This window comes from Alexandromys fortis, unplaced genomic scaffold, assembly GCF_014885135.2.
Source record: "Alexandromys fortis isolate MF-2015 unplaced genomic scaffold, M_Fortis_MF-2015_v1.1 scaffold_88, whole genome shotgun sequence".
Taxonomy (NCBI): Eukaryota; Metazoa; Chordata; class Mammalia; order Rodentia; family Cricetidae; genus Alexandromys; species Alexandromys fortis.
In genome coordinates, this window is record NW_026067961.1 from 7,115,492 (window position 1) to 7,252,006 (window position 136,515).

Genomic DNA, 136,515 nt, shown 5'->3' on the forward strand with positions numbered 1-136,515 from the left:
CCCCATGTGGATCCAAACTCCATACTGATTGGATGAACCTGCTTAAAGGCCTAACCGGTCCACAACCCTGAAAGTTTCCCACTCCTGCCCGTTTGGCTTGCTTTTACCTACTAAGTGGTTTTGTTGTTGTTGTTTTGTGGGTTTTTTTTTAAACCCCCACCACAGTGAAGTTAACTGCGTTGGCAACTTGGAAATTGCCCAAGCTTGTGCATACCCTCCCCCCCCACTGCTGCATTCTCTACCGCATAGTTTTGTACTCCAGGCTCCTGAGTTCTGGGCTTCTTGCTCCAAGTATGGAGTTGATGTAATTGCTTTTAATTTGTCAAGCAAAGCGTATTTCTCAGTATTTAACCAGCACCAAGGTGGGGAAACCAAAGCAGCTCGGACCGTTCATATTGCCACCACTTGCACCTCTAATAGTCGCGACTCTGCAACCATGACACCTGCTGGACAATAAAGATTATTATGGCCAGGCGGTCGTGGCGCACGGCTTTAATCCTAGCACTCAGGAGGCAGAGGCAGGCAGATCTCTGTGAGTTTGAGGCTAGCCTGGTCTACAAGAGCTAGTTCCAGGACAGGCTCCAAAGCTATAGAGAAACCCTGTCTCAAAAAAAACAAACAAAAGAGATTATTATACCTAAAACAATTTACCGGACCTCATACCAGGTAAATATTTTATTAAAGTGATATAATGGTAGACAATATTACCAGAGAGAATTTTAGTAACTTTTTTGCTAATACTATGGATTGTATTCTGCAAGGCTTATATCGTTATTGTGATACATCCATTTATTGGATATTAGAACTGAGGTTTTTTTCATATTATATCCTTAAGAAAATGATTTGATAACAGAGCCAAGAATGAGGCACTTTTAGAAATGATACAGTCTTTGCAGACTAATAATGAACAGCTAGCTGACAGGATGAATACCATCAAAAATTACTTGAAAAAATTAATACTATTGAAAAGGGTCACATTACTTGGACAGAAAAAATTGAATTGATGTCAAAGGGTACTGAGAAATTATCTGAAAGAATTCATACTGTTGAATTTGACAATCAAAATTTGTTAAAAAGTTATGATAGGTTAGCAGATAGAGTATCTCTCCAGGAAGGCAGTCTGCAGACCATCCAAATAATGTCCAAGGATGAGGTGTTACCTTTAAAGGAAAAACTTCAGACCTTGGAATCACATGTGCAGAATGAGGACCAGAGGCTAAGTGCCTCAATGAAATCACTAGAAATATATACAGGCCAGGAGATTCAGGCTTTACAAAAGACAATAGTAAAAAGATTTGAAACAATTGAAATTATTGGAGTTGATGATCAGGGAAAGAGTCACAAGGACAGGATTTAACATCACCAGTAGCTGTCAGAGATGGCTTACCCAGGGTTTTAGCTTCCTACCCTGTAATCTACTCTGACAAAGCATCAAGTTCTAAAGGCCCAAAAGGATCCAAAGAAGGTAGATGGATACCTATAGGAATGAATGATCTAAAAGAAATTAAGCAAGCAGTAGTAGCTTATGGATTGCATTCTGCATTTATTAGGGAGATGATAAAGACATGGGCTTCAGCATTAAGGTGACAACCACAGGACTGACTTCAGTTAGTTTCAGCAGTCGTGGATGATGGGCCTCAACTGATGCCATACCAATCTCAGTAGATTCTGCGTGACAAGTTCCACAGGCCAAGGCGTTAGACTCCAAAGGGAGGAGGTCTCCTGGAACCGGTTGTGGAACTCTCTAGCCAGAGAAAAATATTGAGCCGTAGTTCTCACGGCAGGTTGTCTGCTTTATCTTCTTCTATTCCTCTTCTATATTTACGAGATGTTCCTGATAGCCTGGGCCAAGATTTTAAGCGAGAAAATTGGATAAGAAGGCACCCCTTGAAATGGGGTCACCAGCCATGACCTCTTCTCTGAGAGATTCAATGCTTTGCTTCATAATAATTTACATAATTACAAAATAATACTTTGATAGAATATCCTCCCAACAATATATGAACTTGTATGGCTGTGCGTGTGTTGTGTAGATGAGGTTGGCTCTGACATTGTGGTATAGAAAGCATTGTTTAAGTATAGTTTTAAATTGAACTTTGAGGATTTTTAATAAGACAGGAGCTAGATGTTAGATAAGGATTACTCATGGAAATTTATTAACTTGATCAGGACCTAGGGGTCATAACCAAGTGCCCTTGAAGACTTTTTGAACTATCTCCTGAAAGTTTGCCATTAACTATAAGTGATTTTTTGTATTTTATTCTGTTTAGTGATTATGATGTTATCTGTTCTATTCATATTGATTCTTTGAACCCACTGTTTAGGAAATGTAATACCTGATTGATTTTGTGTTTTCTTGTGCCAGATGATTATGATAATTATTCTTTGTGACTGCTTCACTGGACACATCTTTTAAAATTGTAATACCGCGTGGGGATGGGTGGGGGTAAGGAGAAATGGGGAGAAAAAAGTGAGAAGGGGAGGATGGGGAGAGCTTGGGGGAATGGGATGGTTGGGAGGGAGGCAGGGTGGATATGGGAGTAGGGAAGTATATATCTTAATTAAGGGAGCCATTTTAGGGTCAGCGAGAGACTTGACTCTAGAGGTGTTCCCAGGTGTCCACGGAGATGTCCCCAGCTAGATCCTTGGGCAGCTGAGAAGAGGGAGCCTGGAATGGCTTTCTATCCTATAGCCATACTGATGAATATCTTGCATATCACCATAGAAACTTCATCTGGCGATGGATGAAGCTAGAGACAGAGACCCACACTGGAACACTGGACCGAGCTCCTAAGGTCCAAATGAGGAGCAGAAGGAGGGAGAACATGAGCAAGGAAGTCAGGACTGCGAGGGGTACACCCACCCACTGAGACTGTGGGGCTGATCTAATGGGAGCTCACCAAGGCCAGCTGAACTGGGATTGATGAAGCATGTGATCAAACCGGACTCCCTTCACATGGCTGATGAGGACTGAGAAGCCAAGGACAATGGCGCTGGGTTTTGATCCTACTGCATGTAATGACTTTGTGGGAGCCTAGTCTGTTTGGATGCTCATCTTCCTAGACCTGGATGGAGGGGGGAGGACCTTGGACTTCCCACAAGGCAGGGAACCCCGACTGCTCTTTGGACTGGAGAGGGAGGGGAAGGGGGATAGGGGGAGCAGGAGGGAAATGGGAGGAGGGGAGGAGGTGGAAATTTTTAATAAAAAAAAACACTAAAATCTTACTCGATATAGTCTGACACACTGAAAAATAACTCAAATAAAAATTAATTCTACTCAAAAAATAAAATAAAATAAAATGGTAATACCTGTTTTTCTTGTATAAAAACCCCTGCTTGAGAGCTGCAAAATACACTCAGATTCAAACTGCCTCTGGGTTTGTTTCTGTTTGTCACTGCTGAATCCTTACCCACCTAGTCTTCAAGAAACCACATCCCAGGAAACCCCATACCTGGCTGGGGTGGTCAGTGGCAAACTGATGTTTAAATGTTATTTCAGAAAAGAGGCTAAAATTTTAGATCAACAGGGAAAAGCAAAAGAAATTGAGACTTCCCAAGATTAAATTCTTGGAGAGGGCATTTATGCTGACCCACAGGCTCAAGCTTTTTTATGATGAACAAATCTTGTCCCTATGCCACAAAGCAGCCTTAAATGCTTGGTACAGGATTCAAGAATAGGAAAATTAATTGAATCATATACCAGGGTTAAACAGAGGCCAGAGAGAACACTTTAATGATTTTTTACAAAGATTAACTAAGGCTGTACAAATAGGAGTAACAGACCCAGATGCTAGATGAGTACTTATTGAATCTCTGGCTTTTGAAAATACCAACTTAGAATGCAAAAAGATACTGGGGACTTTAAAGGTTAATTGGCACCAATGGATGAATGGATCCTGCATACAATGAACATTGAGACATTTGACTATAATACTGTATCTTGGGGAGGAGAAGCAATTTCCAAAGGTATGAGGGGAGACATCAAAATGACAAATTTAGTAGAATAGGACATCTAAGAAGGAATTGTAGACAAGGAATTCCTAGGAATAATATTTCTTCTGGGAATGGCAAGAATAGGAAGACCAGCCTTCAGGTATATGAAGAAGGTGTGGCAAAAGTCTACATTGGACCAAAGAATGCAGATCAACAAAAGATAGACAAAGCAACCCAATACAATCAGGAAACTCCTGTGGGGGACTCTCACAGGCCCCCAAGTCAAAAATGGCCCAGTCATTCCCAGTCACTGTGGAGGACATATCACACCAGGAAAAAAATCCAGAGCCTTCTGTAAAAAACCATACTGTTATGGATGATGGCATAAACATAGAGGATAAATCAAAAACTCCAACAGGAAAAAGAAAACATATAGTCTGGCAGACTTCTATAAATTATCAAAGACCAAAACTAAGAAGGGCATATAAATGGCATTGTAATTGTGGGTTTGATAGACACAGGTGCAGATATAAGTATCATTACTCCAGAATCCTGGCATCCAAATTGGCTTCTTCAAGACTCAGATGTTCAAATACTAGGAATTGGAACCTATCTCAAGTGAAACAAAGCACAAGATGGATTGAATGCATAGGGCCAGAAGGACAAAGAGGAAGGCTGAGGCCGTATGTGGCTAATATTGCAGTGAATTTACAGGCTTGTGACCTGTTGCAGCAACGAAATACCCAGATTAACATCCCTGCTGTCCCAGAAACTCATAATTCTGGAAAGGATATTATAAGGTACTATATACAAAGGTCATCAGCCATTCAGGCTGTACAAGAACATACAGCAAATACCAAGCCTTTAGAGGTACCAACAGCCCTACCTCTAAAATGGTTAACTGAGAAATCAATATGGGCTAAATAGTTTAACAGAAGACGAACTGCAGGCTTTAGAACAGCTGATACAGAAGCAACTAGATGCTCACCATATTGAAGAATCAACCAGCCCTTGGAATTCTCCTGTATTTGTTGTAAAAAAGAGCTGTCAATAGGTAATTCAACCTATGGGTCCTCTACAATCTGGAATTCCTCAGCCTTCTCTATTACCAAAAGAATGACCTCTTCTAGTTATCAATTTAAAGGATTGTTTCTTCACTACACCTTTACAAGAAAAAGACAGAGAAAACTTTGTCTTCATAGTACCTGCTTATAATAATTCTCAACCTACTAGGAGATACCAGCGAACCATCCTTCCACAGGAAATGCTCAATATCCCTATCCTATGCCAATACTTTCTAAGTCAGCCATTGGAAATAATACATAAAAAAATTTCCTAAATCTATAATTTACCATTACATAGATAACATTTTCCTATCTGATTCAAACATAGATACTTTAGGAAGAATGTTTGAAGAAGTAAAGTTTTGCCAAAATGGGGATTACAAATTGCTCCTGAAAAAATAGAGAGGAGATTATGTCAATTACATAAGTTATAAAATAGGTTTACAGAAAATTAGAACACAAAAGGCACAAATTAGGAGAGACCGATTGCAGACTCTGAATGACTTTCAAAGACTGTTAGGAGATATTTCCAGTCTACAACCAGCTTTTGGAATAACACTTGATCTAATAGTTCAATTAAACAAAACCTTAGATGGTGACAAAGACTTAAATAGTCCCAGAGAATTAACAGCTGAAGTGGAAAAGGAATTGATTGTTGTTGAAGAAAGATTACAGGCAGCACATGTGGATAGGGTGACTCTAAATCTTTTTTTTAAAGATTTATTTATTTATTGTGTATACAGTATTCTTAGTATTTTGCATGTATGCCTGCAGGCCAGAAGAGGGCACCAAATCTTATTACAGATGGTTGTGAGCCACCATGTGGTTGCTGGGAACTGAACTCAAGACCTTTGGAAGAGCAAGCAGTGCTCTTAACCACTGAGCCATCTCTCCAGCCCCGTGACTCTAAATCTTAATTGCATTTTAGCCATATTGCCTTCCAGAAACTCCCCTACAGGAATTTTAACGCAAAGGGAAGATGTTATCTTAGAATGAATATTTTTACCACAGAAACCAAGTAAAAAATTAAAAACTTATGTGGAAAAATTCTCTGAATTAATTATAAAAGGAAAATTGAGACTTTGTCAACTAGCAGGTACAGACCCAGCAGAGATTATAGTGCCTTTTACTACTGATGAAATTAAAAAATGATGGGACAGGGGCTGGAGAGATGGCTCAGTGGTTAAGAGCATTGCCTGCTCTTCCAAAGGTCATGAGTTCAATTCCCGGCAACCACATGGTGGCTCACAACCATCTGTAATGAGATCTGCTGCCCTCTTCTGGTCTGCAGACACACAGAGACAGAATATTGTATACATAATAAATAAATAAATATTTAAAAAAAAATGATGGGACAATGAACCTTGGCAAAGAGTTTGTGCTAATTTTTAAGGAAAGATTAATAGCAATTATCCCCAAAGTGATAAAATTAACCTTATAAAGAAAGCTACTTGAATTCTTCCCCTCATTGTATGGGACACACCAATAGCTGGAGCCCGTATATTCTATAGTGATGCAAATAAATCAGGAAAGGCAGGTTACAAATCAGAAGATTTAAGTAAGGTGGAACAAAGTCCTTATAATTCTGTTCAGAAGGCAGAATAATATGCTATTCTCATGGTGATAAAGGATTTTTTAAAAATCTCTTAATATAGTTACTGATTCACAATATACAGAAAGAGTTGTCTTGCATATTGAAACTGCTGAATTTATACTAGATGATACAGAATTCACTTCGTTATTTATACAGGTTCAAGATATAATCAGGACTAGGCTTTGTCCCATATAACTAACACACTTCTAATCCTATACGGGTCTGCCAGGTCCTCTAGCACAAGGTAATGCAGAAATAATTGAGTTCTGATTAGAAGTGTGTTGAAGGCCTCAGAATTCCATTAAAAAAACCATCATGTCAATAGCAAAGGTTTAAAGAAAGAGTTTTCTATTACATGGCAACAAGCTAAGGAGATTATAAAGAGATGTCCTACTTGCTCTTTCTATAACCAAACACTGTTACCTGCAGGGACTAACCCAAAGGGTACTCAAAGGAATGAAATCTGGCAAATAAATGTGATCTGTCTCATGTCAGGAGCCATCTGGTATGGACAGAAAGAAGAAAGAATTTAGAAAAAATTTACTTTTCTTCATACCTGTTTTTGTCTCTTTCATACCTCTCATTGAATATATGTCTGTATAAATAATGTTTAAGTTTTCCACAATGAACAATTAATTTTCCTGCAGTAATCTTTGAAGTTTTCAGGAAAAAGATGGGGCCCCACAACAACAACTCCACCTGGTTGATATGACATCATGATGCTGATAGCACTATTATAAGACCTGCTTTGGGTCCAGCTGCTCAAGATGGTTCCAACATGGTTAGCTGAAATGGTGTGCTTCTTTACAATGCTCTGGCCAGAACTCCAAATAGGAAGCTCAGAAAAACCATACTGAATACTTAGAGACTATTTGCAATTATACCAGACAGTAATCTTGGAACTTAAAAATCATTTTACTTCCATAGGATCCCATAGGAAGAACATTGCCCACACCATTCCCAGTTAGTTCTCTTTCTGCCTCGTGGTGGTTGTCTCAACACGTAAGCTCTCAGCTACTCTCCCTCACCTGCCGGCCATATCACATCACATTGCCTGCCACCTCTCCGAAACTGTGAGCAAGCTTTCAGTAAACACTTTTTTTTTTTTAATAAGTTTCCTTGGTCATGGTGCTACTTCACAGCAATAGGAAAGGAACCAGGAAGTTAGTACCAGGAGTGGGATACTGCTGTTTTTTGAAGAAATGTAGACAACTCTGGGACTCTGGAAAAGCACTGAATGCCGTAAGTGGGGACCAATGGGCCATCTTAGTAGCAGCTTGAAAGACCATGGTGCTGACAGCAATATGTTATGGAGTCCCAGCTTAGGACGTTTCTGAGCAGAACAACACTTGACGCTGGGTTAGAGACCATTCTCGTGACGTTTTGGGAAAGAATGTGGCTGTGTTTTGTCTTTGTCCTAAGAATCTGCCTGGAGCTAACTTCGAGTTTGGGACTAAACTCATTGACAGAGGAGATTTCAAAACCAGCTCAGGATGACTCTGTCTTGGGGTCATTACTCACCACTCTCATGCTGGGCTATGATGAGCAAGTGGAGGAAAATGAACCTTAAAATGGACAGTTTGAGGAGGAAAAAAAGCACCAGGAGATTCGGTGTTGGAGACAAGTCTTGCGCTCAAAGAGATGAGAAATTTAAAGCAAGGCCTAATGTGAAAGGAATAAGGGAGTGGGGCCCTCAGCACGGGATCTCAAGTTTCCCACTTGCAGAAAGGACATGCTTAAGGAGTCTTTTGCTCCTAAAACAAAAGAAAACTTATCCAACAAAGGGAAAGTGTCAAGAAAGCAAAGCTTAAGCAAATGTGAGTCGAGGAAAGGGGTCAGGTTCCATCCCAACAGGCAGAGACCTTGGCAGCATCATCCATAGTCTGTTTTCAGAGCCATGAAAGACACAAGAGGAGGGGGGTTTTGGTTAAAGATGCCGAGGCCATCCTTGCATCGAAGACTTCAAAAGACTTGAATGGAGCTGTGAAGGTGAAGCCTGGACTGTGTTGGCCACCCCAGGATGTTGGAGGTGCCAGAGACATGGTTTACCTGCCAAGGAGAGCTGCAGACAGAGAGTGGAACCAGCAAGTGAGCGAGCGAGAGAGAGAGAGAATTCCTTCTGCCAATAGTTTTGGGGTGCCAACCTTAGGGCGTGGCTTCTGTGTGCTGACGTGATCTCTTATAAGGAAGAGAAGGGGCTCTCTCGCTTTCTTGTCTGATGGCCGGAGATCAGATCACTGCATCCATTAACCTCAGGGCAGAACAGAAGACCACAGCGGCTTGCTACCTTGTTATTCATGAGTGTTCCCTAATAGGTCTTTGATATCTTTTTACTCAGGCTCTCATGGATTCGTATAACATCACCTATATGGAAGACGAAAGTCCGGGAAAAAAAGATCCTGAGCCCTCACAAGGGCTCAGAAGTGTCTCATTCACCTTCCTAAGCCCTGTTGGGTTAGACGCATTAAAGAGAGCCACAGAGGCACCAAACTGCATTGGTGTCACAAAAGAAAAGAAATCACCAGCTCTCTCTTGGAGCTGTTTGACCGAGAGCAAGCCCGGGTTTGAATTCTCCACGTCTCTCCCTGTGTTTTCTGTTTGTTTGGATCATATGTTTACATCATCTATTGTGTGTTGTAGGAGTCTTTTACTGTGCCTTCCTGATTGCTGTCTCGACTGTATTCTGTCTGTCCTTAACGAAGGGCTTTACTCTCTATTTTCATTGAACAGCACAGAAAGCGTCACACGGGGAAGAAATGGGGATGCTTTATAGAAATCTTTAACAGTATTAGGAGGGAGCACTGACTGCTCTTGCAAAGGACCCGGGTTCTATTCCCAGAACCCACATGGCAGCTCACAACTGTAACTTGGGCTGGAGAGATGGCTCAGAGGTTAAGAGCATTGCCTGCTCTTCCAAAGGTCCTGAGTTCAATTCCCAGCAACCACATGGTGGCTCACAACCATCTGTAATGAGGTCTGGTGCCCTCTTCTGGCCTGCAGACATACACACAGACAGAATATTGTTTAATAAATAAATAAATAAATAAATAAATAAATAAATAAATAAATATTTAAAAACAGTATTAGGAGGGATGAAACTTAGCGACTCCAGCTGACCCGGATGACAAACAGTCCTGCAGACACACCAGCTCCACACTGCTTTCAACAGTCGTCGTGGATATTTACTGTACAAGGTTGCTTTCCACTTGTGTGATGTCTTCAGGAAATTATTGGCATACACACGTCTACACACAAGCATTACTCTGGGTCAGAGAATGGAGGAGGGTTGAACTGAAGATTAAAGCTATGCATTAGCTCAGGCCGTAAGAGCTGACGGCATGGGGAAACCAAGGCCAGTAAGGTTGGCTGTTACATTGTTTTAAAGGCAGGTTGAATTAACAGGCTAAATACACAACAGGATATCAAGTCTTGAGTCCTAAGGGACCTCCAGGTGTGCTATTAACTTGGCTGTGAGATCCTTCTAGCATATAAGAGCTATCTTCATAATAATAAACGGCCATGTTGAGACAGGATAGAGAGAGGGAGGACTGAAGAGCCATGGAAGGAAAAGAAGCCCTTCTCTTTGGTTAACTGGGGGCAAAAAACATAGCCCTGCGATCCCAGCACTCAGGTTGCTGAGGCAAGAAGATCTCTGCAAGTTCGAGGCCAGCCTGGACTACATAACAGGTTCAAGGCCAACCAGGCTAAGAAATGAGATAATAGAGTGAGATACTGTCTCTAAATAGATATACTCACAAAATAAATGAATATTTGTGATGCTTCAAACCACCACATTTTGGGCAATTAGTCATAGCAGCTACAAGACATTAATCCAGAAGGTAGACGGGACAGTGATGGAGGGCAGTGAGGAGTGTGTGGTGTGTGTGTGTGTGTGTGTGTGTGTGTGTGTGTGTGTGTGTGTGTGTAAGAGAGAGAGAGAGAGAGAGAGAGAGAGAGAGAGAGANGACAGGCAATGAACTTCTGACTCTTCCAATGATGTCTGACACCTCTGTATCCCCAGCCTATGTAGGCAGCAGGCAGATTCCAGGTGCTCATAAGGATCCACTGTGAATTGAGGCATCATGGTACTATTGATAATCACCAAAGGGGGCACTGGGCTCCCAGCTACTTGCTCTCATTGCTGGTGTTCTACATGTTCTCCCAAACCCTCAGTGCCTCTGGACCTGTTTCACCCTGTCTTCTTCTGTAGTTCCTCTCTGAAAGGGGGATGATTCTAGAATAAGTGTGTGTGTGTGTGTGTGTGTGTGTGTGTGTGTGTGTGTGTGAGAGAGAGAGAGAGAGAGAGAGAGAGAGAGAGAGAGACAGACAGACAGACAGACAGAGACAGAGAGTTAGTTTTATTCCTTCACCTGTCTAGCCACACCTCTTTCCCCTGCTCCCCAGCTGCCAGCAAGCATTCCTCGCTCCTTTTTGGTTTGTTTGTTTGTTTGCTTGTGACAAAGGGTCTCATCTAGCCCAGGCTGGCTTTGAACTCCCTATATAGTCCAGGATAGCCTCCTACTTCTACCTCCTGAGGGCTGGGATCCCCGAAGTGTGCTACCATTTCTGGGCTTAAATTCTGCAGTTTTGTGGACTGTGAACATATTATAAAATCTCTGAAAGGAAAAAAAGAAAGAAAAATCAATCCCTCAGCTCATGATCACAGCCTCTGTTCCCCCACTCCCACTCCGTGGACACTAGCTGTCTCCCCAGTGTCCCTGGGGTATGCCCCTCCTGCTTGGGCTTGGCTCAGCTTGCCTCCCTGGTGGCTGGGAGCTGGCGATGTGGAGAAGTTGTTTTCCCGGAGCTCCTGACTGTCAGCACCTGTGGAAGCCACAGCATGGCTGTGAACTCTGTCACGCTGGCAGCTGATAAAGCCCCACAGCCTGTAAGTCTGGAGCCTGGGCCTCCCACCCTGATAAGTCCGAGTTGTCAGCAAGCGTCCAAGCTGCTGGGGTTTTGCAGCCTCCCTTGCCGTCCATGCTGGGCTCCAGGCTGCCTGTTTATGGCCACCACTAGACACCTCGAGGTGACCCTAGGTAACACATGAGCAAGAAGGAGAGGAGGAGGGTTCCGTCAGCACAGTGGTGGCTATGCAGGTATCCAGAGCCCCTGTCTCCACTCATCTTCTCTGTTTTCAACGGGTCCCTTGCTGACCGTGGAGGGCAGCACGCCCAGACATTATTCCTATCACTAACGAGAAGGGGGCACTATCTACATCTCGTGGGTGAAGGCCAGGGAAATTACTGAACACCTGCTGAGGACAGGGCGGCCTTTCACTATAACTATCCAGCCCCAACGCTCCACTGTGCTCAAACAGAAAACCCCAGGGCTGGAACACAGGGGCTAGAGATGCCAATCCACAAGTGGGATGGGGCTGGCATGGGGGACTGGTATGGGGTGGGGTGGGACGGGGCTGGCAGGGACTAACATGGGCAGTTTGAGGCCAGCTCACACTACATGAGACACTGCCCCACAAACACAGAACAGGAGAAAGTGTTTAAGAGCCCTGGCTGTTCTTCTAGCAGACCCAGACTCAATACCTAGCACCCACATGGCAGCACACAACTGTCTGTAACTCCAGTCCCAGGGGATCTGATGATGTCCTTCCTCTTCTGGCCTTCAAGGGTATCAAGCACATGCACAGACATACATGTAGGATGAATATACAGACATACATGTAAGAAGAACATGTAGACACATAAAAATAAATAAAGCTTAAAAAACAAAACCAAAACCAAGACCAGGCATAGCAGCACAGATTCTTAATCCAATATTCAGGAGTCAGAGGCAGGTGGATCTTTGTGAGTTTGAGACCAGTCTGATCTACATGGTGAGTTCCAGGCCAGCTAGGGCTACGTAGTGAGACCCTGTCTCAGAATAAAACAACAAACTGGGCAGTGGTGGTGCATGCCTTTAATCCCAGCACTCAGGAGGCAAAGACAGGTGGATCCCTGTGAGTTCAAGGCCAGTCTGGTCTGTAGAGCGAGTTCTAGGACAGCCAAGGCTACCCAGAGAAGCCCTGTCTCAAAAAAACCAACCAACCAACAAACAAACCAAAAACCCCACAAACCAAACCAAACCCCAAAGAGTAAGGCTGTAGCAGCTGCTCTGCGCTGACAAGCACGTACTGTTCTGTTGGTTTGGTTTTTCAAGACGGGGTTTCTCTGTGTAGCTTTAGAGCCTGTCCTGACATTGCTTTGTAGACCAGGCTGGCCTCCAACTCAAGAGATCCACCTGCCTCTGCCTCCTAAGTGTTGGGATTAAAGGCGTGCGCCACCACGGCCTGGCTCATATACTGTTTTTGAAGAGGACCCCAGTTTGGCTCCCAGTACCCAGGTCAGGTGACTCACAACGACCTGTAACTCCAGGTCCAGGGGATTCACCCCCTTCTGAACCCCAAGAGTACCTGCATTCACCCATGAGCAGAAATGCCTGGAGTCATGGGGCAAACAGACCAGGGTGGCCCAGGGCACAGCAGATGTGTCGGGTTCTCAGGCTCCCCAGGCATCTCACACCTACATATTTGAGGCAGGAGCCCCCAGATTTAGCAGGTCCCTTCAAGTAAGGCTGTGGCTTCCTGCTAAGGTTGCTGTACATTTGGGGGGGCTCCCTCTTGCACCCACACACATCTGTTCAACTGCAAGCCAGGCCAGTGAAGCAGGCACCTGTCAAGGCTGGGGGAAGAGGCAACTTGTGTGGCCCTGCATCCGAAGCCGGCAAGAACACGATTAGGGATTGGATCCAGACTCTAAGCAAGCCCTGATTTAGGTCCTTCCTCTAACAACCACCAGCTGTGTGAGTTTGGATCGATCCCTCGGGCTCTTCTTTTCTCCAGCATCCCCGTTAGTAAAATGGAAATAAAAGTTATGACTTCCTAGGTTCTATTTTGAGACAAGATTTCATGTAGCCCAGGTTGGGCTCAAACTTGCTCTGTAACTGAGGATGACCTTGAACTTCTGACCCTACTGTCCCAATGCCTTCTAAGTATTGGGGTTACATGTGTGTACCCTCACATCCAGTTTTACACTGAGGCGCTGAGGATTGAACCCAGAGCTTGGGCATTTTAGGGGAGCGCTCTTCCCACTGAGGTACGCTCCCAGCTCCAAGTCAGGGTTAAAAGAGTTGAAACCTGTGAACTTCCCAGAACAGTCCCACAGTGCATTGCAATGCTGGTGTCTTTCCCGGTCACTGGGAGACTGAGGGGGTTGGTTACTAATAGCCGTCTGTGATCACTGGCTTCCACCTGTGAGCCCCCCCCACACCGGGCTGCTTCTCAGGACCACCGCTGGAGCCCAGGGTCTTCAGACTGCCCACCCATAAGGCTCCTCTTCACAGAGCTCTGGAGGCAGTCACAGGAGAGGTCACAGGCAGAGATTGAAGAGCTCTCAGCAGCTGTGACACATTCCTGGAATTCTTCAGCCCACTGCCCACGTGGGACCCAGAGGAGCCTGCAAGTACTTGGACCAAAGCCAGAGTTGTGGCCACAGTCGGGGCAGGCAGAAAAAAAATGGGCAAAGTGCCCAGCACAGGTGACGGGTACGTGTACGTATGGGTATCACCACTCTCCTGTGCCTTGCCCAGGCAGACACCACCCATCAAGCCTGGGGCCTTCTTCTGTCTACCAAGACCCCAGTGGGGAGTGGGGATGAGAAGTGGGAAGTGGGGTAATGGGAAGGATGATTGCCAACCCTGCTAGGGAAAAAGTGTCACGGGGATGAGGGTCCCTGGGGATGTTAGAGAAGGGCTCACTCCTGTTCCCAGGGCGGAGCTCAGCAAACACCCACCGACACCCACGTGACCTGAAAAAGTCCCCGCCCTTCAGGAGTCTATGTCTCTGAAGGCCACCAGGTATGGTTGGCTCAAGTCTGTAATGCCCACATTCCTGAGAGGGAAGAGTGGTGGTTGGCCAGCTTAAGTGAGTTCAGGTGTGGATCACAGACCCTGTCTCCCCGCCCCACCCAACACACGTACACACAGAAAAGGCTAGTAAATTTTGTTGGTGGTGCTTTGTTATTACATTGATGGTGAAGGTTGATGCTCACAGTTAACCACCCAAACCCAGAAACCAGTGCTGGGGAACAAACAAAAACAGTAAAGTAAAAAGCCCCAAGGCGGGTGGTGAAGAAAACCTGAAGTTGGGCCTAGAAGAGTGATAGCCAGCCGCAGAGAACTGGTTTCTACTTATTGTAATAAAAGAAAGAAAGAAATTTGTCGGGCGGTGGTGGCGCACGCCTTTAATCCCAGCACTCAGGAGGCAGAGGCAGGTGGATCTCTGTAAGTTCGAGGCCAGCCTGGTCTACAAGAGCTATTTCCAGGACAGGCTCCAAAGCTACAGAGAAACCCTGTCTCAAAAAAATAAATAAATAAACAAACAAACAAACAAACAAACAAACAAATAATAAAAAGAAAAAAAAGAAACTTGAACTTTAAAATGATATATTTACTTTATGTGTAGTGTGTTTTATCTGCATGCCTGGAAGACTACACCACATGCATTCAGTGGTCATAGAGGCCAGCAGAGGGTACCAGATGCCGGGAACTGGATGAAACTAGAGCGACAGACAGTTAGGAACTGCCATGTGGGCACTGGGAACCAAACCCACTTCCTCTGTAAGAGCAGACAGTGTTCTTAACCACTGAGCCACCCCTCCAGGCCTTGAGGAGGAGCTGACATTGGATGATCCAATTTAGGAGGGCAGCGGGAGAGCTAGGCGAGTGCCCTGGTCACGGGTGGTCCCTGTGGTTCTGGGCCCCGGGAAGGCTGAGAAGAGCTCAGCCGGACCGAGAGCTGTTGGTGTCTCACCCTGGAAGGTGGCTTCATAAGGACTTCTCCTCTGCAGCCAGATCCCTGAGGTGGTAATGTCACAGACCTGAATGGCGAGAAGAACCAAGGCCCCTCATGTGACAGAGGTGAAAACCAAGGCCAGTCAGGCTGGGGACCCCTTTTGGTTCATCCCTCAGGTCAAAACACCAGGTTCCAAGATGGCTGCCTCTTCCAAGCATGCGCCCCTCCTACTCCTACGCCCAGGATGGAACAAAAAGCACAAAGGACAGTCAAAAAAGGAAAGGCGCAGCCAGGAAGGTCAGTCCTACACCCGCAGCTCTGCCCCCTCGCCTCTCCGGGCTTGGTACACAGGGAAAGTGGTTGGAAGCAGCCCCTGGGCTGGCCAGAGGCGAGGTCCCCGTGACTACCACGTGACCAAGGGTGGTGGCTGGTCCCATTGGTCCTGCAGGCTGACCTCATTGCCCAGGATCGCCAGAGCGCTTCCTGGGGTCACATTCCGCACTGAAGAGCCCCCCTCTTAGACCTTGGTTGGCGCCAATGTCTTTTTAGGAACCAAGGCTCTAATTTTAGTGTTCCGGCCTTTGACACCTTCTCGAAATAGCTCCCTGGTTTCGCTCCTAAACCTGCCCCTTCCTTGGAGGAGGTGAACCCCCTGCATCCCCGTGATCCGAGTTGGTGCGCAGTCCCCAGGCCTTGTATGGGTTTCGGTGTAGCAGGCTCCGTCCTGCTGTGTTTATGTAGCGAGATGAAGAGGGCCTGTCTTTGGCCAAGGGCAGCATCTGGCACCATCGAAAGACCTGCTTCGGCCATCTTGGCCTAGCCTAAGTGAGTGTTCTCCCCCACCCCTCCTCCTCCCTGCCAAACTGCCATGGACAGGCAAGACACAAATTCCCAAACTTTAGACATCAGGGCTGCCTAAACGAACCCATATCTACCTATAGGATTTGGGGTGAGTGGCCACTTGAGCTAAGGAAACGGGACCTTCCCCCTTTTTTCTTATGTTTTTTTCTATCACCCATACAACAGTAGCTTCCCTGCCTGAGCCCTTGCTTGAGTGTCAATGGCTTCCTGTACTGATTTAATTCAGTTCTCTCTACCACCTAGAATTGTCCTCAAGGGCACCCAGCAGCCAAGGGACGAGCAGGAATCTGAAGTCAGGAAATATGGCTCCCCAGCATTTCGGGTCACATGGAACTGATTTTTTTTTTTCTTCCAGCAGTCTTGATCTCCGCCCCACCACCAAGCAGCCCAGAAAGGGTGGCCTGAGGCCACAGCCCAGACCCTCGGCTGCACAGTTAGTTCTAAGCTCTGGTGGCATTCCCAGAAGAAGGCTGTGGCATAGCCAGGAAGTGGTGGCGCTGAGAGACAGTCCTGTGCAAGACCAGCCGCGTCCAGGCAAAGGAGGTGCTTCCAGGAGATGGCTGGTTGGGCGTTTCCCTGGCCAGCAGCCCCATTCCCTAGGTGGTCAGCCTCAAGAAGCCCCACTCCCCACCCCTCTTTTGCAGTCCTGGGGATAGAAACAGACACCTTGAGCAAGTCAGGCAAGTGCTCTACCACTGAGCTACATAGGTAGCCCAGGAAAAGCTCCCTAAAGGGGGTCCAGTTAGTGGAGTGACTGGCACCAGGGGACACATGGCTCAGCAGCTCCTAGAAGCACAGCCCATCAGGACCCAGGTTCTTCTGAGCAATAGATACATCACAAAGAAGAACAGCTCTTAGAGGTCAGAGCCCAAAGCCCAATTGGAGGGGCTCCCCGGACGACAGAGAGCATTGAAGCACCCTCCTGGGCCCCCTCCAGTAGGGCGGCTGCCTTGCGACCCAGGAGATCTGTACTGGTCATGGGAGGGTAGGGGAAAACAGGGAAGAAAGGGTGAGAGGGGAAGGCTAGGGAAGGTCAGTATCCTGTTCCTGCTATTCCACTTCACTTAGTTGGAGAAGGGAATGACTCGGGGCTTTGGGGAACTTCTTCACACCATGGGCCCATCCTAGTGGTTTTTGCTTCCTGGGGCAGACCATGCATTGCCATGTATCATCAGAGTGGGTATGGCTCCTCTGCAAGAAGTCAGGGCCCAGCAGCTCCACAAGTGCTCAGGTCTCCTGAGAGCCAGGAGGGTGGGAGCGAGCAAGCAGAGGAACAGAGGGAACAGAACAGGATGGCCTGGGACCCATGGCAGAGCAAATCCTAACTCTGTGGGATTGCGGCTCAAACACACCTGCGGGGATCCTGCAGTGAGTGATGCCAACCAGTGACAAACAGCATCTGATGGCCAGCTGGGAATATAGCAGGCACAACAGGACACTGGGGACCTGGCGTGAGTAGCTCCAGGTGCTGGCGTTGTCTCTTAGGAGAATGGTCCCGTTTTACCAGAGACAGAAGTAGAACAAAGATATTCCGGAACACTTAAAACAGTTTTACGGAAAAATCTGATTTTGAGATGTTACTAAGAAGGCTGAGGTCTGGGTGTGGTTCCAAGGGAGAGCTCTTACCCAGCACAGATGCGGCCCCAGATTCCATCTCCTTCACTGGGAAGACGAAAACAAGAACAAAAATGTCAAGTTTCCCAAGCAAAACATGTTTGCCGCTGTGGCAAGGGACAGGAGACGCCTAAGTGAAAGTTATGCTTTTCTTGTTTAAAAAGTGCATTGTCAGGCTGGGGAGAGGGCTCAGCAGCTAAGAGCACTGACTGATCTTCCAGAGGCCCACGGTTCAATTCCTAGCACCCACATGGCAGCTCACAACTGTCTTTATCTCCCAAGATCTGACACCCTCACACAGACATCCATGCAGGCAAAACCACCAATGCACATAAAAATAAATTATTTTTTAAAAAAGGTACATTGTCAACTGGGCGGTGGAGGAGCACACCTTTCATTCCAGCACTTAGGAGGCAGAGGCAGGTGGATCTCTGAGTTCCAGGACAGCCAGGGCTACACAGAGAAACCCTGTCTCGAAAAACAAACAAACAAACAAGAAGTACATTGTCACTGAGTATGGTGGTGTGGGCCTTTAATCCCAGCAGAGGCAGAGGCAGGTGGATCTCTGAGTTCCAGGCCAGCCTGACCCTGTCTTGAAAACAAAACAGAACAAATACAAGTGCAGTATCTTGGGTTTGGGATCTAGTTAGTAGAGCGCTTGCTTAGCTTGCATGAAGCCCTGGGTTTAGTCCCAACACTATATAAACCAGGCATGGTGGTGTACACCTGTAATCCATGATTTGGTGAGCAGAAACAGGAGGACCAGAAGTTCAAGGTCATTCTCAACTATACAGTGACTCTGAGACCAGCCTAGTATGCAGAAGAACTTACCCTCCCCAAAAAGAATGTCCAATCTGTCACCCTGACCTTGTGAGCCTGCCTGGGCAGGTTAGCTGCACCCGTCTAACTAGCTGGGGAAACTGAGTCCCAGCTAAAGTGAAGCACTTTGAAAGCATCCTGCAGCATCAGCAGAGTTCAGATCTAAGTTAAGGATGTCTTTTATTCCACAGGGGGCACTCTCTCCAGTCTACCATGCCAAAGCCAGGGGTGAAGAGAGGAGCAGGTTGGCCTCCAGCACCAAACCTGCTTTTCCCAGGAGTGCTGAGCCACCCCTTCATCCTGCACCCTGCTCTCAGCATCCTCAGAATGCTCAGCGTGGAGATAAAGTGCCTGAGGCGCGGATGGAGCACGTGACAGACATCTCTGTAGCTCTGCTGATGCCCCTACTCTGCGGGGCCACTGTGGAATGCAGAAAGGAATGGCCAGCAGGCATCAATGATGAGCAGATTCCAGTGTCCAGGTGGAGACTGCCCCTCCCCTGAGGTTACACCCCATTCACAAACTTCCTGTGGCCCCTTGCCCCATCCATGAGCTTCCTTACCCCCCAGACCATAATCTCACCCCTGGAACTTGCCTGCCCTTGGGGTCCTGATGTACGGGACCTCCCACAAAGGAAGGGCAGCTCAGCCACCTCCCATTGGCTCCCTCCCTTCCTCGACAGTAAGCTGGCTTGCTGCAGACCCTGTCTGTGAGTCAAATGGACCTCTTAATGTCGGCCCCAGAAGAAGCTAGTGGAACCAAAGAAAGCCTTTGTCCACTTAGCCACGGGCTGGGGCGGGATCTGTTCAGTGTCATCCTGCCAGGTAAGGAAAAGGCCTTCAGCGCCACCTGCTGGAGATACAGCAGCAGCGTTCTATAAGGGACATTTTCCGAGGATGTCTTGCGAGATTGAGTGGGGACAGGAAGGGGACCAGTGGCCTCTCTGGAGGCCTATACTTGACTCTGTAAATAGGCATGAGCATTCTTCTTGTAGTAACCCCAGGAAACTGAAGCTGGAGAGTTCAAAGCATGAGGTCTTACAAGGGTGGGTGGGTGGATAAATGCATGGAGGCACGGATGGATGAATAAATGGAGGGATGGAAGGATGGATGGAGGCATGGTGGCATGGATGGGTGAATAAATGGAGGGATGGAGGCATGGATGGAGGAATGGATGGATTAGTTTCCCTCATCTGTGGTATGGGCTGGGGTAACAGCACAGACCCAGGGGTCATATCGCTCGGTCATCACGAATCAAATAGCAGCCAATGTTAGCTTGATCTGGAGACTGGACTGTGTGCTTGTTGCGGCAACTTTTTACATTTATTTTTATTTTTTATGTATATGAGTGTTTTGCCCATGCATATGTCTGTGCATCATCTGCATGCCAAGTGCCTGTGGAGATCAGAGAGGACGTAGGCTTCCCTCAACCTGGAGCTGTGGACAGTTGTGAAGCACCATATGGCGGTTAAGAGCACTGGCTGCTCTTCCAGAGGACCTGAGCTCAAGTCCCAGTATCTACATGGTGGCTCATCACTGTCTGCAATTCCAGTCTCTAGGGATCAGATGCCCTCTTCTGGCCTTTAAGGGCATCAGGTGCAGACATACATGAAGGCAAAACACTCATACATATAAAATAAATTAATAACAAAATTTAAGATTTTGGTGGAAGCATACACAAACTTAGATCACATGACTTGTTCTGAGTATGCTGGTAAATGTACAAGTCTTAGACTCTACAGGGGTGTGGCAGGCAGCTGCCACAGTCACCTGCAGCGAGAGAATTTTTTTATTATAAAAACTATTAGGGGCTAAAGATATAGCTCAGATGGTAGTGTCTGCCCAGCGTGCAGGAGGCCCTGTGTCTGTCGCTGTGATAAGTGGAGGCAAAAGAGTACATCTTCGCTGACAATTCCAGCTTGCAGTCCACTGTTACGGGGAAGTCAAGGAAGGGAAACCAGCCGGTTCTATCACGTGCACAGTGAAGGGCAGAGAGACAAGGAAGCACGCACGCTTAGTGCTCGGCTCCCTTTCTCTACACGTGTGCAATCCAGGGCCTCACACCAGGGAATGGTGCTGCCTACTTTCAAGCTCCATCCTCCCACATCAGTAAAGGCAGACAAGACCATTCCCTTCAACCCGGCGGTGGTGGCGCACCTTCAGTCCCAGCACTTGGGAGGCAGAGGCAGGTGGATCTCTGTGAGTTCGAGGCCAGCCTGGTCTACAAAGTGAGTTCCAGGACAGCTAAGGCTATACAGAGAAACCCTGTCTAAAAAACAAACAAACAAAAACAAAAAACTGGCCCCTACAGACCAACCTGATCACAATTCCTCACCGAGACTCGTTTCCCAAGTGATTCTAGGCTGTGTCAAGTTAGTTTGGTTAACAAAACTGACTAAACTAACAAACATACCCTACCTTGTACCTGAACTGTCAAGTACAGCTCCTCATTTCATACGACAGGGGCCTTCTGTCATACAGAAGACTTGGGTTCAATTCTCTGCACCCACGTTATGACTCAACCATCCATAACTCCAGTCCCAGGTTCTGACACCCTCTTCTGGACCCCACAGCTACCAGGCATGCATGCGATGCACAGATACATGCAGGCAAAACACTCATACACATAAAATAAATTAATTAAAAAAGAAAACTGCCCTTTGCTTTTCCTCCATCTCCCATCCCAGTTCCTGTCTCTGTGGTTTAAGTGTGTGGTCCCCTCCACACCACAACATTAGATGCTCTCTGACTTCCTCTGGGATGTGTGGGACCCCAGACTCTCCGGAAGCCATTTCTTCTGTGGTGGAGGGACTTTTAGATGATGGAGAGGGACATGCTCTCCCAGTGACCGCATTTGAGACCCTGGATCCAGCCACACGTGGAGTTGCATAGCATTTTTCAGGAGCAGGGGCTAAATTGTCCTCTTTTCTGCTTGAGCCACATTGACCTGGGGTCTTCTTACTAGAACCGTGGTGCCTCTAAGTGGTACCACCCCTTCCTGCCCACAGCCCAGGGTTGGGATGTGTCTTACATTGATGTGGCCATGCTTGCCTCTTTTTCTCAGTGTCAAAGGCAGCTCCTACACTTCACCTTCAGCCCATTTCACGGTGGCAGCTTCTAGCCCTTCCTCTAGGGCGTCCCCGGCCACCTATCTTGACTTGACGACAAAACACTGGGTGCTGTGGAAAGGACAGAGTCTGGGCTTGGACTGGTCACCTACAACATCCCAGGATGTCCTCTGGACACTGGAGTGCCTACTCTCAAGGAGGCAGAATGCTTCCCTAGTTCCTTCACCTTTGAAGAAGAGAAAGCACATGCTACCCACTCCTGAGAGGGGAGATCCTTCAGGGGTCAGAATGAAGTCAACATGAGGGATGTATTTCTTGAATCAATGAATGAATGAGCCTTATTGGGCACTTAGTGACCCCCATCCTACATAGAAACAGAAGTCAGGATAATCCAGGGTCACAGAGAACCCATGAGCCTTTGAGATGCTTCTCTCTGGGAGCGACACTGGCTGGTGTGTAGCCAGTGACCCCATCTCAACAGTTCCCTTTGGGGCTTATGAGCCTGACACAGTTCATTCATATAGATGTCTGAGGCTAAGCATGTGGCCTACCGGCAGAGCATGTCCAGCATGTTCCAGACCAGGACTGTTCGGACGACGCCCCGGGTGGGAGATCAGGTTCTGTCCGCGGTGCTGAAAACAATTGTTCACGACTTGCTCAGCTCCCAGATCTGAGACACCCTTGCCTTACAGGAAGCTTCCTCTTGGCAGGATTTGTTTCAGTGGCTCAGAATCTCCACCCTCAAGTCTTGGTACTTGCATGTTCAAATACTGCTTTCTGCCCATAAATTGTCTCTAGGGAATTCTGGGTGCTTCTTTAAATACACATCAGAGGCTGTTTTTGCTGTGTTTTGCTAGGCTGACCTCAAATCACAGATCTTTTTTTTTTAAAAAATTCCATTTTAAAGTTGTCTAAGAAAAAGCAGAAGCCACTGGCTGTTAGGGATCCGTTCCTGAGGCTGGGGACTAGCTTAGCAGTTGAGAGCACCTGCAGAGGGCTGGAGTTTGGGTTCCAGCACCCACGTCAGGTGGCTTTCAGATGTCTGCAACTTCAGATTCAGGGGACCCAACACCCTCTTCTGATCTCTGCAGGCACCTGCATGCCTGTGGTGCTCAAACATATACTCAGCTCCACAGGCATGTACATAAGATAAAAATAAGAAAGTAATTGTTTACTTCAAGCTCCCCTTTTGCTACGCAGTGGGTTTGTAGCCAACCTAGGATACATGGGATCCTGTCTCAAAAATAAAAGTAATAATAAAATAAAGAAAAGGAGGAAATGTTAAATTTCATTTTGAATTTTCTTTTTTTTCATTTTGAAGTTAATAAATAAAACAAAAGACGTTTTTCAGATAGTTCACAGTTGGCTTTCGGGTAAAGAAGGGCTGACCTGCCCCATGGTATGTAATAAAGGTCATATGTACAGAGCATACACAGCCCTCCATAGTCTATTTATCAGCACTCCCCAGTCATTCTGTGAAGTGGGAAGATACTATTAGGCCCATTTTTACAGGTGAGGATGATGTGTGATGTTCTTTTGTATATGTGTTGCTTTTATTGGTTGATGAATAAAGCTGTTTCGGCCAAGGGCTTAGCAGTGTAAAACCAGGCAGGAAATCTGAACAGAATATAGAGTAGGCAGGGTCAGGGAGACACCATGTAGCTACCAAAGGAGACAGACACTGGAAACTTACTGGTTGGCTACAGCCTCGTGGTGATACACAGACTACTAGAAATGGGTTAATTTAATATATAAGAGCTAGCTAGGAATACACCTAAGCTATTGGCCAAACAGTGTTGTAATTAATATAGTTTCTGTGTGATTATTCAGGTCTGAGTGGCCGGGAAACAAACAAGCAGTCTCCGTTTACATGGGGATATGAAAGCTTAACTCACCGTGTGAGGTCATAGGTATGAGGTCACCTAATTACATAGTCCCCAAGAGTGGGACTCAAGTCCCACTCTTCACACAGCTCCCTGGGGATGCAGCCTAGTGCCCTCAGAGGGTTTCATTGTGAGAAGCCACAGCCTCTTCTCCCACCCGCTTGCCAGTCCTGTTTGCTGTCACCCCAGTGGTCAAGTTGATTCCTGTGGCTCCTGGGGGCATCTAGGAGTCAGGGTTTATAGTGCTTCTCGGGAAAGGCAAGGCAATCATTAACAAGGGCCTGCTAGGAAGCGCTTGCCTCCCAGCCAGCCCAGGCTCTCTCAGCCACCTCTCTGTGAACTTTGGCAAGCCATCCTCTTTTCCTTTGGTCTCAGTCTTTCGTGGGTGGGGCTGCTCTCCTTTGGTTTTAGAGGGAACTGTGAAGACTGACTAAAACTATGACAGTGATCAAGACAGAGGTGATTAACATCTCTCCTGTCACGGCCCTGGATTGGGACCCCAGAGCCAACCCTCTCCCTCTGAGGTCGATGGTGGAGGAGGCAAACCCCAGCTTCTGGCTCATCAACTCCAAATTGGTGGCTATTTCTGTTCCCTTGTACCTGAACCTTCCCTGGATCTGACAGTATACGCACACCACTCCTACCCTGGATGGGCACACTTGGGTGCCAACCCGAGGTCTTATCCTCCTCCGGTGGGCCACCCTGGTCCTTCAAGGAGGCTAGGGATCGGCATAGTGAGAGAAAGGAACTACAAGCTGTTCTGACTTTCACACGTGTGCTGTGGGATACATACTACACACATACACACAAATACATGTATAAAAGGATAAAGAAGTTCTTTAAGAAAGGAGAGAGGGAAGGAGGGAGGGAGGGAGGGAGGGAGGGAGGGAGAGAGAGAGAGAGAGAGAGAGAGAGAGAGAGAGAGAGAGACTAACTGTGCATCCCAGAAACAGGACAACACATCGTAATATTTCTCAGAGGTGAAATGTTGCCCCCAAGTAGTGTTACCCTCGCAGAGCTTCAAAGTTACAGCTGAAAATGAGAGTTCCCAAAACAGATGCTGTGGGTGATTACACCTGTGCCACAGCAATGACAAGGATCAAAGGTAGCCTGTGGGGTGAGGGATGGGGTACAAGAAGCCATACTGTGGGTGAATCCTTTCCATTTTCCAGCTGTTGGGAAGGACCGGATTGTGTGTGAGGAGCCAGCAACACTGCAGCAGAGATGGAAGGCAAATGGACAGAGAATACATCATGGGAACGGCAGGAGTCAGAGCCTGCCTTAGGCACCTGGATAAGTTGTGCATTTTATAATTAATGCTGAGAGTCTTGGGAAACTCAGGCATAGTGGCTCATGTCTATAATCAGTACTCGGAAGGCTGAGGCAGGAGGATTATCAAGAGTAGAAGGTTAGCCTGAGCTACAGAGAAAGACCACCTCAAAATTAAAACTCGGGGCTGGAGAGATAGTTCAGTGGTTAAGAGCACTGGTTGCTCTTCTAGAGGACTCGGGTTCAATTCCCAGCACCCACATGGCAGCTCACAACTGTCTGTAATTCTAGTTCCAGGGGACCTGACACCCATGGCAGAACACCAGTGCACATAAAATAAAAACAAAAGTTAAAAAATTTAAAAAGAGAAGAAAGAAAAGATAAAACTCACAGACTAGAGAAGACAACTCAGCAGTTGAAAGCATATACTGCTTTTGCAGAGGACCCAGGTTTGATTCCTAGCACCTACAAAGCTAAGTAACAATTGCAGTAACTCCAGCTTCAGGGCACATGTACTTACAGGTATATATCTACACACAGAAACATACATATAATTAAAAATAATGAAAAAATAGTAAAAGTCACAAGCCACACTAGGCATAGTGGCACATGCCTACGGTCTCAGCACTTGGGAGGTGGAAGCAGAGAAGTCCCAAGTGATCCAAGGCCAGGCTGGCCTACATGAAACCTGTCTCAAAAAAAAACAACAACCAAACAAAAAGGCCCAAGGAAAGGCTCATTGGGCAAAGCACTTGCATGCAAGCGTGAGGGCTTGAGTTTGGATCCCCAGCACTGATGTAACAAATTGGGTGTTTGCTATGAAGCCACAGGTAACCCTAGCTCTGAGGACAGCAGAGACAGGGGCTTGCTGGCTTCTAGCCTCCCTGAGATGTAAGCTCCAGGTTTAGGAAGAGACACTGCCTGAGAGAAACAGTGATGGAGAGGGTATCCAGTGCCCTCTTCTGGCCTCTGCATGCACCTGCACATATTAAGGACACTGTGTCCTCCCCATCTCTGCCTCTCCGTTTCTCTGTCTCTCTTACACACACACACACACACACACACACACACACACACACACACACACACACTAAAAAAGCCCAAACCCAGAGACCCTTCAGTGAATGGCTCCTTTAGTAGCATGTCAGAGGTGCACTGCAGACACCATGCCAGCCGTCCCACAGAAGTCACTGAGGGTGCTGTGGGGAGAAGGGGCCGAGAGAAAGCCTCAATCAGTTTGCTTCCAATCTGACACTAGAAAGTTGCATGGACTTACATGTTTGTTCTCTGGGGGCCTAATTCCTCATCTCTGAAATTGAGGAGCTTTTGCTGTTTGAAACAGTGTCTTTTTTTTTTTTTTTATTATGTATACAATATTCTGTCTGTGTGTATGTCTGCAGGCCAGAAGAGGGCACCAGACCTCATTACAGATGGTTGTGAGCCACCATGTGGTTGCTGGGAATTGAACTCAGGACCTTTGGAAGAGCAGGCAATGCTCTTAACCTCTGAGCCATCTCTCCAGCCCCCGAAACAGTGTCTTTCTATATTGTCCTGGCTGTCCTGTAACTCGCTATGTACAGCAGGCTGCTGCAACCGAGTATAAAGACCATCTTGCTATGTAGCCCACACTGGTCTTGAACTACTGTCCACAGTGCAAGGACTACGGGTGTACACTGCTATACCTGGTTTGCATTTGAGATCTTAAGCCCCCCCCTCCCAGCAAGCTCCTCCCACATGAAGCTATACTGATATAAAATACCTAACACAGATAGTGAAGGGCTTTGGGTGTGGGGACATTGAGAGTATCTTGCTCCGTAGCCCTGGCTGGCCTGGTACTTCCTGGTACTTCCTGGTAGCAGAGGTTGGCTTCAAACTTGCCTCTGCATCCTCACAGTGCTGCGATTACAGGTATATACCTCCATACCTGGCGTAAGAGTTTGTAAGCGAGAGCTGTAATTTACAGGTACTAGTTTAATTTGAAGCCAGTTTAACATTTGTATTATGTATTGTGTGTATGTAATAGTTCACATGGTCCACGGTACATAAGTGGGGATTAGAGGATAACTTTAGAGTGTTGGTTCTCTCCATCCATTGTAGGACTGAACTCCAGTCATGAGGTTTGCAGGGCTGGCTTCAAACTCACTATGTAGTCAGGAATGACCTTCAACTCCTGAGATTCGAGGCCTGCAGAGGCCTGCAAACTGCACCTAGCTCCGAGCAGCTTCCACTTTACTGGAACTGCAGGGCTTGTCACGCTGTAAATGACAGTCCTCTCTGGAAGAGGCGAGCTGGCCCATATCCGTGTCTCTGCACCTCCCAGTGCTGTGGACTGAAGCAGTAAAAACCAGGGCTGCCCACATCACAGGCCTATCTTCTTGTTTACTCTCGAGCAGCTGTGGTGGCACAGACACATGGGTCCTTGGCAAGCAGGCCAGGCTTTCTGGTGAGTCAAAGTCAGGGAAGCCAGGGAAACCACTAAACTACAAGGATGACAGCCCCCAGCAGAGGGCAGCTGTCCCCATTCTGTCCCTCTCTCCCCACAGTGAGCAGAAAGCTCAACACTGTCTGCCACCTCTTCCCTCCAGCTAAAAAACCCAGGGAGGGAGGGTCTAGACTCTGAGGATGGGTAAGGGAGGAGGAGCCTGCACCACAGCAGGGAAGATGCTTTGGTCCTGCAGCAGCACAGCCAAAAGTCACATGAGAAAACAGCTATTTGAGGAGGGGTATAGCACTGAAGACCACCCCAAAAATCTAGTGATGGGGGAGGGTATGATAAATGTGTCCAAAGGTTCAACCACACACAAACCAGTCATGGAAGTTTAAAAGATATTTATTTTAAAAAGAACAAAAAAGCTTTGGTATTTCAAAAGCCAACAACCATCCATCACTAGAAAGTTAAACACCTTTCCCAGGGACCCGAAGTACAAAAGGACAGATACCACTGGCTCACGGTAAGAAAGAGGCAATGTGCAAACCAGCGGAGGGCAGGGGAAGCACATCTTCCCCAGGCAGGGTGGCCGCCTGGAGCTCAGGCCCTGCCTCCAGACTGTGTGGGGCCTCTGGGTGCCGATGAAGTGGCAGGGATCCGTTGTTGCCACCAACAGTCCTGATCTAAGGTGGAGGAAAAGCCACCCAAGCAAAATTTCAACAAAAATAAATTAGAAATCCATTCAAGAAAGAACACATTAAATTAGGAAAAGAACAGGATTTTCCTCAGCAGACTTTACAGAGGAGCTATTTCCTGGGATAAAAGACAGGGGGAAGTGGAAGGAGTGCGCTCAACTTCAAGTATTCTCCCTACGGGTTTGTCTTATTGACTGGAAAACTTACACAAGTCCTCGGCCCTCTTTCCCCTCCAGTGCAAACTCTTGTACCCACAAGCGCTTCTGAGTCACTGTCCCCCACAAGGCACAAAGGGTTGGTGCTTCCAAAGGCTCCCTGTTCATGCAGCAGCAGGATGCTCAGTGCTGGGTGTCTTGTGCAAACGGTGGCCGAGAGCAGGGCTCGAGGTTCACTCAGACACTGGGATCTTCCTGCTCAATGAAACAAGAAGGTCACGATTCAGCACCAACCCACAGCCCAGCTACAGAAGCAGCTGGGGAAAGTCAAGCATGGTGGGGCACACTACTGATTCCAGCACTTGGGAAGTAGAGACAGGAGAGTTCAAGCTTCTACTGCATAGCAAGTTCAAGGCCTAGGCTACACGAAGCCATCTCAAAGTAGACAAATATACACACTGGCAGAGGAACAGACCACAGGGACAATGTCTCAGATTCAGACAAACAGACAGTTCCCGGCCCAGGCTACAATTACTATGTAGCGGCCCATGAACCTCCTTGGGCTGATGTGGCATGTTGGCTGGGGCTTTCTCTGGCATGGGCAGTTCCTCAGGGAGGCAGTTTGTCTTCCCAATTGGATGTTGAACATATAAGAACATACATGCCAAGCAAGAACAAGGGCAGGAGGCCAGTGGCCAGTAGGGGAAAGAGTCTGCTGACCCCAGAGGCTACAGAACCTGCCTTTTCTATCACAGCTGGCCAAGCTGGCTACTGGGAAGGCCTTCTCCACATTGCTCCCTATCGTGAGGAACTCAGACCTGCCTCCATCTGTTGCCTTGCCCTGAGGGTCAAGCACTACTTTTCCTGCAAGCCTGGCCTTAAACCAAATGCCACAGTTTCTTGGTGGCCGAGACTGGCCCATCTCCTGCATGGGATGCTGGGCCCAGATCCACTACCTGATCTCCTATGGCTTGGGAGAAGAGAGGCAGAAGACCTGGCTCTCCTGCTGCTGTGGACTGACAAGATGACTGCAGCACCCAGACCCACAGAGAGCCTGACCTCTGGGAGCAATGGGTTTTTTGGTTTTTGTTTGTTTTGTTTTGCCATGCAGATCATGTTGGTGTCAAACTGACAACCTTCCTGCTTCAGCATCTTCAATGCTGGGATAACAGGAGTACACTATCATAACTAGCTTGCAATCAAAACGGACTCCTCTCTGATATTGAGAACTGTGGGCACTGGCCTGAAGGATATTCCATTACTGCCTAGGCTGTCACCCCCTTTCTGGACACAACAGAGAATGGCTCTAGTAGAGGGAACTTACCTTGCTCCTGAAGAGGGGCTTGGCTCCAGGCCCACAATACTCATTGTAGATGAGTTTGAAGAGGAAGAGGTGGAAGAGGGTGATGAGGGAGGCCACACTGAACCAGAAGAGGAAGGGCAGGCCAGGATCTTGCTGGGCCATGTGCTCATCGTGGGCCAGGATGGCCTTAAGGTGCAGCGTGTGTCGCAGGTCCTGCAGGTGTGTGAGGTCGGTGGAGATGTACAGTAGGGGTGTGATGGGCTGTGTCACCATGACGGAGAAGGTGTGGCCTCCAGGCTCCGAGGTCAGTTCCACAGGGTCATGGAGGCAGCCTGCCTCACAGGCGTAGATCTTGACAGGTTGGCCTCGGGACTCCACAGAAACGTGAAGGTAGGGCTTGCCCTCAGCGTCCACCAGCACGGCCAGGTTGATGTGGTCGTTCTTGTAGCGTATTCCATGCAGCGCATAGCTGTTGTGGAGCACCTCAGGATCGGCCTGGAACTGCAGGTGGTTTTCTGTGAACTGTAGCCCGCCGAAGCTGAGCACCATGCCTTGTAGGATGCCCGGAGCGCCAACCTTCACCAACCCTTTGCAGCCTCGCTTCTGGAGGGTCAGCTTCCACAGGTCAGCCAGCTGCAGGATCTGCTGCACTGAGGAGAGCTGGCCTGGCCACAGGTTCTCAGCATGCATGGTGGCATGGCCACTGAAACAGTGGTCTTCATAGTTGAGTGTTGCCTCCATTTGGTCTCGTTCCCTGTGGCTCAGAGAAGGGCTGAGCAGTGGGGCTGGCGAGCAGGAGAGCATGTAGTACAGTGTCAGGTTCACAGTCAGGCCAGACGGCGTATGGGCATCTGTGATCTTCTTCATCTCCACACCTGAAACACCAAAAAGGCTGCACTTTAGGGAAGAAGGCCTGGTTGGAGGCAAAGAAACGGAAGATCAGGGCTACAGACGGTGGAGCTTTGGGTCCAGTAATAAAGGATAACAGTTGGGTGCCCTGGGTATGGTAGAGCCATCCTGACTTCCTGAGATGGCAAATCTTCACTCAACTTGGTGGGGTTTAGAATTACCACAGAAACAAACTTCTGGGCACATCTATGGAAGAGTTTTTACATTAGATTGAAGTGGGAAGATCCACCTTAAATGTCGGGGGTCCTGTACCATGGGCTGGGGTTCAGAAAACAGCAAGCTGAGTACCAGCATTCATCTCTCCGTTTCCTGAGCTGCAGATGCTGTGTGACTGTGACTGGCCACCTCCTGATCCTGCTACCATGCCTTTCCCACTATGATGGGCTGCGCCTCTTTGAACTACAAGTCCAAATAAACTTTCTTCAGTAAGCTGCTTTTGTGACAGTGATTAACAGAGGTAAGTAACAGGCATCTAACATGACCAACTAGGGACTGTGGGACCTCCTGTCAGAGCTAAGAAAATACATGGGTCAGGTCTTCTCAACCCTATGGTCTAGAACTCCCAACTAGATGTCATTTGTGTCCTAGCCAATACTAGCTGGTTCTTCTACCACTCTCTGGTAAATATAGCTTAAAAAAATTATTGCCGGGCAGTGGTGGTACACACCTTTAATCCTAGCACTTGGGAGGCAGAGGCAGGCAGACCTCAGTGGGTTTGAGGCCAGCCTTGTCTACAAAGTGAGAACAGCCAGGATGGTTACATAGAGTGGGGGTCTTGAAAACTAACCCCCACAACAAATTATTGTATATATGCATATATGTATGTATGTCTGCTTAATTTATGTGCGGAGCCCTTGGAGGGCAGAAGATGACCTTGAACCCTTGAAACTGGAGTTAATAGTCCATTGTGAGCTGCCAAGTGGATGCTGGGAATTAAACCCAGGTCCTCTGAAAGAGCAGCTGAGCTATTTCTTTAATTCCTCCTATGGCTATTTTAATATTTGATTTTATTTTTTTTTCTTGGAAGCAGGGTCTCTCTATGTAGCACAGGCTAGCCTTGAACTCGTCCTTCTCCCTCACAGTCTGTGAGTGCTGAGACTGTAGATTGAAAGTACCTTAATCTAGTTTAGTAGTGGCTCCGATTTAAATGATTCTAGACTCACAGGGCTGATCAAACCCTCAGCGTCTCCACCTGGATATCTGACAGGTACAAGTGATCTGGTATGAATTTTCACCCCCAACCAAAGCTTCCCCTTTGCAACTGCTCACACCCACACATCAGGAAGTTACTCTCCAGATCTCTCTTCCCATAGCCAAACCATGGCCCAACAGCCCTACCTCCCAAAATATCAAGGTCCACCACTTCCATCTCCATGTGACAACCTGGGGGCCTCCCCCCCTCCGCCCCGGGCTCCCCAGGAACTGTTTACCTGTGTCCATGCCCTGTCAGTCTATACTCTGACGACTCCCACCTTTCTGTCTCAGAACCAGACTTCTTGCCCTTCCTCACGGCTGCAAGCTCACACCACCCTGCTCCTGCTCATCACCAGGCTTAACCTGCTCCTGTTTCGGGCAGCTTCCAGGCTGAATGCCCACTTCCCTGTCACATGACCGGGCTTAACTCTGGCTCCTTGTCAGGGGAGCTGAGCAGCCCTCCCAGCCTGCACTCGACTCCCACCAGCTTCTCACTCTCTTCCACACCCACAGCACTTTCCAGTCTAGGAGTTCTTACTTAAAACGTTCTGTTCCGTCCCGTCTTCCTCCTGACCCAGGCAAACACTGTGCAAACAAGAATTCGTTTGCTAACTTGTCCAACAGCCTACGGCAAAAGCACCTGTTGAATGAACTACACTCTTTCTGCACAACCTTATACATGGGTGCTGATACCGGTAACCCTGGAAACCAAAACTCAGTACTATGGATAGCAATATTTGGGGGGGGGGTCCTCTATGTAGCTCTGACTGTCCTGGGATTTGCTCTGTAGACCAGGCTGGCCTAGAACTCACAGAGATCCACCTGCCTCTGCCTCCTGAGTGCTGAGGATTGCATTTTCTTTAACAGATGACAAGAAAGGGTTTCATTCGCAAAGAAATTTGCAAATAAAAGACTTTAAAAAAAATAAAAGAAAGGAAGAAAGAAAGTTCTCATTTAGTACACACACTCCAGCCGGCTGGAAGAAGCCTCCAGCATTCTGGTAATAGCTGCAGCCACAATGTCAAGATGAAGATCAAAGGACAGAAGCTGAGGCCAGGTCCAGGCAGGTTGTGGGGGCTCAAGCAGAGTGTCTCGGGGAGTGGGGTCTCCCTGGTGGTTTATTCTTTACAAACTGACCCCGTTCCCATACAAAACAAAACCCTCCACCTGCTCACGTCAGACCTCAAGGCCTAGAACACACAATAAAAGTGAACCTTAACACTCAGATTTTCATTAAAACCCCATAACATATACTGTTTTACTCAGAAAGCTAAGACCACAGAAACGAGGTCATACAGCTTCAAAGTGGTCAAGAGCGATTCAACCCTTTCACATCAAGCCCAAGTTCCAACCCTCGGTGTGAGCGCTGCCGGGCACGGAGAATGTCTCTAACGTGGACCACAGGGATACTGGTGCAAGTGGAGACGGCACCGCGCCCCCACCAAGGCCTCACCTGGGCTGAACAGCTGGGCCCAGAGGTGCTGGTGATCCTGAAGCAGCTCCGAGGCTGGCATCTCCAACAGCTCCAGCATTTCCTTCCTTGCCAAGTCCTGTAGCGCCTTGAGCTCCTTGGTTCCTTTGCTTTTGAGCACCTGAGGGTGGATGGGACCAGAGACATGCACCACCCACAGCACCGTCTCATCCAGCTGGGTCTTGGGGGCCACCTGGAGCCGGTTCACTAACTTCTTAGAGGCCACGACGACCAGGTGCACTGGCCCCGATGGACTGACTGAGGAGTGGCCCGAGTAGAGAAGAAACTGATGATCCCCGACCTTCTCCAGAGTGCTGGTGAAGGACTTGGCAGGGGGGCCCGCGGTGGGCCCCACAGTCTGCAACGCGGCCACACGCTCCGTGGGATTGCTGAGCTGGATGCGCTGCAGATAGACATGGGGTCGGCCTCGGTGTGCCAGGAAGTCCTCCTGCAGTAGCACGCAGTCACGGCCTGACCCCGCGGAGAGCCCGGAGGCCGAGGCGGGTCCGCCGACCCCAGCGGCAGGGCCTGAGCCTGGGGTCCCCAGCTGCAGGCAGCGCACTCGGCGCAGCAGACCCTCCCGTAGCAGCAGCACCGCCTCTCCAGCCTCAGCCAGCACATTCAGAGGGCGCAGCTGCACGAAGGGCACGAAGTCCGGGGCCACCGCAGGCTCCCGCTCCCCGGGCGTCACCCACAGCCGATTGGAGGCGGCGTCCAGAGCCAGAAAACCGTTGGCAACCAGGGCTGGCACCCCGGGGCCCAGCGGCACCGCCTCGCCGCGATCACGCAGGCCGCGCCACGCGCGGGTGGCCGCCTCCAGGCAGGCGGACGGTTCCGCGGCTCCCGGCTCGCTGCGGGACCAGGACGGCAAGCGCAGGCCGCCCGCCGCCCTCCGCGCTCCGGAGCTCCCGAACCACAGGAGCAGCAGCAGGAGGCCGAGCAGGCAGAGGAGGCGGCGGGCCCAGCTGCTCGACAGCAGCCCTGGCAGCCCCTTCAGGCGCTGCTGCAGCCACATCGGGCCCGCCGCCCAGCCCTCCCGCCCGGCCGCCGCCGCTCACTCACTGGCCCGCGTCGCCGCGCCCACCCCGACGCCCGCCACAGGCGCCCCGGCAGCTACCGCCACCGCTTCCTCCTTCTTCTAGGTTGCGTCCCAGCCGTCAAACGCCGCCAGCCCGTAAAGCGTCGCCGTGTTTTTTTGCGACAGAGGGAAAATCGGCCGGGGGCGGGATTTGGAGGAGAGGTGGAGTCTCTTTGGGGGCGTGGTCAGGGCTTGGTGTGGGGGTGTTGTGGAGGGAAGACATTTGGAGAGCTTAGGGGGTGGGCTGGCGTCCAAATATCCCGTTTAAAAAAAAAAAAAAGATAGAGGAAAAAGAAAAGAAAATCACAGAGCAAGCCAAACCCAACATGTGTTGCGCCTCGTTTGCTACTGATGGTTTCAACAGCCCTAAAGTTAAAAAAAATAAAAACGTACTGTTTCTGTAAAACTATTTCTGGACGAAGAAAAGGCATAGGAGTAAATGGAAGTAAGGAAGGGAGGAAAGGAGCTAGGGAGAAATAAAGGAAATGGAGGGAGGCGGGAAGGAAGGGGAGGAGGGGAAGAGTAGACAGGGAAAATTAATTTCCTAGGAAATATTTTGTCAACATTTTCAAATTTTCAAATCTGCCTGGCTGAGAATACACCAGAGTGAGACATAAGTCCAGCCCAGGACTGCCTGTCTCTTGAGCACACCGACTCGTTCTCTTGATGTCAATCCTGAGTAACTCATTAAATAACACAAAACATTAAGATCTCATTCTTTATCAAGGCCTGCAGCATCCATCTGGGGGAAAAAAGTCAGCTGGACACTCTGACAGAAGACAGACGACAATGGGCAATTGTTTCCGCTTTGGATTCTGGTCAATCCAGACCCAGACAGGCAGTTGCGGATTCGCAGCTGACAGTCATTTGAGGTGGCTTCTAGAGGGCTAAGCAGACAGAAAACTGCTGAAATTGTGAGCCAGTGTCCCATTGGAAGAGTGCTCGTCCTGTTTTGATTGCATTTAACTATTTTTGTTTATTTATCTTTGAGACAGGATCTCTCTAGTGTTCAAACAACTCCTGGGCCCAAGGGATCCTCCTCTTTTCTTAGACGCTAGGATTAAAGGCGTGCAAATTGCCACCAAGTGTGACGAGCTGAGTTCTGTACCGAGGGCCTGCGTGGCCGAAGGAGAGAACTGACTCCTTCAAGTTGGCTTCTGACCTGCACATGCGCAGTGTGGTGTGTCCAAGTCAGAGGGTGGTGTGGGATCCCTGGAGTTGAAGTTACAGGCGCCTGTGAGCTGCCTGATGTGGGGTGCAAGCCTCTTATACCCACCGAACCATCCCTCCAACCCCTTTTTAATTTTCAGAAAAGATATCATTATTGTGTGTGTGTGTGTGTGTGTGTGTGCACGTGCATGCAGGTGAACATGATATATGTATGTTTGGATATGCGTACTACATGAGGTCTGAGAACAATTCTAGGAGGCCAGTTCTTTACATGAGTTCCAGGGGGCGCATTTGGGTTGCCAGGCTTTTGAAGCAAGCACCTTTACCTATTTGGCCATCTTGCCTACCCTCCATCCTGATTTTGAAACAGTTACTAAGTCAGAGCTCATTGATTCCGCTAGACTGCCTGGCCTGCAAGCCCCAGACAGCCTGCCGTCTCTACCTGCCAGTGCTGGAATTTCAGTGCCCAGCACTGAGCTTAGCTCTCAATGAGTAACTGGAGATCAAATTCAGGTCCTCTGCTGAGCCACTATCCCAGCCCGTGAGTATTTTTGCTGCAAACACTGGTGTAATCAAAGTATGTCTTGGCCTACTTCTGTGCATGTTTCTTGGGAAGCAGTTCATCAAGACAGATTTCTAGGTCGAAGGCTTATTTATTACATGTGCTCCTAACTCTGTGCCATCTTTAAATACCCCAAGACATGGCCATGGGAGTGCCCAGAGGCAGGAGTCAGCCGCATAGCCACAGCAAGGCCACGGGAACATGATGGGTTCTACTCTTGACCTGACTTCTGTTAGCAAGTCAACTAATATTCACGGGCCTCGGTGTCTCTACCTATGAAATAGGTATTATACTACAAAATAGGCTTGTTCTGAAGACTTACACTGGGCAAGTGCTTGAAGCTTTAACACACTTGCCTGGCTCATATGAAGTATTCAGTATTCAGCTTAGAGTCATTTTCCCTTCTGAGGCCCCAGTCCTGGTGCAACTGGTTTCCAGGACATTCTCCATCCAGTCTTTCTGCCAACAGATAAATATATGTATTTTTTTTCTTAGCCAGAAATTGTATCATAAATAAAATCTTTATTTGCCTGTTATTTGTTCTACTTAAAGGAGAAGCTGAGAAAATTCTAGTGTTCTACTGGGCCTAATTCCAGTGGGAAATGACAGCCCATCAAACACCTCAAAGTATGGTCATCCCACTGAAGCTGTGGCTCCTCCCCAGACCAACAAAAGAAATTGGGGAGAGACACACACACACACACACCTACCTTCCCCCATCCTGCAGTTGTCCAGCACCTTCCTAATAAAGTGGCATCCTGCGCCTTTAACAGTCCAAAGCACGCATAGCACGTACTAGAAATATTAGGAGCAACATCTGGACAGCAGCCACCACCTCTGCTTAAAGAGACAGGCCATCCTGGACGATGCTTGGACCAGGTTCAAGTTCTAGCCATTTGGTAAAATAAACAGGAAGCAGACACCAAGAGAGTGAAGCAAAGCTCTGTGAGAGGGAATTCTTCCTCCTGAAGAGGCAGGCAGTCTCTAAAACCGATCCCTCGTCTAAGTCAGACGCTGGAGACAGCCCGGGAATGTTTCCTGTCTGGGGTATATCACTGTTGAGCGTCTCCTTGGACTCTGGGAACTGTCCGGTGCTTCCTTACTGTGGACCAACATCAGGTGTGTGATGCCAAGCAGATGCTTCTCTGAGCCTCAGTTTCTTATTTTGCCAACAGAAGCAAAAACTAGAAAGGCAGTTATGAGCATGAAGTGAGAGCCTTAAAAATGAACCAGCTGGACTGGGCAGTGCTAGCAAGCTCCTTAATCCCAGCACTCCAGAGGCACAGGCAGGCGGGTCTCTGAGTTCCAGGCCAGCCAGGTCTACAGAGTGAGTTCCAGAACAGCCAGGACTACACAGAGTACACAGAGAAACCCTGTCTAAAAACAAACTAAGCCCTCCCCCTATATCCGTGCCTGCAAAAAAAAAAAAAAAAAAAAAAAAAAAAAAAAGAGCCAGTCAACAAAGGTTGACTGTTTCTTCCTTCCTTCGTCCTTGCTTTTCCTCTTCTAAGGGTTTGGAATCTCAGTCTGCAGTCTTCTGAGTCCAAAAACAGCCGGTGGATGCTTGGCACCAAGTCCTCTGTCCCCAGCTGCAGCAGCTCCCAACCCTGGGTCCCAGCGAGGAAGTAAATGTTCTAGATTCTGCCGAGGCCTCTTCCTCTAGCTCATATTGTGGCCTTGAGCTTGCTGCTGGGCAGCCCTGGGTCTCACTTCTCCTGTGTGAGGGAGTCAACCCCTGTATAGCAAACCTCTGCCATTTTCTGCCTGTTCTCATCTTCTCAACCTCGACTGTACAAATAGGGTACATCTTTCTCCAGAAGGAAAGAAAAGGAAGAAGAAAACAAGAACTATCCAGAAATAATAAGACATAGCGATGCTGTGTAAATATTATACATTTTACATCACAACCTAGAAATAATCATTGCAAACATTTGTCTGTAATTTTCTTTTTTTTGGGGGGGGGGGGACGGGTTGTTTTGAGATAGGGTCTCATACAGTTCACGCTGGCCTCAACTAGCTATATGGCTGAGCACGCCTTGAACTCCTGATCCTGCTTCCACCTCCTGAGTGCTGGGATTCCAGCTTGGTCATGACGCCTCTCCCTTCCTATCCCTTTTCCTCTGACAGAGTCTGGCTGTGCGTCTGAGGCTGGCTTTGGTTCTCCTCCCTCCACGTCCTGGGTACTAGGATTTAGGCATATCTCACCCCACCCCAGCCAGCATTGTTTTTACCTGTCCACGAGGAGAATCTGATTTTAACGAGTGAGCCTTACTGAAGAGACAGCCTTTCCCACTTAGAATCCTGAAGATTCGTGTTTCCTTGTTGACACAGCAGCACCGGTGAAAGATCTCTGCTCCCCAAATCCCTGACTCCCTCAAACCCCTTCCCCACAATTCTGCCCTAGAGTTAATCAGAGGAAAGGAGGCTCCAGGGTCCCTGTTGGAGCTCTCTTCCACAGCTGGGCAGGATGTGGTCCAGATGTGGATGTGTGTGGCTGACATCTGGACCAGGAGCCCTTGCTCTGGACATGTCTGATGAATTTTTACTTTGGTTGTCTGTGAAAATGCCTTGAAAAATTTCACTCCACCCATCCACTCACTCACTCACCCACCCACCCACCCATCCCATTCAACCACTCACACTTCCATACCACAGTTAACCTCTGCAGCAAGAATTTTCTTGACTCTTTTCAGACTTCCCCCTCGGGGCAGAAAGGCGAATTAAGTGATTCTCTTTTGGGAGCTGGGACTAGCCTTTCTACAGTTTCAGCAAAGGTGTGTCAACACCTGTGTCCACCCCAGGCTCAAACCCTCACTTCTGGAGTCTGGTGAAGGCATAAAGAAAATGGAATCTCTGAGAGCTAACTCTGAGGTGCCCTACAGATCCCGCCATCTCCGTGCAGAGCCCAGTGAATAAGAAGTCCCACGCTTCCAGACATCAAACCCTCGTCCTCCTAGCCCATTTCTTCCTCTGGGTAGCGTTGCATCCCTTGGAGAGAGGAGGAGAGAGAGTTGAGAGAGCATGGACCGGCAGGCGACAGGACCCAGGGACCACAATGACCTGCCCCACGTCTGGAGGACCTGAGTTAGTGCCTGAGCGAGAAAACCCTTCCCCGGGGCGGGCGGTGGAGTGCGCGACACCGCCTCCGGGGCGGGCCCAGTGCGTGGCAGCGCCCGCCGGCCCAGTCGCGAAGTTTCCAGTTCAGCTTGAGTCTAGGAGCAGGCGGATCGTACCCAGACCCGGCTATGCGGCCCCTGCTGCTCCTGGCCCCGCTGGCCTGGCTCCTTCTGGCCCAGGCGAAGGACGACGCCAAGCTGGAGGGTGAGGGCGCGGTGTGGGGAGCGGTGCCGGGCAGCCTCGCCGAGGACCCGAGTGTCCAGGCGACCTGGGGAAGGAGGGCGGGGGAGCTGGGTTGCGGTCTTCTGTCCACTTGCCCGCGGGTGACTCCGACAGATCACTTCCTCTCATGGGGCCACGATTCCCACGTTTGTGCAGCGGTCAGAAGAGGAGGCAGATACACCTCCCCATTCTCCACCCCCATTCAGAGCACAGCGGAGCCGGTGATAATTCCCATAATAAGTAACAAGGCTCCTGTTGCTCGGACAGGACCTACTGCAGCCCGGCCTCACCAGTTAAGAGAGTTTGCTACTCTGGGAGTGTTTCCTTATATCATCCCGTTTTTTGAGCTTCACAAACTGAGGCTCCAGAGTTGATTGGTTTCCCCCAAGGCCACACTGCTTGTGGGCATTGAAAATGGCTTCTTTCCCCCTCTCTGGACGTGCCTGCTTCCAGAGTCCAGCTCTGAGCTCTTGTTATCTTTAGGGTGAGGCAGGGGCTTTGGAGTGAAGGAGGTAAGAGTGGCTTGAAGCTGAGAGAGGTTGATCCCAGATCGGCCAGACTCCTGGACAAGTGCTCATTCTGCTTCTCCAAGAGCTACTGGGTTCTTAACTGTACCCCACTATCCTGAGTGGGTGTTCCTGTCCTGCCACCCCTTGTTGGACCCTAGCCCCCTAGCGCTGTTCTCTGAGTCCTTGAGATCCCCCCCCTCCCGACAAACAAAGACAAACTGACCACGTTCTCCAGGGCATCCTGTTCCCCTCCGCCCATCCTGCTGGAAGACCCGGGAGGTGGCCTTGACATGGTGGGTGGTAGGATAGTTAAAGGAATCTGGGTGGGTTGGAGAAGCTGCCCAGTTGGTAAGAACATACATACACCTAGCATTCATGCAGCCCAGGATTTGGTCCCCAGCACGTCGGAGACTGAGCATGGTTATGCTTGCCTATAACCCCAGTAACCCCAGTACTCAGGGAGGTTGAGGCAGAATCGTCAGAAGGTCATCCTCAGCAACATAAAGAGTTTAAATCAGTCTAGGCTGTTTGAGACACACACACACACACACACACACACACAGAGAGAGAGAGAGAGAGAGAGAGAGAGAGAGAGAGAGAGAGAGAGAGAGCGAGCGAGCCCTAGCTTTGGGAACCAGGGATTTTTGCATGCCTACTGATTCTGTGTTAAATTATACACAGGATCACACGCCTCCCAGTGGTAACGTTGATGACATACGGTCTCTGAGAATCTTAGTGTTCACGGTGTCAGAGCAGGACGACAATACCTCGTTCCTAGAGATCATGAGAGATGGAGACCAGTTCTGAGTCCCCTTAAAGTCAAGGCACTGGGCATTTTCTCTCTACGCTCAGAGGAGCTAGTTTTCCTGGAGGGTCTAATCCATCAGGGTAGAGAGAGGGAGACCAATAAGAGAATATCTGATGGGGAAGTCCGACCCCGGGGTTCAGCTGGTGATCCACTCCCTGGCAGGAGCCTGGAGCCCTGCAGTCGGCCACCCCCATCCACCTCCACTATTTCGCTCTCTCCTGCTGCTGCTGCCTGCTCTTCGACTCCAGCCCATCCCGGTTAGAACCTCGGCTGCCCTCTAGGATGTCAGAGACGACCCTGCTGGTGACCGGGCTCCAGGTGCCCTGATCCTATGGTGCAGATGAGGAAACTGAGGCATTTGCTGAGCCGTCTGTCCTCGTCATCCTGCTCTGACGTCTCTCTCTCTCTCTCTCATCTCTGAAGACCTGGGTCACAGTTTGTCCATCTGGGGAAAGCAGGTGGAAAGGCTAAGCTTACAGGGTGCCAGGCCCATGTGGCCCTGGTGGCTGTTGAGCATACACAACAAGCAAGAAAGTAGGAGTGATATCCTGGTGCAACCCAAGCCCCATGTTGACACTGATTGGGTGGCCCAGAGCTCTCAGGCGGCTCATAGTGGACTAGAGAGGATACCGGCCTGGAGAAGCCCCAGTAATTCTGAATTCTACCTTTAGTGTGTTCTACCATGCTGGGTGCTGTGGCAGGTTAAGAGTGTGGACGTGGCTGGGCGTGGTGGCGCACATCTTCCATCCCAGCACTCCGGGAGCATAGTCAAGTGGATCTCTGTGAATTCCAAACCATCCTGGTCTACGGAGTGAGTTCCTGGTCAGCCAAGGATGTACAGAGAGATCCTGCCTCAAAACCACAACAAAAAGCATGTGGCTGTGATCTCTGTGTGACAAAGCAGTCCTATAATCACAGCCCTTGGGAGGCTGAGGCTGGGGGATTGTAAGTTTGAAGCCAGGCTAGGTGGTGCAGTCCTGTAATCACAGCCCTTGGGAGGCTGAGGCTGGGGGATTGTAAGTTTGAGGCCAGGCTAGGTGGTGCAGTCCTGTAATCACAGCCCTTGGGAGGCTGAGGCTGGGGGATTGTAAATTTGAAGCCAGGCTAGGTGGTGCAGTCCTGTAATCACAGCCCTTGGGAGGCTGAGGCTGGGGGATTGTAAATTTGAGGCCAGGCTAGGTGGTGCAGTCCTGTAATCACAGCCCTTGGGAGGCAGAGGCTGGAGGACTGTGAGTTTGAGGCCGGGCTAGGCCACTTAGTAAGACCCAGTGTTCAAAGCAAAAAACATCCAGGCATGATGGAAAATGCTTTTAATCCTGTCACTTTGGAGACAGAGGCAGGCAGATCTCTCTGAGTTCAGGGTCAGCCTGGTCTATACAGTAAGTTTCAGATCAACCGGGGATATATAGTGAGACCCTGTCTCAAACAAAGATGCTAGCCAGTTTGTTCCACTCCCAGGTCTGTGATCTTAGGCATATCTGTAGCTTCTCTGTGCCTCAGTTACTCCACCTATAGAAGGATGATAAAAATGTCACTGCCCTTATAGGGTGCATCTTTGTTTTTGAGATAGAATCTCGTTTAGTCCATGCTGGCCTTGAACTGGGATATAGTGATGGGTGACCCCGAACTTTGGCTCCTCCTCCCATCTCCTTCAAGCCGGAATTACAGATGTGTGCTGCAGGCCCAAGGCCTCATGGGGTACTGGATACAGTGAGGAACATATGCTTGCCTCTGGCAGCATGTGGCCTCTTAGAAGGACTCAGTTGACGGCCACTCTTACTAAAATCGGCTTATCCTGTTGCTCCTTAAACAGTGTACTCTGCCTTGGTGTGAGAGAGGGAGGCCAAGGAAGAAGCTGCAGCCCTAGGGAAGAGGGTCGGGTTTGTACCAGTACTGGACCAACCAGGTTCAGGAGTGACATGAAGGAGGGCTTCCTGGAGGAGGTGGGCGGGGGGAGGGGTGAGTGTTGAGGACAGGTCAATGGAGCGGAGAGGAGGCTTCCTGGGAGGCACGGGGAAGGTCTGGGAAGCCAGGGGCCTCCCCTTCAGCCCCATCAGCCAGTTTCCTCAGGTGGATGAAGAGATGGTGTTTTCTTCTCTCCCTGCCTGCCTGTCCCTCTCTCTTTCTCTTCTGCGGTTACTCATTTGTGTGGACACACGTGTTGAGGTCAGATGACAGCATGCAGGGGTCTGAGTCAGTTCTGTCCGTCCACTGTGTGGCTTTTAGGGATCACGCTCAGGTCTTCAGACTGGGTGCCAAGCCATCTTGCCGGCTTAAGGTCAGCCATTATTGCTTAGTGTTGTTTGGAAGCAGGGCCTTGAGAAAGGAAGACTTGGTGCCCAGTCCCCTCTTCTTCCCCTGCCTCTGCCTCCTCCCTTGGAGAATCCAGAATCAATCTCTCTCTCTCTCTCTCTCTCTCTCTCTCTCTCTCTCTCTCTCACACACACACACACACACACACACACACACACACACACGCCCTTGGAGAATCCAGAATCACACACCCTTGGAGGATCTGGAATCACACAGACACACACACACACTTCCTTGGAGAATCCAAAATCACACACACACCATATACGCATGCACGCACGCACGCACGTGCTGGCCTGACACTCTTCCTGCCCCCCTTTTGACAAGGGGGCCTCAGAGCTGGTGACCAGTTCTTCTCACCCTCATGGAGACTTGACCATTCAGGCCAGAGTTAGAGGCAGCCCTTCCCCTCATGGGAACAACAGCTTTCTTCTCTGAACTTCAAGTGGGGAGGTTACTCCTCCACCGTTGTTCATGGCATTGTCCGCTCCTGACCAGGCCCACACTACTGGGTCCTGCCAATCCCTTCTTGGTCCCCGTGGCACTGATCCCTTGCTACGGGACAGCCTCCTGCCTGTGTAGCCTCAGCCAGCTTGGGAGAGCTGGTTCCTCTGTTCTCTGGGCTCTAGCTCCTGATGTCTAGTGGTAGGGGAACGGGAAGGACTTACCTGCCTGCTGCTGGCCTGGCTGGGTTTTTGATTTTGTTTTATTTGTTTTGTTTTTCTTCTTGGGGGGGGTATAGCACAAATAATAAAAACCCAGAGACAGATATTGGGGTTCTACCTGGGGATCAGAAAAAGCAAAGCAGCCAACTACTATCTCTTACCTCTGCTTCTTTCGAAATGGTGATCCTGCCTCCAGGAACCCTCCGAATGAGACTGTGTCTGAGAGCTGTCTCCTCCCATCTTATATTCCTCTCTAGGGCTGGGATTAAAGGCATGCACCAACCACTACCACCTAACTATGGCGAACTAGTGTGGCTTTTGGGATTAAAGGTGTGTGTCACCACTGCCTGGTCTGTAAGGCTGACCAGTGTGGCTGTTTTACTCTCTGATATTCAGACAAGCTTTATTTATTTATTATTAATTATCACTATGGTACCGTGACAACAGCAACAGTATTTTGGTCACCTAGGTAAATGGGAATCCTGAATGCAGAGGAACCGTAACAACCAATGGATAGTGGGCCTGTCCCCCAAGGGCAGAAGTCTGAGTGGGATTCACAGGGGTTGATAGTGGGAAGGGAGAGGGTGCTATGATGACTGGCCCTGGGATTCCTGACAAGGACAGAAGCCGGCAGGAAGACTCAGGCTGAAGAGCCTACACAAACCAAAGAATGAGGCCACCTCTGTCTTCACAGAGCCGTGACTACTGGGCAAGGCATTCCCCTCGCTGGTCAGCCCCACTGACTTCCCTCAGTGTGCCAAATGTCTGTAGCTCTGAAAGACAGAGACTTCATTGACCTTACTGCACAAAGCCAGGGACTCACCCTTCTTAGGTATCACAGCCTCCCAGTGGGGTCCAGAGGGGATTCTGGGGGGCTCCCACCCACAGACGATATCTTGGGAGCTGCTTCTAGCATGTTCTGCTGCAGAGATGAAGTCACACTGCAGAGCAGGGAGAGGCCCCTTGTTAGGAAGTGTTAACAAAGCCAGGCTTGTTGAGTGTGGCAGTGCAGGCCTGCACCCTAGCGTTTGGGAGTGGGGGCAGGAAGATCAGTAGAGACATTCAAGGGCAGCTTTGTTTCCTGTGGAGTCGGATATGGGGCTGGGTTACACGAGACCCCTTTTCAAAATGAGAGGGAGGGAGGCGGAGGAAAAATCATACCACAGACATGGACGGCTGATGGGATTTCAAGTCCGTTTCCGCCCCAGGCAGTCTGAACGGGAGGTGTGGCATCGGGAGAGTCACCCCCACAGGCTGGGGGAAGACCAGAGTGGATGAGTATGTCCACGCTCACTGTCCGCATAGAGAGCAGGTGGCCATCTCCTCTCTGATGCCCAGCAATGGCCAGAGATCCCCCCACAGACAGCACTCAGGGCATCTTCCCCTCCTCCCCAAGTGGTGCCTGTACCCTCTAAAGCCAGAGACTTGGTTTCATAAACCAGGGTGCAGACATCCTCTCCCCTGGGTGCTGCCCGATATGTTTGTCAGTTTCCATAGCCAAGGAGCCCAGGGAGTAGGCAAAGAAGGGTTATGCTCCAACTCTGTTCTTAACCCCTGGCACAGCCTGAGCCCTTGTCTGTGGTGGTGTGATGAGGAAGGCCACTGGTCAAGACTCTCCTCTGCCCTCATTCAGCTCACCATGTCCTTCTCTGTCTACAGACAACCTTTTGGTCCTCACTGTGGCCACAAAAGAGACCGAGGGCTTCCGCCGCTTCAAGCGTTCAGCCCAGTTCTTCAACTACAAGATTCAGGTGAGGGCTTCCTAGGTTGGGCGGAGACAGTGTGTGTGTGTGTGTGTGTGTGTGTGTGTGTGAGAGAGAGAGAGAGAGAGAGAGAGAGAGAGAGAGAGAGAGAGAGCGCGAGCGAGCGCTGGTGGGGGATCCAGGGGCTATGGCTTCTCCTTCCCCTTGGAGTAGACTCAGGAGCCAGAAGGAGCATAGGTTAGGATGAGTGTGAGCAGATTCTAGGAGGTGAGAGAGAGATGCGGAGTAGATCTGGATGGTAGCATAGGGAGGCCTCTCTTGGAAGACTAGTGTGGATGGCAGGACCTAGGAACCTTCATTCCCACAATCCCCTGGGACATTTAGGAATGGACGTGATCTGAAGACCTCTGGAGTACGTACACTATTACAAAGAGACATGCTTGTCTGCCGTGCCTGTCTTCTGTGGGCAGTTCATGGGGCCCAGCCCTGCAGGGAGTCGGCCCACCCCTCGGCGGCCCATTCTGAGTACTTCTCTGTCAGTCATGGTGCTGGGCGCTGGGGACAGAGATATACTCAACGCTGGCTTCATTGTGGCCTACACAGAAAGAAGTGTGTCAGCTGCCATGGATCATGGTGACGCAGAGTGCTGCTTCAGGCATGGCTGGAGCTTCATTTTTCTATCTCCAGAGACAAGCTCTCTCCACTGTGCTAAGGAACTCTAGCCCCAGACTTCTGCACCCCAACTTTTCAACATTAGCCGGTCGTAGCTTTAATACAACAGACCCAGGGAAGACTCTGATAGGCCATGTTTGGGTTACATACTCCAAGCTCTAGCTGTGAGAGGGGCAGAGGAGTGGGAAGTAGTGATTGGTTATCCCTGGTCACATGACCACCGCTGGCATCACCTGGTCTGGTTTTCCTACATTGGATTGAAAGGAAGCAAAGAAGTCTACTGCCCAAACTGGTGGAGGAATATTCCTCTACCGAGAGCTGGGCACCTCTCTCTGCAGGCACTGGGCTTAGGGGAGGACTGGAGCGTGGGCACTGGGCCATCGGCAGGGGGAGGACAGAAGGTCCGGCTGCTGAAGAAGGCGCTGGAAAAGCACGCAGACAAGGAGGACCTGGTTATTCTCTTCACTGACAGGTGGGTGTGCCAGGAATTCCTGTTTGGGTCCCTGGAGTGCAGCGACCCAAAATAAGACCTGGACATCACACGTAAGGGAGTCGCCCCCTAGCTAAGCTTATCTAAGGTCAGGAGACCCCAGGAAAAGTCTCTCTGATGTAGGCCAATGATGGGAGGTGTGAGCTGCCAGAGGTGACATTCGAATATGACAAGGGCATGGATTATGGGGACTGTCTCTGCCCAGAATGGGCATGGAAATGTGTCAGACTGAGGGAGGTAGGGGCATGCAGCTCTGTCTCCCAGGTGGTGGCTGGTGCAGGATGTGAGGGGCTCCTGATCCCTGGTCCTTCTGTGGGATCCCTCTCTGGACCTGCATCAGTTTCTTCCCGCTTTGACCACAGTTACGATGTGGTGTTTGCTTCGGGGCCTCGAGAACTCTTAAAGAAGTTCCAGCAGGCCAAGAGCCGGGTGGTCTTCTCAGCTGAGGAACTCATCTACCCCGACCGGAGACTGGAGGCCAAGTATCCGATGGTCTCTGACGGCAAGCGGTTCCTGGGCTCTGGAGGTAAGAGGCTGGGTGGAGGGCGTGGGCCGTGGGTTCCAAAGGCACGCAGTCTCAAAGAGAGCCTGCGAGGGATGTCTTCCTCGATTAGTTGAAGCCATCCAGCTGTGCTGGAGAAGCTGGAGTCACTACTGAGTCCAATAGCCCAGCATGGACTACACAAGACCTGAGTCAAAAAAAAAAAAAAAAAAAAAGGCAGTACCAATGAAATTTGCCATCAAGCCTGACAATCTGGTTTGATCCTTAGAGTCCACATTATGGGGGCTGGAGAGATGACTCAGCAGTTAAGAGCACTGGCTGCCTTTCCAGTGGTCCTGAGTTCAATTCCCAGCAACCACATGGTGGCTCACAAGGATCTGTACTGGGATCTGGCGCCCTCTTCTGGTGTGTGTGAAGACAGAGCACTCATGTACATAAAACACGCATAAATAAATCTTTAAAAAAATCCACGTGATGGAGGGAGAGCAGCAGCTTCTGCAAGTGGTCCTCTGACTTACACACACACATACTTAACACCACACACACTTAACACACAACTCATGCGCACATACTTTCTCTCTCTCTCTCTCTCTCTCTCTCTCTCACATACACACACACACACACACACAAATTGTGTAGAAAAGTGAAAAACAAGAAGCAGGGATGGGGTTGTAGCTCAGTTGGTAGAACGCTTGCCCAGCATGCTCAGAACCCTGGGATCCCTGGCCAGCACTGCACAGGAGATATGGTGCCACACTCCCGCACTCCTGCAATCCGAGAGATGGTAGCAGGAGGATCATCATAAGGGTCTCCTTGGTTAGTCAATGAGGGCAAAGCCGGCCAGAGCTATGTGAGATCTTTTCTTAAAAACAACTAAAAACCTCTGTATCTATTGAGACGTATACCCACTGCCCTCTGGGCCTCCTCCTCCTCTCCTGGTGCTGAGCCTGGCCTCTGTCTTTGTCTTGTAACCCCTCTGGCACTTCAGCCCTCAACCCTTTCTCGTCCTTTTAGAGAGTAGAACCACAGGCCCCACCAGCCAGTCTCACTGGTCCAGAGAGCTAACACTGTTCTTATGGGTGTGTGTGTGGGGGGGGGGGGTGCTGGGATAAGGAAGTTGCCTAGCCCAGGGGTCATGTCCTGTTTCTTCCCTTTCTTGCTTGTGCAGTCCTCAGTTTATCCAGGAGCTCCTCTGGGCTTCCCCTGCTTGTCAAGGCTCAGACCCTGGAGTGCTCTGTGCCATTTTTCCAGCCTCCCCTCTTCTCCCATCTAAGTTGCTCAGATGACTATATAAAGGGGATCCAAGCTTGGATCCTTGCAGATCTGCTGTCTAGGGGCCTAGCACTAAGTGGGTGAAATTCAATGGGTTCCGTTGATCTTGGGAAAGCTTCGCTGGTGGCTTTAACTAGCGTGTATCCCACCTCCCCTCAGGCAGAAGTGAAGAGGTGAGGTTTACAGTGGGAGGTGAGTGGGGGGTGGGCAGGAAGCTAGCCCAGGGACTGGAAGCTAAATGTCAGTCTCTGTCCCCTCTACCACTGCAGGCTTTATTGGTTATGCCCCCAACCTCAGCAAACTGGTGGCCGAGTGGGAGGGCCAGGACAGTGACAGTGACCAGCTCTTTTACACCAAGATCTTCTTGGACCCAGAGAAGAGGGTAAGAGGTGGTAGGTGGAATGGGGAGAGGGGTCTGGGGACTCCTGACCCTGGATCACGCTAGCCAGGCTGAACTGGGGACGGTCCTTTGGGGTCTGAGCCACTGGGTTAGTGCCTCTGTCCATTTGGGCTATTGTGACAAACTGCCATAGACTTGGGGGCTTTTACATAATATGGTCATTGCTTAGAGTTCTGGAGTGATTGGGTGCAGTGTGGTTGGGTTAAAGCAAAGCCAAGGGCCTGTGTTGTGGTCAGTGGGTATTGCCAAGCATGGTGACTTAGTTCAGGCTCCCAGACCCACATGGTAGAAGAAAACAAACTTCTGCAGATTGTCCTCTGGCCTCCATACATGCAGTACGGCACACAGATGCACACAAACATAAACACATGCAAAATAAGGAAATGCATGTGGCTGGAGAGATGGCTTAGTGGTTAAAAGCACTTGCTGCTGTTGGCAGAGGACCAGGCTTCTGTTCCCGGCACCCACGTGATGGCTCAAAATTGTCTGTAGTTCTAGTTCCAGGGATCTGTTGCCCTCTTGGTTTCCGTGGGTACATGCACGTGGCACACTTACATACATGCAAGCAAAACACGCATATACATAAAAATAAATAAACATTAAAAAAAAAAGCTACACCTGGTGATGTCTCTGTAATCCCAGAGAGACTGGAGGATCGTGAATTGGAGGCCAGCCAAGGCTACGTAGCTCGAAACCAGCCTGCACATTCTGTGAAACTGTCTCAGAAACCAAAAATTAATGTATTATTGATTTTTATTATAATATATATACCGTTAGTATCTCTCTCAGGAATGTTGTGGTGATCAGATTCATACATGTACACAGGAGCTCGGCACTGGAGACTGGCACATAGGAACATCACGCTTTAGCGTGTACTGTCATATAGCTGTCGTCCTTATGGCCGAACCAGCTGCTTCCTTAGCTTCTTTCCGGCCTTGAGATTTCCTGGTTCTCTGAATAGAGCCAGGATGTAGCAGGCTGAGCCAGTGTGGGGACAGGATCCCAATGCTGGGTGTGCTGGGGACCTGGTCTTGGCTGGGGCCTATCCCTGCTGCAGCCCAGGCCCTCCTTCCTGCAGGCGCAAATCAATATCAGCCTGGACCACCGCTGCCGAATCTTCCAGAACCTGGATGGAGCCTTGGGTGAGCAGTGGCACTGGCAGGGGGTGGTGCCTGAAGGGGGGTGTGAAACCTGAGGAGGAAGTGGGGTTTATGTGCGGAAGGACTTGAGGATTCCCGTCAGGGCTGGAACCAAAGAAGAAAAACCAAGTAACCCCTCCTCGGTCATTGCACTGAGCTGATGTCAGCCTCCAGCCCGGATCCCAGCGACTCTCCAGATGTCATGGGGGCAGAGTTGTGTCTCTCAGAAGGTGGGAGGAGGGCAGCTAGCTATTCCGTTTGGGAGACTGAGGGATAGCCACCGCAGGCAGCTGGCCCTCGGCCCCACCCTGCATGCCGTGTCAGTACAAGGGACCCCTTCTCCTTGGGCCCCAGACTGGAGATAACTTCGCTCTGCTACAAGTCTTCCTGATTGATCATACATGTCCTACACACCGCTCTCAGTACTGCCCCTGTGTCTGAAGCTGGGATGTTCTAGTCTTTGCTGCCTCTCCCCATCCCACTTCGGGCTCTAATGGGTCACCACACGAAAGACAGGGGTCGCTGTTGCCCCTGTGCCCCTTCCATGCTGCTATGTCGAGTGCCTGCCAACCACACATTTACCCCATGAAGAAGGGATTTTAAGGCTGCTGAGATGGCTCAGCGGGTAAAGGCGCTTGCTGCCAAGCCTGAAGACCCAAGTTTGAGCCCCGGAACCCACATGGTTGAAAGAGAGCACCGACCTTGGCAAGTTGTTCTCTTAACCTCCACATATACACCCCCAACACCAAATTAATCAAGGCGACTTTTCTTTTTATTTTGAGACAGCTTTTTTTTTGTGTGTAGCCCTTGCTGTCTTAGAACTCACTCTATAGGCCAAATAGGCCCTGAACTCAGAGATCTGCCTGCTAGGATTAAAGGCATGGGCCACCATGCCTGGCTAAATGTAATTTTTAAAGAGGCCAGGAAATCTTCCAGGAGATGGGAGTTCAGTTCCCAGTACCCATGTCAGGCTCACAACCGCCTGTAGCGCTGGCCGCAGGGATCTGATGCCTCTGGCCTCCTTAGGCATCTGCACTCATGTGCACGCGCACACACACGCACACACACTCACAAGCACGCATGCACAAATGAAAAGAAATCTTCAGGGGGCTGGAGAGATGACTCAGTGGTTAAGAGCATTGCCTGCCCTTCCAGAGGTCTTGAGTTCAATTCCCGGCAACCACATGGTGGCTCACAACCATCTGTAATGGGGTCTGGCGCCCTCTTCTGGCCTGCAGGCATATACAAAGACAGAATATTATATACATAATAAATAAATAAATATTTTTTTAAAAAGAAATCTTCAAAAAGAAGGAATTAAAATGGGGAGACCGATGGTGCACACCTTTAATCTCAGCACTCGTGAGGCAGAGGCAGGTGGATTTCTGTGAGTTCGAGGCCAGCCAGGTCTACAGAGCTAGTTCTAGGACAGCCAGAGCTGTTATACAGAGAAACCCTGGCTCCTGTCTCAAAAAATGGGTGAAGTGCCTTTCGCAGAGCCCCAGCCTGTGAGTCCCCAGCCCTGGCCCCTCTGCCACTGTGTGGGTCTGTGCTTTCTCACCTCCAGATGAAGTCGTACTCAAGTTTGAAATGGGCCACGTGCGAGCACGGAATCTGGCCTATGACACACTTCCAGTGGTTATCCATGGCAATGGGCCCACCAAGGTAGGGAGGGGTCCAACCCTGGGGGAGTGTGGGAGGAAGCCAGAGTCCCAACTCTGCTTCTCTTGTGACTGCGGCCTGTGGCTAGGGCCACTGTTTGGGGTCCTCCGATACAAACTTGGCCTGGTGTCCTGTTTTTCCCCTATGGTGTGTATGGTGCCCTGTCCATTACTGCTGGATCATAGGATCCGTAAGAGGCCACTGTCCCCATCTAGGTTGTGAGGAAGGCTCCAGAATCACCTTACGCTGGTGCGACATGGCAGTCATTTATTCACAAAATGAACATGTATTGGATACCTGCGCTGGGGACCAATCTGTCACAAGTGGAGTTGCTGCACTCGTGGCATTGTGGAAGGGGTTGGGGCAGATGGTGGCTGGGGACAGCAGACACTAGTTAAGTGGTCCCGGAGGACTGGTTGTCAGTCACCAGCCTTAGAATCCCTGTGGGTGGGAGGGGAGAGAAAGCCTGAGGGAAAATGTAGATCTTGGGCTGGAGGTGTTACTCAGCTGGTAGAGGGCTTGCCTGGCATGCCTGAGGATCTGGGATTGGTCACCAGGGACCACATAAGGCAGGCATGGTAGTGCACACCTGTAATCTCTGAACTCAGGAGGTAGAGGCAGGAGGATCAGGAATTTAAAGTTACTCTTGGCTACATGGGGAGTTCAAGGCCGGCCTGGACTACGTGAGACTCTGCCCCGCCGTCCTCTTCCCCCCCCCCCCCCCCCCCCCCCCCCCCCCCCCCCCCCCCCCCCCCCCCCCCCCCCCCCCGCAATTAAGAAAACTGCGAGTCTTGGTTCTACCCAACCTGAAATCCTGTGAGGCCCAGTCCCTAGAAATCTGGGTTTTTATAAGCTCTGGCAGCCAGGTGCTCTCCTGGGTGATGGAGCACCCCCTCCCCCCAGGACCCTGAAAGATGGCAGGCAGAGGGGAAATGGAATTGGCTAGTTTGGGGATGTGGCTGGCTGAGCCCTTACTACTGCATTTGACTTCCACCAGCTGCAGCTGAATTACCTGGGAAACTACATTCCTCGATTCTGGACCTTCGAGACGGGCTGCACCGTGTGTGACGAGGGTCTGCGCAGCCTCAAGGGCATTAGGGTGAGGCAGGCCTGAGCTGAGTTGAGGACAGTCCCACGAGATGGGGGGAAGGGGAGGTGACCCCAAGCGGAGTGGCGCATTGGCAAGAGGTAAAGAGGGACCACCCAAGTGCCTCCTCCAGGAAGCTCCTCCAGGCCGCCTAGGTTCCAGCTTCCTTCCTGACGTCCGAGTCTGTTTTCTTCTCGCTGGCCCTTTATCCTCCCCTAGCCTCTTCTTATGCCGTGAGCATTTGTTGCCCTTTATGGCCTAGCTTGAACACCGCATCAGCCAGGATCTGGTATTGTGCTTTCCACTGGTCCTTGTTAGAGCCTGGGAACTGGTTGTACCTTTCTTAGGCAGGCCTCACCGTGTGTCCTGCCAGCCCCACACCTGCATGGCCTGCACTGATGCTGTGCAACTCGAGCATCTAGTTTCCTGAGGCCATGGGCCTCCACCTCAGGTTTCCATGGGCTGCAGTCAGGACTTGTGGCAGACAGTGACGAGACCCTTCTTGACTTCTCTTCCCTCCTTCCCTCTGCAGGATGAAGCTCTGCCCACTGTCCTGGTTGGTGTGTTCATTGAGCAGCCCACACCGTTCCTGTCCCTGTTTTTCTTGCGGCTGCTGCGCTTGCGATACCCCCAGAAACAGATTCGACTCTTCATTCACAACCACGTGAGTAGAAGGTGCCGTGTGGGGCTTGACTTTCAAGGGCCCAGCCTCGTGAGCGGGCCTAAGACCTCAGAGGATTCCACTGAGTCTGGACTGAATGGAAGTGGGCAGTGGGCTATGTCCCCAAATCGCTAGACCGACAGGGTCAGACCTGTGCTTAAATCCCAGCAGTGGTACTTGGCTGTGTGACTGGGGCACCAGCCTTAAACTCTCTGCTCCTCTTTCCTTACTTATGAGATCGAGGTTGGAATTGAGGTAATCACACTGAACCTGTTGCAAGGGTTAAACAGGTTGACCTGTGAAGTGCATAGAAGAGTAAGGGGTGGGAGGAGATTTATTTACCCCAGAGGGACAGAAGGTGGGGATAGGGGACAAAGACAGAGATAGAGGACGAGAGAGAAGGGGAAAGTGAACAAGGGAAAAAGGTCGGGGTGTTTGTCTTGGAGGAGGACAAAGACTGCCCCTGGATAGAGAGGAGACAGATGTGGCTCACAGGCAAATGGCAGCTTATAAAGGTAAAAGGGGAAGCCCTTGGCTACGATGAGGTGTTTCATTTTAATGGGCTTGTTAATTAGGTGAGCCAAAGGGGGCCTTTGATTGCTGCATTGCAATACCTTGGTAGCTGGATATTGGTAGTCAGACTCAGGAGGAGGAAGTGGCCAGATAAGGGAATAGGTTTAGGAATGTAATCCAATGGTTTTTTTTTTAGTAAGGCAGAGAGAACGGGGGAGAGGGTCAAAGCCTGCCAGAGCCATGTTTGCCTTGCTCGGGCTGGCTAGAGTCCCTTCTGAGATACAGGTGACAGGAGTATGCCAGAGACAGCATCCTCTCTGTTTCCTGGGACCTGACCCTCATCTGCTCCTTGCCTTCCCACCTCCAGGAACAGCACCACAAGCTTGAGGTAGAGAAGTTCCTGGCGGAGCACGGCAGTGAGTACCAGTCCGTGAAGCTAGTGGGTCCCGAGATGCGCATGGCCAACGCCGACGCCAGGAACATGGGCGCGTGAGTCAGGCATAGAAGTCTCTTCATGGATGGTGGTGGCAGAAGGGCCATGGCATTGGGAGCAGCGGGATGGATATTCAGAAGGCTCTGTGGTCTCCAACATAGTTCTGTCCCTCTCAGGGTTCCAGGGCTTTCCTGTGAAATGAAATAGACTCTGTCAGGACAACTTGGGGGCTCCCGGACAGTGTCATGTGGGTTTAGGAAGGAAATTAGGGAAAGGAGAAAGACTGGAGGGCTAGACGTAGATCAGGGCTGACCGAGACATTAGAAATACAATGACTCCAGCACTTGGGAGGCAGAGGCAGGTGGATCTCTTGAGTTTGAGGCCAGTCTGGCCTACAGAGCAAGCTTCAGGGACACATAGAGGGAAACCCGGTCTCGAAAACAAACAAATAAAAAAAAAAAACACGACTCTTCAGAGGCCAACCACCAGGCTGTGGGAGGATAGCTCTGACTCAGAGTCATCCTTTGACCTTCACATGCATGCTGTGGTGTGCTCACACGCTGATAATAAACCAGCCCCCAAACAAAGGCACAAGAAGCCATGTCTAGGGATGGGGATGTCTCAGTTGTTAGAGTGATTGCCTAGCACGTGTTTGGTCCTCAGCTCCACGTAAACTGACCCTTGTAGTACACACCTGAAATCTCAGGCCAGAGGGTCAAGAGTTCAAGGTCATCCCTCAGTTACGTAGCTGGCTTAAGGTCAGCTTGGGCCACGTGGCTACGCGGCTGTTTCAAAAAATTAATAAAACTTCCTCTGTCTCTCCAGGTGTTGGTGGTGCACATCTTTAATATCAGCACTGGCAAGGCAGAGGCAGATGGATCTCTAAATCTGAGGCCAGCCTGGTTTACAGAGTGAGTTCCAGGACAGCCAGGGCTACACACAGAAACTCTGTCTCGAAAATCAAAAAAACGAACAAACAAAAAAGAATTCCTGTGTCTTAATCTGTGGCTGGCAAACCTCCCTAAAATAACTGGATAGCTCTCGCTCTGTCAGTCAGCGAGGTGGGCTCCATCGCCCTTGCTCAGCCGTCTGCCCTTGTAACATAAAGATAGCCACTCATGAATAATGAATGGATGAGACTGTGTTCCAGAAAGATTTTATTTCGGGACACTGAAGTTTGACTTCCTCACAGGAAAGCATAGTTTTCTTTTGATGTTTTTTCCCCCCCTTTCTTAGTCATTTAAGAACAGAGGGCAATTCTTAGCTTCTGTGTAGCTTCTGTGTGGAACAAAACTGGCAGGCAGTGGGGAGCTTCAGGTCAGGGACTGTCGTTTTCTGACTAGTTGAACAAAAGGGACTTTTTTTTGTTTTTGTTTTTCGAGACAGGGTTTCTCTGTATATCTTTGGCTGTCCTGGAACTCACTTTGTAGACCGGGCTGGTTTTGAACTCACAGAGATGTGCCTCTGCCACCTGAGTGCTGAGATTAAAGGCATGCACCACCACGCCCGGCACAAAAGGGACATTTTTAGGAGGTTTTTGGCATTCTGAGGCAGGGTCCCATGTAGCCCATTCTGGCCTTGAGCTCACTGTGTATACAAAGCTGGCCTTAACTTCAGATTCTCTTGTCCCAAATGCTGTGATTACAGGCGTGTACTTCATACCCAGATGCATGCTTTTAAAAAGTATTATTATTATTATATTATTTGGGGTGAGCATACAAGAAAGGGTTTCTCAGTTCCCTAGCTGCCCTGGAACTCACTCTGTAGACCAGGTTGGCTTCAAACTCAGAGATCCACCGGCTTCTGCCTCCCGAGTGCTGGAATTTAAAGTGTGTGCTACCACCACCACCTAGCTCATTATTTGTGGGGTGCTATCAATAAATCCAGGACCTCATCCATGCCAGCAAGCGCTCTGCCACTGATGGATCCCCGCCCCAGCTTCCATCAGTACTGGTTACCCAGCTGCCCTCAAAACAGGCAGGGTTGGTTGAGCCTCATCTGGTGGGCTGTGCTTCCCCCAGATCAAACCTTTGCCATGGCCAAGCCTGAGAGCTAAAAAGCCTGGAGTTTGGGTATTGAAGTTGTGGGGGACCTTTGAGGTCTCAGGCTGCATCTGCGTTTGCATGAGTTCTGAGGTCCTTTGCCAAACTAAAATGACAGATGTGGTATCTTCTGGGGAAGCTCTGGGACCAGCCTGAGATGTCGTGATGACCTCTCCCTTCCTCTCCCCTTCACCCCTTTTCCTCTCACAGAGACCTGTGCCGCCAGGACCAGACTTGCACCTACTACTTCAGCGTGGATGCTGATGTGGCCCTGACTGAGCCGGACACCCTACGGCTCCTGATTGAGCAAAACAAGTAAGACTGTGGGTGGACCCCGGAGCAAAATGGAAGACCCTTGGCTTTCTTCCCCTCTTCCTGGGCCTCCCAACCCGACACCTCCAAGGTCGGATAGAAATAGCCCCTTCCTGAGTCTGTCCCTAGCATAGGAGGGATGAGGTTTCTGATGAGCCATGCCCCAGTGACAAGTCTAGAGATCCCAGCATGCAAATCCCAGGTTGCTGGGCCCCTCCCCTTCACATCCTTAGTATGGTCTGTCCCCCTCTCAGGAATGTCCTTGCGCCACTCATGACCCGCCATGGAAGGCTCTGGTCTAATTTCTGGGGGGCACTGAGTGCAGATGGTTACTACGCCCGCTCTGAGGACTACGTGGACATTGTGCAGGGGCGGCGTGTGTGAGTACCCGTTACCTTCGTCTCTTCTCCTGGGTTTGTGGTGCCTCCCCCTGCATTCCTGTTCTGGTTGCCTTCAAGTCGCTACTGAACCTCAAGCAAAGAGGACCGGAGTCAGACACGCAGAAGAAGTCCTAAATGTTGTTGTGGGCTCCCATGCCCACCCAGGGTGGGAATAAGAGATGAGCACCACTGAGTTTAGGATTTGACTCAGGAGTAGAAAGTTTGCAAGGCCCTGGGTTTAGTTCCCAGCACTGAAACAAAACAGAACGAAAAAGACGGATTAAATCTGGCAAGATGGCTCAGTGAGTGAGAGCACCTGTTGCCAAGTTTGACAACCTGAGTTTGGTCCCGGAGACGCACATGGTGGAAGAAGAGAACCAGCTCCCAAACGTTGTCCTCTGATCTCCTCTCGTGTCCTGTGACTCAAACATGCATACGCACATACACACACACTCGCACATGCATGTATGCAAAATAAAATAAAACCAGAAAAGTCCAGATTAGCACCCTCAGATGAACGCCCCTCCCCCTGCCACCCCCCCTGTACGCACCTACTGCACCACGACACCATTTGTGACTTCAAGTTCAATAGACTTGAACTTCCCACCCTTCTGCCTCAGCCTCCCAAGTTCTGGGATTATAGATGTGCGTGTCCACACCAGGTTATTTATATTTTTGATAGAACCTTTTCTTCCGGGCTCCAGGCTCCCAGGCTGTGAGCCTTCCTGCTAGACTGTGAGCCTGTCATTTCCTCTCCTGCAGCGGTGTCTGGAACGTGCCTTACATCTCAAACGTCTACCTGATCAAGGGCAGTGTCCTGCGGGCCGAGCTGAAGCACGCAGACCTGTTCCACTACAGTAAGCTGGATGCCGACATGAGCTTCTGTGCCAACGTCCGGCAGCAGGTCAGTGGGGCTCTTGGGAGGTCCTGGTGCCAGGGGTGTGTCCTCCAGCCTTGACTAGCACACTGGGCTAGCTTGTCACCGTAGGCCCAGGAGCTTCTGAGGGGCTAGCAGGGCCCTCTGGGCACTGGGTGTGAGGCCGTTCCTCAAGTCTGCAGAGACCAGGGACTGGTTGTTGCAATGTCTGTGTCTCTTTTGTTTGTTTCATTGATGTTTCAAGATAGAACCTTTAGCATTCCATAGACCTGAGCTCCTGATCCTCCTGCCTCAGTCTCCCAAATTCTGGAATTACAGATGTGTGATGCCATATCCAGTTTATATATAATTTTGATACAGCCTAAAGAAGATGTAAACTCTCTGCCTCAGTGTAGCCTGAGAAGTTGGTCCAAGAGACTGTCACATCATTTTCATGGTTTTGGTGTGTGTATTTTTGTTTTGTTTTGATTTTGATTTTCAAGACAGGGTTTCTCCGTGTAGCCCTGGCTATCCTGGAACTCGCTCTGTAGACCAGGCTGGCCTCAAACTCAGAGATCCGCCTGCCTCTGCCTCCCTAGTGCAGGGATTAAAGGCGTGCACCACCACCTGGCTTTGTGTATTGTTTTGAAATAGGATCATACTGGCTTTGAACTCCTGATCCTCCTGCTTCTGCTCCCTAAGTGCCAGGATAATAAGCGTGTGTCATGACACCTGGTTCCCAGATTTATTTTCTAATGTTGGGATCAAACTGAGTGTCTCACTTAGTAATGTGGACCTTTTCCCCTTAGTGTGTGTGTACACATATACGCATGTGTGCGCATATGTTCCACGGTATGCATGTGACGATGAGGAATCTTCATGGAGTCAGTTTTTTTTCTCTCCACCTTTACAGGGGTTCCAGGGATCGTACTCGGGCTGTCAGGCTTTATATATATATATATACAGTGTTCTGCCTGCATGCCTGCAGGTCAGAAGAGGGTACCAGATCTCATTACAGATGGTTGTGAGCCACCATGTGGTTGCTGAGAATTGAACTCAGGACCTCTGGAAGAACAGTCAGTGCTCTTAACCTCTGAGCCATCTCTCCAGCCCCGGGCTGTCAGGCTTTTAGCCACTGAGCCATCTTGCCAGGCCAGATGCATTTGTTCTAATGTGACAGCCTGCTTAGGTTTTTCCCTGTGACCAACATGTGAGGATCACAGCCCTTGGCAGTGCTCTTGCCCTGCAGTCTTGAGGCTCTTGGTTCAATCCCCAGTGCTGCAAACAAGAAAGGGCAAGCGAATCCTTTTCTTTTATATCAGTCCTCCAGGAAGCCTTCCCTGATTGCCTCCCAGGGGTAGGGGTGGGGGCTGTGCTGGGTGCTGGGTCTTGAACCTCGTAAGCTTGAATCTGGTGGTGGAGCGCTCACTGCCCCTCCCTGGGGGTGCCGGGTGAGAAGGCTTTTCCAGCTGTCTGCTCTCCGTAGGAGGTGTTCATGTTCCTGACGAACCGCCATACTTTTGGCCATCTGCTGTCCCTGGATAACTACCAGACCACCCACCTGCATAATGATCTCTGGGAGGTTTTCAGCAACCCTGAGGTAAGACCTGGGTGGGTGGGACTTGGGCTGGAAGTCAGAGAGACTCCATTTCACTAATCTTGTGGCCAGAGACACCCCCCCCCCATATGACCTGTTTTCCACAAGTCCCCCATTCACCTCCAGGCCCCTAGACAGAGGGAACCTTAGGCACAGCGCCATCTAGTGGAGCAGAGAGCTGTGACTTATTTGAGCCTTTTTAACCTTTGAACCTCACTTCTCTGGTTTTTAACATGGATCTTCCCTGGCTTGGCTTACCCCTGAGGCTGGGTCGATGATCAGAGGAAGCAGCAGTTGTGACAGCATGTGACAATATACAAATGGCGGGGTTTGTCACTCACACGGGCGTTTGTGCACGCCTGTACACAGACACATCCAGACCCACAAATGTGAGATCCTATACGTCCCGACCTCACTCCCACACCCAGCAGGCACCGGTGATAACCTGCCTGCCTCTCTTGAGTTCGTACCTACTCAGGTTTTGAGGGCCCTGAAGGCTGAAGACTGCCCGGGAATGTCCCATGCTTAAGGTGGCCACAGCTGACTCGAGCCAGGCGTGGGACCCCCGTTCCTTGTTACATTTTCTATTCTCCACAGGATTGGAAAGAGAAGTACATCCATGAGAATTACACCAAGGCTCTGGCGGGGAAGCTGGTGGAGACGGTAAGGGGCTCACATCCCACGCTTGCTGCTGTGGGAGTACACGGGGTGGAGCTTGAATGGGGGCGGAGAGGAAAGAGGGGCACCTTTCAGTCTGCCGCCCCCCCGGCAATGCTTGGGATGGGTTGGCCTCTTTCCCCAGCAGCACTTTCCAGCTGAGGTCTGTAGACGCTTTGACAAGAAGGACGGAACTGCTGGGTATGGTGGTCTAGGCCTGTGATAGCAGAATTCAGGAGATGGAGGCAGGATCAGGCGCTGAAGGAAGAGGAGGAGGGACCAGCCCCAAATCTGCCTCTGAGCCAAGAATGAGGGATGGGGGCTCCGTCCTCTCATGTCTGTAGTCTCTGCCCTAGGTGTACATTCTCCCGTGCTGATGGTAGCTGTGGCTGTAACCTTGTCTGGAAAGTCTCGTCTGATCTCCCTCGATTGGTCTAACCAGCACCCACCGAACCCTGACTCCTTGGGGATACTCAGAGAGTCCCTGAGGCTCAGGGAGTGGGCTGCAGGAGACTGACCAGGAACTCCACAGGGGATCCCACAGTTTGAGGAGGTGCTGTCACTCTGGACGCCTGTAATAGAGTCTCCCCTCTTTCTAGCCTTGTCCAGATGTCTACTGGTTCCCCATCTTCACGGAGGCGGCCTGTGATGAGCTGGTGGAGGAGATGGAGCACTATGGCCAGTGGTCCCTGGGCGATAACAAGGTAGTGCCATGGACAGCTGGGAGGCTATGCCTTCACCCAGGATGCCCTTCTGGGCTCTTCTCCTGGTTACCTAGCCAGTCTGCCCAGGACTCTTTACTTTCAGGGTGCAAGCAGGCAAGAACACACGATTTAGAAACTGGGAGTGTTGGTCCCCAAGCAAACAATGTGGCCTTGAACTGCCTTAAAGTGAGGTTGAGGGTTTTCGTTTCCTGCCTTGTTATTTGTAATGCTTCAACTTCCTGCCCCAGGCAAGCATGTGAAATGGGGAGAAACGAGCCAACAGGGGACGAAGGGCACTGGATACCAGGTCCAGGTTCATTAGACACCTGATGCAAGTGGCGCGGCGAACATTTGTTCTCAGGAGTCCTTGGCCTATAGGACTTGGGAACTTTCGGCATTACCTTTAAAGATGCATGAGTTCCTAGATCCGTGCCTGATCCAATTGACTGATCTATGACCCTACTGTGCACCTCCAATTGACTGATCTCTGACCCTACTGTGTGCCTCTTACTGACTGATCTCTGACCCTACTGTGCTTCTGGTTACCTGCCTAACCTAGGTACTTTGGTGTCTGGGCAAACAGGCACAGTCCATGGACCCCAGAGCTTCAGTGAATGGTTCCCATCCCCCATCCTGTTCCCCCTCACACCTACACTCCCACATCGTCTCCCCCAGTTCTATGCCATTCTTTTTTTTTTTTAAATTATTTATATATTATGTATTCTGGCCTGCAGGTCAGAAGAGGACACTAGACCTCATTACAGATGGTTGTGAACCACCATATGGTTGCTGGGAATTGAACTCAGGACCTTTGAAAAAGCAGGCAATGCTCTTAACCATTGAGCCAGGCCCTCTATGCCATTTCTTTTTTTTGTTTGTTTGTTTTTTCGAGACAGGGTTTCTCTGTGGTTTTGGAGCCTGTCCTGGCACTAGCTCTTGTAGACCAGGCTGGCCTCGAACTCACAGAGATCCACCTGTCTCTGCCTCCCGAGTGCTGGGATTAAAGGCGTGCGCCACCACCGCCCGGCTTCCTCTATGCCATTTCTAAGACTTAAAACACCGTGTAGTTCAATCTGCCTAGTGTTGCAAGATTCTGGGTTCAGTTTTCAGCACTAAAGACAAAGCCCCCAACCACCCATTCGTTATCTTCTGGTTTCTGAGGGTCAGGATCCAGGTGTGCCTTATCCAGTCCTTTGCTGGGGGGGTCTCACAAACCTGCAGACTAGGGGTCTGCTGGAGCTGTTCTTTATCTCTGGATTGTCCTCTCATTATCAGCTCAGGGTGCTGTTGGAGCACGCCAGTTCCCTGAAGCTGGAGACCTTGGAACCGCTGGGTTCTCCAAGACCAGCAGGCACCATGACCTGTCTTTTAAAGAGTCTCCTTTAAAAGGCTCACGGTTTAGAGCTGACCAGCCAGGATGACCTCCCTGTTGATTAACCCAAAGTCAACAGATTGGGACTTTAATAGCATATGCAACCCCCACCCCACCCCGCTTTGCCATATAATGTCCCATCCTGTGCCAAGGTCAAGGGGAAGAAATGAGTCAGAGCCAGAGCCTGGGAGTCCGGGTGCCATCTTGGGTTCACTATCCATGGTCACTTCCAGGACAACCGCATCCAGGGTGGCTATGAAAATGTCCCCACTATCGACATCCACATGAACCAGATCACCTTCGAGCGGGAGTGGCACAAGTTCCTGGTGGAGTACATCGCGCCCATGACAGAGAAGCTCTACCCTGGCTACTACACCAGGGTGGGTCTGCCTGTGGGGGGGCGGCAGGATAGGGGATGGTGGGCACAGTTCCAGCCTTAGGGAGAGGCTAGGTGTTTGCTCCCCAGGGAAGAGTAATATCTCCACACCATTAGGTGAGGTATGGAGGGGGATGTGGTGTGTGTGTGGGGACCCTCAGCCTGGTCCCTCCCTCCCTCCCTCCCTCCCTCCCTCCCTCCCTCCCTCTTTCCATCCATTCTTCCTGAGACGCTTACGTGCCAGCTGCTGTTGCGGGCACTGGAGGACTGGTATTAAGCAGCCCTACGTTCTGAGAGCGAACAGCGTAGCAGATTACATGGACACTCACTGCACCCATTCTGCCTCTCCCTGGTCCTCCACAGCCTCTCTTGACTGATGCAGGTTTTCCTGTCCCCTGCCCTGCCTGTCACAGGCCCAGTTTGACCTAGCCTTCGTTGTCCGCTACAAGCCCGATGAGCAGCCTTCCTTGATGCCTCACCACGATGCCTCTACCTTCACCGTCAATATAGCCCTGAACAGGGTAGGGGAAGATTATGAGGTAAGCCAGGGCCTCGGGGCTCAGAGGCTGGCAGAGGGAGGGGTCAGGTGAGCGGAGAGTCCAGGGGCTGAGAGGAAAATGGGGCCAGGTATGTGGGGAGAGCTTCCTGGAAGAGTTGGATCAAGGCACAGCTCGTCAGAAGCCGGAGCACAAACTCCAGAGGGTCTGGGGGTCGTTCTGCACCCAGCCTTTTGCCTCACTTACCCCTGTGTCCCGTAACAGGTTTCTTGACTTCTCTGTTTCCTTGTTTTCATATGAGGTGGGAGAACAAGAGCCCAGGTCATGGGCTTATAAGAAACCCCGATAAGTACTCAATGAGTGATAGCAATTGGTTAGGGAGTCTGGGGTTCTCTTTATGAGAAGGAAGAAGGCTTCTCTGGGGGGTGTGGGGACTGTTAGCCTTGGCGTGGGACACAAACCTGTGTGGCTGGAAGAAAGCTATGGAAACCAAGAAGGCATTGAGATGGGGAAAGGCCATTGTGAGGGCCTCAGCTAGGCCTCTGCATAGGGCCAGTTCGTGAGCTAGCTTAGGCCTCCGTCCATTCCTTGTGCAATTAAAAAAAAAAAAGTCTTGCAAGAGGGTCTTACTCTGTAGCTTGGGCTGGATTCAAACTCGCAGAGATCTGCCTGACTCTGACTCCTCAGTGCTGGTTAAAGGTGTGTACCGTCAAGCCCAGCTACAACCATGCTTTTAGTTCTTTTGGACGGGGCACTGTGAAGGACACCCATGAATACAGCTGTGTTGGGACAGGAGCTGTGGTTCTGTGCATTGAGTGATTGCCTGCCATGTGCAATCTCTGGGTTCACCCCCAAACTGCATGAAACCAGACGTGGCGGTCACACCTGTTGTCTTAGTACTTAGGAGATGGAGGCAGCAAGATCGGAATTCAAGGGTGTTCTCAGCCACAAAGAAAATTTGAGGTCAGCCTGGGCTACATGAAACTCTGTCTTCAAAACCAAAACAGCTGTTGTTACAGGGAGCTCACCAGAGGTGACCAATCAGACAGCTTGTAGCTAATTGGGAGCCTTTATTTCAGCTGGCTGGGACTACACAGTGTTGTGGTAGCTAGCCCCGAGTGTCCAGAACATGGCTGTGTTTTGGTTTGGTTTGATTTGGTTTTTTTTTTCGAGATAGGGTTTCCCTGTATAGCCCTGGCTGTCCTGGCACTAACTCTGTAGACCAGTCTGGCCTTAAATTCAGAGACCCACCTGTCTCTGCCTTCCATGTGCCACCATGCCCAGTATGAGAACTTGGTTGTTTTTTGTTTGTTTTTAAGGCTTCAGAAGGCACATCCTGCCACATCACATGGCAGCTGCAGGGAGCTTCACACACTAAGCAGTTTGAGAGTCGGGTCATTTTCCCATGGGATTCTCCAAGGGGATCACATCCTAGTTAAACCTGGAATGACATCAGCGAGAACACAAGATGGAGGAACTATTATGCCCAAGTTTCTGGTTCCCAAATGAATTCACAGAGCTGGATTTCCAATGCAAATTACATGAGGGTTTTCTAATAATATTCATATTAATACTTGAGTGTGGACTCTGCCTCCACCACGACAGCCCAGTGGGTGAGGGAAGTGCAGCCCTGAACCCGGCAAGGGGGGAACTTTTAAAGGGGAAACGCTGTAGTCGTCAGGGGAGTTGGAGTCCTGTTGTCTTGGGATTGGGTGAGGATAAAGGTAGTTTCTGAACCCATTGGTCAGTTTTGGGGTGTGGAAACCCTCACAAAGGGCCATTAATAATTGACAAGATATCTTCAAGGACAGGAGGCCTCTTAGGAACATCTGGACCTCATTAAATTTTATGGCCCTGCTCCCTATCTTCTTAATTGGGCATTTTTAAGGCATCTGTTCAGATTTCTGCTATCACTGCACATTTCTGGAACTGAGATCGTCCACCCCCCAGCTCATTATATGGCTTAAGATGAAGCCCCTTCTTTAAAATGGAGTTTGCAAAGTCAGGTCCTCACAGAACCTCTGCATCAGTTTGCTGTCACACTGGTTTTCAAACACTGGCCAGGGGACGTTATGTGTGGTGAAGAAGCACTTGGGAGGCAGTGGCAGGAGGATCTGTACAGCCTGGTCTATATAGTGAGCTCCAGAACAGCCAGGCCCATGTAGAGAGACCTCAGCTTCTAGAAAGACAAACCAAACAAGTTAACAGTGAAGCAATGAGTTCTCAAGCAGGGCCGGTTTTGACCCCTGGGGAACATTAGCAATGCCTGAAGACATTTTGAAGTGTCAGACCCTGAGGTTGTTACTGAGTCTAGTATGACTAGAGGCCAGGATTACCCAGGACAGTCAAGGACAACAAGGCATCTGTAGTTGTAGGAATGAGTAATTTGGCCATGAGCCAAAGGAACCCAGGGGTTCTTGTATCCTGAGCAAGTGCTCTCCTGCTAAGCCATACCCCCAAGCAGTACTAAGCTATATGTATGAATGCATGTATGTGTATGTTATGTTTATTTTTTTAGACAAGGTCTCATGTATCCCCCGGTTGGCTAAGGCTGGCACTGAATTCCTGATTCTGCCATCTCCATCTTTTGAGTGCTGGGATTCCAGGCCCTACCACATCTGGCTAAACCAAACTCTCTGTGTATATTTATTTTATTTATTCCTGTCAGCTGTCTATAGAAGCGGAGCCTGAGGCTTAGGGGAATCATAAGCTTGGTAAAGGGTGAAGGATGGAGGTGCCCTTTGCATCTCCTAGTGCCTTTCTCCGACAGCTGATGGATGTCACTCCACAAGGCATCCCCAGACAATGCGGACAGGCTCCTTGGCTGGGATAGAACAGAGGACAGGGAGCTATGGGGAAATGGTTGAGAATGCAGAAACAACTCACTGATGCTTCCTCTCTTCCAGGGTGGAGGCTGCCGATTTCTGCGTTACAACTGCTCCGTGAGAGCCCCAAGGAAGGGCTGGGCCCTCATGCACCCTGGGCGGCTCACACACTACCACGAAGGCCTCCCCACCACCAAGGGCACCCGCTATATTGCTGTGTCCTTTGTTGATCCCTAACTGACCAGGGCCTGCTTCTGTTAGACCTTTCTCTTCGTTGACAACCACTGCCCAGCAGCCCTCGGGACCTCTGGATCCCAAGGAACCCAGTCCAATCTTTGATTCCTGAATTCCTATTGCTCTTGAAGCTGCCAGTCAGAAAGATCGGGCGCAGACCAGAGATGGGGCGCCCCTCCAAGACTGGGGCTGCCCATGGTGCTCCCACCGGTCCCAGGAGACGGTGGTAATGTTCATCTTCCTGGAGTTCCCAGCCCTCCTTCTTCCTCCAACTCTCTGGGGTCCGACTTCTGCTGGAGCTGCCTGGGAAACTGTAGAGCCAGAAGCTGTGCCCAGAATACCTCTGCAAGATCTGCCCCCTAGGATTCTGTTTCAGGTTTCCGTGCCACCAAGATCTGGGTATACCTACCCCCACCTCTACCCCTGGACCTATGACCGTTGAAGCCCTCCCTTCCGGGTTTGTATCAGCAGAGCCAACAGTTGTCTCTCTTGAGACTGTGACTCAGAAATCCTCCCAGAGGGACAGGAAAGACGTCTGTGCCACAGCGTGGTTTTCTACTGACCCTGCTTGCGGGAGAGGCGTGATATGTCCACACTGTACGAGGTCACCCTGTCCTGATGCCTCTAGAGACAGGGACAGAGATGAGAGTTCTATTAAATGTTGTTGAAACCATTGTATGAGCGATGTGTGGGGTGGGCCAGTGTGAATGTGACTGGCAGACATCTGCAGGGAGGGTTGTAAGAGCCCCTGGCTGTGGATCCGGCTTTTAGCAGACTTGAGGACTCGTGTTCCCCAAACCCAGTGCCGTGTGGCCTCCAGGGTACTGGCTGGCACATACCGTCTAATCGCCAAGAGCTGGCTCATTACCTGTCAGTGCCACTGTGGTTTTTGCCAGCCCTTCTGCAGTTGTGATTATGAAACCAAGAACAGAACTTTGGGCGGCCCCCACCACACCCTGGGCACACTGGTCTGGCTTTAGGGCATTTGCTAATAAGATCTAACGTCTAGCCAGGTGATGGTGGTGCGTGCCTTTAATTTCAGCACTCTGGAGGCAGAGGCAGGAGGATCTCCATGAGTTTGAGGTTAGCCTGGTCTACAAAGCAAGTTCCAGGAGATCCAGGACTGTTACAGAGAAACCCTGTCTCCAACTCCCCTCTCCCCAAATCCAACATTGGGTATAATGGTGCACATCTAGAATCCCAGCACTGGGAGGTAGGAGGATGGAAAGTTTCAAGCTAGCCTGGGCTACATAGAGTCCCCATCTCAAAAAAGACAAAACAACAACAACAACAACAAAAGTAACAAACTAAACCAAAGCGCAGAAGTTTACGTGTTCTGCACCTCTACAAGTAGAGCCATGGTGGAACATCACGTGGCCAGGCAGAGGGTGATGCTACCTCAGATTTCCCTTCCACTCAGGCCGTCCATGAGCCACCCTCATGATCTCATCCAATCCTGATGACTCCCCAGAAGCCATTCCTCCAAATGCCTTTCTCAGAATAAGGTTTGCAACAAGTGAAGACCAAGCATGGTGTCTTAGGTTTCTGTTGCTGTAATAAAAACCTTTGTGAAAAGCAGCTTGGAGAGGAAAGGGTTTGTTTCAGCTTGTAATTTTCAAGTCACACTCCGTCACTGAGGGAAGTCAGGGCAGGAACCTGGACGCAAGGATTAAGGCAGAGGCTACGGAGGAGCCCTATTGACTAGTCTTGGGAACTTTCTCGACTGAGATTTCCTCTGCTCAGGTGATTCCAGCTTGGGTCAAGTTCACAATCTGACCCCCACAGGCAGAGAACACAAAGTTATAAGGGGCAGGGTCTGAAAGGGGAGGAATGGGGCTGGGCAGAGCTTCCCAATACGTATCATCCTTCTACCTCAGCATCAGCTGGGATCACACGTGAACCACCACATCCTTTCTAGGGCTGTTTTTAACTAATGGTGACCATTTTTCTGGTTACAAATGTTATTCACATGCGCCATGGAAAAATCAATTAAAATAGGAAAGAATGACATAAGAAAGGCTTCCTACAGCTGGACCCCAGCTCTCCCTGAACCCATATCTGGTAGCAGTCAGCCCTACTGGAAGAACTTTGTCCATTGAGGGGCTGAAGGAAGGTCTCGTGGCTTGGAGTTCTGGTTCAGAGAAGCCCAGGTAAAGGGTAAAATTAGAAGCCTGGGAATGGGCTCAAATGTTTTTCCTGCAATCTAGGATGGGATTAGGGCCTAGGCCAATGCTTGCAGGGGGATTTCAGGACAGGAGATAGATTAGGTGAGGTCCTCCTGGCCTCTGTCCGGTTAAGATTCTGCCAAAGGGAAAGGAAATGGAGTTCACAGCTCTGTGCTCAGAGAATTCCCTAGGGAGGCTGGGGATGGTGTGGGAGACACTCAGTGTGCACCATGCCCTAAGGCAAGGACTGGGTGTGACTGTCCAGTCCAGAGTCAGACTTTACAGACAGGAGGCTGCCCTGTGGGCAGTGCCTTACAGCTTCCCCTGACTCACCTCCCTGGAGACTCATAACTGGAGTGCTGATTTACCTCTGAAGCTGTTTGGGGCATGACTACCCAGGCTGTAGGGCAGTGCCAATCAGTAGAAAACATACCAGGAGAGCTAGGTGTGGCGGCAAATGACTAGAGTCTCAGCCCTAGGGAAGTGGAGTAGGAAGGTCATCAGATCAAGGCTAGTTAGGACCACAGAGTGGGGACGAACCCTGCTTCAAAAACAAACAAAAAACAAGCAAAGTACCCACTGTGAGTGCAAGCCACTAGGGTAACTTAAAATACTCAACTAACTGTCTTACACACTTTTAAAGATTTTGTTATTTTTAGTTAATGTGTATGAGTTCCCTGCCTGCAGGAACCTGTAGGAAAGTATATCACACGTGTGCCTTTTGCCCATGGAGGACAGAAGAAGACGGTGGATTCCCTGAATCCATCTGTTGTAGTCACAGATAGTTGTGAGCTGACATGAGGGTCTGGCCCACTGTAAGAGCTATCTCTCTAGGCTCTGGCCGTATTTAATTATCATGTGTGGAGGTCAGAGACAACCGCGTGGTGGTGGCACACAGGTTGGCAGACTTGGTAGCAGCCATCCTTACCCACAGAGCCATTTTGTGACCTCCACTATCAGCTGTACTTCTAGAAGTAAAAAGAGAAGCGAATTTAATTAGAATAATGTATTTCATTTAGTTCAGTTTCTCCAAAGCCTTAACATGTTATCAGTATAAAAATATTAATGAGGTAGCTTGCATTTTTTTTTCATATTTAGCATCATGGCATCTCTCAGTTTGCACCAGCTGCATTTCAGAGCCTTGGTAGCCACAAGTGGCTTGTAGGTGATGTTACAAAACCCAGGCTTGGAGCCCTCCCAGCTTGCGGTCGGTCGTCTGCTGTATTCTAGTTCCTAGCACAAAATACTGGGCCAGTTGGATATTCATGCCCTGATTGTCAAGGAACTACTGTGAAAAATTTTAAAATGTATGTTAGATACCAGCTCAGTAACCGGCACCTAGCAGGTGCCTGCGTGGTGGCTGCTGTTTTGACTGCCTCAAAGGCAACTGAAGGACAATTACTTCACCCTAACGGTCTGTTCCCTTTGAAGACGCTTCTCTCAGATTATGAAATGCAAGTCTGGATTTCAAAGCTGGCAGGTGTTACAGGGTCAAGTTCTGGAGCAACAAATGACAACACACACAAACCTCTAATACACACCCTTGCCATCGTCGTTGTTCCCGTTCCCGCTCCCCCACCCCCCACACTTGACAGCTCGAGGCTCCGCCCTACCCCGCCCGGCCCTGATCCGAACTACAATTCCCATGATGCACGGGGAGCCCCACCCAAAACACACGTCATCTGCATAGGACGCGGGACGGTTAACAGGCACGCGGAGGCTCCTTTTGAAGCACGGAGTCTCTGGACGCTGTCGCATAGGAGTGGTAGGGATGAAGTGACTGAGCTCCTAGGCCATCGGCTCATCTGGGCTGCGTCGGGACGAGTGACGAGCGCAGCCCCCTCCCCTCCCTTTTCTCTCGGTGTGGCACCGGCTAGTGACGTCGTGGGTGTGATGGCCGCCGCGAGGCCGGGAAGGTGAAGGTGAGAGGCGAGCGCGCCGGGGTGGTGGAACCGACAGGCCCCCGCCGGGAGAGTCCTGAGCGGCCCAGCTTAGGACGCTGGGGCCCCTGGGACTCAGGCTTGGGCCCAGGCTCGGGTCACACGGGCGTTCCCCTGCTGCGGCCTTGCCGTCGAGCCCTCCTCGTTTCTGAGGAGGGGGCGGGCCGCAGGACCCTGGGCTGGGAGGTGGGCTCCTCGAAGCTCCCGGCGCTCTGGTCTTCCTAGCCCTGTGGTCACACCCCTTTTCCAGTTTTCATCCAATACTTTTCTATTTTCTTTTTGCCAGCATTTTTTTTTTTTTTTTAGGACCCAGTTCACTGCCTACGCCATTTATGGCGGAGGTCCTTTTACTTGTATAACTTCTCGTTGCCCCGTTAAGACCTCGAGGCTTGGAGCTATTCTTATCCGTCCCTGACCCTAGCACCTAGAACATTGAAGGCCTCAGAGAATACTGAAAAAGATAGCTGTGTGGATGCAGAAAGGCAAAGCTGCCGGCCTCCATCTCTTGTAATACTCCCTACCCTGTTAATCTACTTTTCCAATCATCTCTCCCTCCTTCCAGAAAAGGACTCTTGATGCTCCCCTTCTTTTATTGTTTTGGGAAACACAAGTGAGCTTTGGAGTCACAGCTAGCGTATCTTGGTCTGTAGCTTGACCACTCTTTGATTGTATACATCTTCCCAGTACTCTAAGCCCAAATTTATTCCATAGACTTGAGGATGGAAGGGGTTACTTTACAGCAGCTGGGATACACTGACTCCTCCTTTCCTCTCCCCTTCCACTGCTAGTTGACAGTTTCTCACAGTCCTCAAGGCCAGACCTTGTCCTGGTTCAGCTCCCTCCTCTCTGCTGAATGTGCCTTTGCGGGGACCTCATTGGCGCCTTGCACTAGCACGTGGCTAAGAATGTGTTTGTGCATGCCTGTGCTTCGGGTCTCTTGCCATCATCTTCCCTCTTCCCCTCCACACTTCCTCACCTGCTTCTGAAGTACCTCAGTGAGTAAGCTTCCCTCAGGGATGAGTTAGTTTGGCTTTGACTCCTGATCAGATGTGTTTTGCACATCAGGTGGGTTTTTTTTTTTTTTTTCCTTCCCGGTTGCCTATTGACCTCTCCTTTTTCCTTTTCAAAAAGCTGGGACAAGTGGAGTCAACACCATCAGTAGCCAATCTGGACCTGAATCAACACAGAGGAGACCTCAAGTTCTTTTCATCGTCTTGACTCCAGCCATGTCCACGATGTCCACCCTGTAAAGGTCTCTTACCAGCTAAAAAGTAAGTGTAGGCTGTGGTTCTGGGCACCGTGGGTCTGTATTGCGATCAAAAGAGTGTGTTCCCCGGCTCTCGGGTGCAGGTCTCTTGGATGGAATCCTGGAGCACAGAGCTGGTGGCTTCTGACCTCTGTTGGAAGAAACTACTGTTTCTCCTTTCTGCTTCCAGGGGATTTCACTCGTTGACAGTTCAAAACATGGCCAGGACCTATATCTCTTGAGGTCCCTGAAGAATTAGTCTCTTTCCCTTGTGCTGGCTCTTCTCTGTCTCTGCTTGGCAGAAGCTGGCTCCTTATCATGGCTCTGGGAGTCTGCTCTGTCTTTTTTACCCTGGATACTCTTCTGTTTCAATTTCTCAGCTTCTCCTGTGTTGTGCCAGCAGACCATCTCTGGACCATTTTATTTTATCTGCTAGGAGTTGCTGAACATAAAACTGGGTAAGGAGGTGATGTGGATTCAGGACCACACCTGGGATCCACACACCTTGCACTGAATTTTGACGCTGCTGTGTGAACACCTAATACTCCTCCACTGTGTCAAGGCAAAGCTTCTGATGGCCTTCAAGTGCTAATACTGACTTCTGTTTAGAATCGGGCTTGTTTCTGATCTTAAGTTAGTGTGTTATTACTGTGCTCTTGCAACTTCTGGGGTGGGAGAAGTCTGTCAGAATGAGCCGTTCCCTGAAGTGTGAGCCTTTGAATTTTAAAGCCTGTTAGAAGTTTCTTCTGGCCCCACCTCCTCCTTTCTTTTGAGAAAGGCAGGCCCTCGTGTACAGACTGGCCTTGAACACCCTGATTAACTGAAGATGACCTTAAGCTGTTTTTTCTTTTTTCCAGATTTATTTATTTTGTGTAACTTATATTGGAACTGGACCCTCTGGCCCAGTTGTACTTAGGGGATAGGCCCCACATGCCTACAGTGAGCCCTCTGGTAAGGTGAGGCCTATCAGGGCTTTCCAGAGGAGGGACAGGAACTCAGCCTCCTCCCACCATCTTGCTGAAGGCAGAGCCCCAGAGAGCAGGGTTCTTGGGGGGGCTTTTGTGTGTTTATTTCACAAATTCAGTCCTTTTGAGCACATAGATATGTGCAGTTTGCTCTTTGGATTAAATTCCAGAATCGGAAATAATTCGTTTGTCTCTCTTGATGGGCTGAGCTCCAAACTTAGCTAGAAACTGCTTTTCAGGAAAAAGTGGATTTGGATGTTTAGGGATGCAAGGTTTTAGCTTGTTTCCCTCAGTGTTATTACTAACGCAGCCTGTGCCTCTCGCAGTTGTGGATGAGGAAGGTGGAAATGGGGAGGGTGCAATGCTGTCAAAGATTGGCTTTCTAGAAGCTCAGCACCTATGTAGAGACACAACGTGATTGTAAAAACAATTCAGACTAAAAATCTGGTAAGGTTGTGTCCTCTGCGTGTGCGTGACTTAGAGTTATTTCTAGGAGGAAAGTAAGAGTATGCAAAATGAATAGGAGAGAGTGGTTTCTAGACAGAAAGCAAGGTCAGACAGATGCAGACACACAATGTGGGAATCAGCAGAGCCAGAGAAATTTGAGCTTGGTGCCAGCTGTGGTGGGTTTCTGCAGGGCTACGATGCATAGCTGCAGGTGTGAGGTCAGAGCAGCTCCTGGCCAACTGAACACCCAGCCGCTCAGCTTTACTAGTGTGCATGCCCTTGAGTCTTGAATTACTGAACACTAACAGCTCTTGGTTTGTATTCTTTGAGCTTAAAGACAATGACCAGCATCTTGGAAGCACTCACTTCTAAAAGCCCAGCTGTTATCAAGCAACTTTCTTCCTGCAAGTCACTTGTGGGCTGGGCACTACTTATCTCTTCCAGCTGACCTGTTTACTCCATTTCCATGGTAGTGGGTGGGGGAGAACAGGATGTGCTGGTAGGGTTACTCACCAGCTTTGCTCCCAGCATCCTAGACTGGATTGCTGGGTGGCCATGGGGAGAGTCTTGTGATCTGGCTGTAGTTTACTACTGTGTGAGACAATGAGACATACTACCTTTGAGCCCTAACTGTGCTGGACATGTTGCTTGTGCCATCATCTTTAGTCATTTTACAACGTACACCATATCCTATTGTTGAATGTGAAGAAACCAGGGACCCAGAGTGAAATGACTGGCTTGGATCTATGCAAGAACACAGGGCCTTTTATGTTGTTGATTTCAGAATCTCTGTCATGGGCAGCCTCACCCCATCCTACACTCTTTCCCTTCCTTGTTCTCCTTCTGCCCACCCCTGACTTCAGAGCACTCTTCCTTTACATTATTGAATTATTTTATTTCCAGTGCCCATTCTCTGAGCTCTGTTGTCTTTCCTAGTTGAGAAAGCATGTCTCAGAAGCTGGGTGTGGTGGTGCATGCCCACAATTGTAGTCCTTGAGAGAGAACAGAAGGTTGAAAAGTTTAAGACCTCCATGAGACCGTGTATCTCACCACCACACACCATACACACCATACACACCCATCACCACACACCATACACACCCTACCACACACCATACACACCCCACCACCACACACACCCATCACCACCACACACCATACACACCCCACCACCACACACCCATCACCACCACACACACCCATCACCACCACACACCATACACACCCCACCACCATACACACCCATCACCACCACACACCATACACACCCCACCACCTGAAGAAAGAAGGGGAAAGGGGGAAACGGCAGTGTGCTCACTTCCCTGTGTCCTACAGAATCTGTAACATGCCAGATGGTTTGTTGATTGGGCAACATAGGTTTGCCCCTATCTCTGTACCTGCTTTTTTGCCTACCATCAAGGTGGCCTTTCTCAAAGACCCAGTTTTAGCACTTAAACCTTCTGTGCTTTTTCTGGCTGCTCTTCCTGCTCAGAACCTTGTATTGCATCTTTGAACACCATTGTTGGGTTTTCTTGTGTACTCACTCATGGGGTGGAGGCTTGGTGGCAGGCACCATGGATAGATGACCATGCCCAGAATGACAGGACTAGATCCATACAGCTGCACATGGTCCCCTCAGCCTGAGAGGGCCTTTTCCTTTTCATGTCCCGGGATCTGTGGACTCTGCTGGGGACATAGTGCTCTCCATGGTTGGAACTCTTCAAGTAGGACCTTCCAGGGCTCCACTTGAGGGCCAGCCACACCTGGGAGACACTAGTATATGTTTTGAGGGTTTTTTTGACCAAAAATCAATAGGACTTTGTCGTCGTGTCATGGCTTCTGTGAGATGTGTGAAACCGAGAAAAAGATGAGATAGACTAGCAGAGACCAGAATGCCCAGTGCTAGCACAAGACAGTGGAGGGTTTTTACCTTTCTCTTTCAAATAGGCTCTGTAATATACAACCATAGGAGGAACTGATAGTCTTTTGTTGTCATTGCTTGTTTATTGAGACAGGGTCTCCTGTAGGCCAGACTGACCTGAAGCTCAGTGTGTGGTCATGCCTGGTGTGTGGTCATACCTGGCCTTTAACTCCCAAACCCTGGAGCCACCGGCCTGTGCTTCCATGCCATTCCCAGTACATCCCTTTTTCTTTTGTTTTTTAGTCTTAGAAGTAGATCTCTCTCTCTTGAGGTTCACCGGTCCTTGTCTCTACTCCGTAAGCAAGCAGACTAACAAACCACATTTGGAGTGAGGACCACTGTTCCTGGACCGCAAAGTGGCCATGGAAGGGTGTGGCTGACCCTGACCTTGTTTGCACTTTGCTTTCCCTGTCTGATGCACTTTTAGGTTGATGGTGTTGAGGAGATAGGTTCAATTCCTACCACTTCTCCTTCTGAGGATTCCTGTGTGTGAGATTGTGTGACCCCAAGATCCCTCCCCTCTTTCTGCTGTACTAGTCAGTGTTGAACAGGCAAGGCAGGGATTGCTAGCACCAAGCCTGAACTCAGGGCTCTACAACCAGGCAGTTGTGAACCAACACAGTGTGACAGGGACATGGGCCCAAGTGAACTGAGAATTCCCGTCCTCCTTAAGATGTTGGGACCTTGCTTCTCTTGAGTGAGTACAGAGCAGCCATATTCTTGGTGGTCCCAGTTCTCCTCCCACCCCTGCTCCCCAGCATCATGGCCTAACATTATACTCACACAGTCTTGGCTCTCTTTCAGCGAGATGTCCCTGCTCTTCTCTCGATGCAACTCCATCGTCACCGTCAAGAAGGATAAGCGACACATGGCTGAGGTGAATGCTTCCCCGCTCAAGCACTTTGTCACTGCCAAGAAAAAGATCAATGGCATTTTTGAGCAGCTGGGGGCCTACATCCAAGAGAGTGCCAGCTTCCTTGAAGGTGAGCTGGGCACCTGCTCAGTCAGGTTCTGTGAGAAATTTGAGTAGCAGGATTTGGGGGTTCCAAACAGGCCTGCTTTAGGGAAACTTAAGCCCAAGTGTGTCATTGCCTTACCTGTGCTCTGCTTGGATTCCTATGGATCATGAGTACCAGGAACATTAGGTATGAACTATTAAGTTGGAAATTCCACGTTTCATTTGAAGGAGTTTTTTGTTTGTTTGTTTTTGGGACAGAGTTTCTCTTTGTAGCCCTGGCTGTCTTGGAACTCGTTCTGTAGACTAGGCTGGCCTCAAACTCAGAAATCTACCAGCCTCTGCCTCTCAAGTGCTAGGATTAAAAGCATGTGCCACCACGCCCTCCCAAGATGAATCTTATCCCGACCAAAGAGGCAAGCAGGTGGAGGTGTGGTGTGGTGATTGCTCTGTTGGTAAAGCCTGGCTGGCATCTCCAGCATGTGGTGTATGGTGTGTGCCTATAATCTGGAAGACCGCAGTGGGAGGAGCAAGAGTTTAAGGTCTTAGCTGCTGGTGAGTTTGAGGTGAAACCTTGTCTACTAAACCCACCAAACAGAAAAACCAAAAGGCAAGTAGACTAAGGTTTGAGTGTTACCTGACGCCTTAGAGTGACTGAGCCTAGCTTTAACCAGGTGTCTCTCATGCCACAACCCGTGTGTTTATTTGGCCTGGTTCTGGCTGCCATAGCACCAAACACTTGTGTGTTGATTATTCCGGACAGGGCGCCCTAGTTGGTATTTTTAGATTGGCAATAGAAGTGCAAGTAGGAAACTCATGTCACTGCGTCTTTTCTCTGGTTACTAATTTGAGCAGAGCCTCTGTCAGCGGAGGGCTGCTTCCCTATGCCCCTCTCTGTGCCGGCAGTTCCAGACACTAGCTATCAGGCTCCCTCTAAAGGGTGCCCAGCCATAGGTCTGGAGCTTATCTGTGGAGACTCAGGTCCTGAGCCTTCTCTGTCCCTGGTTTCCTTGTGTGTGAAACAGGGGTTCATGTGAGACTAAGAATCTTCAGGTATAGCTGCAGAATCTGCAGACCCAGTGGTGTAGGGGTGCACCCCAGCTCGGGTCCAGTGGTGCACGGGTGCACCCCAAGCTCAGGTCCAGTGGTGCAGGGGTGCACCCCAAGCTCAGGTCCAGTAGTGCAAGGGTGCACCCAAGCTCGGGTCCAGTGGTGCAGGGATGCACCCCAAGCTCGGGTCCAGTGGTGCAGGGGTGTACCCCAAGCTCGGGTCCAGTGGTGCAGGGGTGTACCCCAAGCTCGGGTCCAGTGGTGCAGGAGTCCATCCCAGTTCAGGTAGACCATCTCTCCAGCCTGCTCATTGTCTCACATGGGCAAGCCAGTATATGAAGCCCCATTAAAGAAAAAGACCATGTCCAGTTTTGTTAACCTCCCTGTGCCCTGCCCTGTGCATGGGGCTTAAGGAATCTTCAGGTTTGACCCTGAATCTTAGAGTATGATTGAGGCTGAAATGATTGCAGATTACAACCTGCTTATTTATCAGTAGCTCTGCTCTGCCTTCCCTGAGCCTAGGTATGCAGAGGTGGTGGCCAGGCTGCTGCCTTCTCAGAGCCCAACTGCCCTCTCTGCACTGAGTCATTCTCTCACGTGATGTTGTGGACAGGCAAGTGTTTTGGGAAGGTATCCTGTCACAGCTCTTTGATGTGCCTCATAGTGAGACTCTGAGGCCCTTGTTTGTTGATCACATGGAAGGAAAGAAGCTGAGTGATGGAGCTGTTTTTGGGATTGTTCTGGTTAGGGAGAGGAGGCTTCACCCAGGCAAACAGTTAGAGCTAGTCAGCCTGCAGGCGCTTGTTCAGTGAAGCCATGTGTCTGAGAGCCAGCTTCCTCCTATGAGGCTTTGCAAAGGTCATGCCCATGTGCCCATATAAGGGAGGAATGTTGCTGCATCTGGGGTGGGGTGACTGCTGGAACAGGGGTGGCATGTTGGCTGGGTCACTTCCTTTCATGGCACTAGTCCGAGGGAAAACTCACTAGGTAGTCTCTGATATGCCACTTTTCATACTCCAGATGCTTTGGGGAGTGTTCTTGGGACTGGGACCTGCCAGCCTGGTAATTTGCAAGAGTTTGCTGCAGGTCCAAACACCCATCTGCTTGCCAGATAGCTGAAGCAGTTTGCGGTGGGTGGGTGAGACTGGATCTTGCTCAGTTTCATCCTCTGTAGTGATTTTTTTTATCCATCTGCCTGTCAAGCAGCACAATCCTTTGGGCATTCATTTACTCGCAAGTGATGGTCTAGCCATCACATGTTAGATAATGCAGACAGCTGAGCTAGCCAGGTACGTGAATGCATAGACAGGGATCTGCTCAGGAGGCAGTGTGCCAGGGAAGGCTTCCTGAGCCTGTGCTGTCCGTGCTAGACATGAGACAAAGTGGAAATGAGCCACGTTACTTCACAACAGGGTTCTGTTCTTTAGAGCATCAGGTGAATTGGGGTGGGTAGCAGCAAGCCAAGCCTACAGGGAGGAGAGGCTGGTGACTTTGGGGAGGTGGTGTGGTGGAGTTAAAACTGGGGACTGGCAAGGCCAGGTGTGGTGGTACATGCCTTTAATCCTAGCAGAGGCAGGTGGATCTCTTGAGTTCAAGATCGGTCTGGTCTACAGAGCAGATGCCAGGACAGTCAGGACTGTGTTACACACAGAAACCCTATCTCAAAAAACACACACACACGGGGGCTGGCAGCACAAGAGGCTATGCGGCCAGACAGGCCCAGCTCTGGAAGGACTTCTCAATGTGACATGGACTGGAGAGGTCCTATACTCCAGAGCCATGTTGCTTGCTTCAAATGGTGTGTTGTGTGCATAACAAAGATTAAATGGGACCATATTTGAAAACTGACTAGAGGGCTGGTGGGATGGCTTGGTGAGTAAAGGCTCTTGTCTCCTCCATGACCACCTGAAATCTATCCCTGGGACCTACGTGGTGGAAGAGAAAGGATTCTTGCAAGTTGTCCTCTGACCTCCACGTGCACATTGTGGCACATGTGTGCCACACATGCTAAAAAAACATTAACTTTTAAAAAAGTGACTCTAACAGTGCCTAGCATGTGAGAATTTTGTAAGCGTTTGTCAAGGAGTAATATGACTGATGGGGCTGGAGAAATGGCTCAGCAGTCAAGAGCACCGGCTGCTCTTGCACTGGACTCAAGTTCTGCTCCTAGCAGCTGTATGGTGTTCACATCTGTAACTCTGGTGCTTCTGTTTAACCTCCAAGGCATCAGGCACAGGTGTAGTGCATGTATATACATGAAGGCAAAACCCTAATAAACATGAAAATAAATAGACGCTAAAAAGGAAGAAAGCAATAGGGCTGTTGAGATGGCCCAGCAGGTAAAGGTGCTTGCCGAGCAAGCCTAGGATGAGGATCTCAGAACCCAGGTGGAGGTGGAGGAGAGAACTGATTCCGAAAAGTTGTCCTCTGACCTCACATGTGCAAGTAAAGAGGCAAGTGTTCAGGTAGTCACCCAGCACTTTGCATTGAATTCATTTCATTTTTAGACACTTAGGGAAGAAGATACTGCTGTTCTTATTGTAGCATGAATTCTAATTGGTCTTAATAATAAAAAAGTCAGATATTAGGGGGTGAAAGCTGAAAGATCAGAGAAGCAGAGCAGCCAACCACTAGTTCTTACCTCTATGAACTCCTCAGATTGAATGGGGTGTTCTGTCTCTACAAGTCCTCAGACTGAATGCTTTCTCTACAAAACTTCAGAGTGATTCCTGAGCTCCAGTCTCCTCCTGCCTTATATTCTTCTCTCTGCTCAACCATATCACTTCCCTACTCCACCTCCCTAGACCTGGGATTAAAGGTGTGAGCCACCACTGCTTGGTTCTGTTTCTCTTTTAGACAGGATCAATTTTGTGTTGCCCAAGTGGTCTTGAACTCACAGAGATCTGTCTGCCTCTGTCTCCCCAGTGCTGACATTAAAGGTGTGCACCACCACTGCCTGCCCTCTATAGCTAACTAGTGTGGCTAACGCCATACTCTGATCTTTGGGCAGGCTTTATTTGTTGGAACACAAATAGCATGGGGGAGCCCTGTCAGTCTTCCTCCCCAGTCCGTTCATAGCTGCCACACAGTAAGACTATAGTAGGGAGTCTGGAACTTCCATCTGCTGGCAGAGCTGAGAGTCAACAGAGGTGGTCTTGGGTTGGAGAGCGAGGCCTCAGCATGAGGGAGGCCATCACTCTGGAGTTCTGACCAAACACTGAACCACTGTCATCCTCCCTCAGACACCCACAGGAATGCAGAACTGGACCCAGTCACTACAGAAGAGCAGGTCCTGGACGTCAAAGGGTATCTGTCCAAAGTCAGGGGGATCAGCGAGGTACTGGCCAGGCGACACATGAAGGTGGCTTTTTTCGGCCGGTGAGTACTTCGAAGCCCTCCCTGGCTGGTGGGTAGGGGTGGGGATGGATACAGGTGGTGGAGGAGGTCCTCTCCACTGGAGAGCAGTGGTGTGCCCTGAGTTCATATGCTCTTTTTGATTGTTTGTTGCTTTTATTTTTTTAATTACATTTTTATTTATTTGATGGGGGATGTGCACAAAAATGAAGAAGGTCATGATAACTTATGGGAGTCAGTTCTCTCCTTCTGTCTTATGAATCCTGGGGATCAAAGTCAAGCTACCAGATTAGCAGTAAGCATTAAGCATCTTTCCCCACTGAGCCATCTCACCAGCCCTTTTTAATTTTTAAATTGTGATTTTTTTTTGTTTTCTTTTTTTTGTTTGTTTGTTTTTTTGTTTTTGTTTTTCGAGACAGGGTTTCTCTGTAGCTTTGGAGCCTGTCCTGGAACTAGCTCTTGTAGACCAGGCTGGTCTCAAACTCACAGAGATCTGCCTGCCTCTGCCTCCCAAGTGCTGGGATTAAGGTGTGCACCACCACTGCCTGGCTAAATTGTGATTCTTAACAAAACTCTTCATGCATGGAGCTGGAACTAGGCTGAGCTGTGTCCCAGCTCCTGGATGAGCCAACAGAGAGTGTGTCCCTGGGGAGATAGCAATGATGCTATGCAGCTAGTCCCCAGAGCTTTTCTTCTGGTGGAGCGGAAGTCGTTCCTAGTAAATGGTGACTTCCTGATCCCCACACGCCCCAGCCCTTGGCAGCCATTATTCTGGCCTCATCCTGCCTGAGCTTCCCAGTGCTAGGATTTGACTATTTGAGCCAGATTCTCACTAAAACCGAAGTTGACCGATTCTAAGCTTGTCAAGGTAACCAGGTTGCCCCAGGGATTGGAGAGCTGGGATTGGAGGTGGCTGCCACACCTCCCTGGCTTTTACATGGGTTCTAGGAATGTCTTCAGCCCAGTTCCTTCCCATGTAAGGCAGAATATTCCATTTCATGTGCATGTGACATTTTATTTGTTCATCTCTGTGAACAGTTGGGTTGCTTTAGCTTTGTGACTCTAACAGATAATGTCACTGTGTGCGCATGTGTGTAGATGTCATTTCTGGTCCCTGCTTCTGGTTCTTTGGGTTTGTCCACAGAAGTGGGATTGCTGGTGAAGCCTGTCGTTCCGCTCCGAAGCTCACTAGATCTCACTAGTGTTTTCTTCAGCAACTGTACGTTGTATAGTTCCCCCAGCAGTGCACATGGGTCGTTTCTGCACGCCCTTGTCCACAGTGTTCTGTGTTTTGATAGTGGTCATGCCTCTGAGTGAGAAGTAACAGTCTGATGTGGGGTTCTTTGTTTTTTTTTTTTATTTTTGTTTGGTTTGGTTTTTGGAGATAGGGGCCTTACTGTGATGTCCAAATTGATTTTTAACTCTTGGGCTCAGGTGATGCTGCCCCAGCCTCAGTGCTGGACCCTTCGTGTTGGGCTCCTAGTGTGGTTTGATTTGTATTTCCTTAATGTTAGGGTTGCCGCGCTACTTTTCATGTGTTGATTGGCCTTTTATATATCTATATCTATTCCTTAGTTAGGTTGTTCTTTTGGTTATTGTTGCATTGTAGGAGCTTTTAAATACATTGGTGGGTCTTTTTTAAAGACTCATTTATATTCTGTTATGCTCATGGGTATGTTCACTTGGTACAGATCTTGGTACCAACCAGTGGCACTAGATCCCACTGGAGCTGGAGTAGACAGTTGAGAGTTGCTGAGAACTGACCCCAGGTCCTCTGCAAGAGAAGTGCACACACTTAACCACTGAGCCAGTGGTTCTCAATCTGTGGATTGTGACCCTTTTAAGGCTCAGACAACCCATATTTATGTTATGATTAATAACAGTAGAAAATTACAGTTATGAAGTAGCAACAAAAATACTTTTATGATTGGGGGTGACCACAACATGAGGAAATAACTGCATTAAAGGGTTGCAGTGAGGAAGGTTGAGAGCCACTGCACAGAGCCCTCTCTCCAGCCCTTTAAATACATTCTGTGTATTTGTAGATCTTAGCCATTCTGCAGGCTACCTTTTCACTCTGACAGTTATATCCTTTGGTGTCTAGCCCTTTTATTGGTTTAGTCTAATCAACTATGTAGACTTTTTTCCTGTCTGTGGGGTCATACCTAGTCAGTGCTGTGCTGTGAAGCTTCCCCCTTTGTTTTTTGTTTTTTTGTTTTTTTTTTTTTTGGACTTTGTATTTTATTGTGTTTTTCTTTAAATTTTTTTCTTTTCTTTTTTTTTTTTATTGAGAATAAGAAAAAAAAAAGTTTCCGCCTCCTCCCAGCCTCCCATTTCCCTCCCCCTACTCCCACTCTTCTCCCCCTCCCCCCTCCCCCTCCCCCCTTTGTTTTAAGAGTTTCAATTGTAATAAGGAGGATCAGGCACTAAAAACAATTAGCACCTGAAACTGGTGTGTCTCGTTTGGTAAGTGCTTGCCTGCTATGTATGTGAAGCCCTGGGGCCCAGCATGATGGCACTCACACCTACAATACCAGCACTCTGGAGGGGATGGATTGGAAGGTTTAAGGTCATCCTCCATTTGGAGTTTGAAGCCAGTTTGTCAAAAACAAAGCTACAATTCTACTTAGGTTAAAAGTCCTAGATAAACTAACTGGTGCTTGGCACACAGTGGTAGTAATGAGTGAACACTGTGTCTCAAGGCCTGTTCCTGATGACTTGTGATCTCAAGTGTGCTCTCAGCTTCTTTGGCCTGTTGTTTCTTCATCCTTTCCTGGAAGGTGTGGCCTGGCCCTCACCCGGGTGCTAGTATCTGTCCATGTCGCTGGGCACATGGAGATCGGTGGTTTTGGAAGCTGTGTGCTGCTGGGATTGCCATGCAGAAGAGAGAGTGTTCCCATTAAACCCTGGAGTAGGCAAGTGTGCAAATGGAGCTGTTTACAAGAAGCAGAATGTAGAAAGGGGTGTGTTAAATAGAGCACTAAAGGAAGCTTCCCTTTTGCCTGACACTGGTGGGCCTGAGAAGTGGGGCTTCATGTGTGAGAAGCATGATGGGAAAATAGCCACACAGCAGGCCCAGTGTTGGGAAACAAGGACATGGGATCATGTGGACAGGATGACAACTCAGAGGACAGGGCCCATGGTTTAGGGAAGAGCATGGTTTGCTTTGAAGACAGTCAGTTTCCACCAGTGCTTACTTACTGAGTGGTGCTGAACTCTGAGACAGGTCGTGTCTGTACCAGCCCTTGCTGCACCAGCTGCCTGCAAGCTGATCTGAAGCGCTGAGCATGTAACAGGTCCAGGCTGAGGGATGTTCACCTGCCATTTTAACAAACACAGAGCCCTCCTTTCAGTGCTACCTGGGTGCCGTTGACATGGCAGAGAATAAGACTTCAGCCCAGTCTGGGCACTACAGTGTGACAGCCCAGACTATTGTTCATGGCCTCACTGTTGTTTCTCCTAGGACGAGCAATGGGAAGAGTACCGTGATCAATGCCATGCTCTGGGACAAAGTTCTGCCATCTGGGATTGGCCACACCACCAATTGCTTCCTGCGGGTGGAGGGCACAGACGGCCACGAGGCCTTCCTCCTCACTGAGGGCTCGGAAGAGAAGAAGAGCGTCAAGGTGGGTTCCGTCCAGCCAACTCTCTGCTGTGGGCGCTAGTGGGTGCAGTCTGGACACGGAGCAGCCAGCACAGCAGTGTCACAGGGCTCACCCACCTCCATGCTCATGAGCTTTGTGGGGGATTGTGAGAGTGTTTGAGAGGGTCGGGAAAGTGGGGCACCAGGAACAAGGCCCAGCTTGTTGAGGGTGAGAGGCTGAGCCGGCTGGCTGTGCACTGCGCAGGGAGGAGAGCACATATGTTCCTCCTGGGCTTATCAGCAGGGTGTGGTTCCTGAGTGTGCGCTGGGATTCTCATGCCCCAGCCAGCAGCCCCTGCGTTCTTACTTTCTGAGAGGCATCTGTGCTCTACTTGGAGCCAGGTGTGCATTTTGATTCATGGGGGATTAATCGTTGCAGAATAAATTGCGCCCCAGGGTGATATTTGAGAGAGAGGCTTAAAGGGGAATGCGATGAAAGAAAGGGAGCTGGGGAGATGGTCCCTCTGTGAAGAGTGCTTGCTGCTCTTTCAGAGAACACGAGTTCAGTTCCCAGCACTGTCAGGTGCCTCACACATTCTCCTAGAACTCCAGCTCCAGCGGGTCCAACACCCTTTTCTGGCCTTTGTGAACACCTATATACATGCACGTAGTTAAAAATTAATGAATCTTTTAAACATTTTCTTATTTTCTGTGTATAAGTATCTGCCTACTTGTATGTCTATAACACAGAGGCACAGAGGTGTCTGGTGCACACAGTCTATCCAGAAGGGCTTCAGATCCCCTGAAACTTAGTACAGTTGTAAACTGCCTTGAAGGTGCTGAGAAATGAACCCAGGTTTTCTGGGAGAGCAGCCAGTGTGCTTGAATCTTTTTTTTTTTTTCTTTTTTTTTTTAAAGGACAGGGGCTAGCCAGTTAGTTGGTCAGCCATCCCAGGCTGCTGTGTTGTAGTAGGTGGCACAGGAGATCTCCCAGCTGATGATACTTCTTGGCCTGATGTTTATTTCCTTCCTCCACCGTCAGACTGTGAACCAGCTGGCACATGCCCTCCATCAGGACGAGCAGCTGCATGCAGGCAGCCTGGTGAGTGTGATGTGGCCCAACTCCAAGTGTCCACTTCTGAAGGATGACCTCGTGCTGATGGACAGGTGAGAGGGGGGAGACTCCTAGAATCCCAGTCTGAGGGTACCAACTCTCCATTTCTGGGTGATTCATGTTGAAGGTCCCTGTGTCCTCTCTTTGCTCTGTTTAAGTACTGGAGCCTTTCGGAGAGCTCAACCAAATCCTTCTGCCCCTTGGATTTCTTCCAGGGCCTGGTTGGTTATCATGCTCACTGGCATCAGTGCCCTGCAGATGTCCCAGGAGTGGGCTGTTCGAGAGATAGGGGCGCTGAAAAACGGGGGAGGCTCTACATGCCAGTCAGTGTGTTTGGGTTCTGCCAGTCCAAGCTGATTCTGGCTTCAGAGGCACTTGCTCTATAAAACAGTCCTTGGAAGACTTGTGCAACAGATTTAGGCTCTTTGTTCCCTTAGTTCCTTTCCTTCTGGAACACCAAAACACAATTCTCTAGTCTGAAGCCTGGGACAACTTAGGACCTGTTTAATCATTTCACTTGCCAGTATCTGAAATGCCATTGACAGAGTAGGTCTTTAGCAATCCTCAGGACATTGGCTCTGGGAAGGCTGGTGATTCCACAACAGTTAGTATGTGTGTTGGGTAGCATATATGGCCATTTTATTCCTTTTGAAGGAACACCCTGTGTTTTGGACACGTTACTCCTACACCGAAAAATACAATACTTTATATGGTGGCCAAATACAAACTTGGAAGTTGGGCATGGTAGGGCGTGCCTTTAATCACTTCTCTAGAGAGATGAGGCAGGAGGACCAGGAGTTCAAGGTCAGTCTCCGCTACCTGAGGCCAATCTCAATTTAAAAAAGGAAAATTCAAAACTTGAATTTGGTTGAATTTAGTTTCAGTTAGAAAACTGAAAACTACAAGTTATTATGTTTTTATAAAAATAACAGGTGCTGTCTGGTGGTAGTAGCACATGCCTTTAATTCCAGCACTCTGCAGAGCAAGTTCCAGGACAGCCAGGGCTATACAAAGAAACCCTGTCTCAAAAAACAAAAACAAAAAAAAAAGGGGGGAGGAGGGATAGGTGCTAAAACACGGAACTGCGAATTCCTCAGTGATCTGGAAGGTCAGGGAAAGGAAATAAAGCTCCCCGGAAAGGGTAGACCTGCCTCCCTCCTTCGCCCGACTGCCTTGTAAGTCCCAGGGCTGTTCACACTGGGGCTCAGGCCCTGCACCTGACCGTGCTGATTCACACCTGCCCCCACCAGCCCTGGGATCGATGTCACTACGGAGCTGGACAGCTGGATTGATAAGTTTTGCCTGGATGCTGATGTGTTTGTGCTGGTGGCCAACTCAGAGTCCACACTGATGCAGACGGTAACTCTTCTCCACCTTGTCCCTGGGCACGCTGGGCAGGACAGCTAGTGGGGCCTTGACTGGCAGGACCCCTCCTCCACCAAGGTCCTCTGCCCTTGTTTAGGAGAAGCAGTTCTTCCACAAAGTGAGCGAGCGTCTCTCCCGGCCCAACATCTTCATCCTGAACAACCGCTGGGATGCCTCTGCCTCAGAGCCTGAGTACATGGAGGAGGTGGGTGTCTCTCTGGCAGTTTGGAGACTGCCATGAGCCGTGAGCACTAACCATTGGGATCTGCTTGCGCCCCCCTAGCACACATTGATTTGTCCAGGCTCTAGCCCTGCCCCCCCCCCCCCCCCCCCCCCCCCCCCCCCCCCCCCCCCCCCCCCCCCCCCCCCCCCCCGGCAGCCTCAGATCTAGTGGATCAAGTCACTGCTTTGACTACATATGACTGGATGTGGTCACTGATGGCGGTCGTCATTCCCTTCCCCGCCCGTTCACTTTCTCTCTTTTCCTTGACTTCTCTTGGATTGAAAGAGCATCTCTGCCATGATTATTTTCATCTTTGTTTTTCTTTTCATTTGGACCAGTACCTGTAGAAAGAGACTTTAGGAAGGCATTTGGGAAAGAAGCTTAAAGAGAATGAAGAATGGGTGTTTTCTAGGATACTCCCAACTCTGATTTTATGTGAAAGAAAAGAAAAGGGATTTGTGAGTCCAAATGCTGCTGAGGCTCGTCATGGAGCTTTTGTTGTGATCCTGTCTCCACACCTGAGGGAGTGGGACCTGCTCACAATGCCTGACGCTGGGGTCTGTGGAGACTCTTAACACTTTTAAGTTCTACCTAGGAACTGAGACTCTCCAGGGGTGCCTATTGTTTGATAAGTCAAGGTCCTGGGACACTTGGCTTGTCCGTGTAGAGCCAGGTTTAGTCTCCTTTCTTTCTGGGACACCAAAGAACAGTGTTAGGCAGACTTTGACCTGAGGTCGTCTGGGCCTGTTCTGTGTCTCAAGCACCCAGAGAGGAACTAGGGAAACTGGCGGCTCGAGAGCAGAGGTGTTTCCCCACTCCTGCCCTGCTCACACACAGCTGTCTGTGGCCCAGGTGCGGCGGCAGCACATGGAACGCTGCACCAGCTTTCTGGTGGACGAGCTGGGCGTGGTGGATCGAGCTCAGGCTGGGGACAGGATCTTCTTCGTATCTGCCAAGGAGGTGCTCAGTGCCAGGGTCCAGAAAGCCCAGGGCATGCCAGAAGGAGGTAACCATGAGAGCCGACGGCCTCCTTTTTTATGGATATTTGAAATTTGGGTCTCTTACTGGGTCTGCTGGTGGCACTTGGTCTGACAGCGAGGTGGTGCTCAGAGCCTGGAGGAGGTCCTTGTTCCTTAAAATCAACTAGGAGACGCCTCTGGACCTGTCTTTGAGGGCATTTCCAAAGAGGAGTCCCTGAGGGGGATGACTCACCCTGAATGTGAGCTGCAGCATCCCGTGGGCTGGGTCCCAGGCTGAGTGTAAAGGAGAAAGCAGTGAGCCCCAGCATTCCTTGTTTCTTTGCCCTGTAAGGTCTGGGCAGGCAACCTCAAGTTGATGCTGCCATGACCGACTGTTTCTCCGCAAACTGGGAGCCTGGGGAAGCTTGCTTTCCTCCCTTAAGTTGTTTTTTGTCAGATGATTTTGGCCACAGGGTTAGAAAAGTAACCTAGGGGGCTGGAGAGATGGCTCAATGGTTAAGAAGCACTGGCTGCTCTTCCAGAGGATGGGTTCAATTCTCAGCACCCACATGGCAGCTCACAATTGTCTGTAACCCCAGTTCCAGGAGATCTGACACCTTCATGCCAGTGCACGTAAAATAAAGTTAAAATTTTAAAAAGAAAGTAACCTAGAGAAGGAATTTCCCCGTTTTCCTCTCTGTACAGCTGTTTCCCTCACTAACACTGCCATTCTCCTAGGGGGCGCTCTTGCAGAAGGGTTTCAAGTGAGGATGTTTGAATTTCAGAATTTTGAGAGGCGATTTGAGGTACGTCTTTGATTCTGGTATATAGTGATTCTGTCCTTCCAGGTTCTCTCTAGCCCTGTCCCTGGCTATGAAAGTCACAGCCTAGCCCTTAGAGACATTGGCTCCCACCTCCCTCAGTACCTCTTTCTGTTAGCCCTTGGAGGTGTTGGCGACCACCTCACTTAGTGCTCTATCTGTTCCAGGATCTCTGGCTATGAAAGCCACAGTCTAGTCCTTGGAGGTGTTGGCCCCACCTCCCTCAGTGCTTCTGTTTGTTCCAGGAATGCATTTCCCAGTCTGCAGTAAAGACCAAATTTGAGCAACACACAGTCCGGGCTAAGCAGATTGCAGAAGCTGTTCGTCTCATCATGGATTCCCTGCACATTGCCGCCCAGGAGCAGCGGTGAGAGCCCAAGTCCAAGGCAGAGGGAAATTACGGTTCTGTGTATTTTGCTTTGGGCAAATAAAAAGATACATCTAAGATCAGATTGTTAATGTTGAGCTGAGTCCATGGGCTCACACCCAGACCACATTAAAAGTTAAATAGACTGGTCTACAAGAGCTAGTTCCAGGACAGACTCCCAAAGCTACAGAGAAACCCTGTCTTGAAAAATAAAAAAATAAAATAAAAATTAAATAGAACTGGGCAGTGGTGACGCATGCCTTTAATCCCAGTACTCAAAAAGACAGAGGCAAGCCAATCTCTGTGAGTTTGAGGCCAAAAGTGAGTTCTATGACAGCCAGGACTGTCTCAAAAAAATTTTTTTTTCACACTGTTGTTATAGAGTGTGTGTCTATGTTACAGCTCACGTGTAGAAGTCAGAGGACAACTTTGTGGAATCATATCTCTCCTTGCACCTTGTCTGGATTCTAGGGACTGAATTTAAGTCATCTGGCTTGTATAGCAAACATTTAATCCGCTAAGCCATCTTGCTGGCTTGCCACACATTACCCCCTCCCTTATTAGTTAGCAGAACTGTTTCTAACCCTCACCTCTTTAGCCATCTCTCTCTGTCACCACCCCTTCCCCTAAAGGAAGCCTGAGGGATGAGGGGCTGTCTTCTGCCTGCCTCAGATCCCTGGCCAGGCAGGAGAAATGTGGCCACCGTAAGCTTCCCAGCTTCCCTTGGCGTCCCTGCTTTGTCATGTGGGGACATAGGCTTCTGAGCAGTGCTCTTTTGCTTCCAGAGTTTACTGTCTGGAGATGCGGGAAGAGCGGCAAGACCGGCTGAGATTCATCGACAAGCAGCTGGAGCTCCTGGCTCAAGACTATAAGCTGAGAATTAAGCAGATTACAGAGGAAGTGGAAAGGCAGGTGAGAAGGAAGAGAAAGTTCTGTGGGGAGATTGGGGCTCCGAGTCAAAGTCAAGTTCCATGGCAGCAAATGCCAAGGGCAAGGCATCTCATCCCAGGGGCTTCCTCGGCTTTCTGTGGCCCTGGCTGAAGAACAGGTTCCTCTGGGCCTTTGTCCAGGACCCTTTTGATTGCTCATTTTCTTCCACCTCTGAAGCTTCAAATCAAGAGGAGCTGAGGAGGCTGCTTGTTATGGGGACAGGCGTGCAGTCCACTGCAGCCCCTCCCGCCAAAGCAAAGCACAGTCCTCTTGATGCTAACAGCACCCTCCCTTGGCTGCAGGTGTCCACAGCCATGGCTGAAGAGATCAGACGCCTCTCTGTGCTGGTTGATGAGTACCAGATGGACTTTCACCCATCCCCAGTTGTCCTCAAGGTTTATAAGAATGTGAGTGAAGCTGGACTGTCTGAGGGTCCCTGAGTGGAGGTGCCAGGCAGGGACATGAGGCCTCTTTGGTCACTGGCGGTCTTGTTGAACCCCGAGAGACTCCTGGTGGTCGTGCTTCTTCTCACCCTCTCTTTTCTGGAGGCAGGAACTACACCGCCATATAGAGGAAGGCCTGGGCCGGAACATGTCTGACCGCTGCTCCACGGCCATCACCAACTCCCTACAGACTATGCAGCAAGACATGATAGGTTAGTGTCACAGGGGACCTTGGGGTCAGTGGAGCTGCCGTATCCAAGATGAGGCTGGATAGATAGCTCGGTGTGTTAAAAGTGTGTACAGCTCTGGCTGAGGACCGCTTGTTTTCCAAAACCCATGTCAGGAGGACCACAACCGCCTGAACTTCAGTTCTTTTCAGAAGATCCTATGCCCCTACCTCCATATACACCTGCACCCATGAGCACATAGTCCCACAGACACGCAAATACATACACGTAATCAAAATAATCAGTCAACTAGGATGGCCTTTCCTTATCTGTTACCTTTGGTGGTGATTTAACCCACTACCTTCCGGTCTGGTGTCCTGAGTTCATTCTCTGTGAACTTGGGTTGCCATGTGGGACAATATACAAGTTGAGACTTTGGTGTGACTGCTGGCAGGTTCGGAAAGGTGACCTGTCAGCCAGTCCCACCAGCTGACCACCTGGGTGAGGTTTCTGCAGAGCTGCAGCAACCCTAGCAGCTGTATGGACTCTGTGCCTGAGGTTGGGCCCCGGTGTGGCACAGGCCTACACTGATTGCACACTCTCTCTGCTTGTGCCCCTGACAGATGGCTTGAAGCCCCTTCTGCCTGTGTCTGCGCGAAATCAGATAGACATGCTGGTCCCTCGCCAGTGCTTCTCCCTCAGCTATGACCTGAACTGTGACAAGCTGTGCGCTGACTTTCAGGAGGACATAGAGTTCCACTTCTCCCTTGGATGGACAATGCTGGTGAACAGGTTCCTGGGTCCCAAGAACAGCCGCCGGGCTTTGATGGGCTACAGTGATCAGGCAAGAAGCTGCTTTCCTCAGGGCACCATGGGAGATCACCTGCCACCAGGGGTCCCTAAGGCAGACAGCCATGACAGTATGCCACTCAGTCACTGGTCAGCATTGCTACTGTTGTCAGCTTGGTCTTGTCCTGATTACAAATGCAGGGGGGTTCTAGTGCTTGTCTCAGTGTGTGCTCTTCAAAACAGACCACTTGGAGGCTGGAGACATAGCTCAGTGGGGAAATGTGTGCCTTGTACGCATACAGGAGTCTTTGCATTTGATCCTTGACACCACAGAAGGGAGGGAATTTTAAATTCGTACCTGTAAACCACCACTTTAAAATGTATAACCGAGCAATTAGAAATATTTTAGAATAAAAATACATTAGGAACTGGAGAGATGGCTCAGCAGTTCAGAGTGCTTGCTGTTCTTGCAGAGGACACAGGTTCTCTTCCCTGCACCTAATGATGGTTCACAACCACCTCTAACTCTAGTTCTAAGGCATCCAGTGCCCTTGACCTCCATGCATACCAGACACACGTGTGGTGCACAGACATACATGCAAGCAAAACATTCATACATATACAGTTAAATAAAGTTTACAATAAAAAAAATACACATCACGACTTTAAATTTTAGAATAAAAAGTACATTAGGGACTGAGGAGAAGGCTCAGTGGATGCAAGCACTTACTCTTCCTCCAAAGCTGGCATCTCAGCTTGGCTGAAACACGAAGCGTCCAGTCATTGAGAGAACAGTCTAAAGGCAGAAAGCGCTGGAGGAGGATGTCTGACACAAACCCACACACTCAGATGCACATGCGTGTGTGTACACATGTGCACGCACACACGCACTCACACACTCACAAACGCTTTAATTACGACTTTTAGTAAAAGTTCTCTACTGGCAGCAGCCCAGTGACATGCCATAGTGCTCACCTTGGGCTAGCAGGGCTCTCAGGATGCAGATATCCCACTGTGGTGCATACAAAGCTCATTTTCCCTCTTCTGCCTCTTGGGAGTCGAAGAGCTGCTCAGTCCCTACCCTACCTCGTTTAGTCTTGAGGATCATTGAGGGTGTACTTGAACGACAGATTTGTAACATCCTTCTCATCCTTTGTTGTCTCTCATCAGGTTCAGCGGCCTATCCCTCTAACACCCGCCAACCCCAGTATGCCCCCTTTGCCGCAGGGCTCCCTCACACAGGAGGAGCTTATGGTCTCCATGGTTACCGGCCTTGCCTCTCTGACATCCAGAACCTCCATGGGCATTCTTGTGGTTGGAGGAGTGGTCAGTGACACTTGCTTGGGGGAGGGGGGCTCCTGGGGGCTCAGTGAGTGTTTTCTACCCTGGGGGGCTGTGTGGCCAGGGCCTTTCACATACAGTTGTTCCTCTGAGACATCACACAACTAACAGGATGTTCCCACTTCCTGGATGTAGCTTGCAGAAACTCACTGCTAGTTTGAAGCCTCCCCTTCTGACACAGGCCTCTCCCATAACAAGTAGATAATAGGGAACAATTAAAGGTTAAGCAGGAGGCCCACCTGGCCCTTTAACTTCATCTCTTGCTTCTGGATATGTGACTCTGTCTGACTCAAGCCCTGAGGGCAGCCCCTCTGTTTCTGTGGGGCTCACCTTGTTCTGTCTCAAGACCCTTTGTAGCCACCATCCCTCACGATGAGAGATCTGAGATCTCCCTGGGGGTGTGGTGTTGGCAAAGGGTGGCTGTCACAAACACTGTCAGATCAGCTGAGTCCCTCCCATCGGACTAAGAGTTGCATCCTGTGGCTCTTTCCATAGATAGTGGCCTAGGAGAGGGTTGTGACCTACAGCTCTGACCCTTGACAGGCCTTTTATAGATCTTACAGCATTTTGTTTGCCTAGCTATACCATCTGTGGGTTAAATTTACATCACATACCTCCTTTGTCAATGAAGAAGCTTGTCAGTAAACTGGCCCAAGTTCATGTAGCCAGGATGAAGTGTGACATGAAAGTCTACTCTCCTTGGTGGGCTGTGAGGAGTGACTCCAGATTCTGCCCCAGAACAAGCTGTGGCTCTGGATCACCTGGGTTCTCTTACAAAGCCTGTTTCTCAGGTTTGGGGCTGAAGCGCAGCAGGGGAGTCCAGCGTGTGCCAGGCCCTGAATTCCATCCCCAGAACTTAAAGCAGTTCCTCACTAGATCAGGACAGTGGCTCTAACCCTGAGTTATTGCCCATGGCCACACCAGTCCCCTGACTTCAGCTGGAGACAGTGCCTGCTTTCTTAGCCCCAGTGGAGCCGCAGAGACCTCACTCCAGATTAACCATGCATCCCTACAGGTGTGGAAGGCAGTGGGCTGGAGACTCATTGCCCTCTCCTTTGGACTGTACGGCCTCCTCTACGTCTATGAGCGGCTAACCTGGACCACCAAGGCTAAGGAGAGGGCCTTCAAGCGCCAGTTTGTGGAATACGCCAGTGAAAAGCTGCAGCTCATTATCAGTTACACTGGCTCTAACTGCAGCCACCAAGTCCAGCAGTGAGTAACCCAGGGACCTGAGGAAGGACACGCTAATTGGTGGGCTCTCCCCATCTCTCTTTCAGCTTGACCCAAGAGCCCCTGAGTCTCAGCATCATGGGTCCCAGGACTTTGTGTAGTGCTAGCTTTGTGTCCAGGGATGACAGAGGGGTCCATGGCTGAGGAGCTGGAGGCAGGAGGGTCATCCTTGGCTATATGGGGAGAGTTTGGGGCCATCTTGGACTACATAAGACCTTTTCTCTTAAGTAAATAAATATTAAAGGTTGCCTTGAAGGGCATGAGCTGTGGGATCCTAAATCAAAGCCTGATTACAATGCCTCGTTAGGTCAGGAGCACGGAGAGGGCAGTTTTACCACCTTGTACTGCCTAATTCCAAACTCAGGGCAGTCTTCTGGCTTCAACCTCCTGGGTCCTGGGATTGTAGACTTGAGCCACCATGCTTTGATTGCCCTCGAACTGTGGCGTGGCAGACTCTTTTTGCACTGGCTTTGTAGCTGTGAGCTAGATGTTTTTTTATTGGTGTGTACTGATAGGGCTAGGGATATAACTCTGTTGGTAGAGAGTTTGCCTTACATGCATGAAAACCTGCCTTCCCTACCATATCACACACACGCATGCACGAGAGGATGATGAGACTTGGAGATAAAGGAGATAGGACCTTTCCCCGCTGCCTAGCTGATGAGCACCAGAGTCCAAACCCTGGCCTTTTGTCTCCAGTTAGCTTCACCCCTGGACTGATGTGTCTCCTGTGGTGATGCCCAGTGTCTTTGATGTGGGCATCGGGAGCTGTTATAGCAGAGCTGGGAAGGATCCCAAAAGCAGGACTTCAGGCCAGAGCAGATGTGGATGGACTCAGCTACTTCTCTGTTCTGGGTGGATTTGGCCACCAGTAGAATCCTGTCAAAACCACCATCTTCCCAGTTGATCCCATCTTCTGTCCCCTCAGGGAACTATCTGGGACATTTGCTCATCTGTGCCAGCAAGTTGACATCACCCGGGAAAATCTGGAGCAGGAAATTGCTGCCATGAACAAGAAAGTTGAGGCTCTGGAGTCACTTCAGAGCAAAGCCAAATTGCTCAGGTGAGTGGCCTAGTGGCCACGCTGGGGGATTGGGGCTTGTCTGCATCTGCTGTCTCCAGTGTGGACCCCAGGTGCTCCTCAGGGATTTAGCTCTCGTGAGATGTTTGCCAGGCTCTGAGTACAAGATGGCATTGGTGCTGGAGGCTTAACACACAGTGTCATGTCACAGTCCTCAGGGTGTTTGCAGATGGGGTGTAGTGACCCAGGAAACAAGGCAGTGCTGTGATGTTGCAGGGTCTCAGCACTTGGCACAGGCTGTCTCACCCAGTTTTTGTAGCCCTGGCTGGCCTGGAACTTGACAGTGAATGAGGCTGGTCTCAAATTCACTGAGATCCACCTACCTCTGCCTCCCTAGTGCTGGGATTAAAGATGTGTGCCATCATGTCCATCTCAGCTCCACTTTCTAATAGTGCCCATGGAAGCTGAGGCCCTTGTCTGGAGCTCCACAGTTGGGGTGCAGGTGGGCTGCACTTTGACTCTTCTTTCTCTGTGAGAGCTGCCACCATGTCTGTCATATTTAGTTCCTCTCTGAGCCCAGGAGCAGGAGGGCCTAGCACCAGGTCTCTGCACAGGAACAGGACTGGTGGCCTCTGTAGAACTATGACATTTGCTGGGAGGAGGATCAGTTGGAGGAGCCAGATTCTGGGTGCTGGCCCTGCACTCCCTCCTCAGCTTTCCTGTGTCTTGTGGCTTTCATCTGTGAGATGAGAATATAATTTCATGGCAGCCACAGCTAAAGGTAGAAGTACTGTAGTCCTCAGCCCACTCAGGCTGTGATAACATTAGCACATGGGGACTTGCATATCCTGCCCCCGCCTCTGATGTCAGGCCCAAAGAGGACAGAGAGGTACTCACAAGTTTCAGCACTAGCCCCAACAGGTCAGTGTCTGGCCTATGCAGAGGTGCCCCTCCTGCCCACCACCAGGGACACACCGCTCACTGACTGGCTCTGGCTCTCGGGACAATGTCTGCTGCTGCTGTTGCTGGTAGCCACAAAGATAGGCTGAGCTAGCACCCAAACCTTCAACTGTCAATCAAGAAAGCTGACCTCCAAAGGTTTGGGGACTCTGGGTTGCAGCAAAACCCAAACCAGCCGTGGTGATTGACTCGTATAATCAGAGCACATGGGAGGCTGAGGCAGGAGGAGTTCACAGCTGAGAATGAGTTCAGGCCAGCCTGGGCGGCTTAGTGAGATTCTTTCTCAGTTCACCTCTTTCTTAAAAGTAGGACTCTGTCCTTTTCCTCATCTACAAAATGGGAAATTGTGCTATTGAAGGATTAAGTGACAGTTCAGACAGGCTAGTGTGACCTGTTCAGTCTGCCGCCTGTACAAAGCAGTCTTGTCTTCGCAGGAATAAAGCTGGCTGGTTGGACAGTGAACTCAACATGTTCACACACCAGTACCTGCAGCCGAGCAGGTAGTGGGCAGCGGGGGCGGCCTGCGCAGAGAGAGGCAGGGCCGCACCTCCCATGGGCTCCAGTCCTTGGCCACTGCGGAGAGAAGGAAAGCATCCATTGTCCTGTACTGTTTGAGCCTCCACACCAGTTACCCGACCCCTGCAGGAGACCCCGGTGCACACCCCAATTGGAGACCGACAAGGACGGGTCAGCTCGGCATGAGGAGTCACGCGTGTCCGTGTCTGCTCAGCATGTTCACCTGGTTGAAGTTCGGTGCATTTGAGAAGGTCTTCCTCAGGGTAGCACCCTGCAGAATACTGAGGGGAACGCTCACAGGCATCAGGCAGACACGCCCACCTTTTTCAGCCCAAGCAGGCACACCTAGAGAAAGACAATGTGGGGGTGACTGGACTCCCCAGAAGAATTCAGGATAGTTCTGGAAGGACCACGTTTGTCCCAGAAGGACTTGTATCTTGTGTTTGGCCTCAGCTTTAGCGCTTTTCCCCACTTGCAGTCTCTGAGTTGTGCTTGGTGGCCAGGCTCAGCACACCCTGGGCTTTAGACTCAGGCAGCTCGTATGGGAGGCTGGGGACCTCTGCCAGGCAGAGCAGAGGGAGAGCTCGGGAGAAGGCGTGTGGATTAGGGTATCAGATGTGGTGGTGCTGACGTCTGACAGGATGAGATGGGGCTTGCCTCTCTTCTTGCCATTGAGGCCCTTGCTCTGATTTCAGCTCTTGGCCTGATGGTCCTGGTTTATTAGTGAGAGCTAGTGTGGTCCAGGTGGTTAAAGGATGTAGCAGGAGGAATGGTGGAAGGTGGGGCTGCCTGGGGTGGCTGGAGAAGGTGGGTACAGAAGAGATCCCTCTCGCGACCTGCCCTAGCACTGAGGGGCGCACAGCCTGTGAGCCCACCTCCCTAACTCCAGCTCATCTCTGCCTTGCTGCAAGCTCCCCGTGGCCACCATTCTCTAGACTGTACCCTGTGTCGATGCCTGCAGCTGGCCACAAAACAGCATGAGAAGCCAGGCTGCCATTTTCCTACTGCCCTGACCCTCAAGCCTCCTCCCGTTCTACTCCTGAACCTCCTGCTGCTTGCTTAGCCTCCTGTTGACTCTGAGCTTCCCCTTGTTGAGGTTTGAAACTGTTACTGGTCAACGTGGGGAAGATTCCAGTCACCCAGGTGGATTGTCTGAAAAAAACAGTTTCGGGTTAATGAAGCCTTGTAGACCAGGTAGAGAGTGTCTTAGAGATAAACCATTGGGCTGCATCTCCTCCCAGAAGTCCACAGCCAGGAGCTCCCCTGGGGACAAGGTCCTGCTGGTTGGCTGCCCATGGCCATGTGCTCTCTTGCCCCTCAGCCTACCCTGTTTACTGGGATAGTGATGGTCTTGACCCGGCTCAGCATGTAATGGGAAGAAGTCGTGAGTGTATTACTAGGCTGGACAGATGGGGTCACCTCACAGTGGGTCAGGACAAATCAGTGTCACATGATCCCAACAAATGTTGTATTCTTTTTGGGGGGGGGGAATAGAATAAACTCTTTTTCAGTATAGCCCCTGAGTACTGAATGAAATTTTGAACTTACATAAGTAAAAATTCCACTTATACCACCAGGGAGAGACTGCACCTGAGACATTTAGCGGAGCACTTTAATTTCTTGCTGCTGTTGTGTGATCTTTGCTGGGGCGCGACAGGCTCCTGACACAGTGAGTTTGCTTCTGGCATATTCGAGGTGATGCACCTGTCTGAGTTACCTGTATCTCTGCTGATGTATTGGAAACTAAAATAAAGCCCCAGTTATGACCCTGTGTGAACTCTCTGCCTGGCAGTGGCCCCGCAAAGTCTGTGGGCTGGTCTGAGAGGAAGGAACACGCCAGCCTCTGAGGGCCAGCAAATCCAGAGCGATTCCTGTACTCAGTTCTCTGTAACACCACACACTCAGGCTTCATGTAAAACATCAATGACTCAGCGGGCCACCCCACTCCGCCTTCTGAGAACTTGGCTGTGACCTTTCTTGTTAGAAGGGCCCTTGGGAGTGGAAAAGGCCATTGGTGGCTTCTCCTTGCCCTTCTTCATATGTCCTCTTGACTGAGGTCCCACCCCTACCCACCCACTTGTCTTGTCTCAAAAACTCTTGAGCTCAGCTGATGGTAACTACATCTTTCCAGATTCTCAGACCACAAACTCGAGGGGTCATCAAGTCCATGACACCATACTCTAACCAATCCGTCACTTTCTGTCTGAATCTCCGAGACCCTGACCTCCTCACCACAGTGACAGATTAGTGCCCCCACCCCTGTCCTACCCTTACCTCTTATGACCTTTGCACTTGGAGTTGAGCGTGTGCCACACCCCAGGCATCCAGAACCCCTCCAGTTCTTGCCTGGTTCTTCAGATCCAGCCCCTTCTCCCCCCTTGTGTACAAGCGCTGCCGTTCTTGAGCTGGCAGTTTACCTGGTGTGTATCACAGGATATGCATGTGTTCCAGAATAGTCATCTCAGGAGCTGCTGTGTTTGGGCTCTGCGAGGGCTGCTCTAGTGTTTGCACATTTGCCGTCCAGGACTCTGGGGGAGCTCAAGAGCTCCTGGAAGCCTGTGGGTGGCCACAGTTCTAGGACATAATGTGAGTGCTGAGAATCCGGCTTGTTCAGCCCCTTTGTGGAAACTGAAGGTCAGAGAAATAAGACTAGCTGATGATGTCCTAGTGTCTTGGACTGATTGGGGAGGGGAGGGAAGGGAGGGTGAAGCCGACTTTTGAGCCCAAAACTTATTTTCCCCAAGCCTATCAGCTTTTCAGTGTGCCCTTTACTCTCCTCTCCCTCTAGAAACACCACGATCTAGTACACATGTATGTGAAGCAAAGCGTTGACCAAGTGTGCATGTGTGAGTTGGGGAAGGGGCTCCTGTCATTAGCAAGCTGCTGCTGCTGCTGACCTGTCGGGTGGTAGCTCACAAGGCACGGTTTTCTAGACCCGACTCAAGTTATTCTCAGGTAAGACCAGACTCATCCCTGCTTCATCTGCCCAGTGACAGGGTACTGGAGACACTAACCCCTCTCCCAGACAGCAAAGTTTCAGGCCAGCCATGCTGCATAGAGACTCTGTCTTAAAAGACAAAGAAAGCTGGGCAGTGATGGTGCACGCCTTTAATCCCGGTACTCAGGCAAGTGGATCTCTGCGAGTTCTAGGCCAGCTTGGTCTACAGAGCAAGTTCCGAGACGGCTTGTAACCAGGGCTACACAGAGAAATCTTGGGGGGGGGGGGGGGGACCACTGCCATTGACTTGCCCAGCATGCAGGAGACTCTGGGTTTGATTCCCAGAACCCCTACTTTTACAGAGCTTGTCTGGATAAGAGCCAAGATCACTTAGGAAAAGACAAGAGGTCAGTAGGTATGTGAGGAAGGTGTGCAAGGGTACAAGGATGGTGTGGTTGGAGGAGACTTAACTGAGGTAACACTGAGTACAGTCTGGGGAATGGAGTCCTGGGAGATCTGGGTAGCGTATAAGGGAGAGAGGAAAGAAAGCAGGCAGGATCTGGGGCAGAATGGGGTGCTTTGTTTTCCTGAGGCAAGAAAGGGCTGGTCAGAGCTGACTGAATCTCAGCAGGGGCCTTGGATGAGCCCTGTGGAGTCGGATGTGGCTGAGGATGGAAGCAGAGAGACCAGCCAGGCAATGTCAGCAGCATTCTAGGAGGGCATGAAAGTGCCCTCAACTAGGGTGCTTACAATGGGAATGGCAAAAAAGGGTCAGATTTCAAAATACCACAATAAGTACATGTATGTATGTGTGTGTGTGTGTGTGTGTGTGTGTGAGGGTTGCTATGTAGATTCTGTGATACAAAAACCAGCTGTCATAATTGTGCAGCAAAGGCCGTCAACACTGAGCCATCTCTCTACACCTTTTGTTTTGTTTTTTTCTTTCTCATTATGTAGCCTTATTAGCCTGGAGTTCACTATGAAGACAGCTACGCTGAACCCACAGAGATCCTCCTGCCTCTGCCTTCTGAGTGCTAGGATTAAAGGTGTGCCTTGCCAGGCTCGGTTTGTGCATGCTGGGGATCAAGCCCAGGGATCCGTGCACTCTAGACAAGCTCTCTGCCATCTACGTCCACAGCACGCATGCCTCTCTTGAAACTGCGTGCCCACATATCAATGCGCTATGCCATGCATATGGAGGTCACAGGACAGCGTTCCAAGTCTGTTCTTACCCTCCCACCAGGGTGTCTCTTCTTTGCCTCCAAACATGCAGGCTGGTCAGAGAGCTTACAGGCCATTCTGTCTCCACCTACCACCCCTCCCCCAGTCTTTCTTACCATAAGGGTGCTAGGGTTTCAGAGGTGTGTCACATCTGGCTTTTATATGGCTTCTCCTGATGGGGCCCAGAGTCCTCGTGTTTCACAGTCAAAGAGATTTACCTGCCAAGCCATCTCCCAGGCCCCACCATATTTTTGAGACAAGGTTTCTCTGTAGCGCAAGCTCTTCTCAACCTTAAATTTCTGCCTCAGCCGCTCTAGTGCTAGGATTATTGACTCGCTGCAGTCCAACAAGTCCTTTTTGTTTTTGTTTTTTTTTTTGTTTGTTTGTTTGTTTTTTGAGACAGGGTTTCTCTGTAGCTTTGGAGGCTGTCCTAGAATTTACTCTGTAGACCAGGCTGGCCCCAGACTCACAGAGATCCACCTGCCTCTGCCTCCCAAGGGCCAGGATTAAAGGCTTGCATCACCACTGCCTGGCTGAATATCTATGTATTGATATCTTGTGATTTTAGTGTATGTGTTTAGTGAGCAGATCCCAGGCAAAGAGAAGAAGCCACACTAGGACGGGAGCTGGTGCTAGAAGTGCCTGTGGTGGACAGGGGTGTGCATGGCAGGCCTCAGTGGTAGTGTTACGGTGAGCATTTGTATTAGGTTCTCTAGAGGAACAGAAGCAACTGAATGTACACATGTGTTATAAGAGGGGATTGGTTAGCCTGGCTACACAGTGGAGCTGGATGGCCCGAAGTGGTCATGCGCATGCTGGAGAAGCTGAGAATCTGGTGGCTGCTCCAAGGAAGGAAGCGCAGCAGTCCTGATAGCCCGGAGGCTCCCTGTACAGTGGCTGGTATCAGATCCGTGTTGAAGGGCCAACAAAGCCGGAGGATGATATCAGCAGCGACCACGGAAGCAGGTGGCAGCAGCAGTGACAACTGAAGCACTCGGAACAGTTTTTTTCTGGTACTGTTTTTCTCACAATGTTTTCCGTCTAGGTTGCAGTTTGGAAGGTGCTGCCCTCCTTCCATGTCACTCCTCTCCGAAAACATCCCCAGTGACAAACAGGCACACACATCTCACCAGTCTGGATGTCCCCTTATTCAGTCAAGGTGACAACCAATTCCAATCATCACAGGTCCACTACTTACTAACTTGACCAACATCTTTACATTATGCTTACTTTCCAGAAAAAGCCAATAACAATTGCATGACATTTTCCGGGAAGTCTTTTCAGACAGGTCTCAGATGGAGCAGCAAAACCGTTCCACTCGAGTCCAGCTTGGTGAAGCGGTGAGTTTAACTGGGCTTACAGGAACATGAATAACTTACAGGAAGCTGTGCCACGGGAGTCTCCTGGTCCCCTGCAGTCCCACTGCCTCACATGCCTTCCCCTTCCATGAGGGATATTAGTGGGCTCCACCTCTTGTAAAGGTGCCACACAAGCAATCAGCCATTCTGCTTTCAAGATGGCAACAGCCATGTCATACCAAATCCCATAACCCTTTACCCTTCTTCCAGCTCTCTTTCCTTCGGCTCCCTCTTCTGCATTGTTCCCTGAGCGTTGGAGAAGGTGATAAAATGTCTGATGTTCTTCCATTTAAGGTTGAGCATTGGGTCACTACAATACAGCAACAGTCACTGAATTCTCAGCATTTTGATCAGTTACTGGCTTCCTCAGTAGTGAAAGGGAAGCTCCCCTCACCAAGGCTGACAGCAGCAATAATCTATGTACATAAATAAAAGGCAGTTGGATAGGCACATCATGCTACTTAAGAGGAGTACTAATATCCCTCCTTTCCCCTTCCTTCATTTTTGATTTTTTTTTTTTTGATTTTTTGAGACAGGGTTTCTCTGTGGCCTTGGAGCCTGTCCTGGAACTAGCTTTGTAGACCAGGTTGGTCTCGAACCCACAGAGATCCGCCTGCTGCCTCTGCCTCCCGAGTGCTGGGATTAAAGGCGTGCGCCACCACCACCCGGCTCCCTTCCTTCATTTTTATGAGTTCATTTTTTTTTAATAAAGTATCTGTTGTTTTATCTGTTTTAAGTGTCAGGACACTTAAAAATTCAGGTTGTCGGGGTAGAGATAGCTCGGCAGGTGAAGGCATTTGCCTCCCAGCCTAATGAACTGCATTTGAACCCCAGATCCCACATGGTCGAAAGAGAGGGCCTTCTTTATTTTTTTATTTTTCAAGACAGGGTCTCTCTGTGTAGCCCTGGCTGCCCTGGAACTCACTCTGTAGACCAGGTTGGCCTTTAACATGACAAATTCTGTCTTGTTTTGAGACAGGATCTCACTATGCAGCCCCAGAGCTCATTAGGTAGACCGGGTTGGTCTCGAGTCCTTGCCTGCTGAGTGCTGGGACTGAAGGTGTGCACCAGCTACATGCACCCTCTCTCCCCAAGAGCTGGCACGGAATTGTCAGGCACTTGCAATATCAGTAAATTGTGCTTGTTGAATGAAGACAGTGAGAGCAAAGCAGGCCCCCTTACACTAAACTCCAGGATGCTTCCTTTCTTTTTCTTTTCTATTAATTAATTAATTTATATTGTTTTTTCGAGACAGAGTTTCTCTGTGTAGCTTTGGAGCCTGTCCTGTCCTGGAACTCGCTCTGTAGACCAGGGTGGTCTTGAACTCACAGAGGTTCACCTGCCTCTGCCTCCCAAGTGCTGGAATTAAGGGTGGCATGCGCGCCACCACTGCTCGGCTCCCAGATGCTTTTTTCAAGTGTCCTCCAGTCTAGACCTTTTCCTGGGGCTGCTGGCCTTCTGTGGCCAGGGAGGAAGGAGAACGGCTAGCAGCCAGGGGCGTTTAAGACACAGTGCTGTTAAAAACACTAAGGTAGCACACTTCCATGCATAGAGCTCTGGGTTCAGTTCCACACTCTGTATGCTGGAATAGGCTGTAATTCCAGTAATTAGAGGAGGTAGAGGCTGAAGAAGAAGAGAGTCAGTCTAAGGCCATCCTCATGACATAGCAAGTTCAAGGCCAATCTGAGCTACATTAAATTTTGTCTTGAGATAGGGTTTCTCTGGGTATCCCTGGCTGTCCTGGAACTTACCTCACCTCAAACTCAGAGATCCGCCTGCCTCTGCCTCCCGAGTTCCGGGATTAAAGGAGTGCACCACCATGCCCGGCTAATTTTGGTTTAGATTTTACCAGACCAGATTTTTGGTATCTATATGGTAATTTTGTCAGTGACTTCTCTCCCTCTATCCCCACTCTTAAATCTTTGCCTTCCAGGGCGTCAGACACAAAGTAGGCACCTCACAGAGACTTGAAGTGTTGAAGAAAGCAGGCCTAACAGGGCACACCTGTAAATCCACCCTCCCCCACCAACCGAGAGGAGCCCTTAGTCCGAAGCAAGCCTAGGCTTCAAAAGACTTTCTCTTAAGAAAACAAAAAAGCTTGAAAGATGGAATGCGTTGCCCTCGCCACTTGTCCCGCCCATCCGCAGCCTTTTACAGCTCCACAATCATCCGGAAATTACGTAGCTGGGCTACACTGACCAATCGGAACCTGTAGTTCCGGTAATTTCCATTCAGTAAAATTCAAGTTGGCAGACTTGACATTTTCAGTCAACAAATCAGCAATGAGGGGCCTTTAGCCCCACCCCCAAATTGAAACCGCCGCTTCCGGATGCGAACTAACGTTTGTCTGACGTCCTGCCCCGCCAATTGGCCAATCAGGACAGCTGGCGGAGGCCCCGCTCCAGTTTTACCCAATTAGGACAGCCATCCGAGGCTCCACCCAGAGGAGGCGGAGCCCCGGGCTGCTGGGGACCTCGGCTTCCCCGCGGAGGGCGTCCGAGTCCTTTTATCCTAAGCGGCTCTGATCTTGGGATCAGAGAGATGTGCCTGCACCCGGCCAGACCAGGTAGAGAAGGGGCAAGCGCCTTTTCCAGGTCCGATGCGTACCCCGCCTGGGTGCGCGGGAGTGACAGGCTGAGGTCTGTTCTGCTCCCCACTGCAGACTGCATGGAGACCCGAGGAGACCCAGGAGCGTGTGGGGCGGCAGGGCTGGGACAGAGCAGGGGTTCTGACCCAACCCGGAGTAAAAACTCCGGTGCTGGTGGTGGAGTCTGGACTTGTGGTTCTAAAAGTGGGAAGCCCTTCCTTACACTGCAGACACCCCTTCCAGAAGCAAAGGAGGTGCTCCTGAGCTGGACCTCTGAAGGACCAAAGTTGCCTGGAGAAGAGGGAGGTTTCTAGGAACCTACCAGCCCTGTCAGGGCCACGCTTCCCTAAGTGCAGACCCTTAGTCGGGAGTCATATGTCTACAAAGGTCTGTTTGCTCCAGAGTACTGCCAAGAGAGCAAAGAAATGATTCCATCCAGGTGTAGCTGGTTCGCTCGTGGGTGAACCAATGAGTGTATAGGGGTCACTTCAGGAACTTATGTGACCCAAAGGCAGGCAGCTGCACCGCTGACACGCACACCTAGTGTGGGTTCTGATTCACCCCTGTACAGCTTGCAGGTGACTCCAGTCCAGATTTCTGTCCCTAGCCATTGTTTAAAGCAACCTTAAAATCTTGCAACTTTCTGAGGAGACTCTCACCTCCCAACAAGAGGGAGATGCTTGGATGTCAGGGGTAGTAGCTGCTATGCAACAACCAGGAACATACAGGTTAGTTCAAACCCTGCTTTGACACTAGCTATGTGACCTTGGGGTACAGGAGCAAAAAATCAAAAAGTGGCTGGGGGCCGCTTTGTGTCAGAGAACAAGCTTACTGCTGCAGGTCCTGGGCTCAATGCCAGCCCCAGATAACATAAGTTCTTAGGCTTTGAATTAGCAATCTGTGCCAGTCTCTTTCTGTATGACAAAGGAATGAGATTAATTTTTTGTTTGTTTGTTTTTGTTTTTCGAGACAGGGTTTCTCGGTAGCTTTGGAGCCTGTCCTGGAACTAGCTCTTGTAGACCAGGCTGGTCTCGAACTCACAGAGATCCGCCTGCCTCTGCCTCCCGAGTGCTGGGGTTGATTAAAGGCATGCGCCACCACCTCCCGGCTAGGAATGAGATTAATTTTAAAAACATTTTTTTGTCTATATGAGCAGGCGCATGCCATGACACATGTATGGAGGGAAGAAGCCAATTCATGGAGTCAGCTCTCTCCTTCCACCGTGTAGACCCTGAAAACTGAACCCAGGTTGTCAGGCTTGGCCATAAGACCCTTCCCCACTGAGCCATCTCACAGGCCCAGGGGTCAGATAACTAAGGAAGGCCCAATGGGAGTTTTAGTCTCTTAGCAGGCGAGCATTTTCCTGTTGTACATAATCGTTCAAAAACAGCCTTCCACAGCACTCTGAGGTGTGGTCTTTGGGGGGGGGGAGAAATAGCACAGCTGGCACACAAAACAGATGGGAATTAAGATGGAGACCTGCCAGACATCCTGGCTGGCTTAGTACTGATGGACATTCATTGAGTGCTGTACTGAGCATTTAACATGCACTGTCCTGTGTCGCCCTAGTGACGTCATGGCAGGTTAACTCTATGCTGCCATGTTTATCAGGTTAGGACAAGAGGCACAGAGAGGTTAAGTAACCAGGGTGAGGCTGCAGAGTACAGGAGAGTCCTGGTGATGATTTGAATTCAGGCCTCTGTGACAGGTTCCCTCCCTCATCTTTTGTCATTGATCCTTTGACTTCAGGTAGAACGTAGCCTGAGCATCTCCTGTGAGTAGCTTCCAGCCCAGAGCTAGTGACAAGCTGTGAAAAGCTGAGACCCGTGCCCCAGATGGCAGAGACTAAAGATCCCATTCAGCTTCGGCTGCTCAGCCTGGGGCTGCTGAAGCAGCTGTGGGCTGGGCACGATGCCATGTGTCGGTCAGTGGCCAGAGCAGCGTCAGAGGTGGGTGTCTCCCTTGGTAATGCCCAGGCGGTGAGGAAAAGACTGCCTACCCCCTGTGACTGTGTCCACGCTTCCAGGGTCTATCTTATCCAATGCACCCATTTCACCGACGTTGCAAAACTGAGGCCATGGGAGGAAGGGACTGGGCTGGGACACCCAGAGGCCACGGCCGAATGAAGACCTATGAGTCCAGAGTGAACCTGAGTAGCTGGGCACTGGCCAGACTGCTGCTTGAGTAACCTGACCTGTTTCTTGCAGTCAAACCTGGACTATAGCAGCAGCGGCAACTTAGAGATGCCACGGTCCCAAGAGAGTTCCTCCAGCTCCTCGGTGGCCCCGAGCTCACAGGACAAAAGACAGGAGTGGGACCCACTAGACAGTCACCGAGGAGCCACATCTGATAGGTCCTTCTGTGGCAAGGACAGCTACCGGGTGGACTCTTTACCATATGCCATGTGCCAACACCGGGAGCCCCAGGATGAACGGCAGCCCCCCACAGTACCCTTGCTAGCCACTGAAGGTCTGAAGAGGCCACCAAAAGGTCTGGGACCTCACGAGACACAGCTTCCAAAGTCCGTGCTGTCACGACCAAGCAGGCCATCTAAGGTAACTCAGGAGCGCCTGGAAATCCTGGGGAGCTTTTGGGCCTCCGTTTCCCTTCCTATCTGACAGATTGTTCCTGGACAAGCCTCCCCAGTAGGGGGTGAGGCCTCTAGGGGATCCAGTAAGGTGTGTCCAGTTATTGCTAAGTACATCTTTGCCCTTTTGGAAGAAGGAGGCAACCCTATTGGTCAGGTGGGAGGACTGAGGCTTGGAGCCCAGGCTTGTTCAAAGCCACACCCAAAGTGGGACCAAACTTACCTTCCCATTTCTGAGCTCCCCAGCTGAGGTTGGCGCCAACCTGGAGTCTAAGGCAATACCCAGTGTATTGTTCCCCTGAAACGGGGCCGCCTCTGGGCCAGGCCTGCAGATCCAGCCCGTGCCCTCCTTGTCTACTTCTTCAGCCCAAAGTGACCTTCTCCCAAGAGTCTGCGATGCCTGAGAGCAGGTGGCGCTTCCGGCCATACCTGGGCTATGATTGGATTGCAGGTGAGGGGCGGGGTTGGGCTAATCATAGCCCGGATACCCATGAAGCTGAATGAATGAGTGATTGTAGGGGCCAGGCCCCTGCCCAACCCTAGTGGGAACATCTTCACGCTATTGCTCCTGTCCTGGCACCTCCGGGCTCCTGTCCTCCCTCCAGCCGCTTCCGCCTCATTGCTGTCAACTGAGCGCTAAAAAGCATGCCGCAGAAATCTTTAGCCTTTTGTTTTTAATTTTAACTATTAATGTTTGTGTGTGTATGTGTGTGTGTGTGTGTGTGTGTGTATGCTTGCCTGTATGTATGTATGTACATCATGTGTATGTCTGGTACCTGTAGAGACCAGGAGCGGACATCAGAGCCAGGAACTGGAATTATAGATGGTTGTGAGGTCCACCTGCCTCTGCCTCCCGAGTGCTGGGATTAATTAAAGAAATGAGCCACCACCGCCTGGTACAACCAGCGCTCTTCACCACTGAACCACCTCTCCAGCCCTACCTTACGTGCACACACACACACACACACACACATATGTTTTTGGATATAGGGTCTCTATGTAGCCCTGGTAGTCCTGGAACTAACTACCTATATAGAACAGGTTGTCCTTGAACTCACAGAGATCCTGTCTCTGCCTCCCTAGGCCGAAGTTTAAAGGTGTATGCCACCACACCCCACTAAAAGAATTTTTTTAGACACACAAATAAATAAAGATAAAATGTAGTTTTAAAAGTAATCTGACTTCTGCAACCGAGGTCCTGGTTTCCACCTCCTCCGTCCTGCAGCGGCTCTCCCTCCCATCTCTGTAAGTGGCAGCTTGGTGAACTTAAGGAGTCAGACTGTGACCTCGGGCTCAGCCTCGACCTGCCTCCCTTACATGTTTTATGTCCTGAGCATTAAAACATTCTCTTCCTTAGTACATTTCTAGAGTCCACGGCCTCCTTTTAACTGCCCCTGCTTTCTCTCACCTCAAGGATGTGTCCTGTAAAAACATGGCTGACTTGATTTTGATGGTCCTTGTCCCCGAATGTCTCAGACTCCAGGCTTCACCCCTCCACCCTCACCCTCCATTGTCCTGAGTTCCTCACGCATGCCAAGCACCTGCGTTCTTCACCGACTGGGCTATTCTTTTGATTGGCCAATGTGACTTCCTTGGTCTTTGCTCTGGTCACTTTCTCAGACCTTGCCTGCAGCCTCCTGCCCTGTAGCGCTCAGCCCCCTGGCCCTGGCCTCCAGATTCCCAGCACCATTCAGTATCACATCTCCGAGTTCCTTGTCCCTTTAGAATATCGCCTCCTCAGAGTGGGAACCTTGCCTGGCTTCCTGCTCTTCCCGGCTAGAAAGAATGTAAGCAGGGGCTGGAGAGATGGCTCAGAGGTTAAGAGCACGGGCTGCTCTTCCAGAGGTCCTGAGTCCAGTTCCCAGCAACCACATGGTGGCTCACAACCATCTGTAATGCGATCTGGTGCCTTCCTCTGTTGTGCAGACACACATGCAGGCAGAACATTGTATACATAATAAATAAATCTTAAAAAAGAAAAAAGAATATAAGCCAGGTATATGCCTATAATCTCTGTACTGGGTGGTGGAGGCAAAAGTGTTGAGTTGGAGGCCAGCCTGGGCTACGTGAGATCTTGTCTCTGAAGTAACAGTATACAGTATATTTTTAATTCCAACACTTAAGAGGCGGAGGCAGTCCAGTCTCTGTGAGTTCAAGGCCAACCTGGTCTATATATGAAGTTCCAGGCCAGCCAGGGCTCCACAGTTCCTGTCTCTGGAATAAATGGGTATGTGGCCTCTGTTAAGGGCTCTGGGAGAGAGTTGTCTGTGGTTGACTGACTATATCAGGGCAGACAGGTGCTCAAGCAGAGCTGGCCCTCAAGTGAGTGGAGAGTCCTGGGGCGAGGTGGGGCCCCAGCCCACTAGCCCTGCCTCCCTCACCGGTGCTTTGTCCACCCCAGGGTCCCTGGACACTGGTTCTCCCATCACCAGCGAACCCGAGGCCTTCTTCTCCATGCTGCAGAAGTTCCGAGAAGCCAACAGAGAGGATTGTGTCTGCGACTCCCCTGAGTAAGCGGGCGTGTACAAGGAGGGTGGAGGGTGGTTCGGGGACTCTGTCACTCACCCTGCTCATCTTCTCTCGCCCCCTCCCCCCAGAGCTGTGTTCCCAGGCCTGCAGGAGAGCAGTGGTGTGGAAGAGAGCCACCAGTGTGAGTGAACACTTCCACCAGGGCACTCTGAGCTGGTGACTTGGGAAGTGCCTGGTGTCTGAGCAGTGTGGGACCCATTCTGGCTGGGGCCTGGCTGGCTTAGGTCCTGCCCTTTGTAACCACCTCTCTCTGACAGCTTTCAGAGATAGCAGGGTACAGCTCTTGGGGCTCCTGAGTGTGGACCCAAGACTTTGGGAGGAAAGGGGCTGGGGAAAAAGTGGCCCAGAGTGATTCCTCAATGGATGGTATGGTTTGTGTGTTGAGGGACAGCCAGAGGCCCCGGGCAGCAAATTGCCAGGCTTAGGGGCAACTGTGGTTTATCATGGGTCTCACAGGTGTGTACTGTTACCGTGTCAACCGGCGCCTGTTTCCTGTGCCAGTGGACCCAGGTACCCCTTGCCGCCTATGTGGGATACCCCGGGACCAACAGGGACCTGAGACTCTGGCGGAGCCTGCGCAGGTTAGGTGAGTGTTGAGAGCGTTGGAATTCCCTGGAGGTCCCACTGGACAGTTGCAGCTAGAGTTGGGTACCGAACGTAGCCTCTGCTGATCTTGATGCTGTGCCTCTTGCACAGGGTGAGCATCCCCTTGTCCATCCTGGAGCCGCCACACCGCTATCGAATTCATAGACGGAAAAGCTTTGATGCCTCTGACACCCTGGCTCTGCCTCGGGTAAGCCGCCTGCCCGAAGATGCTAGAGGCAGGCCTATGTGGCCAGGATCCTGAACTAGCCCTGAAGAGAGCTTGCTCCAAGGCTCTTGCATGCTAGCAGGCCTCTGGCTTCACCTGGGCTGGTGTGTCACCTGTCCCCCACATGTCTAAGATGGGTGTCTACATGGGCACTATTTACTGAGCTCTTGGGTGCCATATGCATGGCTCTTAGGAGAGCTGTTTCCCAGAGCCATGCAGACACTGTCTTACCCCACCCCCACGCAGGCCACAGAGGCAGAGTGGAGCTGGCTGGAGAGATGGGTTTGATCCCAGACCTTTATGTTTCTATCATGCGTCTCATTTCCTTGTCAGGATGGAAGTCAAAGGGCGTCCTGCTCACACTGGTGGAGGACAGGGTAGCTGTAATTGGGAGAAGAGAAGAGGGGAAAGACCCTTCGGCTCCCCTACAAACTGGTAGAAAGGGAGCATCTTTGATGTTGGGGTCATGAAGATGGTTTAGTGAAGTCATGCAGTTTAGATGTTCAGGGCCAAGTTCAGTGTGGAAAGGACTCCATTGATACCCACATCCTCTCGTCCATCTTGGGGAAGGTTGGGGTGGCCAGTGGCCAGGTCAACAGGGACTAGTAACCAATGGGTCCCCAGGGAGAGGCTTGTGGCTCCTCACGGGTCTTTCTCTTGCTTGTGGTGGCAGATGCGTCTAACCTTTTCTCTCCACAGCACTGTCTGCTGGGCTGGGATATCTTCCCTCCAAAGCCTGAGAAAAGTTGTGTCCCCAAGAGTCTAGACCTCTGGTCCTCTGTCTCCTGTGGAGCGCAGCGCCGACATCTGTCAGCCACCAGCCCATCCCGCCTGGTAGGGTCTAGGGTGACCTGGGGTGAGAGGGGTCCAGGTAGGACAGATCCTATCACGATGGGGGCTCAGGCCCTGAAAACTTCGCCTCTCCAACTTTGGCACTCCTTCCCACCTGTCTGAGTTGCCGGAGGAATTGAGGCTAATGCTGGGCCCGACCTATCCCCGGGTGACCCCTGCTAACACCTCCCCGTTCACCTTCCAGGCCTTGCCAGCACAGGTCCCACCACCAATCTGGTCAGAGCCTCAGGTTTCCCAGCTCCGTCCCGCCCACTAGAAGCCCCGCGGACTGACCACTCAGAAGGGAACAGTGTTCTTTCTACCTGTGTCGTCAACCTCCCCTGAGAGATGGATGGACGCCCCTACAATGAGGCTGAAACCTGTCAAGACAGAAGTGGCTGTGCTGTTGAGATGAGAGGGTCCAGGCCTGGCGCTGGCCCATCCAGGGGGCGGAGACTCTGTCAGTAGTATGCAAATAAAACTCAGGGCCCTATACTTCCCATCCCCACATAGCTTGCTTTTCCTGCTGGTCCCCTTGATGTCCAGGTGTCCTGGTCACAACTGGCTTCATTTTGCCTAAGGGAGACACTGGCTACCTGGAGGCGAGCACCCAGTGAGCACCCATTACTTGGAGTGTGGCTTCTTTTTTGTATACTTTTTGCCATAGAGTCTCACATGGAACTCTATGTGAGGCTGGCCTGGAACTCACAATCCAAGGATGACCTTCAACTGCTCCAATCCTCCTGCCTCCACCTCCTGAGTATTAGGATTACAGTCATATCCACTGTGCCCTACTTGAGCTTCTAGCTTTTTCTGTAGCTCTCAGATCTAGATAGAGGCCGTCTACCAGACAAATGGGGTGGTTCCCCAAGGCAGGCTAAAACCAAGGTCAGTGTTACAGTACCTCAGGCCTGGGGAGATGGCTCAGTGGGTAAGAATCTTGTTATATAAGTTTGAGGACCTGAGTTCAAATCCCCAGGACCCATGTAAAAGCCAGACATGTACTGAGTGTCTGTAATCCTATGGCGGGGGGATGAGAGGTGAAGACAGAGGAATTCCTAGCCTGGCTTACACATTGAAAAAACAACAAAGAAACTCTCTACCTCACGATGGAAGGTATAGATCAACACCCAGTGTGGTCTTCTGACTTTTTTATGCACACCATGGCATGTGTGCACCTGCATTCACACACACATACACAGACTCACTAAAAATGTGTCTCATATCGAATAAGTGAGCTCTGTCCTTGATCTCAACAGAAGGGTTCTCTTGAGGTCCCTGGCATCTCCATGCCCTTTTCTGGGCCCGGTTCTAGAAACGGGGTGGCTCAGAACCCTAGGAAGGATAAATTGAGAAGCTGATGTTTATCAAGCAGCAGATCAGAACAGAGCTGGGAGGTGTTAGGGAGTAGGATCCTGTTTCTCCCATCCCTTGTGTGCTTTGGGTTGCATACTATTCCATTTCAGCCTTGTGGGCTGGAGAGCTAGCTCAGAGGTCAATAGGTCCTGAGTTCAATTCCCAACAACCACGTGGTGGCTCACAACCATCTATAATAAGATCTGGTGCCCTCTTCTGGCACTCAGGCATATGTGCAGGCAGAACACTGTATACAGAATAAATCTTTAAAATAAAAATTTTCAGCTTTGGCACTGAGTGTTGGCTCCCACTTAAAAGCACATAGTATTTGTGTTTGAGTGAGATGATTCTCTAGCATGTGAATGTTTGCTCTGTATGAGTGGTTGGGTTTCGATAGGCTTGGGGGGTGTGGCTCTGTTGGAGGAAGTATCTCACTAGAAGTGGGCTTCGAGAGTTTAAAGAGTCACTGTTCTGAGTGTGTTACCCATGTGTCTTGTTCATGGTTCTAGATACGAGTCTTCAGCTCTCAGCTTCTAGCTCCAGCTGCCATGTTGCTGGACTATCTGCATCACTATGGACTCTAACCTTCTGGAACCATAAGTCCCAAATAAACCCAAATAACCCCTTCCTCTGTACGTTGCCTTGGTCGTGGTGTTTTACTGTGGCAGTGGGACAGTCACTAACACACTGCTCCGTCAAAGGCCTGGCATTGGGGGCACACCGGTGCCTGTGACTCCAGCTGCAGGGGATCCCACACCCCTCTCTGGCCTTGTAGATACTTTTGCACACGTGAGCACACACACATAATTTTTTTTTCTTAAGTTCCAGTTTCAAGCTGGGGAAATGGCTCAGCAGTTAGTATAGGCTGTTCTCCCAGAGGTCCCAGGTTCAATTCCCAGCACCCACATGGTGTCATAACTTTCTGAAACGTCAGTTCTAGGAAACCCGATGACCTCTGGCCTTTGCAGGCATCAGGCATGCACGTGGGACACAGATGTACATGCAGGCCAAATGCCTGTACTTGTAAGAAACTTTTTTTTTTAATGCCAGATTTATAGAACAAAACAGAGCAAATGGGAACTTGAACCGTTCAGAGGCGTGTGTGTGTGTCTGTCTGTGTGTGTTTTGAGATCAAGATGACCTAAATGGCTTCAAATGTAGCACAATTAATAAAAACCCAGAGACAGATAATTGGGGTTCAACCTGAAGACCAGAAAAGCAATGCAGCTAAGCCACTGGCTCTTATCTCTACCTCAGTCTGAAATGGCAATCCTGCCTCCAGGAATCTCAGAATGGGACTGAGTCTGAAACCTGTCTCCTCCAGTCTTATATTCTGAGTGTGTATGTAGTGTGAAATACAAGATTATTTACTTCTAAAACAAGTATTCTATGCTGTTCTGATCTTGACATTCACAGTTTGGTCCAGCCCAAGGTCCTCCTCGGCCTTGCTCTTGGTTTGCTCTGAGCATTTCAGCTCAAATGGGGAGAGTGGAGTATGGCTTCAGAAGCACCGCCTCCCAACATCGTGACCTTAGGTATATTGTGTGACCTCTTGAGCTGGCTTTCACCACTTATAAAAGTGTGACAATGCCAATAAGAGGCGAAGGGGACAATACAGCCACCCTGGGTGCTGCAGATGTTACCCCATGTAGTGTCTAGATGGTTCACCCTCTTGGTCTCTTGGCTGGGATCTGAACGGGGGTCTCCCTCCAGCGTCAAGAAAGAGGGTCTCGCCATGTAGCACCAGCGCATGGAAGAGACAAGACACGGTCGAGGTGTGGATGGCTTCTGCAGGATTCCCATGAAAGTACTGTGGTCATGTGGAAGGTTGTAAGTTGGACTGTGGTAGGTAGGGGGTGTTGGCACCTAGGAAGACATTAAGACTCTCCTCTGCTCTTGCTGCTCCCCGCTCTAGCCTGTCGTACATCAGTATCATCCGAATCCACTCTCGGTCAGCCTTCCCCACCAGGCTTTTGCCTTTGCCTGTCTGGGAACACATAGGCACCTTCTTACCCGTTAGTCTGGCTGCCAGGTTCTCCCAGCATCCCTCAGTCCCAACCTGTTACAGGGTATGGCTGGGCACACCTGCCTGTACCCTGACATTTTGTTGACCGTCCCTTTTGTACCTTAGGCCTCCTGGCTGCTGCACCTGCTTCCCCCTCACTCCCCATCTCTTCACATGGCCCAGCTCAGCCTGGTCACGTCACTCAGGACTCTCCCAGTTGTTCCTGCCTCTGGCTGTGCTCTGGCTTTTATCTACAGTAAACGTTCTCCACCACACCTAGGAGCTGTCATGGCCTTTTTTTCTTTCTCTCTTTTTTAACTGTTTTTTTTTTTTTTTTCTTTTAAGACAGGGTTTCTCTGTAAGAGTCCTAGTTGTCCTGGAACTCACTTTGTAGACCAGGCTGAACTCACAGAGATCCTCCTGCCTCTGCTTTCTGAATGCTGGGATTAAGGCATGCCCCCATCACAACCCATCGATATTTTTTTTTCGTTCCTTACCGCTTTTGGACTCAGAGCTCTGCTCATAGGGAGGAAGAAGGGCTGTGGGTGACCAGGGCTTTCCCTGTGACTAGCTCCTGAGGCCTGAGGGTGACTGTCTAGGACAGCTGAGGTGAGCAGAAAACCAAAAGGTGAAATCCAGACTGATGTGGCCAGAGTGGCTTGAGGTGGGGTCCACAGCAGCAGGGTTTCCTGTGGGGGTTTAGGTTGAGATGGAGCCAGCCCGGCAGGAACAAGGCTATTCTTTGACTTTCAAATGGTTGAAGCAAAAAGCTCAAGAAAGTGGAATTGCCCAGGAATCCCATGCAGGGAGAAGGAAAAGGCTGCTCTTCCTGAGAGCAGAAAGCCTAATCACACAGTTCTGACTTGTCAGACCACCCTGCAGGAAACACAGGATTCCAAAGGACAGGCCAGTTTAGCTGGATGTGGTGGTACACACCTTTCATTCCAGCTCTGGGAGGCAGAGGCAGGCAGACCACTGAGTTTGAGGCCAGCCTGGTCTACTGAACTAGTTCCAGGACAGCCGGGACTAGGTAGAGAAACCCCATCATCTCCAAAACAGAGCAAAATAAAAGCAAAAACAAACAAACAAACAAAAAAGAGGAAGAAGGAGGAAGAGGAAGAAAAGATCTGGTGGGACTACACTCTGACCAGGACTGCTTAGCCCTGCGCAGCTCTCGCCTCCTACTTTGATCTAAACCTCACGTCAGGACCCAGAAGATGAACTTGGGGTGGGGTGGAGGGGGGAGTGTCACTGAATTTCTTTGTTCTTCCCAGTGTGACCACATTGAATAAATTTCCCTTTTTCTGCTTTTCACTATGTTTTAAAATTGACTGCTGAGAAAAGGTGGCCAAATCTGACTTATTAGGGCTGCCCGGTCCAGGCTTTGGCCCCGTTAACTCCTGTAAGAATGTTGGTGAGCCAGCCGAGAACTGAACCTGAGACCTTCTGATCAGCAGTCCAATAGAAACATCCCATCGTGGCACAGATCTAAGTCCTTCCCCACCACAGAGTGTTTCAGGCCCCTTCTGGTCTGGCACTGTCAGCGACTGGCTCCTCTTCCCAGACCCAATAGCCCCTGAGACAGCACGCACAAACTGCTTGGTTTTGCCAGCCCCTACTGTTGGGACAGGCTCCTGCTCCCATGTTGAGAATCCTTGCGTCTGCTGGGCTGGGCCGGGTTAGGGAGCTATCAGAGTCTCAGCCGGGGGAGGGGGGGGGGAGGAAGATAAACGAAGACCGGAAGGATTTTCCAGGTCTAAGATCTGGTGTGTCTGTGGGGTCCTCACGGCTGAGGTAGGTGAACAGGGACTAGGCTAGCCGAGGAAAGGTCTGAAGATTGACACCTGAGAGGCTATTGGCCTGCAGGTTTGGGAGCCTTCCTGCTGCTGGCTAAGGTCAATAGAGCTTGCACACACGCCTATGCATACCGTGCAAATGTCCCATAAAAAGACCCAGGGATCCCGGCTCAACCTCTGGAGGAGGACTGCAGGCTAGCCCTGGGGCAGTTCCCAGCTCCTGTTTCTCTTTTGACAAGTGTTTCTTTGTTTGTTTGTTTTTGTTTTTTTGTTTTTTTTTCGAGACAGGGTTTCTCTGTGGCTTTGGAGCCTGGAACTAGCTCTGTAGACCAGGCTGGTCTCGAACTCACAGAGATCCGCCTGCCTCTGCCTCCCGAGTGCTGGGATTAAAGGCGTGCGCCACCATCGCCCGGCTTGACAAGTGTTTCTTTTCCTGTGTTTATCCACATGTCTCTGCCATCCGTATTCGTGGCGACACTTGCCAACTCCACCTCCTGGAAGGTTTTCTGTCCACCACAGAGGGAGAGGCAGCAGGTCCCAAGCCTCCTGTTCTCATGGGCTCATGGGTAGCTGTGGTGGTAGGGCTCTATCTGGAGGTCAGTGTCCACCCTCACCCTTGAACAAGTCAGGACTCCCTAAACCTGAGCCGGAGTGCTAGCTGTGGTGGGGGGGCTCTGTCTGGGGCTCAGTGTCCACCCTTACCATTGGGTAAGTCAAGACTTACTTAGTAAATAAGCCTGCTTCCTTGTCTGCCCAGTGGGGTTCCAGTGCCACCTACATGGGATGTTTGGGGGATGGAGGATGTGGTGCAGACACAGAAGCTTAAGGTCCCTGCCTGGCCATATGGACTCCCGAAAGCCTTTGGGTCACCACATTGGTCTTTTCTCCACGGTCTCCTGACCCAGGCTGGGTGGGCTCACTGGGTCTTCCTGCCCTGCTAGGCTAGGACTCCTAAGGGTGGGGTCTTCAGGTGAGGACTGTCCCCAGCCTCTACTTCTCAAAGGTTTCATTGATCATTGACACAGGGAGAGTTCACCACATTCTGAGTCTCTGAAGGAGGCTCATTAGTGGCCCCCAAAATGTATGTCCACCTGGGACCTCAGAATGTGACCCTGTGTGGAAGATGCGTCTTCCTGGGACTATTGCAGGTGTCTTAAAATAAGATAGTCCTGGTCAGGCGGTGGTGGCACACGCCTTTAATCCCAGCACTCAGGAGGTAGAGGCAGGCAGATCTCTGTGAGTTGGAGGCCAGCCTGGTCTACAAGAGCTAGTTCCAGGAAAGGCACCAAAGTGACACAGAGAAACCCTGTCTCAAAACAAAACAAAAGACAAGCTAGTCCTATTAGGGAGGGCTCACCTCTAACCCTGGATGTCCCTTTGAATGACAGGCACTACAAATGGTGGCATCTATATACCTGTAACCTCCGCTTCCCACAACACCCTTATGTGGGTGAAAACTGGGAAGAAGCCATGTCTGAAGAGAGCCATTGGTTAGAACTGCAGTTCTGTGGAATAATGCAAGTCCAAAGGCTGGTTTATCTTGGACTAGTTCTAGCCCTCTGGTACGATCATTCCTTGCCCACGCAGCATCCTGAGCCTGGTTCTAAAAGTCTTTTAGGATCTATTAATTTAGCAGACAACTGGCTTCCACCAACCCAAAAGCTCAACTAGTATCTTGGGGCCTATGGGAAAGTGTCCCCCATCTCACTGAAACCCTTCCCCCCAGTGTACATAGTCACCAGTGTATTTTAGACTTGCCTTGATTTATGACTTTCTTTGTTCTGTAAGGCTATAAAAGCTTCATGAAACTGCTTTCACTTTGGAACGGGGAATTAGGGTCACCTAAGTCTGTGTTCCCAAGCTGTGACCACTTGAAATGGCTCCAGAATAAACTTCTTTCTCTAATTCTCAAAAAGAACGTGGTTTTTTTTCTTTTGCAATTACATGCATCCTCCTTCCTATTCCCGTCTCCACACATGCCCCAGCACACGTACACAAGCAGGCGCGCGCACACACGTGCTGCAGGAGGTACCACGCTCATCACCACGGCCCCAGAGCTGAGTCATTTAACAGCCTTGGGGCTGCGTGTCTTTCACAGAAGCCATCGTTGGGCTTCTCCGTAGCTGAGGCCTCGAACTCAGTTTCTCTTGGTCTCACTTTTCATTCTGACTGCAGGGGGCCGTTTCGGTCTCTCTGATGTGGTTTTGACAGATCCGTGGCTGGTGCTCAAACCCCAAGCCATCAGGCCACCACCTGCTTCTTCGCTGAGTCCATTAGGGCTGGGAGAGGCCCAGGACTTCCCTGCTGGCCAGCCCAGCAGTTTGAGAGTTGGAAGGTAGAGAGGAAGGAGACAGGAAGACCAGAAATGATGTCATGAGGGAGGGGTGTGGGGACAGACCCCGTTAAGTATGTCATTCAAATTTCCTCATCTTGGCCTGCTGAGGGACATCCGAGAAGAGCTGGTTCAGAGAGTTATGGTATGAGCTAGCTGGGAACACTGGTGAGGTGTTTGGGGGTCACCGGCCGCTGGCAGACTTTCCCCAGGGCTATTGCCACCTGCGCACTCCACCCCCTTACCATCAGATTCGGGGGTCTTCCTGTTGGTGCTCACACACTCTTCCTGCAGCTGTGTGGGATGCTTGGAACCAGCTGCTCTATTTCCTTCCCCATCCCTCTCTTCCTCCTCTTTGCCCTTCTGTTTTCCTATCTCTCCTCCTTCCATTGCTGGGAATCGAACTCAGGGCCTCATACTTGCTAGGCAAGCACTCTACCCCTGGATTGCACCCCTAGGTTTTCTTTTTCTTTTTTTTTTCTGATATGACTTTGAGCAAGTCACCTCTAAACTTGGTATCTTTTTTTTTTTTTTTTTTCTTTTGAGATAGGTTCTAACTGTGTAGCTCTGGCTGGCCTCAAACTCACAGAGATCTTCATGCCTCCATCTCCTGAGGGCTGGGATTAAAAATGTACATCGTCATGCCTGCCTCAACTCAGTATCTTTCTTGAAACACTTTTTAATTTTGTGTGTGTGTATATGTCTATGTAGGTATATGTAGTGTGTGTGATATGTGTGCATAGGTTCCCTCTGTGGCTAGTTGGACTTACAGGCAGTTGTGAACTGCCCAGTGTGAGCGCTGAGAATCAAATTCAGGTCCTTTGGAGAGCAACAAGTGTTCTTTATCACGAAGCCATCTCTCCAGTCTCCTTAACTCAGCACCTGATCTACAAAACATCTTCTAGGGGCTGGAGAGATGGCTCAGTGGTTAAGAGTACTTCCTGTTCTTCCAGAGGGCCTGGGTTCAATTCCCAGCACCCACATGACAGCTAACATGTCTGTAACTCTGGGGATCTGATACCTTCACACCAATCCACATAAAATAAAAAAATAATAAAAAAAACCCACCTTCTATAATGCCCACTTTGTGTGATGTGGAGCAGAGAAGTGAGCATGGACTAAAAGTGTGTCCCGAAACCCCAACTTGTGTGTTCAAACTCTAGACACCTCATCACATGACTTTATCTGGAGGGAAAGCCTTTAGGAAGGTGAGCAAGGTAAGGTGGGGCCCCACTCCAGGAGGATGGCTGCCTTTTAAACAGGGACTTCAGCAAAGGGCATGCACAAAGAGGCTGTGGAGGAACCTGTGAGAGGGTAGCTGTCCACAAGTCAAGGACAGACACCCTCAGGAAAGCCAGACCACCAATGCCTGACCTTGGCCTTCAGCCTCCAGGACTAGGAGCGGTTAGCTTTCTGTTGAATGAGTGTTCCGGTCTCTGGTGTTTTGTCCTAGCCCTGGCAAACCAATGAAAGCTATTTCAAGTACACTGTCCCTGGTCTGGAATGCTTGAAGCTAGAACTAGTTTAGATTTCAGGAGTTTTAAATATTTGCATACATATTGAAACATCTTGGGCGTGAGTCACAAATCCAAACGCACAATTCATGCATGCAGCTATGGGGGAAAAAAAGCCTGACACAAGGGCCAGCGAGATTTCTCTTGGGGTAAATGCGCTTGCCGCAGGAGCCCAATGACTTGAGTTCTGGCCCATGGTCCCGCACCGCAGAAGGAGAGAGTGAGTACTGAAGTCACCTCCACACACCTGTATAAATTAGAACAAACCTGACCAAAGCGGCTTAAGAAAGGAAGGAAGGCTTTGGGCTCCTGGCTTCAGAGGGACATGACTCCACACGACGAGGAAGGCCTACTGACAGGAACATGAAGTGGCCAGTCGCATTGTGTCTGCAGTGCAGAAGCAGAGAGAGCTGGACACTGGTGCTCGGCTCACTTCTTTTGAGAGAGCCAAGGATCCCAGCCCATGGGGATGGTGCCGCCCACATTCAGGGTGTATCTTCCTTCCTCAGCGAAGGTTCTGAGGAAATGTCCTCACAGACACGTCCAGTTGCGTATTTCCCAGGTGACTCTGAACCCAGTCAAGAGGACAGTGAGGACCAAGCATCACATAAGGTCAGGGACAGAATTTTCCATGTATGGCATAATATCGGCACGTGAAGAATTTTTAATTTGGGGATGTTTCAGAGTGTGATCTTTCAGATTGGGAGTGGCCGGTCAGCTTTCACCATGGTGGCTGACACGCGCAGAGCAACTGCTCAGTAAATTAACAAGTAAATTAATTATTATTGTCTGTCAGGAAACGACCCTGGGACCCAGAGATCCATCTTCCTCTATACACTGTCCAGCACAGAAAGTCCTTCCCTGCTTCTGAGGGTTGCTGTCCCAAGGCAGTGAAGCAATGATTTCAGGGCTGGAGATGTGGCTCAGTTGGCAGAGTGCTTGCCTAGCACATCTGGCCTTGGCACTGTGTAATCTAAACTGTCATCTCAGCTTTTAGGAGGTAGCTGTCAGAAGTTCAAGGTTCTCCTTGACCCGTGTAGCATGCTGGAGGCCAGTCAGGGAGTGATGAGCAGTGGCTGGATAGGCTTGCCAGCAGACCCCTGTGTGACAGGGGACTCCTGCCTTGGGTGTCCCTTCGGCATTCCCAGGGTTAAGTTCCATGCATAGAGCATCCTACAGGCTCAAAGAACTCTCACAGAAAATCACCGGGAAGAGCAAATGGCACAGTGATGCATGCCGCTAACCCAGCAGAGGCAGAGGAAAGGGGGTTTCTGTAAATTCAAGGCCAGCCTGGTCTACAAAGGAAGTTCTGGGATATTGGCCCTCTTCCACCTCCGAACTGGGGTTGCAGGTATATGGCTTTTATTTATTTATTTATTTATTTATTTATTTATTTATTTATTTATTTATTTTGAAACAGGGTCTTATTGTATAGCCTTGGCTGTCCTGGAACTCCCTATATGAAACCAAGGTCTCAGCGTGTCACCCTGGCTGTCCTGGAACTCCTTCTATACACCAGGCTGACCTTGAACTCACAGAGGTCTACCTGCCTCTACCCCCCAGAGCTGGGATTAAAGATGTACACCAACCATGCCTACCTACTCCCACTTTTGCTATGACTTCTCAAGTAGCCCAGGCTGACTTCACACTTGCTGTCTGAGGATAACCTTGAACTTCTCATCTTCCTGCCTCCACTTCCGTAAATGTTAGGATTGTAGGTTTATGCTGCCACCCTGGGTTTTATGCAATGCAGGAGTTTGAACACCGGTCTTCCAGCATGCTAGAGAAGCATCACAAAGAGCTCCTTCAGCAGCCTGGACCACGAGAGCTGTTCCCCCTTTTCTCTTTCACACGCCTGGATACTTCCAATCACATATCGACTTTGATGACACAAATTGAGTCTCTGTGTGCTGTTTGTTTTCATCTGAGTCCTGGGGAAGGCCATGGGGACCAGCTGAACCCGTGCAGTGGGGGCACTCCCCACACAGGGGCCCCAAGGGGCTGACCTGGTCATTTGGAGATGAGGGGCCCTCTCCTAGGTAGTCGCATGCAGGCCCAGTGAGCTGCGAGGCAGGCTTGAAGCAGCAGGCTTGAGATGACTCAGCCAGCGCTATTTCTCACCCAGCAGTTCTCGATCTGATTGGGTCGCTACAGTCCGAGCCCCTTCCCTTCTCAGAGCTGAGTCAGCAGCCTGGATTGGCTTTGCCCACTTCTGACCTCCTCTGGGGCTCACTCCCTTTGTCTTCAACACTGGGGTCTCCTGGGGCTGTTGGAAGTCCCCCTAAAGCCTTCTTAAGGTCTGCCCAGCATCCCTTTCTTCCTCTTCCTTTATTTAAGTCTCAGGAAGAGTTCTCTCTTAGGAGAAGCTGTCCCTGATCACAGACCCCCACAGTCAGAATTGGCCATTCTTCTGCCAGGACTGTCACCTTCCCCAGCTCTAAGGAAGCCTGGTCCAGCCTGTGCTCACTGCCTTCCTTCTTGTTCCTTGCTCATATCCAATCATCAGCAAACTGCCTCAGTTTTACCCCAAACTTGGTCTAGAATTTGGTTCCTTCTCACTGCCCCTGCCTGGTGGGAGCCTCCATTTCCTTTATCCTGACAAAGCAGAGAGCTCCTATGTGCCCTTCCCCCACACCTGTTTTCAAGGTAGCAAACCTCAACTGCCTGCCTGGGAAGAGACACACCCCATAGTGGCCTCTCAGCAGGTATAGAATCTCACCCACCCTCTGCCCCTTACCAGACCTCTCCTCTTCTCCCGTCCCTCACCCTGCCAGCCTCAGGGGTAGCCCACTCCTACCTCAGGGCCTTTGCACTGACTGCATCTGGTCATCTCTGTCTGCCTGGCTCCTTCTCTCTCCTACTTCAAGAAGCCACTTTCTCAGGGAGGTCTTTCTGATCATGTGATGTGACAAAGCCATCAACCCCTGGACTTCACCCACACCAGGTCATGCCCCACCTCGTTTGCTCCCCTAGTGTTCTGACCACCGCATACCGTGTGCCCCTTTGCTCCGGCACAGGCCGCCATTTTTTTTTTCTTTTTACTATGGCTCCTTGGACACGCTGTGTCCCTGTCAAGGGCAGAGAAGCTGCACCAGGCTTTTGGTTTTGCTTTGACACAGGACCTCTGTATTCTTGTCCAGTCTTGAACTTCCTTTGTAGTTACAGAGGACCTTGAACTTCCGTCCTCCTACCTCCAGCTCTTCTTCCCCAAAGCTTCCCACCTAAGGGCAACCTGGGACTTCCTGCCTTTACCAACTGGGCCACGTCCCTAGTCTCTGCCTCTGGCATCTGGATGGTGAGTGCTGAGAGACGTGGGACCCCAGTAGGTTGAAACTGCTGCCGGGTGGGCCCTGGGGCTGCTGGTGCCTCCTTCCTTAGGAGAGTCTGAATCCCTGGCCTCAAGTTTTTGTTCCCTGATGGTGGTCTGCGGGAGAGGCTGCTGGTGGCCGAGGGACTGCTGCTGTCCCTCAGGATCTGGGTCAGTCAGGTGGGGGAAGGTTTATAAAGTGGAGCCTCCCATCCCTGCTGCCTGGGGGTTCCCTGAGATGCCTTCTGATGCCAACCCAAAACACAATGAGCTGTTGGGAGTTATGACTGACGGATGGGTTTTTCTCAGTTGTTCTTGTCCCTAGAGGTGACGTCACGGGCTTCAGACCAGTGGACGCCTGAGTGGGTTAACACCCCGGTTTCCCCGGATCTCCAGGGTTTTGTGGCTGGGAGCCTCAGGCTAAAGCGGTCCTTCTGTTTGTAAAGGAGGCAGGCTTGGCTGGCACTGGTCCTACGTGGCTGCCTATTGGCACTGACTGGGGAAATCTCCAAGGAATTTTCTGAGAGAGTCACTCATGGGTGGACGGGGTCTTTCCTCCCCAAGTACCTCCCACCTGGGGCAGTAACAGCAAGGGGGATGGCTCCGAGGGCCAGACGCGTCCTGGCTCTCTCCTGGTTTTACTCTTTGAGCAGTGTTGGTCCTCCCTGGTCTGCTCAGCAGCCCCCCTCCAGGGATCCCCAGCAGCAGATCCCACATCCTTCTGTCAAGTGTCTTAGGGTACCTGTCCTTGGTCACAATTAGGGCCACCTGTTTTCGTCTACTGTCACAAGCATGATTCACACTGGCCACACTTACAGTCTTGAATGAGTGAATTTAAGTCGTGTAGCAGGGATAATTAAAAACAATAAGCCAGGGGCTGGAGAGATGGCTCAGTGGTTAAGAGCATTGCCTGCTCTTCCAAAGGTCCTGAGTTCAATTCCCAGCAACCACATGGTGGCTCACAACCATCTGTAATGAGGTCTGGTGCCCTCTTCTGGCCTGCAGACATACACACAGACAGAATATTGTATACATAATAAATAAATAAATATTAAAAAAACAATAAGCCAGGTTGTGGTGGCACACGCCTTTAATCTTAGCACTCAGGAGGCAGAGGCAGGCGGGTCTCTATGAGTTCGAGGTCAGCCTGGTTTACAAGAGCTAGTTCTAGGACAGGCTCCAAAACTACACAGAGAAAGCCTGTCTCCCTCCCCCCCCCCCCAAATAGAATGTTTTTGCCTACTCACAAGTACGTGGGCCATGGGTGAGCCTGGTGCCCACAGAGGTCAGAAGAGGTGTCAGATCCCCTGGGACTGGAGTTATGGATGGTTGTGAGACACTGTGCAAGTGCTTGGAACCAACCTAGGTCCTCTACAATAGAAACAAATGTTCTTAGCTGCTGAGCCATTTCTCCAACCCCAGCCTCAGTTTTTTTTGTTTGTTTTTAAATATTTCTTTATTATGTATTCAGTATTCTACCAGTATGGATGCCTGCATGCCCAGAAGAGGGCACCAGATCTCATTACAGATGGTTGTGAGCCACCATGTGGGTGCTGGGAATTGAACTCAGGACCTCTGGAAGAAGAGCAACCAGTGCTTTTAACCTCTGAGCCTTCTCTCCAGCCCAGCTTCAGGTTTTTTTTTTTTTTATCCTCGTGTTTCCATCTTTCTTCTTGCTGTTTTTAGAGACAGAATTTCTCTATATAGTCCCTGCTGTCCTGGAACTCACTCTGTAGACCAGACTGGGCTCGAACCCAGAGATCTGTCTGCCTCTGCCTCCCAGTGCTATGGTTAAAGGTAGTACGCTACTATGCCTGGTTTTGTTTGTTTGTTTGGGAGAGGGTCTCACACTGTGGCCCGGTTAGACTAGAATATATTATGTAGCTCAAGTTGGCTTTAAACTCAAAGCAATCCTCCTGTCTGAGCCTTCTAAATACAAGGATTATGGACTTGCTGCAGCACCTCCATCATTGACCTACTTAGAGTAAACAAGTTTGAGGGACACACAGATGGCTCACCAGGTGAAGGCACTTGTCACAAAACCTGAAGACTTGAGTCAATTCCTGAAACCCTCAAGAGAACCTTGGTGTGGGAAGTCCTTCTGTATATGTGTTGCTTTTATTGGTTAATAAAGAAGCTGCTTTCGGCCAATGGTTTAACAGAATGTAGCCAGGCTGGGGAATATATATATATATAAATATAAATATATATATATATATATAGATAGATAGAGAGAGAGAGAGAAAGAGAGTAGGCAGAGTCAGTGAGAAGCCATGCATGTATCTGCTGCCATAGACAGACATGCCAGAACTTTGCCAGTAAATCACAGCCACATGGCGATGCACAGATTAATAGAAATAGGTTAACCAAAGATATAAGAGCTAGTTAGCAATACACTTAAGTGACTGGCCAAGCAGTGATTTAAATAATACAGTTCCTGTGTGATTATTTCGAGTCTGAGTGGCCTCTGCCAACAAATTGGCACCAGCGTGGTCAACTAAATCCACTTAAAAACCTGAGAGAGCTTGAAAAGGAATTCTAGACACACATACAAAAAGACAGAGTTTAATGCAGCTTCTTGCTCTGTTTGCTGGCTTGCCACAGCTCCTTTAAGACAGGTCTTCCTGACTCAGCCTTGGCAAAGAAGGCTGCACAGCTTCTTTAAGAGCCGGCTCTGACTCTTTTCAGGAGGTCTGAATATGCAACATTTAAATACGGTTTGTGAGCAGCATGTTACAAACTACTTAAGGGCATGACATACCCGGAACTGGGGTGGTGTGCACAGCTTGCAGAGGTGGTGGAAATGCCTCTGCCACGTTGGTCTGGGCAGAGTCAAAAGGCAAAGCAGCCTTAGTCCTAGCCATGCCACTTTGCATTTTAAGAAGCAGTCCTAGTCAGAAAAGGATTACAGATAAGCAATAAAGACAGATTTATATTTAAAGAAAAAAAAGACCTCTAAATGGGCCACAGTGTATTTAAAAAATGTACATATGCTTTGGAGAGAGAAGAAGAAAAATACAGAGAGTTATAAAAAGAAATAAATGGTTTTAAAAAAATAAAACAAAGTCTTTAAAGAGACAGAGTGCAGTCATAGATAAAAGGAGTAAAGAAAAATAAGCCATGTAAAGATGGAATATACAGAGAGAGTCTGGATTGTGTATATTATTGTGTTTTCTTTGAATTTTTTGACTGCGAATGAGCTAAGTACAGAAAGACATTTAATTGTATGGGCTGCTAAGCTAAACCTACATATATATTTTAAAGGTATCTTAACTTCAAAATTTGGGTCTAAGGATTTGTTGCTTTGGAAAAGAGATTCTTTTTTTTTTTTTTTGTTTCCTCAGAGGATGAGAACCTGTGGAAAATTCTGCCAGATACTATGGTCTGTAGGCTGAAGATGAATGCCCACAATGTTACAGAAGAACTTTGGGTGACTCTCTGTCAATTCTTGAGTTTTGGAAGTTGCTTACAATGCCCTTCCTGTTTCCTTAGGTAATATTATATTGTTCTGGAGTCTTTGATGGAATTGAAGAATAGATAGTTATAGTTTTCCTTAGTTATGATAAAAGATAAAGTAGATATAAATATTGTAACTGTCATCCTTGTTTGATACCTGTTTTGTTATATGTAATCTTACTATATTAAAGTTAAAACCCTCCTTTTTATTTAAACAGAAAAGGAAAATGGTGTGGGAAGTCCTTCTGTATATGTGTTGCCTTTTATTCATTAATAAAGAAACTGCTTTTAGCCAAGATGAAAGAGATATATAGAGAGAGAGTAGGCAGAGTCAGTGAGATGCCATGTAGCCGCTGGAGACAGACATGCCGGAAGCTTGCTGGTAAGTCACAGTCATGTGGCTATGCACAGATTAATAGAAATGGGTTAACCAAAGATATAAGAGATAGCTAGCAACATGCTTAAGTGATTAGCCAAGCAGTGATTTAAATAATATAGTTTGTGTGTGATTATTTGGAGTCTGAGTGGCCTCCGCCAATAGAACGTCTCTCCACAGGTTGTCGTCTGATGTTCTCTCTCTCTCTCTCTCTCTTTCTCTCTCTCTCTCTCTCTCTCTCTCTCTCTCTCTCTCTCTCACACACACACACACACACACACACACACAATAAATATAAAGCATAACAAGAGTACAAAAGTTGATCAGTCATGGCATGTCTACATCTGTCCCCACGAAGAAGGTGATGGGTATGTCTATCACCTGGTAAGGTGGCCTTTTGAAGATCTGAGGAATTAGGGTTCCCAGCAGAAGGACCAGCAGGTGCAAAGGCCCTGTGGCTGCAACAAGTTTGATAGCAACAGGAACAGAAAGGAGGCCAGTAGGAGAATGCGACAGAGGCTCAATTCCAATGTCCCACCTAGGGCCTTGTTTGGCTGAGCTGTACCACGCAGGTCTTTGTTATCATTGCCCTGAGCTAGTAGCAACAGCCTCTCTCTGCTTGACTCAGAACCTTCAGGCCCCATTCTCCAGAGTTCTTCTGAGAAAACAGCCCATGCAAGGCATGACACTTGCCAATGACTTAGCAAGTTGTTTCTCCAGAAATGATTTACATATAGCAGGATTCAGAACCCTGACTAGAAGCTATGACTAACAGTGCCTTTCAGGGTTGAGGAGCAGGCTGGGGAGCCTCGATTCACCAGTTCTTCCTCCAGCTTCTGGAATGTTGGCCTTCAGGAGAGTCTAGGGTATTGGATTCTGGAAAATTCAGAGTTGTGAGCTGTGATCTGATAACAGCATGCCGTGGGGCCTCTTAGATCCTCCAGCCTGCTTCTTGGGAGACTCTCAGGCACTCACCTAGGGAAGAAGGATGAATAACTTTTTCCCTTGACCTTCCATGTTTGCTGTCTCCACATCCAGATGAATAAATAAATAGATGTAAACAAGAAAAATTATCCAGCTTTACTGAGCTACAATAGGGTGTAGTAAACCTAGACTATTTATTTACTAATTTTGTTCTTTTGAGACAGGGTCTTTTTGTTTGTTTGTTTGCTATTGTTTTGTTGAGGCAAGGTTTCTTCCTGTGTAGCTCTAGCTGTCCAGTAGCCTGTCTTGTAGACAAGGCTGGACTTGAACTTACAGAGATCTCCCTGCCTCTGCCTCCCAAGTACTGGAATTAAAGGCATGTATCACAAGTGTCTAACTCAAGACAGAGTCTTTTACAGTCTGGGATGGTCTCAAAATTAAAACAAAACAAAAAACAAACAAACAAAAGCCAACTTTTTTTTAAAGATTTATTTTGTTTTGTGAGTATGAGTGTTTTGCCTACTTGCAAGAATATGTACCATGGGTGTGCCTGGTGCCCACAGAGGTCAGAAGAGGTGTCAGATCCCCTGGGACTGGAGTTATAAATGGGTGTGAGCCACTGTGTGAGTGCTTGGAACCAACCTACGTCCTCTACAATAGAAACAAGTGCTCTTAGCTGCTGAGCTATTCATTAGGTGAGGTGAATTTCCTTAGAGAAATTCCTTAATAGCAGAGTGTCCTGGGGAGTCCAGAGCTGATTCCATGACAACCAGGAACTGTGTGTTTGAATGTGTGTGTGTGTGTGTGTGTGTGTGTGTGTGTGTGTGTGTATTACAGCAACCATCCTAGATAGGGTAAATCTCACCCTGGAGTCACAGTATTGGGTGTGCACTGTGACACTGGACAGTGGACAGGCTGGCCAAGTCACTTTGTAGAATATCCATTTTCCCCGAGATGGAAACAATGATCCTACTGTGCCTATGTTGTAAGCATGAGGTATTTGCTTGTTCTGTATGCTTACGTGTTTATGCATGTGTGTGTGTGCGTGTGTATGTGTCTCCATGTATATGCGTGTATGTGTGTGTGTGTATCTCCACGTCTGTGTTGTCCGTGTGTTGAATCCAGGATGTCAAGCATGTGAAACCCATGCTTTGCCACTGAGTGACTCTCAGGCGCATGGTCCATACACTGTCCTAAACACCCACCTTTCCCAGGCATGGAACAAGATGGGTAAAATCTATGTCCTCGTAGTTTCCTTCTCTCTCGAGGAACCAGTAGACTCAGACCTTCTATGCTCCATGTCTACGGAGCGACAGGACTTCCCAGAAGGGAGAAGAAAGGTCCTGTGCAAGGTGATCCTCCCTTTGAAGCTGAGGTCATGCCATGAACCCTTTGGAGCAGACACACAGGGTCCTCATTGCCCCCAGGTCCAAGCCCATGGAAACACTTGTGTGGGTACCTTGCAATTAAGCGGCCGCTACTGACCGTTGGTTGTTTCCTTCTTTTGCTCAGTGTCTCTGAGCCCGTGATTAAAACCGGACCAGGCTGGGTTTCCTGCGAGCCAAAATGACTCACTTCCATTCACAGTGGCTTCAGTGCAACGGAGATGCCTTGCGGGAGAGTTTAGTCTTGTCTCTTCATTCTCCCAAGACATCTCTTTTTACTTAACAATTTTAACACATTTACTATGTGCATATGTGTATATGTATGCATATGTCACCGTTCACATGTGGTAGGGTTCTCTCTTTCTAACATGCATGCTCTGGGCATCCAATTCAAGTTTGTTTGTTTGTTTGTTTGTTTGTTTGTTTGTTTTGGGGGTTGCTAGAGACAGGGTTTCTCTGTAGGTTTAGAGCCTGTCCTGGAACTTGCTCTGTAGACCAGGCTGGCCTCAAACTCACAGAGATCCATCTACCTCTGCCTCCCAAGCACTGGGATTAAAGGCGTGCGCCACCACTTGACCCCAATTCAAGTTTTTAGGCTTGGTCATAAGCACCGTTAACCAGAACAATCTTGCCTGTCCTTCCCAGGACTCTCAAAGGGACATTAGGACCACTGAGAGACTAGGGTGCCAAGACCTGAGGTGGGAAGTCACGAGACTGATGCTAACCACTAAGTCTCCAGATCCTCTCTGGGATCCCCTACACTTCTCAGAGTGAAGCTTAGGTCAAGCCCTAACTTGGGGCTGGAGGCCAAAGGAAACATTCCCCCTTAGCAAACATGTGACCAGCAGGCTCACCTGTTCAGAGGAGTAGGAAGTGGTCACCCACCTGACTCTGCCTGAGGGTTCAGGAAAGAACAAGAGACCTGGTTTTCTTCCATGGATCCACCACAGTGCCCAAAACCCTGTGTGAGTCACGCCCTGATGGACAAGCAAGGGTCTTGGATCACACATCCTGCAAGAAGGGGAAGCCCAGGTTTGAACATAGAGCTCTGCTCCCGAGTCAGTGAAACCTGAGCCTGTGGCTTGTTTGTGCAGGGGCCTGAGGACCCAGGGTTGGGGGACAAAAGAAACCAGAGTCCTCTCCATTTCTTCCCTGGAGTTTCCAAAAGTGCCACGAACCAGGTAAGTGTGGTGGCATATAGCTGTAATCTCAGCCCTCGGGAAGTAGATGTCAGGGGACTAGGAGTCTAAGGTTATCCTTGGTACACAGTGTGTTAAGACCAGCCTGGGCTATTTGAGACTCTTATTCTATTATTATATTTTTTTTATGTGCATTGCTGCTTTTGCCCGAGTGTATGCCTGTATGAGGGTGTCAGATTCCGTGGAATTGGAGTTGCAAATAATTTTGAACTCTCATGTGGGAGCTGGAAATTGAGCCCAGGTCCTCTAGGAGAGCATTCAGTGCTCTTAGCCACTCTCCAGCCCCTTCTTATTTTACTTTTTATTCATAATTGTTTAAAGATAGGGTCTCACTGTGTAGCCCTAAATGGCTTGGAACTCACAGGGATCCACCTGCCTCTGCCTCCCAAGTGCTGGGATTAAAGGTGTGTGCCACCCTACCAGACTCAAGACTGTCTCCCCCCTCTCACCCCCCAAGACAAGGTTTCTGTTTGTAAACCTGGCTGTCCTGGAAGCTACTCTGTAGACCGGGCTGGCCTCAGACTCAGAGATCTGCCTGCCTCTGCTTCCCAAGTGCTCAGACTAAAGGCATGTGTCACCATGCCTGGCTTCAAGACTGTCTTAAAAGGAACCACACACAGCCCCACTGAAGGTCTGTTGATCCCATATCTTTTTTTTTTTTTAAGATTTATTTATTTATTATGTATACAACATTCTGCCTCCATGAATGCTGGCACGCCAGAGGAGGGCGCCAAACCTCATTACAGATGGTTGTGAGCCACCATGTGGTTGCTGGGAATTGAACTCAGGACCTCTGGAAGAGCAGCCAGTGCTCTTAACCACTGAGCCATCTCTCCAGCCCCAATCCCATATCTTATAAGAGCTGTGAGTGGGCTGGAATTACAGTCCATGCCAGGCAAAGAAGAAACTGGAATCTGAGCCCCAGATTCCCTGGCTCTGGTGCTGACTCAGGTATACGGCCCCCTCTACACCAAGGAGAGTGGCCTGTGTAACAACAGAATGTTCTGGAACCTGCACTTGGAGACTTCTGAAGCTGGATCATCAAAGACTTGGTGGTCTCTGTCTTGGTTACTTGCAGTTATTTCCTTGGGAGACAATCAGGGCTCCACCACTCAAAGGTCCTGTGACCTGCCCACAGCCATGGGTGTGGCTCAGGGACTCCATTCTCCAGCCCCTTGTTCACCCCTTCACTGCAGTTTCATGGGGAATCCCAAGCCAGAGCTCATGCAGCCACCTCTTCCCTTCGCCTCCCCCCCCCCTTACTTAGCCCTCCCACACAGCTGCCTGGCAGAAAGTGCCAGGCAATGCTTCCCTTAGGTTTTGGCATGTAGAATGGAGGCGAGGATAACACACACATGATACATTCAGAGAGAAGTGACGCGCCCACAGCCATGGGGCCTGAGCAAGACTCCTCCCCAAGTGTTCTTTCTTCTGAGCCAAAGCCAGGGCTAGAGGGGCTAAGAGAAGGAAGACAAAGCAGAAGGCCTGAGAGCTAGATGAGCCATCTCACCCTGTGACCTCGGGGAAGTCACACAGCCAACCCTGAGCCTATAAGGGGGAATGGCAGATCATGCTTGGTTATAGAGCAAGGTCAAGACCAGCCTGTACTGCATGAGACCCTGTCTCTAAAAAGAAAAAAAAAATTCAGAACAGGAATCCACAGACTAAGGACCCTAAGTCCCTTCTGAGTGTAAATCCCCAAAGACTAGGGACCTCTGGCTTGGTCCTGCTCCTTCAAGAGTCTACCAGCCACTTCCATGCTGCCACACTGGGGACCAAGCTCCTGACACATAGACCTTTGGGGCACCAAATGGTGTCAGAGCTTGTGTTGGATGTCCTGACAGACTGTACAGCTGCCTGGGATTCAGCTGTGAGTCAGACTAGAGCTAACTCCGTGAAGCCACCCCATGGAGGCTTTATCAAGGAAAGCCCCGTGTGGGGTGCTGTAGCTCATTGTAGGCTGCTTTCCTAACGCACACGGAGCACAACTTGGGTACCGCGGTGCATGGGCTGTAGTCCCAGCACATTGGAGGAGCAGAGGTTCAAGGTCATCCTTGGCTACGTACAAGTTTAAAGTCATCTTGGGGCACATGAGACCCTATCTCAGAAGGAAGGAAGAGAGAAAAAAAGAGAAGCCCTGTGCCGAAGCAAGGAGAAAAGTCCGTGCCTTTCTCTCCAACTTTCAGCCGCCTACCTGCCTCCGGCTGCTTGAGGCAGAAGCAATCTCTGTCTGCTTGAGGGTATTTTGGGGCCATTTGAGGCTGGGGTTCCCAGCCGCTGGGGAAGTCCCTGAATTTCCTGAGCCAAGTCAGGACTGGCATCTTGCTCAGCATCCTTTAGCTAACTCGACTCCTGTTCCCTTTGAAGGCTGTGTGCATTGCCCCCTCCTTGCTCTGGGGACCTGGCTAAGACAAGGCTACAGGGCTAGTTGGTTCATACCACCAGATTCCAGCCTCGGGCAGGCGTGGGGACTTGGCTTCCACTGCAGGCCTAGGCCCCTGCTGCCACATAGGGGCTGCTGCTCTCAGCCTAGGGACTTCCCCTCCTGATCTTCAGAGCACTTTCACGCCTGCTTAGGGGTTCATGAACTGCCTGGTACCTGTACCTGCTGATGGCACCATGGCCTCTGTTCTGAGTCTCAGGAGCAGCCACCTCTCTAGGATGCTAGCTCCTCACCCTCTGCTTGAGAGCTAACCCGCTAACTCCTTGACTGCTGGATGTTTCCAGCTAAGTCGCTGCTGCAGCTGCATGCCAGACACTGTCTGTCCTCCGTGCTCCTGAGTACTCTGTTTCTTTAGACCCCACAGTGTCCTAGGGTAGAGGAACTTTTAGTTAGGGGTTCTATGGCTGCGATGAAACACCAGGACTGAAGAAGCAAGCCGGGAGGAAAGGGCTTGTTTGTCTTACACTTCCATCATTGGGTTCCATCGTTGGAAGAAGGCAGGACTGGAACTCAAGCAGGGCTGGCACCTGGAGCTGATGCAGAAGCCATGGAGGGGAGCTGCTTACTAGTTCGCTTCCCCAGCTTGCTCAGCCTGCTTTCTTGTAGAACCCAGGACCAGCACCCAGGGGTGGCAGAACCCACAAGGGGCTGGGCCCTTCCCCATTGATCACAAACTGAGAGAATGCCTTACAGAAGGATCTCAGGGAGGCATTTTCTCGACTGAGGCACCTTCCCCTCAGATGACTCTAGCTCGTGTCGAGTTGACAGAAAACCAGTCAGCACAGACATCATGTTATGACATGGTTAGATCAGCTCTAGAACTGAAACACAAAACAGCAGCGATGACCGTTTGACCGGAAAGTGGGGGAACTGTGCAGGGTGAGCTACCAATGGGGAGCTGCCTGGTCAAATGTTGCGGGGGCAGGGGTAAGGATCGAGAAGGAATGAGATTTCTGAGGGGATTTAAGTTTCTGATGCCTCCAAACTCTTAGCATAGAGTAAGCAGGCAAAATGAGCCCCAGTTTGTACCGTCCAATCAAGACTACAGAGCTGGGGAGCTGGCTTATTGGGTAAAAGCCCTTGCATGAAAGCAAGGGGGGGAGGGACAGTAACGAAACCACGGAAACGGCTGCTCCATGGTACAGTTAAGGGAAAGACTTTTATTGTGAATCGGAGAGAGAAAATATCCAGAGGCATCTGGAAGAATCTAGAGCAGAGAGAAAGAGACATAGCCAGGGCTATCTATCTGCCAGAGAAGTGAGAGAGAGTGGGGATGGGGTGGGGTGGATGTGGGTGTGGACAAATCACATGGACCATGAGGAGGACAGTAGCTGGGGGATGGAAAGGGCCAGGAGGCTGGTGTGGACTTTGAAATATATAACACATACGTGTGAGCCTGGAGGCCTGCGTGGGTCTTTGTTATGCAACCACAGGTATACGTCCACGGAGCCCAGGTCCCTTCTGCCAGAGATAAGGAAATGACTCTCTTTGGGAGTATTTCACAAGGTTCCTGAGGAATGCTGGCTCTCGTCTGACGGCCAGAAATCCTTGTGTGGTCCAGATCAAGCTCTCACACATGAACTGTCTGAGACCTAACCCTGACCACCTGATTCGAACCTCTGAACCATGTTGATAGCCAGACGAGGTGGCAGACATTCACGATCTTAGTGCTTCTGCAAGATGGGATGTCTCGGGCCAGCCAGCCTGGAGTGTCCAGTACTCCAGCAGAAACAGTCCAGAAAGCTGGCCTCTGAGCTTCACCTATTCCCTGTGGTACCTGTACATCCAGACTTACACAGAAGTGTGTCACATGCACATGTGCTCACACTAAAATAGTCAGGGTTTTTTTTTTTTTTTTTTTTTTTTAGAATAAGAGTCTCCAGGAGTGAGGCCCTTCCCCAGTCCCAGTACATCGCTGTCAGGGTCCATGCTGAACAAAGCCTAGGGACTTGTGTGTAGCAGAAGTTGTCTGTGTGAGGAGGACAGGAGAGAGACAAACCTCATCCTTAGTATCATCATCTTACTTGGCTATGTAAGGTCCCTTAAACTGGGGCCCCTCAGTCTCCGTACTCATTACCCACTGTGAGTCAGCGGGGTCCCCACGTTTATAAGTACCACTTAATGAGACATTGGCGAGTTTATCGTTTTCTTTTTGCACTTCCGAGTTGCACTACTGATTTTCATTGTTTTGCTGGTGAAGTCATAGAGCCGTAAGTTGTAAACTTCTGAAAAATTTTGTTTTTTTGCTTTTCCTAAGAACCGTCGTGGAGCGGAGAGAAGCTGTACCACTGATCAGCACAGAGGAATGAAGTTCTGTTTTCCCCTAGCTGTTACCATGAATTAATAAAACCCACTGATGACGTAATGGGCCCTGGAGACTAATGAAGACTGCTTTCATTTGCCTGCCTTTGGTTATTAGGAAGGAAGGTTGGACTTTCACAAGGTGTGACTTGTACTTGGTTCTCACCCGGTGCAAGCTATTTGGATGCTACCTTTCTTTTCTGTAAGTGTCTAACAAGCATCAGCTCATTGCAAACACCAGTGGCACCCTGGGAAATGGGGGCCGGGGCCCCAGCTACCGCTGCATCTTCCTGACCCTGTGATTATTAGACCCAGGTGGGGCACTTCTAGCACCAGGCGAGGGAAGGGTTTGGAGCGGCCCTATGGGAGACTCACAGGAAGAATGGATGGATTTTCCAGGTAGGATGTAGACCTCAGAGAGGCCTGAGTGTGGACTAGGAAGTTTGCAGGGACTTTGAAAGGTTTTCATAGGAAGTGGCAGCTGGCACCCTGGTCCTCTATCAAATGGGGTGCACTGAAGACCAGACCAAAGCGTGGAAGCCATAAAGGTCCTTGGGTCCCATCGTTAGAACACACAGACAAGCTTGCCTGTTTCTCTGTGTTGCTTTCTGTGTTTGAAAATAAAAGAAACAAACAGGAAAGACAAAAGCAGGCTGCACCTGCTAGTCAGTGCGCAGACAGTGACCATGCGCTGACGGTATTAACTGAAGGAAAAGATTCCCCTGGGGGAGCCCCAGGTGGGAACGGGGAGCCCCAAGTGGGAGCAGCAGACCCTCACAAAGGGGATAGCATAAGGTTTCGGGCAAGGGTGCCAGGTACCTCCTTCAAGCGAAAAAGTATCTGAGGGCAGGGACAGCATGGATTGATACACAGATGTCCTGGTCTTCACCTAGTTCTTTCCCTGGTCATTCCACCCACCTGCCTACCCATGCTCCATCCAGGCATCCAGGCATCCAACCTCCTATCTGTCTATCACTTTGTCCATCCCTTTCCTCATTATCCCAGGCATCTGTCATCCCTTCTTCTCATCAGTTCTCCTATCGCATACCCTCTCATCCATCCATGTGATCACTTCCTAATCTCTTCACACATCCCTCCACCTCCACCCTCCCTTCATCCATCCACCCCATCCCTTCATCCACCCACTCACTCATCCATCCTCCCCATCCCTTCATCCACTCACTCATCCGGCGACCCCATCCCTTCATCCCTTCATCCATCCCTTCCTTCCATGACCCTCTCATCCATCAATCCCCCATGCATCTCACCATCCATTTGTTCTCTGTCAATTCTTCCATCCTCCCATCCATCCCCTCACCCTCTCATCTATCCCCTATCCATCTGTCCATCCATATATTCCCTCATCCTCCCATTCCCCGTCCACTTGTCCATCCATTTGTCCTCTATCCGTCCATTCCCTCCCCGTGCACTCATTTATTCTACAGCAAATCTTCACGATGAAGAAACGCTTACTTTCTCTCTGAGATATTCTGACTCTGTCCCTTCGTAA

General features: G+C 50.0%; 4 protein-coding genes across 7 annotated transcripts; 3 read left to right on the plus strand and 1 right to left on the minus strand.

Annotated features, from left to right (window-relative positions):
• Positions 1 to 27,721: 27,721 nt before the first annotated feature.
• Kiaa2013 (KIAA2013 ortholog) lies at positions 27,722 to 34,215 on the minus strand. Its single transcript, XM_050153384.1, has 3 exons — positions 33,030 to 34,215; positions 29,495 to 30,348; positions 27,722 to 28,425 (listed from the first exon to the last, which is right to left on the minus strand). The coding sequence occupies exons 1-3, from the start codon at positions 34,060 to 34,062 to the stop codon at positions 28,408 to 28,410; spliced, it is 1,905 nt and encodes a 634-aa protein (XP_050009341.1). The 5' UTR covers positions 34,063 to 34,215; the 3' UTR covers positions 27,722 to 28,407.
• Positions 34,216 to 39,011: 4,796 nt separating this feature from the next.
• Plod1 (procollagen-lysine,2-oxoglutarate 5-dioxygenase 1) lies at positions 39,012 to 66,551 on the plus strand. 2 transcript variants are annotated; one of them, XM_050153307.1, is made up of 19 exons: positions 39,012 to 39,178; positions 45,151 to 45,242; positions 46,205 to 46,338; positions 46,719 to 46,882; positions 48,400 to 48,512; positions 49,609 to 49,672; positions 51,237 to 51,334; positions 52,329 to 52,430; positions 52,951 to 53,082; positions 53,960 to 54,081; positions 56,278 to 56,382; positions 56,634 to 56,759; positions 57,522 to 57,663; positions 59,102 to 59,215; positions 59,810 to 59,875; positions 60,469 to 60,573; positions 62,179 to 62,325; positions 62,735 to 62,860; positions 65,725 to 66,551. In XM_050153307.1, the coding sequence occupies exons 1-19, from the start codon at positions 39,103 to 39,105 to the stop codon at positions 65,878 to 65,880; spliced, it is 2,184 nt and encodes a 727-aa protein (XP_050009264.1). In that variant the 5' UTR covers positions 39,012 to 39,102; the 3' UTR covers positions 65,881 to 66,551. The 2 variants fall into 2 exon arrangements, with proteins under 2 accessions (XP_050009264.1, XP_050009265.1); XM_050153308.1 differs by lacking the exon at positions 62,179 to 62,325.
• Positions 66,552 to 69,729: 3,178 nt separating this feature from the next.
• Mfn2 (mitofusin 2) lies at positions 69,730 to 97,520 on the plus strand. Of its 2 annotated transcripts, none has more exons than XM_050153310.1 (19): positions 69,730 to 69,964; positions 71,114 to 71,253; positions 75,366 to 75,544; positions 79,809 to 79,944; positions 83,384 to 83,546; positions 84,546 to 84,670; positions 85,868 to 85,976; positions 86,080 to 86,187; positions 87,058 to 87,211; positions 87,903 to 87,970; positions 88,231 to 88,352; positions 89,138 to 89,264; positions 89,585 to 89,689; positions 89,835 to 89,937; positions 90,516 to 90,736; positions 91,852 to 92,007; positions 93,038 to 93,234; positions 94,181 to 94,315; positions 95,668 to 97,520. In XM_050153310.1, exons 3-19 carry the CDS (start codon positions 75,370 to 75,372, stop codon positions 95,735 to 95,737), a joined length of 2,274 nt encoding a protein of 757 aa, XP_050009267.1. In that variant the 5' UTR covers positions 69,730 to 69,964; positions 71,114 to 71,253; positions 75,366 to 75,369; the 3' UTR covers positions 95,738 to 97,520. The 2 variants fall into 2 exon arrangements, with proteins under 2 accessions (XP_050009267.1, XP_050009268.1); XM_050153311.1 differs by lacking the exon at positions 69,730 to 69,964 and adding an exon at positions 70,847 to 70,977.
• Positions 97,521 to 99,615: 2,095 nt separating this feature from the next.
• Miip (migration and invasion inhibitory protein) lies at positions 99,616 to 112,257 on the plus strand. Of its 2 annotated transcripts, XM_050153390.1 has the most exons (12): positions 99,616 to 101,248; positions 103,200 to 103,832; positions 104,425 to 104,581; positions 105,603 to 105,802; positions 106,061 to 106,408; positions 106,807 to 106,891; positions 108,842 to 108,950; positions 109,038 to 109,090; positions 109,426 to 109,555; positions 109,666 to 109,762; positions 110,480 to 110,614; positions 110,817 to 112,257. In XM_050153390.1, exons 4-12 carry the CDS (start codon positions 105,689 to 105,691, stop codon positions 110,886 to 110,888), a joined length of 1,143 nt encoding a protein of 380 aa, XP_050009347.1. In that variant the 5' UTR covers positions 99,616 to 101,248; positions 103,200 to 103,832; positions 104,425 to 104,581; positions 105,603 to 105,688; the 3' UTR covers positions 110,889 to 112,257. The 2 variants fall into 2 exon arrangements, with proteins under 2 accessions (XP_050009347.1, XP_050009348.1); XM_050153391.1 differs by lacking the exon at positions 104,425 to 104,581.
• Positions 112,258 to 136,515: the final 24,258 nt, after the last annotated feature.

Coding starts and splice junctions, on each gene's coding strand:
- Miip (XM_050153390.1), top strand. CDS start 105,689: ATGGCAGAGACTAAAGATCCCATTCAGCTTCGGCTGCTCAGCCTGGGG. Junction 105,803..106,060: donor TGGCCAGAGCAGCGTCAGAG/GTGGGTGTCTCC, acceptor TGTTTCTTGCAG/TCAAACCTGGACTATAGCAG. Junction 110,615..110,816: donor CCACCAGCCCATCCCGCCTG/GTAGGGTCTAGG, acceptor TTCACCTTCCAG/GCCTTGCCAGCACAGGTCCC.
- Mfn2 (XM_050153310.1), top strand. CDS start 75,370: ATGTCCCTGCTCTTCTCTCGATGCAACTCCATCGTCACCGTCAAGAAG. Junction 86,188..87,057: donor AGCCTGAGTACATGGAGGAG/GTGGGTGTCTCT, acceptor TCTGTGGCCCAG/GTGCGGCGGCAGCACATGGA. Junction 89,265..89,584: donor CAGAGGAAGTGGAAAGGCAG/GTGAGAAGGAAG, acceptor CCTTGGCTGCAG/GTGTCCACAGCCATGGCTGA.
- Kiaa2013 (XM_050153384.1), bottom strand. CDS start 34,062: ATGTGGCTGCAGCAGCGCCTGAAGGGGCTGCCAGGGCTGCTGTCGAGC. Junction 30,349..33,029: donor GGCCCAGCTGTTCAGCCCAG/GTGAGGCCTTGG, acceptor TTGGTGTTTCAG/GTGTGGAGATGAAGAAGATC.
- Plod1 (XM_050153307.1), top strand. CDS start 39,103: ATGCGGCCCCTGCTGCTCCTGGCCCCGCTGGCCTGGCTCCTTCTGGCC. Junction 39,179..45,150: donor GGACGACGCCAAGCTGGAGG/GTGAGGGCGCGG, acceptor CTCTGTCTACAG/ACAACCTTTTGGTCCTCACT. Junction 56,383..56,633: donor CTCCTGATTGAGCAAAACAA/GTAAGACTGTGG, acceptor TCCCCCTCTCAG/GAATGTCCTTGCGCCACTCA.